This window comes from Haliotis asinina, chromosome 9 (genome assembly GCF_037392515.1).
Source record: "Haliotis asinina isolate JCU_RB_2024 chromosome 9, JCU_Hal_asi_v2, whole genome shotgun sequence".
Classification (NCBI taxonomy): Eukaryota; Metazoa; Mollusca; class Gastropoda; order Lepetellida; family Haliotidae; genus Haliotis; species Haliotis asinina.
The window spans coordinates 16914281-17058459 of record NC_090288.1 but is presented as its reverse complement, the minus strand read 5'-3'; the positions used below and the strand labels follow the sequence as shown (position 1 = coordinate 17058459).

General features: G+C 39.8%; 4 protein-coding genes across 8 annotated transcripts; 3 read left to right on the top strand and 1 right to left on the bottom strand.

The window, feature by feature from the left end:
• Window positions 1-22076: 22076 nt before the first annotated feature.
• Window positions 22077-22457, bottom strand: LOC137297150 (uncharacterized). Its single transcript, XM_067829167.1, has one exon. It carries the CDS (start codon window positions 22455-22457, stop codon window positions 22077-22079), a length of 381 nt encoding a protein of 126 aa, XP_067685268.1.
• Window positions 22458-32440: 9983 nt separating this feature from the next.
• Window positions 32441-69214, top strand: LOC137296762 (gelsolin-like protein 2). 2 transcript variants are annotated; one of them, XM_067828606.1, is made up of 14 exons: window positions 32441-32686; window positions 48079-48103; window positions 54420-54500; window positions 57837-57910; window positions 58101-58175; window positions 59288-59359; window positions 60293-60420; window positions 61996-62104; window positions 62542-62652; window positions 63761-63841; window positions 64654-64742; window positions 65503-65584; window positions 66592-66687; window positions 67051-69214. In XM_067828606.1, exons 2-14 carry the CDS (start codon window positions 48097-48099, stop codon window positions 67153-67155), a joined length of 1110 nt encoding a protein of 369 aa, XP_067684707.1. In that variant the 5' UTR covers window positions 32441-32686; window positions 48079-48096; the 3' UTR covers window positions 67156-69214. The 2 variants fall into 2 exon arrangements, with proteins under 2 accessions (XP_067684707.1, XP_067684708.1); XM_067828607.1 differs by lacking the exon at window positions 32441-32686 and adding an exon at window positions 46544-46856.
• A 6123-nt stretch (window positions 69215-75337) lies between these two features.
• LOC137296763 (gelsolin-like protein 2) lies at window positions 75338-100698 on the top strand. Its single transcript, XM_067828609.1, has 14 exons — window positions 75338-75448; window positions 86662-86683; window positions 87079-87159; window positions 88293-88366; window positions 89042-89116; window positions 90930-91001; window positions 91173-91300; window positions 91705-91813; window positions 92279-92389; window positions 93577-93663; window positions 94559-94641; window positions 95816-95894; window positions 96879-96974; window positions 97484-100698. Exons 2-14 carry the CDS (start codon window positions 86677-86679, stop codon window positions 97577-97579), a joined length of 1098 nt encoding a protein of 365 aa, XP_067684710.1. The 5' UTR covers window positions 75338-75448; window positions 86662-86676; the 3' UTR covers window positions 97580-100698.
• Window positions 100699-107098: 6400 nt separating this feature from the next.
• On the top strand, window positions 107099-139697 carry LOC137295568 (gelsolin-like protein 2). 4 transcript variants are annotated; one of them, XM_067826974.1, is made up of 14 exons: window positions 107099-107622; window positions 125174-125228; window positions 127838-127918; window positions 128895-128968; window positions 129379-129453; window positions 129895-129966; window positions 130356-130483; window positions 130600-130708; window positions 131170-131280; window positions 133379-133468; window positions 135853-135941; window positions 136188-136266; window positions 136937-137032; window positions 137346-139697. In XM_067826974.1, exons 2-14 carry the CDS (start codon window positions 125222-125224, stop codon window positions 137439-137441), a joined length of 1107 nt encoding a protein of 368 aa, XP_067683075.1. In that variant the 5' UTR covers window positions 107099-107622; window positions 125174-125221; the 3' UTR covers window positions 137442-139697. The 4 variants fall into 4 exon arrangements, with proteins under 4 accessions (XP_067683075.1, XP_067683074.1, XP_067683076.1 ...); XM_067826973.1 differs by lacking the exon at window positions 107099-107622 and adding an exon at window positions 107732-107943; XM_067826975.1 differs by lacking the exon at window positions 107099-107622 and adding an exon at window positions 109479-109510.
• The last annotated feature ends 4482 nt before the right edge of the window (window positions 139698-144179 follow it).

The window sequence follows — 144179 nt, the reverse complement described above, 5'->3', positions numbered from 1 at the left end:
GATGCTGTTTATACATTTATGGGTTTTTTTAACTAGAAACGCTTAAAATTAAATGATTGAAGTGAGTGACGTAAACACCAGAGTTAAAACAATCTGTAAAATATTATACCAACCAATTTCCACCAATCTAAAACATATATGTTCTATAAATTGTCTAAACCTTACATAAACCCCGAGGAACAGTGTTTTAATTATGGTCAGATATGTAAGCTTGTGCGAGTAAGCTAGCTAGGACCCTGTGATCATCAAATCGGTTCGAATCCCAGATCTTGGTCCGTATTCTCTCCGTACGTCTTCCGCGAAAATTGGTTTTGCTGAACTTGTAAATATTTCATAACTCTTGTGTTTCCCAAATTCAAATCAGTTTCAAACTGACCAATCAGCGATGGGGAAAAATTGACGTGAACTTGTATCCGCGCAGTTTCATGAATTAGCGAAACGTATTGTAAGTTTTGTAGCGTTTTCATATTACAGGAAGTTACACCTTGATCAAACAAAACGTGCATATTTTGATTTTTAAAATCTTGAATATGAGGACAATACTGAAGAGTATCTGCAAGTATGATTAATGAAATTTTCATAAAACATTTCAGTAATAACTACATTTCTTTTTCCTGAAATGCCATTTTTTGCAGATAACGGACTTGACCTCCGATAGAATTTTTCTTAAACGGTCTTATCATACATTTAATAAAACCTTTATTGGTCATTACCAGATGTCCCAAACATGCACGTTCTTTATGGTAACAAATGCGTTTATTCTAATCAAGCCATCTTTTTAATGTGTCTGATAATTCATGTTATCGAAGGGTATTTATGAATTCAAAATTTAGATATTTGACATTTCCAGTCAGATCCTTATCCCCACACACCCGTTTGCTATCAACTGAGGTGCAAAAGAAATTATAACGAGATTATTATTACATTGTAATATTGAAAATTGAAAGGACTGTTGTTGCCTTTGATTTTGTCTATATAACATTCACTTATACAAGAGTTTGTAAATAGTTAGCTGAAGCTGGGATATTTTGTGTAAACTAAGACAAAATAGTTCGCTGAAAACTGGGGGAGCAATATAACCGAAAGCATATGACACATACCACGTCTGAAATGTACATTTGCGCTAAAAAAGCAAATGTATTGTTTTAATCATAGATAAGATATCTAAAATAACATTCAGAAGTTCTGTATTATGTCACTTTTTCTATTTTGAACATAATAATAATGGATTTATATAGCGCCCACAGTATCCATCAACATGTCTGACTGACGCATAAAAATGGTTAAATCAAATTTTGTTATACAAATTAAAGCTATTTAGAAGTATTTGGAGTATGCAAATTATATCTAGCTTCAGAGCAATGTCTAAACATAAGATGAAATATTTAAATCCCTAAATGTTGATAGGGAGATTTTTAAATTCTTAACTGAAATCGCGTGATGCTGTTAAGCTTTGGAGACGGTTTAAATCAATCATGCATCCATCACCTTTGATTGTTATCACCAAATACATTACACCAATGCAAATACATTTCACGGTCCACCGAAACGCCTATCATGATGTGCCATGACGGGCAGAGATGGGCGTGCCTCGTCATGGAAACATTTCGCTGAGCCGGGAAGACAGAAGTCAGTTTTTGGGTAGCGACAGGGCCCCAGATTAGGGGATTGGGGATAATCAGTTAGCCCCGGGCTCCACTCGTACGGTTCCACTTAATAACGCCGGGCTACGTTAATCGGGCCAATTTAGATATGGCAGGGATAACTTGTTCCGTGTAATCTAGTGACGGTTTCAGTTTATTTCTAGTCCTATAGAAAGAAAGGTCTCTTGTGAGCATTGTGTGAGACTTCGGGTACGGCCTTAGGCAGAAGGAAAAATTAAGGCTTTGCAATTCGTCTAACATTGGCTGTAAGAAACGGGGCTCTCAAATTAAAGACCAACCCTTCACTTATGAAAACGTTAAAGGCGAAAATTTCTAAAGTGTTGAGAATAGGAAACATCTCCACCGAAAAGGCTTAGAAATGTATTGAAAATATGAATAAGAATTTATTGCTCAAATTGGAGGCACGAGACCCCTGCCGTCTACCATTATTGACGGACCGTTCACCTAAACACCATCGCGCTCCCAGCACTACTTCCTGCGAATGTTCTTTTCCGGCTATTTCTTGAGCATCGCTGTTGGTAACGTAATTACCGATTTTTAAGACACCCACTGCCCGGGGGTGGGGCTGAGGGACGGAGGGGGGTGGGGTACCTGAATCACGCACCTGTTTTGGCACCGAGATGGCAACTGAATGTAGCCGACAGTTAATGATCAAGAATATAATGGCGTCTAAAGTAGCTTGCGTATGGGCATGGTTAGACATTGTTGATGACGTCATCAATCTAGGTCATGCAGACTAATTTGGATAGAACACCAATCCTGTTCTGACCCTTGACCACTTAATCGATTTTCAAACTTTTTTCCTTGCCATGATATCGTAGCAATCATGCTTATCACAGCTCTTATTTAATAAACTATTGGCGGACGTGTTGCGCAGAGCATGGGGAGTAGCCTATCTAGCGGTTTAAGCGTTCGCTGGTCACTCTAAACAACCGGGTTCAATTTTGCTTGTCGTAAAAGGCAACTAAGGTAGTCAGGCTCGCTGACGCATGTCATCGTATCCCAATTGCGTAGATCGATGCCCATGTTGTTGATCACTGGATTCTCTGGCCCAGACTCCATTATTTACAGACCAAATTCATATAGCTGGAATATAGCTGGGTGCATCGTAAAACTGAAGTACACACTCACTAAGAAAGTCGTGAATGTATGCATATCACCCATGGTAAAGGGCAGAACTTTGTCGATTTTATTCTAACGGGGGACAAATGGTACTAGAACGCATATTTTCGTGTTTTCATTCACAAAGGGATTGACAATATATGCCAGAATCTATCCAGAATAGGTTGGAGTATAACAGTCGGATCGATGTTTCCACGATAGCTGAATGAAGTCATGAAGTGCTGGCCTCGACCTTTAGTAAATGCAGCGTGTCGGTAACGACAGACAATATTTCTGAAAGAGGTGCATGTAGTCAGTCCTTCAAGGCCGGCACCTTCGCACCCAAGCATATCGAGACTAGTGCGCAAGGTCTCGTCGTGACGCGATAAATCTAAAAGTGCTGTCAATTTTAATCCTCTTTCTGACCATCTCGTCAAATTTAGCATCAGCAAATTGTTGTTTTTGATCTCCGGAGTAATTTGAAATCGACACTACTTTCACCCGATCCCTTCGGACCGGAGAACGCCTATCAGATGTGCGCGCATCCGAGCCAAGAAATCGCACATCCGGAACAAATTTACTGCAATAGGAATCAAGCATTTGCCCCACTGAGTTTTCGGATCAGTTTTCAGTTTGCCCTTGTTTTATAAAATATTGGAATACTTCTCTGGAGCTATTAAAGGCAGTTTGGTAGAATCTTTTAGCTTCCCACAGAGTCGTGGTTCTGCTTAAAGTACTGACCGAAACGCTTAAAAAATGTCGGCAACACGAACTTGTTGGCTCAAGTGTTTCGCGTCGTTAAGTCGACTCCGACGAAATGTAGTTGTGAGACTTGTGCAAGAGGATCATCAAGTATCATTCTGCATTGTCGCTGCATTTCCATGCTTCACTGCACTGCAAGAGACAGGCTTCTTCTTACTGAATGGCAATATATACATGCATTGGAGGTCATGACATTTTTTCGAGAGTGAATGGATGGGTGAATAAGTGAGTTAGTGAGTGGGTGCGTGTGGATGAGTGAGTGAGGTATGACGTGTCTTTTTGTAGTAACACGGTGTGTCACCGCAAAATGCCACCCGCGGGAGATACAACAAAATGAGATCACTGTACTCTGTAAGTTGGGCAACGGCCTGTACAGCGGTGTTACCAATGGTCATACCCAGTAGTAGTAGTAGTAGTAGTAGTAGTAGTAGTAGTAGTAGTAGTAGTAGTAGTGGTAGTAGTAGTAGTAATAGTAGTAGTAGTCTGGCATCAGAACTCACCGTACCTTACATGGAAACAGTGGCAGGGATGTGACTGGGAGAGAGTTCTGTTTTCAGAAGTGAGTCGATTCAGCATGTTCCGAAATGGTAGGTGAGTTCGTGTTTACAGACATGTGGGTGAGCGACCGTCAGCAAGCTGTGTCCAAGTGGTGCACCCTTTTGGTAGAGGCGTGAAACATCAAGGTATTGCCCTGGCCAGCACAACCTCCAGATATGAATCCGATAGAGCATCTCTGAAAACATCTTGATAGACAGTTGAGACAATGGTAACCTCCACAATCAAACTGACAGCAGCTCGAACAAGTTCTCTTGGATCTGTGACACAAAATTCCTGCTGACGTCATCCGGCGACTAGCGTCATCCACGAGGAGAGGTACTTTGGCATGTATCGTTTCAAGGGGTCGTCACACACGCCACTGAAAGGCTTGGACAATTCTATATTGTGACTTGAAACACATCTCGTGAGTGTTCTGTGATTGGGTAACATTTCACTTTGGCCCCGTGTCTCTTGTGCTTGGTTCCATGACCAGATTACTATCGACTGGACATTGGTGATTCTGTGTCACGCTAGGTAAATGGTTAAATTTTGTATGATAAACAATATTTCTATCATATATGTGTCATATATGGAGTCTTCTTTATGAGCCACAACATCACAGTAACACAAGGAACGCGTTGGTTTACACCGCTTTGATCAGTAGTAGTTTGTCTCGGTCGTAATGGTAGTAATCCCAAATATGACATATGTTACATTGGACCACTTTCTAAATGGCACTTTCGGCCGCGGGAGCCATGCCAAATTACACTTATCAGAGGGGTAACAGTAGGAACGTAGTAGGAATATTAGTGGCAACAGCAAGAACATTAGTAGGAACATTAGTGGCAGCAAGAACGTTGGTAGCAGTTTCAGGAGGCAGGGTAAGGACATTAGAAGCGGCAGTAGTAGTACCAATTGTAATACTAGCACACGTAAACAAACGCAACTATCACATAGCATTTCTCCCCCATTTTAAATGAAATATTTGCACAAATGTAAGTATCCTAAACGTTTTATTTGCGTAACTGGGATATGTTTAAATGAATAATTGAACATCTGAAATACGATACCTGACCGCTTCAACAGCAAAACCCGAAACATCTGATTCTACATGAGCGAAGATATGAAAATACCATTCTTTCTTGGGTAGGGCAAATGAACAATAGACTCGCAGCGCCCCCTCGCGGCAACTAATCCAGGTTGCAATAATGGACATTTGATTTGAGCTGATTAGGAAACGAAAAGATAGAGAGTCAAGCCTAATGCTCACACGAATCTGTTTGTTAGTTTACGTGATTTGTGTAGCGCCAGTCCAATTGGCGGGAAAACGTCCGTTACGGCGATTGTTTTCTCAACCCGTCGTCAGCTTCGCATGTGACCTTTGCAAGTCGCGCCACACAATGCAGTAACCATTTAAGTAATTAGCATGTGAACACGTGTCCCCAGCCATAAGGAGCGAGCCAGTAGACCTCACGCTTTAAGGGCCATTATCTTATTAGAAAAGCCATTTTACGCTAAGTTGCTTCACTCGGGATACTAAACGCCGAGATAAAGTATTTCAATCCGAGTACTTTGCAACTCCGTCTTTGAACTGAATCTATTAGTATCCATATCCGGGGCACATCGCCAGATAAATCTCTTTGTCTCAAATCAGTGCTCAGATATAACGATCGTTCACTGCCTACAGGCTGATTAATTTTTTCGATATTTATTTGGGTGACAATTTTCTCCGGTTTTAATTTGTTGCTATAAGACAGAGTTACTTGTTCGTTGTGCGCAGATTTCCGGTGGAACAGTGTTCGCGCATGCTTACTTCATATCTGGGAATTGTGTCACGTGACTCGCACGAGCCAAAAACTCGGGTATTTTCCCTATAAATCAAACGCGCTCGTATTGATAATAACGGTTATTTGGTTGGTGGCGCGTCTGGACCTTGCGAATGAATATTGTACTCCCTCCTTTTCACAAACGCTACATCCTCCAGGTAGAATAACAACCCCCTCCCCCCTCCCATCGATAATTTGCTCTCAAAATTTGAGTCTGGTGTACTATGGCTCTAAACCCCGTTTTTAAACCAAGGGAGCATCGGTGTATAATTTAGTCTTGCATTTTGCTGCCGCCCTGGGCATGTACTGCTTTGTTCCTCACCGAGTTGTTCCCAATGTGCTATGGACGTCGTCTAAATTGTCATCATGTGATCGAGATGCATTATGGGGCTTAGATGACGTTGCCGGAAACTATTTGTGGTTTGACAGAGATAAAGCTGAGACAAAAGCAATGGGGAAAAATGTACATTTCCATTTGGCGTCATAGTAAAGGTAGAAGATAAGTCTGAGAGTCAGTGATTATGCGTTGCGTACTTTTGTGGGTTCGAATCCTAGTTCGAATCCTAGATTCTCTCTGACTGTTTTACAAGTTAGTCAGCAGCATGAATTTCACCGAAACCACATGCCGCGGATACGCTGTGACATTTGCGTTAAAGTCCCTGTGCTACTGGTAGTGTTCATGTACTCTTGGTATTGTCAACGTGACAACGTGGAAGCACGGTATTGTCGTTGTAGAAACACATTTCGATATGACAATGTGGCTGTATGGAGCAGTCGTTGTAGAAACACATTTCGATATGACACGGTAGCAGCATGTTACTGGCGTTATAAAAAGAGATTTAGACATGACAAGGTGGTAGTTTTGGATTGTCGTTGTAGAAACAGATTTCTACATGAAACGGTGGCAGCATGATTTTGTCATTGTAGAAACAGATGTTGACACGATACGGATGCGGTGTGGTATTGTCGTTGTAGAACAGATTGCCATATGACATGGTGGCATTATTGTACTGTCGTTTTAGAAAGAGATTTCTACCTGAAACGGTGGCACACGGTAGTGTCATTATAGAACGTTAACATTTCGACATGACACTGTGACAGTATAGTATTGTTGTACAAACAGATTTCGACATGACACAAAGTGGCCTCGAGTGGTATAAGGCTCTATAAGATGTATACAACATGCCATAGGCTCTAGGTGTATAGAGTATCAACTTTTGTAACCTCAGATGTTATAAAAAATTCTCCGCTGCGATCTCTTCAAAGAGTTGGTGCCTGTATCTGAAGCTGCAATAAAACTGAAACAAGCTATGACCACTTCACTTCGAAAACCAACGTGGGAACTATATGGTCGAACGCATGCAGCAATCACGCTGGAAAACATAAATAAGAGGCAAGATTAACCTAAAATGGACAAACCGTGAAGCTACAATTTTTAACCAGAGGTCAAGGTCAAGGTCAAGCTGGGCCTCCGGAAACACCTTGAGCAGGTGCTCCCCTAACGAAGTCTGTAATAGCTGGGTTATACGTACATATGATTGCTGGCTGCCTGAACAACCTTGATCTATTGCTGACCACAATACAACCTCAGTACACACGTACAAATTATTGCAGAGCCTGTGGTCAATTCGTCCCGAGGTTATATACAACCCGTATGCTTAATAAGGTGTAAGGATATAGGTCTGGATATTGTTTGGCAGGTCACGGTTTGGGGGAGCTGCGGCTAGGGTGTCACTGAGACTGCGCCTTTTCATAAATGGTGGTACGCTGTGTTTTACGACGTGTTGTAAGTATGGGATCAGTAACGGCGCCTTGTTGTGGGTGGGAGGTGATCGTTAACCTCAGGCTAGGTCAAGGGCTAGTAATTTGGGGTAGATATTGTTGGTCTAATTGAACGGTTTTCTGCCAAAATAAATGTCACAATTAATTTGGAAACTGCACTAATTTTAAATATTATTTTTACGCTGACGATGATCGTAAAATGTGGTTCACATATCATAACATGGTATTATGATTATAAACTATGATTCACAAATTATAAAATTAAATATGTTTATAACATAGACTTTTACAAGCTCTAGGAGAAAGGGAAAATCGTTGTGAAATTTGGAAACAAACCCGATGTAATTACCATTTGTATAATTATGGTCCCAAAACAGCTAGCTCCCTCGTATAGACAGAATTAATGTGGTATCGTGTTCACCCCTTTCTACTCAGCATTTGAGTACAGAGATCTCCAAGATATTTTTCTGAAGACATAACCCTAGCAGAACTAAACATAATATTTCTTTTGTTGATATATATCCTTGGTACAACCTACCGACATACATCTCTGCAGTCAGCTGTACAGTTCTGACTATGTGACGAGTATGAGTTTGCTTGGCACCACATTAAGCAATGTTACAGCTATTTGGCACTGAACATAAACAATCGAGTCTGAACTAGACTGATAACATGGAATACGACCACCTAGCGTGTGTTTATTAATCATGGTCAGATAGTGATGGTACCAGGTATTCGCCAATAAGGTCACACGTCACAAACATACGTGAAGACAAGTCAGTTGTTCACCCAAAGAGAGCAAAGATTGGGGAACGTATGGTAAAACCAAAATAGGCATAGCATTGGGCATCTTTTTTGTCACTGACGTATCAAAATTTGAAATGCCATCCATATGTCTACCCTAAAACGCTGTGCAAGCTTTACTGACGCCTTGACTCTAACAACGTTGGAGCAAGACTGTTGACGCTCTTTAAACTGTTGGTAAACCAGCACGCTCGGCTGTACATGAGAAGTTCTCAAATGTAAATACCAGAAACTGAGGCTGTTGGAATATTTCTCGACATAATATTAATAGTTGACTCTTTGTCAATCACCCCTTTCTCATGTAACCATATTGGGAGTTCACTTTGACACTCTGAATCATTTTGCATTGATGTAATTGTGAAGCTGTTGATGCAGCCTCAGTTGTCTCCCTTGCTTCAGGTGGGTAAATCAGCGGTAGGTCATTGTTTGTAGGTTATTGAACGATATTAAATCATCGGCTCTCCTGTAGTTAAACTTCCTGGCCAAATTACCTTGTTCAGATTTTGTCAATAATGATGCTTATTGCATTATTTTGTCAATAATGATGCTTATATATATATATATATATATGTGTGTGTGTGTGTGTGTGTGTGTGTGTGTGTGTGTGTGTGTAATCATCATCATCAATAATGAATATATATGTATTGGTAACCATGGGGTTGCCTGCTTCTGGTCTATATGTCTTACACCCCATTTTGTCCAAAGAAGTCATAAAGTGTAATATAATATTTCACAGACCGCTTCCTCCGTAAACTTCAAATAACATTCGTTTTCATTTTTACAAAGACATGATACTGAAGATTTTTTGCCGTTCGCCACGCTTATGTATATTTTCACAGAAGACCAGTGGATCGTGGACTGAAGTTACATGGAACACTGGTGTACAGCAATGAAAAATCGAAAGTTTTGATACAACTGAACTCGGTCTGTTTTTGAGATGGTAAAAATTCAAGCACCTCTTTTGAGGTTCAGAGAATCCACACGTTTGCTTGTTTAAATACTCTCTGTGAATACAGAGAAAGGCCTCCCTTGAATACTTTTGTAAAGGATTATGGTTAATCTTTGATGGATGGATTTGCTGGTATTTTTGCTAGACTCGGTTACATATCTCTCTTTGTACGGACTTTTATGAAGCTCTCGATCCAGTGAAAAAGAGCAATGGGCATGTTTTCGAGTTTTAGAGTCAAATTGATAGCACCGATATGAATAGTGTGGAGAGATTTTTCTTCAGTTAACATCCTGGCCTGATAAATGACATTATTTGCTATGTCTGTTCTCTTATCAAACAATTAATGATGTTTACATATATTGATCATGTTAGACCTCGTCATTGGAAATAATTGCCAACCTTTCATGAAGGACAGCCGGTTAATGTGTATATGTACATCCTACCAATGACAACATCACAAACTGACTTTACCCACTCTGACCGTTCCACTTTATTGTCAGTTCAAGAATTTTACAAGAAGTTGATCGTAGGAAAAAAATCACTCTATTGTTTTTGTTGTATTGGAATACGATAATCTGAAAGGCGACATTGTTGTATTTTACTTGAATAATCTTGAAAATTGCACGTAACCACTCGCAACAATATTTTAACAAGACCGAATTAAAGACCGAATTGACTTGACACTATTGAAGTCAAGTGTTATGTAACAGGTGGATTTCCCATGAACCAACCTACTACAACAGACACATAAAATATTTATAATTTATAAGTGTGACTTATTATAAGCTATCAGTTAATCAGTTACAATTACTAAACAACTGTGAACAAAAAATCAAATAAACCCCAAAGGCAGACCATTTGATGTCCTGGAGATTGTTCTAGGATTGCATCGAAAAGCAATGAAAGATTTTCTTTAAAAAATAGTATGCTTCAGACGCTTGAAAACAGAAATTACCGGCCACAAATATACATTGCTGCCAGAAGTTTTTGGTAGTGGTGTTGTTTTTGGTAAAAAGAGATACAACAAGGAATGGTATCTGGCTTTGGAGGCGCAATGACGTTTATATTCTCTTTCAAACGACATCCTTCCACATGTCATACAAAACTTCAGTTTACCATTGTTTTGACACACTCACTGACTCTTCTGTACGTCGCTCCGAAGGGCCCGGTCTGCAATCTGATATTAGATAAAGCAAAAGAATAAGATTTTGATAATCAATCTTCTGTCCCAATACATTTCTCAAATTTCAGAGTATCCAGAAAAATAAGCGTATGCCCAGTTTATGGTGCAAAACAATCTGCCTCATCATGGAAACAAAACATGAAAAATATTTTTTGTTCACCGCTATTGCAGTTTTATTGTCGATATTTTGTTTTCTGATTTCGATACGTTTCTGTATTTCCCGTTAGGGATGAGTTAAGGCTACTCTTGTTACCCCTTTCAGAGTAGTAACGTCATAATCTGGAGTGCGGTCAGTATCACGCGAACAGACACCGTCACACATCACTGCTTAGACATCAATCGTTCTCTTGATCATAACATTCAATAAAAACTATAATGTTTCACCAACAAGCGATGCGAACGAGGCATTTGGACAGCAGGTTGTCCATAACAAAAATTAATGAAAATGAAAATATATTTAACGAATTCTCCTGATAGGAAGCGATACTGAATTAATGACTGGAGTACGGGTTCGAGATTATCTGACGCATAATATGAAGAAACACGCCACCTAACGACGGAGTCAGAATAGGAAGTGAGTACTAGTCCCCCATCGTCTTTGTCTAGCTATTCCCGCTGTGACAAGTAACCCCCTTGTGACAAGATAACAGCTGATTGGGGGGGTCTCATCATATTTCACAAGCTTACATCTAACCGCACGATCTTCTAAGGGTGTTTAATTGTCGTAAAACATGGGCTCATAAAATTCAGAGCGAGGCCATGCGAAGAGAAGCGCCCCCTAGGTGATGTCGAGGGGAGATAAATCATATAGCTTGAACAAGTGTTGACACAATGTGGTTATAGAGTTGATAATTGCTGACTCTATCGTGATCATTTAACACCGACTTATTACCTCCCTGTCTAAGGCTCGTTCCACCGGAACTCTTCGGTGCCAGGGATAAAAGTCCTGCAAGATAATTCCGTCACGTGACATGAATCATGGGACGATTAATTCAATATCTGCAAGTATCCGGTCTGCTTTACTTTAATAAAGCATGGTGTACAAAGCATAAATATGGATATATTAAGAAACAAAACGTGCACTGTGATGGATATCTGGTTTAAATCCTTTAGCTAGCCGTTATGGCTGCGACTTGTTTGTCAGAGGTATTCTAGAATTACTACCACGATGCAGTTGTTGACGAATCAGACATTTGTTGCATTTTGGATGTGTTAATTACATCGTATTTTTTTAGTTATTAAATAAAAATCTATCGAAATTTAAAAATGATCTGAATGAGAAATGTTTTCACGGAGAGAAACATTATCCCGAACGATTCAACTTATCATAACGCATGCACATATTCGACGACAAACTGAAGGAAGGCAGTATCATGGTGACACCAGAAATGGGCTTCACACACTGTAGCCATGTGAGGAATCAAACCCATGCCTTCGGTGTGACGAACAAATGCTTTAACCAGTAGGCTACCCCACCCCCGGAAGTTTTGGAACGTCGGCAGTTGTAAAACAGTTTATTCTAAGAGTGTTCTCATTTCTTGTTGATGTCATTTACAAGATTCTCAATCGTCAGCACTTTCTTTTCGCAGTCTTGACGAAGGCATTCGGTTTGTTTCAAAATGGTACGTGCTGGTAACAAATGTCATGCATCTTTGTCTTTACAAGCGATATTCCTGACCGCATTAATTTCATATTTGAAACGGACCTTTAATGCCAGTATAAAGGACATTTGATGATAGAGGAGTAGTGTGTTATCATCGTGTCGTCGGGGGTTGGTCAGGAGAGGTACTGTTCATATCCAGGTATGGACGTTTAATGCCTACCTGTCAAGCATCATCAAAGCCCGATGTCAAATGATTGAGTTAGTGACAGTACAGGACTAAGAAGAAGACGATAAATCAAACTGACCGGAAAATAAATGATTTAACAAACAAATAAAGGGATTTTACCATGCAGTTGACCTGTTACATTGACGGTGGAATTAAAGCGTCTTCATGATGACAGAGAATCTCCACACCCCCAAGGGAAATGCGATACACGGGTATGGAGAGACACTGGGGCAGTTTACATGGGTGATTTAGCTCACGAGCGCGTCCCCCCAACCTAAGTCATAATTAGATGTCCAGATATGGCGCGTGCCAAGTCTTCACGCTTGTGCGAGCACGTGGCAGTCAGATAACATCTTTCACTAGCGGTGGTTACCGGCTCTGATACCTGTAATTATCTCCCTTTGCAAGCATCACCGTCCATTAGTGTCTCGGGATCTAATGAGGGGGGACTGTTAGTGAGCAGGAGGGTGGGGAAAGGTCTGACAGATGAGCACAGGGGGACAAAAGGTGGGGGAGGGAGGCAGGGGTGGCATGACATCGATGGACGCTCCCTATCATATCATACCCCGGGTCAGTTTCACTGGCAGCATTGGTGGCGTATGTGGGTGGCGATGACGAGTAATATCATCCCAAACTCCTGCTGGGATGCATATTTCTATTTGCCAATTTGCCCCCACTACTCGGGGGTATACGCCATATCTATTCCATGTCTTCTTGTGCAGAGTCCAATTTGCCCCCACTACTCGGGGGTATACGCCATATCTATTCCATGTCTTCTTGTGCAGAGTCCAATTTGGACATGGATTCCATATGGACACAGGCCTTTGGTTTTGGTTTGATCCTGAAGAAATATGAGATGATTTGCGGGTGTCGTATTTCTCTCAAATGACCAATTCAAACCAATACTGCACCGAATCATGTTCATAAACAATATCACCTTAATCTCCGGAAGTCCTTCCTGCAATCGACCTTGGCCAAGGTCAAGGTAGCAAGTCATGACGTTATGACGTCATGAATTTCAACATCCGTTGTTGACCAATGCGCGGTTTGTCGAAACATATCGGAAACTAAGTTTCGGAAGTTGTGTGTTCAAGCACACAATTGTAAACCTAAAGAAATACAGTTATAAACCTAAAGAAATAATACAAAACACAATTTAAAAATTGCCTTTTTGTGGTTTTAAAGAAAGTATTAATCTGCATGTATGAAACGAAAGACTGAATTTACAATTTTTGTCAATTCATAAGCACACCGCAGGAAGTGCAATTGCATGAAAAACAGCATGCCTGATTCAGTGGTTGGAAGAGGATCGGAATACACAAACCTGTACATCTTGTGTGTTTGTAAACAATACATTGAGTAAACAAGGGCAATAGGGACCCTGGATGATTTTACACGGAGACTAGGTATTAATGTTGTTGGCACTAAACCAGATTTGTTTTTCGCATAAAACCACGCCGACAAACCCCCTTGATACAGATGTTTATTCAGTAGCAGCGTATGCACGGTATATCTGCGTACACATACAATAATAAATAAATTAATAAATGAATGTTAATGAATGTTAAGTTAATCAAACCGAAGATCTGTTCGGAAATTACTGTTTGAACGGTTCAGATAAGCCACGTTTGACTTGATTCACGATAGCTGAAAGCACGGGATACACATAGCGCTGTCACAGCAACTTCCGTTTCTAAACACTCACCTTCATCTGAATTCAATAAAATGCATAAAATCAATTATAACGGCGAGTTGGGTTTTACCCCGCTTTTAGCAATATCCTAGCAACACGGCATCGAACACCAGAAAAGAGCTTCACACATTGTACCCATGTGGAGAATCGAACCCGGGTCTTCTTTTGTATATAGTCCCCGTCGCGATCATGCTACACGCCATCAACCAATACAATGAGTCTAACCACCCAGCAAACTCCAGGGATCGCTTCTTCATCTCTAATATATCAACACAATTATCAAACTAATTAACGTGAATGAAGTGACAATACAAGCATAGTATGAGGTCATCAGTCTTCAGCTTTGCGTATCTACGGTTTGAGTGAGTATTGTTTACGTCACTTCCGGTCTTAGTACAGCCATATGGAAAATATCGAGGCAAACCAGTGGTTGATAGCTTGGGCAATCATCCACACCGTGTGATGATACACAGTCAGCCGTGTACATACTGTAACTATCTGGCCAGCTTTGTCGACTCACACGGGGGTTCATGAATGGAGGTCGCATGGTACTTATTCATAAAATTCACCATTCACCATGGTTACCATGTGACCTTTGACTAGCTATGTATAGGCCGATGTGTCTGGCTCCAACACCCGACTGTGTTCACAGATATGACTGGGGTAGATTTGGACAAACTGTAAGTTGGAAACATAGCCTTGACTGCTGTTAGTTTGTGTGAAGGAGGTACGCGCTCTTTGGTGCTGATTGGTCTGACAGATCATCCAAAACGGATTATATCAAGCGATCTTCAGTTCTCAAATCTGTTGATAATCATAAAGAACTTATCATTTATATATTGGGTCAAGCATCAGTGCCCTGTCTGATACTGACTGATCTGGCAATATCGACATATTATATCAACTTGTTCCTTGTGGTGATGTTCAACCCGCCTTGTACTGATTCCTTTTCCAGATCTCAAACCGGGCGATGACCGTAACTTTCATAGCTGCTCAAAAACCAGCAATGGTATGAACTGATAGAATGACGACTCGACACTGACCACATCTCGACTACAGTACAGGCAGTTGAGTTTATTTGAAAGTTGTCTTCTTGAATGCTCTAACGTAAAGCCAGCGATCATGATTTAACTAACATCTGTCATGATTGAAAGTTAACATAAAGTATTCAACAAATGTGTAATTGCTTTCATTAACCTATGATGCAGTGGGGTAGTGGTTACAGCTTGTCCAGCTAAAAGTCTGAGTTCATTTCACCACATGGGAAACAATATAGAAACCTATTTCTGATGTCCCCTGATGTTGCTATTTACAATATGAAACCACACCCACCCACTCTCGTTACTTGTTGTTGTGGGGTGTTCTGTATGAATTAAACACTGATCACGCGAAAATTTAACAGAAACATTTCTTCTCTCGACACAATAGGTCCGGTAAAAGATAACACAATACAAAACATCAGATAATAAACAGTGTCTATGTACCGTAGACAATTCATACAATCTTCTTGACCGAAAATCGAGAAATCAACAATGATGGTATCTGATGTTATTTTAGAAAATAGGTATGGTGAATGTAATCTATTCGATGTATCGCTACACAGACAAGTCCTTATTGTGTACATTCTGTCAAGATTAGCAGAGTCAGTGTGGTATAGACAGGCCTCATACAGTGGTAATATGTCCTGAGTGGTCGTATGCTGACCCGGACTGATAAACACGCAATAAGGTGTTTAGTACATCACCGGGAATAGCTACGGGTAAATGTCTATAGTGCTGTACTTCAGCTATAAATTGTTTGTACGGTATACATTTATTTGATATACCTAGCTAATTCGTATATTCTGTTTTCGTGTTTCCTACGTATGGTGTTTATTGAGATTACTTCACGTCAGTTGTAGGTGGATGAGTTTGTTTAGAGAATGTGGAATTGTGGTAGCTGTGGAAAAGAACAAAATCGCAATTTTATATGGTCACCATAAATAATATGTGTGCATTGTAGCATTGAGCGTCTATGCATGGGATGCTTGGACAACAATCTCTCGTGAAGAGGCGAAATGACAAGAAGGTAGAGGCGAGACCTAGCAAGTCTGAAAGGAGAAAATTAAGCATAGATGAAAAAGAGAAGGTAGAGCAGGGCTGAACAGAAAGAAACACATGGGTGAAAAGGGGAAGAAGGTAAAAAAAGAAAAGGTAGAGCCCGGATGAAGAAAGAGACGGAAAAAGAAAACATAGAACAGGGATGAAATAAGGTAATAGGATAAGTTAACAGAGCAAGGATGAAAAAATGAACATAGAGCAGGGATGAAAAAGATTAACATACAACAGGGATGAAAACAAGAGAATATAGAGCAGGGATAAACAAAAGAGAATACAGAACAGGGATAAAAATGAGAATGTAGAGCACCGATGAAGAAGAGGAGGTGGAGCGTGGATGAAAAAAGAGAATATAGAGCAGGCATGGAAAAAGAGAATATAGAGCATGGATGAAAATGAGAAGGTGGAGCATGGATGGAAAAAAAGAGAACATAGAGCAGGCATGGAAAAAGAGAATATACAGAATGGGTGAAAAAAGATAGTATTGAGCAAGGATGAAAAAAACTGAATATAGAGCAGGGATGAAAAGAGAGACTATAATATGTGAACGGAAAGTGCGGTACAATTTGATCATGAAACGTGAAATTCAAAATGGTTGGAAACAAGCACCTGCCTTATCGTATCTGTTACCCAGTGAGCAGATACATCCCTTGTGCTGATCTTTTTTAACAAAAATAAAAAATAAAATAAATGAAAATAATTTCAATGTTGCAGAAAAAATATAACAAAAAGCTATGAATGTGTAGTTTATTTCATTGCTATAACGGTGTGTAGGTTGCTATGACTGCTCTAAGAAAAGAAAATACAAATCCAAACAAATATATATTTAAATATTTCATTCTGCATATATTACACTAAAAGTGCTTTATGGTTCAACTTCTTTATTCTACAAGGTCACAACGTTTCGAGACAGATTCTAGTCTCTTCTTCACCTGAAAGCCATCATGTACACCTGAAGAAGAGACTAGAATCTGTCTCGAAACGTTGTGACCTTGTAGAATAAAGACGTTGAACCATAAATCACTTTTAGTTTGATTCCTCCAACTTCTAAATGCCTTTGAAACAACATGCATATATTACAGTTAAAATTTTAAAGTGACAGAACTGGATATGTTTAGTGTGAAATATGCGTTCTCAAATCAAGACAACTATGAGATTTAGTTCATTAGATTTGATTAAATATACGTCATTGTTCGTCTTACGCATGCTTACATCATGCAAAAACACGTTAAGCTTGGCACACTCACACAAAGCGATCTTAGCGATAGGGCTGCTGTAAGTATTGGATTAAGGGACGTACAATAAACCAGTGAAAGCTCTAAATATGCACTGGTTGTTTTAATGCTTTCTGAAACGATGAATTGTTCACCACCAATCACCACTTAAACCACCAACCTTGATTTATGTTAACTCACCGAGAGCCAAATTGCATTTCACTCACCCCCTCAAGATAAACTGCTTGTCTTCTCTTACCTGTACTCAGCAACACAATTACACCTGGGGTTTGAGAGGGTGGAGGGATGGATGTTTTAAGAAACAACAAATACATACTGGTTAACAATGAATGGTCGTACACGTGGGGGAATCAACACAAAACGACAAAAAATCATTTGGAGACACTTTTCAAAATAAATGCGGTACTTCTTTTGCTTCGAGCTAATTGAATCGAGGAAGTGTTGGTTTAATAAGACCTGTCGTAAGAAATGTGTCAATGTTATATAAATGTGAAGTGCTATATTCCATCAGCTAGTCGTGTTGTTCTAATGGGACTTGAGAGGGTTTTGTTCAACAACAGAAGAAAGGAATGCTTGTTTTTCCGGCAGTTTAGTAAATGTGTATTTTTTGTCTCATTCTAAAAGTTCCTGAAAGAAATGGACTTCGAGTACTCTAGACAAGCACGTGGTGCATTTGCAAGTACGAAAAGGTCTTTCTCCATTAAACGCAGTAACACAAAATATTTAAGGAATGAATATGGAGATATATTCTTGGGAGATCGATATAACCCCGAGAATTGAGATATTTGATTTATGGTTTATTTTGTACAGATTATTTTAAATTAGTAATGGTATTGTTTAAGATTAGTCTCTAAGCATTGTGAACGGCTAAACAGTCAAGAGTTTTGTTTTCTTCAGGGATAATACAAATTCAGGTGTTTAGAGAAAAGGTCTTCTGAGGACGACGAATACTTTTCTCCTTCTTGATAATGGGGTTTTGGTTTGTGCGAATCAGGGCTAATGTTATTGAAATACAATCAGCAAATGTGTTGCTGTTTAGGCACACGAACGGAAAATGTTTACAGCAGGTTTCATAATGTTTTTTCTCGTTTATACATATTTCAATAGCCACGTAAATATTCCCTGTTAAGAGGATATGATATCGAAGCTTGACAAAATCCGGATGAAATGAACATGCTTTACATAAAAAAGTTCACAGTAAAAAAATAATACAAAATATGAAGGGGCCCTGAGACTTCCTACCTTGTCAGAAACTTTTGGCAATCTAGACTTGGCACATTTTATAGACTTCCATGTACTTTCTTGGATATTTTTGCTTCAGACTACATTTTCTAGACTTGCGTAGAGTTTCTTGGATATGTCTGCCTCAGATTACTTTCTTGGTTATCATAAAGAAGTTAACTTTCATAAATCCTGGTCTTCTAACTGGCCTTCAAAGATTCACAGAGAATGTGCCGTTTCTCTCTGTCTCTCTCTCTCTCATTTTCTCTCTCTCTTTCTCTCTCTCTTTCTCTCTCTCTCTCTCTCTTTATCGCTCGCGCGCGCCCTGACAAACCTTCTGGATGCAGATGTTTAGTCAGTAGAAGCTTACACACTGTATATCTGCGTACACATACAGTCCGTTTTAATACAAAAAATATGTGCATGTTAATCATACCGGTATACCAGTATATCGCCTTTCAAATAATATCTATTACAATGTTTTTCTCAGAACGGATATTTTGGGTAATGAAATATTTATGAAGGTTTGTGAATGCCTCTATAGTTTAATATATTAAAATCTCCACAGACTTTCATTCACACTGAAGTTTCCCATTGTAATTAATTGACTAAACAGTATACTATACATACAATACATTTATAAAAATAGATCGAAGATCAAAGTTTCATCTAAATTCGAAATTTCTGTCATCATAGCCACTATATAGATTTTTATGGCGACAAAATAGGCTCTGCGTGCCTGTACAATCGTTGTCATTCACAGTCAAACACTCAGGCTTCCAGAATGCTGCAGTACTTTTCGGAATATGGGCACCAGAATGACGAAAAGTTGCAGTGCAGTTTATTTGCTAGTACACAAACCTACAACTTTTTTGATTCCATTTCAATTCTCAGATACATTACACATGGCAAGACAATATATATCACATCTTTGATGTACATAGATATATATTTACGTGTATATAGATACATAGACTATCGCGACAGTTTCTGTAGAGGATATGTGTGATCAAAGAAATAGGGTTACTTAAAGCGAATACATTATAAAGAGAATCGAATTATCTACAACCCTACAGCTTGTTCAGTATGACCTCAGCTACTCTACATATGCATGGCCCTGGATGTCAAATGGCACCAACGGCCGGTCGAGTTAACTACATTAAATAGGGGTGTAGAAAAATTTACTATATTGTTACCTTCGTGCAAAGCATGCGTACATCGGAAACATCAAATCATCTGTAGCTATTTTTGAAAGAATGTTAAGAAATTGTTGACAATTTCTCGACACTGAGGTGTCAAACGGTAGGATTATCTCGGCTGTTCGGACTTGTTAACAATGCACTGATAAAGGTGTACCCCATCACAATGATAGACCCAACCACTTGTGACAAGGTCATGCATTAGTATTCACTTGATCAAGCGGAACATGCTGTAGTGATGTTATTTCCCGCTTTCCGATTGGTATGGTGTATTCGGTGACACAGTGCATTCGGTTTTAATTCACTGACTAACCTATCAAGTCGATTTACATAAGTTTTATTACTGGAAAATAAGGGAACAAAACAGACTAAACCAAGGAACCAAAATAAACCAAGGTGACACTGTGACGCCATGAGACGTCTCTGTATTCATTCAACATCACACTGACTTGCACCTTTCCAACTCAGGCGAGACTATCCATGGACCGCCGATACTTCAGTACTTCCAAACGATACATCAAATCAGCCACGATTCGTCGATATTTAACTTTAAATATTGCCAAATGACTGTATCTGTCAAGAAAAAAAACTTACTTTTGTTTAAAGATCAAAATACATGCTCAATGATATATATTTTCCGGTTTATCCCTGATCAGTAAAGGTTGTCTCGTTTCCCAGTGTACATTGATCAACGCTAGCGGAATTTGACGAACTACCATTAGATCGGTTTTGTTATGATCTTAAGGTGTTTTATAGTTGGTGTTAGCATTAAAGATTTCAGTATCGTGACACTTATCGCTTCCTTTACATATCGGGATTGTTATCGTATTGCAGCTTACGTGTACAATATTTTGGCAATATATCGTCGTGAATAAAATTTTGTTTTATCGCGATTCATGTTTTCGCAGGTTGTATGGAAATACCAGCGCGGTAAATCATGAGAGATATGGGTGGTGGTAGGTGTAGGGTAATGGTTGCAGTTATTTAGCCCAGGTTCGATTCCCCACATGGGTACAATGTGTGAAACCAATTTCTGGTGTCCCTCGCCATGATATTGCTGAAATATTGCTAAAAACGGGATTAAACCCAACTCACTCACTACTAGAGACAAACGTACAACGACCGGAAACCACAGCATGCACCTGGCCACACAACCATCAGTTTGTAGGATCTTTCAACGTGCATGGCGCGGTCTCCCTGTTGCGTTGACAGTGTAAGGGAGACAACTCCCAGTCTTACGGCATAACTTAAGAATCGTTCCCTTCATTGACAGCTTGCAAATGTTGACAAACTCAAGGCTTCTACAATGTAACATGACACACGTATTTAGGTTATTACAGTTCTGTTGATAGGTGGATGATTAGTCAGTCGAAAATTGTTGAAGTATGACAAATATGTCTTTCTTCGGTATTGTGAGCGCCTATTTTACACACGTTTCTAGATTTCATTTTATTATACGTTTCCTGTCTACACTATGATAAAACTCAATTTTATGTGTTTCAAATTCTTATTGCATCATTTCCGGTCTCGATCTATCTAGCAAACGGGTTATTAAACGATTTGTGATATTTCTTAAACAAATTGATAATGAAAAACAATGCCCGTTATAATGTTGTCAAATGCCACCATATCCCACCCAAATGTGTAGATCGGCTCCCATGATGTTGATCACTTGATTGTCTTGATTTTTACAGACCACCGAAAAAGAGCTGAAATGTTGCCGAGTATCGTGTTCAGAAGGGAAATAAAATCATTTCCCGTTTCATTAGGAATAAGAGCAAAAGAGTTATGTCCCTTCTTCCGTAATCCCTTGCAGTAACAAGAAGTTTGTTAGTATGTGTGTGTGTGTGTGTGTGTGTGTGTGTGTGTGTGTGTGTGTGTGTGTGTGTGTTTTATGGCTTTCATTCACTAATTATTCAACTTTTAAATTTAAATATTGCACCAATTAAAGGATCCTGGAAGCAAATGGACACCAAGCACCTCTTACAGTTTCCCTCAAAAAGTAGGAATGTTATTATTTTCGTAAAATGGTCTTATTCTATTCATTTTCCCAGGGTTCAGGAATTAACATTCCGAAAACGTAGTGCATCTAAAGCTTTTCTCATGAAGAGAATTAACATTTCAAGTACGACAAACATCTTCGTTACAGCTATAGGCAAAACAAATTAACAATCATATTAAGTTATCACGAATTATCATATCCGCTCAGTCATTAATGTTTTTAACGGACTGCAGGTAGGGTGGACAGGGGGCTGCAGGGTGGACTGGGGGCTGCAGGGTGGACTGGGGGTAGTGGACTGGGGACTGGGGGTAGGCTGGACAGGGGGCTGCAGGGTGGACAGGGGGCTGCAGGGTGGACAGGGGGCTGCAATGTGGACAGGGAACTGCAGGGTGGACTGGGGGCTGCAGGGTGGACTGGAGGTAGAGTGGACTGGGGGCTGCAGGGTGGACTGAGGGTAGGGTGGACTGGGGGCTGCAGGGTGGACTCGGGGTACGGTGGACTGCGGGTAGGGTGGACTGGGGGCTGCGTGTGCATAAGCACGGGCGTCTCTATACTGTTCTACTAGCGTGTACATGTTTGTGTATTCCCCTTGTTTTTGGAGGGGCGGTGGGGTAGTCTACTGGTTACAGCGTTCACTCGTCACGCCGAAGGACCGGGTTCGGTTCCCCACATAGATACAGTGTGCGAACCTCATTTCTGGTATCCCCTTACAGTGATACCGTTGGAATAGTGCTAAGAGTCGCGTAAAGCCATACTCTTTCACTTGGATGTTATGAGTTAACGGTGATTTGAGTTCGTAACGAAGAAATTGAAACGCACGTAAAATATAACAATCGGCATGAACTTGTACAAGCACAGAATATGACACACAGAATGAGTTAGTGAGTTCATCAGTCATGTCATAACTAGCTCCACTTTTACTTTTATAATAATTGAAAGTAAATAAAAGTAAAAAATATCTGTCAATGAAGGACAGTAAAACTACTGAACTATGGCAAATATAGATTTAAGACTATTAATGAAATCTGAAACAGTTTAACTGTATAAGACGATACAAGATAAAAACAGTCTGTTGATCGCCAAGAACTGAAGGTAATTCACGATACTAGGGTCCATGGGGACTTATACTACTTTTGATACCTGCATGGACCCTAGCTGGATTTACACAATCCCTACGCCGCCGGCGATTGTAGGCCAATTTATAATTAACCTTAAATTAAAATGGCAACAACACTACTATTAAAAGTGTAGTAGATTAAAATTTAATCCAAATGTTTTTGAACGTACGTGATACGCGGAGTATCATACCAGTATCATCCATTTATGGAAAGGAAAATACATTTATATGTTAAGGCTTGCCAGTGTTTCTATTGACATAAAATCCAGTCTGTGTTTTGAAAACATAAAAAAATATACCAGCATACGACTGGTCTTGTTTACCTTCAGTCTGTTCGACTACTTATTTTGTCGACCCAAGCGAGGGCCGAGTAACCATAGTTCCCCGAGTTCATGCTCATGATATCGTCCACTGGCTTCTTGTCAAAACCCAGCCCATAGCATGTCTGTGCTGTTGTTGACAGCAGCGTCATATAACATTCACTCATCACGCATTCACATCCATTAATTCAGTGAAATGTACCAGTAGCATTCAGTCAAAGGGGCAGATAAAGCTGAAATTCAAATTATCCTGACTTGAATATTATTGATTTTATCATAATAAAAGAACCCGTGAAGGTCCCGGGGTAGAATGGCCTTCAGCAACCCATACTTGCCATAAAAGGCGACTATGCTTGTCGTAAGAGGCGACTAACGGGATCGGGTGGTCAGACTAGCTGACTTGGTTGACACATGTCATCGGTTCCCATTTGCGCAGATCGATGCTCATGTTGTTGATCACTGGATTGTCTGGTCCAGACTCGATTATTTACAGACCGTCGCCATATATCTGGAATATTGCTAAGTGCGATGTAAAACTAAACTCACTCACTCACTCACTCATAATAAAAGTCTGTATTAGAAATTGATCTGCCGGCTTCAGAAACATTATGATTGCAAGGTTTTCAAAGAGTAAATGTCCTCGTGACGCTACAAGTGAAATGTGTGTCTCTCATGTTTCAATTATCAGTGAAAATATCCGTTGTATTCGAACGAAATCCATTTTTCGCAACTTTCAATATTTTGTCTGCCTGGTGAACTTGACCAGTAAAAGTGCAATACTAGTATGAGTTAATCTGGGCCTTGTATCTAACAATCAGAGATTTCTAAATGTATAACTGTAAGCGTGTTGTGTTTTGATGCAGTTCTGCACCCTTAGTGCCTCCAGGTTTTGCATTACAGCCATAATACACAGAATCCTAGTTCCATGCCTGTAGGAGAATCGTATCTTACCCTAACTTGATTGATATCGTCAATTTTACCGATCACTCATGTAGCGATATAGTTGGGAAGGGAGGTAGCTCCTGTTGCATAAACCCAAAGCCGCAGCCAGCTTAACGGAAAACATCCATTCTTACGCTTGACGTCATTATTTCGCAAACCAGCAAAAGTTTAAATGTTAAATTTCCTGCGGATTTTATTGTAACCAGCGTGGCCATTGGGTTTGAATCTCACACTGTTTGGTCAGAAGGGGCTGGGTTGCGAAATCACTCAAATTAGTCCATGAAAATCAAGGACGGGTAACTTGTGGAAGCGTGAGCTAGCCATGTTATGGATCCTGATGTCAGCGCAAGGTTATTGATAAGCCAGCTATGACGATGATGTCAATGATATTCCTTCTGAATCAACATGTGCTTGTCGATGCTGTATTCGCTGACTGTTGTCAGATATGCTGCGTATTTGTTGAGTTATATCTGTTTATGGTAAGAAATATAGTAAGGAATGGTCATATGCAATGGTGTACTATGCAATGCGGCACACACACACACACACACACACACACACACACACAGAGAGAGAGAGAGAGACCTACACACGAAGCATTAATTACCTCTCCCATAAACGCCGACATAGACTAATACTGAAATAGAAAAAGACGAACGCACACACCATTAACGCTCCTATAGAAACACACACACAACCACTGACTCACACACATGCGTACAGACAGACCATTGCTCCTTACATAAACAGACAAACGCGGACATTTAAACACAGACACATGCACACTGACACACGCCCGTGTCGTCTCCTCTCATTCTGTCATTCTCTTCTCGCAAAAGTTACTCCTGTCATATCTTCCTGCGTGTAGGAAGTAACCTGAGGAGTAACCTCAGTGGGAAAAGAATGTCCAAACGTGAGCCTGCTTTAGCTTTAAAACATATGCATCCTCAGTTAATCTTCCTCTTGCGATCCAGGATCTCCAGGCAAACACGGAACTCACACTGAACTGCTTGAACTACTCCGTTTATGGTTACAATCGTGCTACAATCCCTCACTGATGTCGGTATTGGGGTATCCTGTCCTGTAACGTATACATCCTGGATTTACCTGTAATGATTCTCACGCCACCTGTCACGTGACTTCTGAAAACAGCGTCACAAACAGCCGACTTAGCGGAAGAGGAACAACATTAATATAACACGTTCCATGCCCTGAACATATTCTCTAAATCACCCCTGCTTCATTAAGTAAGGTAAATCAGCCCTGCTTCATGAGGGAAAGTCAAACATACATCGTATGATGTCGGTAACAGTAATCGGGTTAATATTTATGACGTGTATCGAAATGGAAGGATTTGCTCTTTGTTGTCAAGTGAGGATGTTCATAGCCCTGTAGAGAAGCATAGGTTTGCTGGCTACTCGTGACGTCTGAAGTTTACAAATTAGGTGCAACACATGAATATTGTTTAAAGTCGATAGCGGTGTTGAACCCGTCCAACTGCTACAGTGCCTGGTCAACTGCCAACCGCTAACTGCCTGGCAATCATCTCAAAGAGCGGCCAATCGCCACAAAACCTTGGCAGTCATCATAGAGAGTGGCCATCCGATACAGAGTTTGGCCAATCGTGATAGGGTACTGACCATCATAGAGCTTGGCAACCTGTAAAGAGATTACCTAACCATCAAGAAAGCCACTCCAGCCGCAGTAAAACCTGGTCAGCTTCAAAGATACTGACCTGAAGCCATAGAATTTGGACAACCGTCACAATGCCCAGCTACCTTCCCCAACCGTCATTAGAGTCTGACTAACCATCAATGTGCCTGGTCAACTGTCAAATTGTCATCCCAAACTCCAGTATGGTCAACCGCCATAGCCTGCCCAACTGTCAAATAACCTGACCATACGTCATGGATCCCGACCTTAAACCATAGAATTTGGACAATCGTCATAAAGCTTTGCTAGTTTGCCCAACCATCATTAGAGCCTGACTAACCGTCAGTGAGCCTAGCCAACCGTCAAAGTGTCAGGCCAAACTCCAGAAAGCTTGGTCAACCGCCATTGCGCCTGGCCAACCGCCAGAACCTGACAACCTGTACAAAGACTGGTTAATGGTACAAAATAGAATCTGGCTAACTGCCACAGAGCCTCAGAACCTTTAAAGAGGCTGGCTAACCGTCCTAGAATCTGGCTAACCGCCACAGAGCCTCAGAACCTTTAAAGAGGCTGGCTAACCGTCCTAGAATCTGGCTAACCGCCACAGAGCCTCAGAACCTTTAAAGAGGCTGGCTAACCGTCCTAGAATCTGGCTAACCGCCACAGAGCCTCAGAACCTTTAAAGAGGCTGGCTAACCGTCCTAGAATCTGGCTAACCGCCACAGAGCCTCAGAACCTTTAAAGAGGCTGGCTAACCGTCCTAGAATCTGACTAACCGCCACAGAGCCTCACGGCCTCAAAAGAAACACGATAACCATCATGGAGCAGGACCGACCGACACGGGCCATGTGATGTGCTGTAAAAAGATGTTTAGTCAAGGGAATGTCAGAAACACTTACCATTTATCACTGGAACCTTCTGTTGATCTCATCCAAAATTCTCAAGAAACAACGCTTTCATAAATATCCCTTTGCGATACAGTAATGCATTTTTTCAAAGTACATACAGTATGTGGGATATAAAAGTATTTTGGAAATCAACATACCATCAGATCAAATGAGAGTGTTAAAGCAAGCTTCAAAGCAACAGTATAGACCTTACGACTTATAATCACGTAACGGTCACAACAACGGCCGCAGAAATGAATAGACCACATCCTGTATTGTATGTAATAGGTGAATTAGGAAGGAATGTTTTGGGTGTAATTGTCTTTGGAATTCCATAACCTATGTTTACACCCCGGGCGAATCCACACAATAATTTGCACTGCACATCATTTGCCTGAGGCCTTCAAGTGGAAGTTGAAACTTCAGCAGTTATAGTAGAAGAAGCAGCAACTGTAGCAATTGTAGATCAGTTGTAAAAGGAACAGAAGTAAATGTAACAGGTGTAGAAGGAGAGGAAGTAAGCGCAACATTGTAAAAGGAACAGAAGTAAATGTAACAGGTGTAGAAGGAGAGGAAGTAAGCGCAACATTGTAAAAGGAACAGAAGTAAATGTAACAGGTGTAGAAGGAGAGGAAGTAAGCGCAACATTGTAAAAGGAACAGAAGTAAATGTAACAGGTGTAGAAGGAGAGGAAGTAAGCGCAACATTGTAAAAGGAACAGAAGTAAATGTAACAGGTGTAGAAGGAGAGGAAGTAAGCGCAACATTGTAAAAGGAACAGAAGTAAATGTAACAGGTGTAGAAGGAGAGGAAGTAAGCGCAACATTGTAAAAGGAACAGAAGTAAATGTAACAGGTGTAGAAGGGGAGGAAGTAAGCGCAACATTGTAAAAGGAACAGAAGTAAATGTAACAGGTGTAGAAGGAGAGGAAGTAAGCGCAACATTGTAAAAGGAACAGAAGTAAATGTAACAGGTGTAGAAGGGGAGGAAGTAAGCGCAACATTGTAAAAGGAACAGAAGTAAATGTAACAGGTGTAGAAGGAGAGGAAGTAAGCGCAACATTGTAAAAGGAACAGAAGTAAATGTAACAGGTGTAGAAGGAGAGGAACTAAGCGCAACATTGTAAAAGGAACAGAAGTAAATGTAACAGGTGTAGAAGGGGAGGAAGTAAGCGCAACATTGTAAAAGGAACAGAAGTAAATGTAACAGGTGTAGAAGGAGAGGAAGTAAGCGCAACATTGTAAAAGGAACAGAAGTAAATGTAACAGGTGTAGAAGGAGAGGAAGTAAGCGCAACATTGTAAAAGGAACAGAAGTAAATGTAACAGGTGTAGAAGGAGAGGGAGTAAGCGCAACATTGTAAAAGGAACAGAAGTAAATGTAACAACTGTAGATGGAGAAGACGTAAATGCAACACACATTGAACGAAAAGAATCAGCCTGATATATGAACTCATTCATTGAGAAGCAGAAATCGCTTGTCAAGACGATTTATGTTCTCGAGCTTCCATCAGAGTCACCTGTCGTCCAAGCTATCACTGTGTCGATAACATTGGAGGGCGATTCCCCATATGGGTAAAATGTGTGAACCCCATTTGTCCCCGGACACGATACTGCTAAAAGCCTCGTTCAACCATACTCACTTTCTGGTAAGCATTGACACTGACGTGTCATTAGTACACAACTCACCCCTGTACTGGGCCCTGTCATCTAGCACATCCTTTATTAAAAGTGGGTATAATCCTACGTCACGCTATAGAGAACTTATGTAATTATGTTCTTTACTTTTTTCCAAGTCAACTTTACACGTGTTTGTTATACAAAATGAATAAAAAAGTACAGTTAGTCATGTTGCTGCTGGAAACACAGGGTTTATTGTATGGATCACACTGACGCAGACTATAACAAACCACGGCCTTGACAGGGAGACATATGACTGAACACACTAGCAATGTTGAACAAGGTAGATGTGGCCTCACTGCTGGTTTGAAGTGCATCGCCAGTCAGAGGGTGTTTTGTGGCAAGGTTGTTTACGTTAAACAGAAACATGTTCCTGTTTGTTGTCGTTTCATGTCGTCCAAACACCCGGTATCTGTGTTACTGTAAACCTATGTTTAGTCTCTGAATATATGTAGCTTTGATTGTAACAAATAAACCCATTTAGATTTACAAGGGCTCCATGCAGGGAGACCAGACATTCCCTGGGAAATCTAGACTTGCTTCATTTAGGGCTGTAGCATTGCATCGACGGCAAGGCTGCAGGGCAAATAATGTGGTTCAGGGACTGTGAGACAGACTCGAATTATTGGAGCGACCAGTCTCGAATGGTCTCGATTGGGTTTTGTGGAAAATTATATTTCACTCCAAAGTATAGGCGAACGTGCTCCTCATGATTTAATGTTACATACAGTTGTCTACTTATATGTTCTACATGAAAATTTGTAATGCCACAACGTTGTTGTCACATCCGTTCAACTTGATAAACAGTTTCAACTAACCTTCGTAGTACTTTTCATTGTGAAAAAATATTCTCAATTCAATATGTATATAGAGCAAACGTTGTCTTCGACAATAGTTTTGGTGACTGATATTTTCAACACAAAGAAAACACTTACCACGCTTAATGTTTTTCATTCTGTATATATTTCTCATATCTTATTTCAGCAGACCCAACGTATTCATTCTCTTGCTGGCAAACAAGGTTAAGTTGGGCAAGCGCAGAAAACGCGAGAAGTAGGCTGTGCCCGGCAATGAACAAACCCATTTGGTTTGTGAAAGGTAAATGGAGTAAATGTTGACTAGTCCATGTGCATTGCGTGACGATGAAATTGATTCCGCACGTAAGAGACTGGCCACGCGCTTCACCTGACGCACTACACTTGATCGCAGATAACCAGGGGTCCCTTCGCTCACAATGGCAAGCGCCAGTAGGCAGCACTCATAGATGCTAATACGGGCCACCTGTCAGGTCGGTGCTCAACTTATCCTTGTTTGCCATGTATAATACATGTATACTAACTCAATGTTTGTTGGCTTGAAGTTGTTCAATGTCAGACACTTTACACAAAACACACACACACACACTCACACACACACACATAAATAAATAAATAAATAAATAAATAAATAAATAGAAAGTGATTAAGATATTGTTATGTACAGAGAGCGTAAATGCTTCTCATCCAAGTCATCCATATGTTGTTATCGTTTCTTACACACGGAACGGTGGGACAGCTCGTCGCTTCGAAGTCCCAAGTTCCCCACATGGGTACAATGTGGGAAGTTCATTTCTAGTGTCCTCCGGTGTGATGTTGCTAGAAAATTGCTAAAAGCGGGGTAAAACTATACTCGCTCAGTCATTTAGACAACGTATAGTGGTAGCTGTCCAACATCATTCTTAAAGGAAGGAGGGAGGAGTGAATGAACTCCGTGGGATTACAGTGTAGACTTGGCCGTTAGCGATTCCCCACTTCTCACTACAACCGACTAATGTGGATCGGGTGTTAGACGTCGTGTCATAGGTCGTGACGTACGTGCATATGAGTTGGATTACTTGGATCACTTCTTAAGTTAACAGAATATACATATACAATACAATAAAGCACAAATGCACGTGATAATAATCATGATTCTATATCGTCACTGGTATTGTTACTAAGGGCTGTGTAGAACTGAGCTCCGTTTTACAAAACGATCTTAGCGTTAAGACACTCATAACTTCCAAGGTCTAACAAAGACTTAAGACGGATTATTTCTTGTATGCTAAGTCCCGTTCAACTTACTCTAAGTATATGTACTCAGTACGAACTGGAGGCAAGCAGGGCTCATACCGCGGGATAATCGATAGCCCTTTATCGATTTAAATCATTCATGTCCGTTTAAAAGCTAGTCAGAGACTCTTTAGGGATCGAAAGACAGGATTATCCACGATTTAAGCCTTATCGTGCAGACTTAGCGGGGTTATTCCACAGGTTCAACAACTCTCATATGTTTAGACGCTAGTATGATGAAGAGGGGCACTTTTCACAGATCGACAAGTTATTTTTGTTGCAACAGATGCAGCGTTCCAGTACAGAAACGAAGCAATTAACCTAGCAAAGCACTTGTTTGGTGACGGCAAAACTCTGAAAATCAATACTCTAAATGACAAAGTTATAATGCACAGTATAACCTCATTATTCCGGACACCCCTTCTAAAGACACCTACTGTTGTGTTATACATGTATGCATTTAGAGTCAAGGGGGCGTTTGGTGTAGCCTGGTGGTTCAAGCGTTTGCTCACCACGTCGAAGACCAGGATCGATTCCCCATATTGATTTAATGTGTGAAACTTCACTCACTTGTTACAGTCAGGACGACAAGACAACATCTACACAAGGTGATTCAGTGACTTTTTATGTCAACCTCTCATGAGTTGAAAACGGCGCCCCTTTCAATAAGTATTGCTAAAAGCGGCGTAAAACTAAACTCACACATCTAATAGAAATAGATGTTGTCACTGAATCGCATACACGTACTAGGCTATATTGAAATTTGGACGATTACAAGAGATAATAATAATATGGACACTTAAATACATCCAAACAAATATGTTTCCTTTACGCATTCCGCTACTTGGGAATTAATTCAACCATACGTTAACATGAAAAACAATGACAGTGAGACAGGAATGATTCAACATTTAATTAAGAGGAGTGAGGAGTTAGATGATAATCCCATAAGGCTGAAAGGCTGTTAGTGTAACCGTACTGAGTGAGTTTACTTTTATGTTTCACTCAGCAAATATAGTAGTTCAGAACTGGTTTACGTGACATATCGAATCCCAAAGGATTTGAAAATGTGTACTTCAGGTTGCATGTTGCGGTATTTCAATAATATGACGGCGGTCTGTATATAATCGAGAGTGAACACTTACCTATGAGAGTTCGATGACATGCACAACAAAGACAGAGAGCGAGACAACCCGACCTCACTGGTGGCATTACGACAATGTTTTATATGTCCCCCAGAATCGATCTCTGATCTGAATGACATGGCGGACGTGTTGATGTTATAAACACCCACTGGCACACTCGCATGTCTAACCAAAGTCTACGTCCTGCTTAACGGTGACTATACATTCAACAAATACGAATGATGTACTCGATGTTGATGTATTGAATACAGGCGTAACAGTTGTGTATTGACTTATTCAGCCTAATAACGTTAACGTGTTGATAATGTTTGTTATTTCTTGGCCAAATGTCACTTTTGTATATATTATTTCTTTTACGCAACAGTTTATATTTCGTTTTCCTAGTTCAAGTTTAAGAATAATGAGAATTTAAGAATTTTAATAAGAATATACGAATATTAACCAGAACAAAAGAATAGAAATGATACTTTATGAGTAATAACAACTGAAGAATAATGATTCAAAGAAGTTAAGATTCAAAACGACAGTTTGATGGTAATAACACTAATTAAAAAATGATGGTACGAGTTCTGTTCGGCGTTCACGTGTATATCTAACTACATATCCATAAAAGATTGTAGGTATGCGTTCGGGTCAGTGTGATCATACATGCCTATTAAAGACGGAAGTACATCCCACCCTATCGCTATACACGAACATATAACATGCCACTTGTGACTTCCCTCGGGTAATAGGTTAGACCAACTGTGACCCACACCTGAACAGCTAGGCCGTTGTTGCCCTTGAATGGGGGAGTTATCGCAAACGTTAGCACGGCTGTTGAAATACTCAAGCTACCTCCCTCCCATAGCATACCACGTGGCCGTAGGTCGATCATCTGTGACGTCACGTGACCAGTTCTGAAATCTACATCTAACAGAAACGGGTACTCTGCACACGACTGCGTCACAGACCTGTCATTCACCCAAATAGGTAAGTGATCTTGTATCGGCTTCTGTTTGACGCTATCGTTTGTGCTTATCATCTAATGTTCGTGATGGTCCTTGCAGCTGCAGTTGTCTTAGGACCATACAGAAATATATTGATTGAGAGTTGCATTCTTTCCGTCCACCGACTACTGAGAGATTGCAGCGGTCATAACATCTCGTCTCCATAGTATCTATGCGTTTGACCGCCGATCTTTTCACCGAGACAGTAAACCGGTTTTGTCAATTATTCATACCAACTACAGTCATGCATGTAGCGCTGTCTATGTCATCGCCATAACCAGACAGGGCTATAGGTTATGTATTACACGTTATATCGAGGAACATTGGTAGAGAAATAGAGGAGGGGTGCATATATATTTCCTTGGATGTTTGGGATTAGTTGTCCTCAAACTGAGGTAGGTGTATGTTACGGGTGATGTGGATAAAATTTTGTCGATTATATGACTTCTACGTTTTGCGCATGACCATATCCTACGCGGATCTAGAATCACACGAGCACGCCCCATCGGTAGGTGTGGGTGCGACTTGTTTGAAGAGGTCTCACGAAGCCAGGAAAGCAGGTTCTGTAGTATGCCCAAATGAGAAGTGTTGTTGCTCACTCATGCTTGAAGCTTAGCCAGCAAGTTGCTTTCAACATATCGACCGCTACAATAGACTGAACCGAGTTTGAGGAGTAATAGCCGCGGGGCTGGCTGTACAAGATGATTGTGTTGAGAATGCACAGACCATTAAATACTGAACATTAAGCAATGTTACCGCGCTCCTTGTTATGTCACAGTCTAAGTCAAAAGACATCGGACCATGGAAGTAAAACGCTTAGGGTGGGATTAAAGTAAGAAAGGAAAAGAAGTATGCGTGGGTATGTGATTTGAATTTTTGGAGGGGCATGGTAACCTTCAAGCACTTAAAACAGTTCGACCCGTCTATTTCGACAATAGTGCATATAACTGTCGTCCCAAGTAGCGCACTCTAGGGGTTCGGGGACTGTATTTGTAAATGATGTCGTGCATGTAGTAGATGTTGTCCTCAAGGATGTGGAGACAGCTGTTTGTTTCTTTGACGCAGAGGCGAATAATGACCAACGTTGAGTCAACAGATGTAGCGAATCAAATTTTACTGTTATTCCGTTTCTATGAAGTCACGTGATAATTCCTTTGAAATAGTGTTTCGTCTTAAATGTAAACTTTACGAATCGAAGGGGAATTTAGCATTGATCCACCGTGGCACGTTGACACGCTAATCTTCCAGGGCAGGATGTAGCATCGGTCGATGTTCAACAGCCATTGTGGACATCTGATACACAAGTAAAATAGAGTCTTCTCTTGTCGCTATACCGAGTGAGTATGCTTTTACGCCCTTTTGTGCAATATTCCGGCGGGGTACACCAGAAATGTGCTTGGCACATTGTAATCATCAAGGTAATCAAACACGGCGTTTGTCATGACGACCGAATGCTTTAACCACACGGTTGCATCACCGCCACCCACGTAAATGTAAGACTTCCACAAACGATTGAAATTTCAATGTTTTCACCACGGTTCACACACGGTCGGTTTAGAATTTGTTATCATCAGCCCATGCTTGTCGTAAACGGGATCGGGTGGGGGCGTGTATTAGGGTGGAGGGGAGAAGACACAAGCACACATGTGCTACACGTATCGAACACTATTTACAGACCGCTGCCATAATAGCCTGAGTAGTGCTGGGTGTGGAGTTTAATAACAGACAAACACGAATCACGTAGGACAGATTAGTTAATGATCTCTATGGAACATATTTAAGAAATACTCGTACCAAGTGGTAATATGTTTAGGATAATACTTTTCCTCCATGTTATATTACAGCGATGAGTCACATCCCGTCTTGTGTTCCTGTCAGTCTTAGTTTGTATCTCGTCTGTCAACCATGAAGCATGTGTCATTGTCAGGCTACACAGAGAGGCGCGTGATGGAGCTTGTCTAGAAGCAGGCTAGATTATGTCAAAGAGAGCCCACCTCTCTTATAAACCACAGGCGTTGTGTAACAGATTACAATACGATGTAAACTTTTTGTGTTACTAATATGGACAGGAAGGTCAAGGACATCTGTTCTTAAATCATGTTGGTCTTTTGTTGCCTATATTGTAGTTTGATAAGTCATTTTTTCTCAAGGCAGAAGTGTAACTTTACTCAACAGAGGTCGTCTTCTTCATCTATTGCTTATTACGTTGTAGACTGGCAAAGTTACGTCATTAGTTAGTTACGTCAATTGTAGTCGTAGCAACTGTCTATAGAGGTCTTAAGAAGTAGCTTTGAAACTAATTGTAAGCGTTCTCAGTAATAAATGGCCAATTTGGAACCATCTCAAGCATAGCGCATGGTTTTATTGCTACAAGAGGCTTAAAACGAAACTCACTCTCTCAGGCACTACATATTTTCATTTTCTTTGTCAGCAATATTCCAGTTATATGCTAGCCGTGTGTGAATAGTCGATTCTGGACCAGACAATCCAGTAATCAATATCATCAGTATAGATCTACGCATTTGGAATACAATGAAATGTGTCAACCAAGTCAGTGAGCACCCGATCTCGTTAGTCGCTTCTTACACCAGGAAGAAATAATGACCAGAATATTGAAAACATGACTCGTAAACATGGCATGAAGACATGCTTTAACCTTGAGAATATTACACTGAAGTGCAGAGTTTGAAATGGGAATAAGAAATTATGGTTATTGAAGACAGTATTTATGGTTGTAATCAATTCCAAGCGAACAATAGTTACATCTGTAATACCTATGTAATTATCATGTAATCAGATTACAAGTAATCCAGGTAAAGCTCAGGTTGAAGCCTCTCTTGATGTGTGTCTTGAAATTGCGGTTACAGGCAGAAAATGCGACACAATAGGGCATAAAATGTAATACATTCAAGCCATTATATGACATAAACATGTTTCTATTTATTTATTTATTTATTTATTTATTTATTTATTTATTTATTTATTTATTTATTTATTTATTTATTTATTTATTTATTTCATAACGTACATTTGATACACCTTTTCTGGCTGAGATACGATTCTGACGTCATGGAGTGTGGAGTGACTGATTGACGTGTTTGGTCATTACTTTTTCCTCTGGAAAACATTGCCCAGAACAGGGAAGTAGTGTTATAGAACTAGTGTTATAGAACGCTCTGTCGCAAAGCGTAAATGTTTCTTCACGCCCAAATACGGCAGGTGTCAAATCAAAAACGATGTCAGTATACAGGTGGAAAACTACGACCAGGAAGATATGTGCTCGTGTAGCTGCACCTTTTGAAATATGATAATGTTTGCTCAAGATGTTTACTTTTTATGTTTCTTCTAAATGTAGCACAAACTATGGAATCCTAGAAGGGACATAAACCACTGTCGCGTTGTCACTCCTTTTGTAGAATAAGGATCATTATTTACAGTCTAAGTGAACTCAGTACTTTTCGTTACACTCCACTGCCGAGTCTAACAAAACCTAGTAGGAGGTCGCGTCAGGTTACCTTTGAGCGACCTAACGTGAGAAAGCCGAACGGGTTTAACCAATCAGACAACGACTGCTGTTTAGGGTTTGGTGGTACCTAATAGAATCGTTAGTCACTGACACTGATCCACAAAAAAAAAAACCCGAAAATCCGCAGTTGGTGATCCACAAACACAGGAATCTGACCTGCAGTATGTATGCTTATAGCGTTTTTAGATGACATGGTTACCATTAGCTAACATTTCCATAAGCTGACATTCTTGAATATTGACAAAACCATTATTTTCAGCGACTGTTTATACTCACTGGTGACAGTATTGTAGAGTGTTCCATGTGCATTACCCGGTACCGATGGTATGGAAAATAGCATTCGGTATCGTTCGGGTACAAACCTTTCCGATGTAAAAGTTCAAATGCTATGTAGGAATGTCCACTTTCGCGATTTGGTAAGCTGAGTTCTGATTGGTCAATCTCAAAGGTTACATGACCTCCCCTCTAGGTTTTGTTACACTCGGTAGTGGAGTATAACGAAAAATACTGAGACTAAGCTTACTTAGACTGCAATATTTAAATCGTGACAATGAAGTATCTGGCTAAAATGTTGTGCTGTCGCATTATCCTGCTTGTTTTTGTTGGCCGTAACACAACAATGTTCCTTCTGGGATTCCATAACATCTAGGCGTACGCGACCACCGTCCTCGCTATGTTGACGTAATCTCTTTCACAACAGACACGTGTATATTTGCATTTATTATAGTGACAATATGTAGATATTTGTAACAGGGTTAACAAGTATGCAATTCTTATTGAATAAGTAAGAACATTGCCAAAGCTGGCTCAAAAATGTCATGACGTCATAATGCCTCTTTTTGAACACTACATTATGACGTCATGAATAGTTCATAACGTAACAAACTTATGCTGTCCTTTTACCTTTTTTTAATAATAACATTGAGTCATATGTAGTTAGAATTATCTGGAGGTACTTCCCTATAATAGGCTAGCATAATGTATATTTTGCTCTTCCTAATGTTTGATACTGAATCATTCGAGAGTAAATATCTCTTTTTGATACCATGTGATTCTTAAAATAGTTGGTGTTTAGGAGGTAATAATAACTTTTAGTAACTGCACATGAATATCGTGCTTGAATGCACAGCGTCACCTACACATAAGAAAACCACATTTTGAATTACTGCTTGCATGAGTGAAACTTCCTCTATGGACACATATAGCTTTATGAGGTTTCCTTTCTAAACTTGTGTTTCTTTAGCTGGCCAGTATATATATGCTCATTCCTTTCTCTGTCTACATTGCGGAAAATTCCTTTGCTTTAGGATACGTAAACCCCATGGCTAGAGAATAATTTACGCGAATTATTGTTAATCACAACATGGAACTGTTTGTCCTTAAATAGGTACCAAATAGTTTATTTCGTACTAAGAACATGATGAATGAAACAGTTATTTTTTTCTAAGCAGTATTCACTTCGACTTAGAAGGGTGATGTTGAACCTGCATTTATCTTCTGGGAAAACAAATTCTATATGGAAAAATCAATTTTGATTCATCGTCAGAGGTTAGGAAATCATACGATTCGACACAGGTGCGACTTCGACATATCAGAGTTCGACACATTGGTGTTCAGCTGTATAGATAAGGAGAGTATCAAAGACCGAATCTCCATTCTCTAGTAAACACTGTAGATCCGCCTGTTAGAGACAAGGTGACTATACTCGCGCGGTTTTGATGCAGGGGACACAAACAGACGAAGCTTGTTACCAGCTGTATCCAGTACAGCGCCAATTCAAACAGGATTATTTATTGTCATATTGCTTTCGGGTATTCTATGTAGATATGTCATAAATGTTTCTAAGAGGCGTCTCCTTTACAAAAGTCTACGCACTCTCATATCGGCCTTGAAAAAGGAATTCACATTTTAGCGATGATAAGAGACCGAGATATGGTGACAGTCCCGGTTGATGGCGAGTGGATGGGTGTTAGAGGTTTGTACGTTACGGTACAATCATCATTGTGTTAAGCTTTGATAAGTCGAATCTATGGTTGTTTCGAATTAAAGTGTTGTTGCAGCGCATTTCTAGTATAACAAAACTTGTTCTGTTGTGACGAACCTTGGTTATCTCGAAGTATTTACGTAGGTCCCTTCGACAGAATGGTGTTTGATTGCATCTGTTGTCACCAACAAACTACTCCATGTTTTCTTAAGTAGAGGAGCAGTGGGATAGCCTAATGGTTAAATCGAGCGCTGGACTCAGAAAGCCCGGGTTTGAATGCCAACATGAAGTACAATGTGTGAAGCTCAGACAGTTGGTAATTTGCCAGTATGTTAACATCCAACAATGATCATTGTCTGTTTCTTGGGATTTATCTGGTTCCCATTCAGTCACTTAAGACCGCCGTGAGGGCAGCATCTGACACCCAAAACAATGAGTGAGTGAGTTCAGTTTTACGCCACATTCAGAAATATTCCAGCTATATGGCGGTGGTTTGTAAATAATCGAGTTTGGACCGGACAATCCAGTGATCAACAGCATGAGGATCGATCTGAGCAATTGGGAACCGATGAGGTGTTCTAAGTCAGCGAGCCTGACCACCCGATCCCGTTAGTCGTCTCTTACGACGGTCGTCTTTGAAGGAAAGCATATATGTAGCTGAAGGCTTCACGGTTCCCAAAAGACAGTATGCATCCATGTTTGAAGCTGGAAATGAAACAAACAAACAAACAAACAAAAAATGTACCTGTTGCATATAGACAGCTAATCATATATTAACCCAGGGATTCAAAACAAAACACCCGTTTATACATATAATTCGTTTAATCGTTGTACTTTCGAGCGGTAGACAGACATGTTGCTGGTGCACATTTTGCTCTGTAACCAAAAAGCGTGCGTACATCTTGTATGACGTTTGGTTAGAAAACTATTGCATGATACTACTGTTGTTGTACACGGCTCAGTGTTGTACTGTCATCGACCTTGTACAAATACGCATGGTTGTGTTGCATGTGTATTATGAAATGCTCCGATATGGTACTGAACTACGATACACTTGAACGGGGCCTACGGTGGGAGGTTAAGCAATTGACCTGGGGCTCCTTTCACAAAGCAACCTAAGTCAAAGGTAACCTTAGTCCAGTGTTAAGGCTGACCTTAGTAAAGGTTGCTTTGTGAAAGGAGGTCCAGGACGTCGAAATTAAGATCTTAGAGTTACGTCCATTAGGCTTATCTGGATACGTTTCTCGATTATCAGCATAATACACGGGAAAGTCTAAGACTTGCATCAGATCAGGCTGTCCTCCTACGTCTGTCAATCTTGCCGTGATATAGTTGGCAATACCTTCCATGGCTGTAAAACCAACTCACAAACAGCTTGTTTGTTTGATTGTTTTGTTTGTTGTTGACACATTCAACAATTTTGCAGTGATATGACGGCTCACCAGAAATCCAGTGATTGACATCGTGAGCTAACGGGATCTCATGGTCAGACGCACTGACTTGTTATAAAGATGTCATCGTATCCCAGTTTTGAAAAGTTTTGTTCATGATGTCTATCACTGGAATCTCTAAGGTTGAATTAATTCCAGGCTGCCGCTCGTAAATTGTTGACTGCAGTTTTAAACATTAAACTAAACAATAAACAAACTCCTTATATTTTTGTTATCCCAGGTCAGATCAGTTTTAGCATTGCCATAAATAAAATATCTAACTGATAAGAAAATCGGGAACAAAATCTCCTTAGCAGGTATGTCGATTTGTCCGAAGAACCTTAATTGATCGACAGTATGCCCTCAGGATGTCAGGCATCGCTAAACACGACAGACATGCTTTATATTGACTGGTACAGTTAAACCAGGTCATTCGGAGTGATGTGAACTTATGGAATGTCTGTGAATGCACTCTCACACTTACTGTCTGTGGTATGGTCTGTTTAAGTTAACGATATTGCGATTTACCTTACTTGTCCTTCATAGATTTAAACCGATGCAAACGATCACAAAACCTGCTTTCAAGCTACATATCTACCATGAGACCGTATCAGAGAATCTACAGACGTATTTCCTCGCCTGCAACAAAGTCTCGTTTCACGCATCGGTGACGACTAGCCGTGAAAAGACTCAACCTGATATATACCTGGTGATTTCAAGACGTCATCTCACTAACGTCGATAAATAGAGCACGACTGGCCTCAGACACACATCCTTGTCCAGGGCTGGTGTCGTATTGACCTGAGCCCTTCGGGCGTTCTCAGTGTGGATATGATTTATGAAGCTGAAGTGCAAAACTCTGTTAGCCAGTAACACTGATAACGTGTTTTTGACGTTATAGATAATGTTTGGGCGAGTTTGGTCGACAGGGAGACGGAGGATGTGGTTGACCACGTCGGGTTTGAACGTGCATGCGTATGTGCGTGTATGAGTTGGGGAGGAGTTCAGAAGGGCACTGTTTTGGGACTTGGTGTGGAGTGATCTTGACATGACCCAGGAATCGTCATATTGCATAAAAAAGTAAAAGTTGTGTTAGTGCATGTTAGAACAAACCTGTCGATGGGGGCTTGAGTTATACAGCATATTGTATCATCCAACGTCAGTGTGAGAGGATCGAGACGGAGCTATGTGTCAAGTATATCCAATTATAACTCACCAAATGTCAAGTCTGTATCCATCCCTGGTTAAATCATTAGACACGCCTTTTCCGATAACGTTTTACAAAGCTACATTCTACTTCTAAAAATAATTCCAAGTCGATACAAAACCAGCTGCTTCACAAAACTTTTTGTGCTAACATGAAGAAGAATGTTTAAAAAGTATAAGAATTTCACATTTTACTTCCCCATTTTCCACATCCATTTTGTACGTTGCGAGATCTAATTGACAGTCACGTCAGTGGGCAGTGAAGATAGTTTTCACCGTAGAGTTTACTGTCCGCACGTTCACATATCAGTGCTTGTGAATTGCCCTCGGAAAACATAACTTTCAGATCACAGGCTGAGATCTTTTTGCGTTCGGCTGTAAGAATAAATCAAATGAGTTTGATATTTTACCATGTTTTGACAGTCTATAGTAAATCACACCAAGCGCAGGTGTGTCAGGTGTGATGCAAGTGGTACACCCGATAATTGATAGGAGCATGTGGAATCGTAAAACATGGTATATAATTAACACTTTAATAAGGACGCATGGGTGATAACCGTGTTAATGTTGGACTCTCTAATGAGAACCTGTGTACAGCATACCCCGATGGACGAACTGATCAGGCAACAACAAGCGTCAATTTTTGTGGGATATGACTTCGATGTGTGCAAAGAGATCGATACTTGGCCATCTGGAGATCTGCTTCAGTCAGGGCAGACACTGATCTACATGTGTCTGGGCGGGAGGACCTAGGAGCAGGAGGGTGTGGATGCCATGGAGGAACGTATTCCATGGGGAAAATCGATTCCCATTATCGACCTTTTTGACTGGATTTATCTGTCAGCTTCTCAGCCAGTCTGCCTGAGACCGCCAGTGTCCGCTGTGGTCTGTTTACAGTCTGACCTTTTCTGTCTGTGGACTAATACCCAGCATTCTGTTACGCATTTATTAGGTCTTTGAATGTCATTTAGAAGTGAAAATACATAAGAATGAAGATTTTTATGGATATCAACTTCTTTATGAGAGAACACAACGTTTCGGAGTTAATGCTTACTCCTTCATCAGGTGATTTATTAGTCTGAATGTCTGATTGGCAGTGGGACTGACAAGACGAAAATCTATATTCTGCGTGAGTAGTTACTTTAGCTATGTCGGTCTTCACCATCAGATGTGGCCTATGTGTACGTCCGCCTCCATTACTGGATACCGGATTTACCCTGCTTGGCGTAGGAGCCGGGTGAAGGGAGTGGTAGATGCGAGTTTGGTTTCACTCACCGTATCCCCACGACGTGTATCTTTGATAACTAACAAAACCAATGGCTTACCTGGGCCTCCTTTCACAAAGCACTAAGGTGATCATAACGCACGAAAAAAACCTTAGTGCAATGTTAAAGAGTGGGAGTTAAGGTTTATTCCTAGCAAAGGTTGCTTTGTGAAAAGAGCCCCAAGCCCGTGTCAAGATCCCGGCAGTCATATGTCATTAGATTGTCCAGACGTCATCATTTACAGACCGACGCCACATCGCTGAAATATTGCTGTGTGCAGCATTAGATAATTAAGCAACCAGTATATATCCAAAGAAGGTTCACAGTTCCTAACGCGGTTTCAGTTTCACTCTCATGTACTTGTATAAATACAGTCGCCTTTATCGAATACATGTGACCATTCAATGATCATACAGATGGTTGCTGGATTGTCTCGATTATTTACAGACCGCCGCCATATCGCTGGAGCAATGCTGAGCGCGGCTTTAAACAACCAACCAACCAACTAGCCTGGTCACGCGATTCCGGTAGTTTCATTGCGGCCAACCACTGATTTACTTGCCAAGATTTCGATACTTACACACGGAGTGATGTGGCTGAAAGATTGCTGTCTGGGGTGTCAGATCTTTGCTTTTTGCTCACTTTCTATTTTGGTACAATGATGTATTGCCTTGACGACCACCAATGGCAATCACATGAAAATATTCGTGATTAATGTAAACATTGTCTACTGGCCACCTTTCCGAAATATCTCAGGACAGAGTACTCTTACGCGATAGAAGGTTTCGCACGACTTAATTCTAATGTGTACCATTGCGAAGTGAGTGAGCTTAATTCTACGCCGCTTTTAGCAATATTTTGGCTGAAACCAGAAATGGGCTTCACATATTGTACCCATGTGGAGAATCGAACAATGATGTTCGGATGACGAGCAAACGCTTTAACCACTAGGCTATCCCTACCATTTCGGATCCAAATGCATTTGGGGAGTTGAGGTTCTCGTCGTCACGCCAACATCCCAATTAAAGGTGGGATCGAAGCACTATCCTATGTGCATGTGTAGTGTCAATACTAATACGGGTCTGCATCATGAGACACTATTTAGGTTAAAAATAATTCTATAAAATAATAACAATATTCTCACAAATAACCGATAACCTGTAAATAAGGTTGTTATACCGGTGTTCGATTGCATCAAGCTAACAATTAAAGGTCCTGCCAGAACTGTAATGGAATCTTCAATGTTGGGACCCGTGAAGGTCCCAGGGTAGAATAGGCCTCCAGCAACCGATGCTTGCCATAAAAGGTGACTATGCTTGTCGTAAGAGGTGACTAACTGGATCGGGTGGTCAGACTCACTGACTTGGTTGACACATGTCATCGGTTCCCAGATCGCAGATCGATGCTCATGTTGTTGATCACTGGAATATCTGATCCAGACTCGATTACTTACAGACCGCCGCCATATGGCTGGAATATTGCTGAGTACTTCGTAAAACTAAACTAACTCACTCACTTCAATGTTGGACTTCTGAATTCTGAAACAAAATTGTAACGAATAGTCAGGCACAAACGTAACGGGATCGCACAGAAGTATTTCGTCTTCGAAATTAGCATTCGCATTCGGGATTGTTCCTTTAAACTGTGACACATGGCTTCTTATCGTATTTGTGTACGGTTACAGTGACCTAATTCCTAGTCAGTTTAAATTGGCAAGATTAGTCCAAACCTCAACCTAGATCCCAGAGCGCATGGCACATGTATTCCAAGTACGGCGTGCCCGAATGAACGCTTTGGGAATTAATACGAGTTCTTTGAGTGCTCATCAAATTCAATTCAAAAGAGCGCGTACTGATAAATTCAATATTTGTCCAATGTTGATTACTGCGAAAACGCTTCTGAAAGACATCCCCAAGACCTGCCAATTCTCCCAGACCCAGAAAGCATGTCTCATGCGAAATTCCTCTGTTCATCTGCAAGTGTGTTGACAATTCTAGAGCACGGTGCCATAGGGTCTGCTGGGTTAGCACTCATTGATCAGGGATGGTTCTGTTCAGTACAGTCCGACCACATTATGGCGTCTTGCGCTGTACGGAAGCGTCCCTCAGACTGATGTAGGTTCCTGTGCAAATAGTCGGGTCGAACTGTACATTCTGAGGATGATCGGTTATTGAAGAATAGGTGTTGCTGGGTCATGACATTACTATACATGTTACGGGAACGGTAAGCGTTTGAGTGAGTGAGTGAGTGAGTGAGAGAGTGAGTGTAGTGAGTGAGTGAGTGAGTGAGTGAGTGAGTGAGTGTAGTCTTACGACGCACTCACCAATATCTATATGACGGTGGTCTGTAAATAACTGAGCCTGGATCAGACAATTTAGTAATCGACAGGATGAGTATCGATAACATACGATAACATGGTCAGCCAAGTCAGCGAGTCTGACCACCCGATCCTTTTAGTCGTATCTTCCAACTAGGATGGGTTACTGAAGAGCAATTCTAACCCAGATTCTCACAGGTCGGTACAGGTTCGAAGCTATACATTGTGAGAAATACCAATTCACGCTTGTGTGAAACTGAAGGATTTATAAGTCTTGGGCCGTCAGAGACGGTTGGTTGTATCATACAGTTATTAATGTATTATTTAATATTGTCCTGTCTCGAAAAAGATCCGTCTTCGAGACTGTATATTGGTGCTGAGTGAATCGTAGTTTTTTGTTTCTGGTGTATATTCAATCCCGAATTCGGTTCCTTGAATTGTAACCGTCCGTTTAACCAAAATGACAGACGAAAAGTTTGTTTATAGTAACAGTGTTCTCAGTCTGAAGCTTTGACACTTTGATAAAAGGAACTTGATTTTAATTAGTTCCTTTTTCGTTCACCTCGTACGTTATGACTATCAGAATTCCCGGAACAAAATATGATGGCCAGAAAAAATGATTAGAATTTATTCTTCAGCAATCCATATTTGTAAGATTCGATTATCGGGCTCGCTGACGAGGTCATGTATTCCATCGTATCCCATATTCATTGATCCATGATATCAATCACTGGATTCTGTGACTTATAGATAACATGCTGCCACCATAAAAGCGAAATGCTGTTTAGCACGGCATTAAACAGCAAATCTGACAAAAAAATGATTTTGAAGGTTAGAGGCTCTTCTTCTGTGTGTTGATATCTTAAGTACACAAGCGTGACTTCCGTGGTTTAGTGAGGAATTTTACACTCATGATCCTCCTCGCGGGTTTCCTGCGCATATGTCACTTCTATGAGATGTATCAATGGCATGTCCACTTTGTCCCCTTTGTTTTTGCATCCAATCTCTGCAAATTTATCTCTGTGGTATTTAATCATAGAGATTGTTGACAAATGCTGATACGAGATTGAAGATTAGTATGTTTGGGGATTTTGTTTAACGCTGTTTTCAGCATTCACGACAGCAGAGTATGATGATATACAGTCACAAACAACGCAGGATGTAGCGATATATAGTCATAAGCAGGGATCTGGTATGGTGATATACAAGCATCAACGGCAACAGGGTGTTTTGATTTACAGTGATAACAGTGATAAACAGCAATAGGGTATGGTGATATATAGTCATAAACAGCAACAGGGCATGTTGATATACAGTCATGAACAATACAGGATATAGTCATAAACAGCAACCGGGTATGGTGATATACAAGTATAAACTGCAACAGGGCATGTTAATATACAGTCATAAACAACACAAGATAAAGTCATAAACAGCAACAGGATATGGTGATATGAAAGCATCAACAGCAACAGGGTATGGTGTTATACAGTCATAAACAACACGGGATGTAGCGATATATAGTCATAGACAGGAACAGGCCTAGGGTGTGGTGATATACAGTCATAAACAGCAACAGGGTAGGGTGATACGCAATCATTCAAAATAACAGGTGATGATGATACAGGCCACTCACACCAACACAAACTCATTTTTTCACACACTACACTAAATTATCTGTCTGTGGTTTATAGAATCTCTTACAATTACGTGCAAAAAATATTGCTCCACAAAAAAATGATACAATTTGGATTGAATGGATTTTACCATTGCTTATTTCGATGTAATCAACAATGATCTTTAATTTGTCAATTTTCATACTGGTGTATTAAAACTGAAAGCATTCGCTCAGGGAATTAAGAGAATGACGAATTTCTTCAAATATAGTCGTGACTAACTATTTTAGTTTAATATCCAGTGGTGTAGTGTTAATATATAAAAAAATATTATATGTTCAATTGATTATTGTAAAATGGGAATCGCACTGCCTAAGAAACGTACTTGTATACCAGACGCTAAGCTGGATATACAAACGCCCTCTATTGTCTAGACCAATCGATATATTGTACATATTTGTATCAATGGGAACTTCTATAGATTTTCTCTGCCAGCATAGATAGGACACTAGGCGTGGCATAATGAGTCAGTAACGTGTAGTGTAGGGTGGGTAGGGTTGTTTCGTTACACCTTGTCGCTCGTATGTCATCCACATCGCCTTTGATGATTCAAATGTTTATGGTTTGTGAATGATAAGTATCCCTGGTCCGGGTTGTACTTTACTATTTCACGGCATGAATATGTCATATGTCATCATGACATACTATTCAGCATTTGTCATAATCTAGAAGCTATGTAACCTACTTAACACTGCAGGTCTGACTTATCGTTCTGTTCCTGTGGAACATATTTGCCCATAAGCTGGTCGGTAAGTTGATCATTATGTTTTTCACTCGGTTTTCTACTCTGGCCATTTCTCTGGCCCTTAAAATCCCACCCATTCTCCGGTAACCAAACTTGTCTCCACGTTGTTTTAAAATACTTGTGTCGAACAGGAGCTTATCTCTGAGCACTTTTATGTGTTGATCTTTGAAAATAGCCATGTTTGACTTTCTTCACTGCTGCGTCAGTTTGTGGTGAAAGCTGTACTGTCATGTTTTATACTGACAAGTCAACAACTGCAGCTCCTGTTTGTAATGAATGCTATCATACCATGTTTTGTACATTGACTGTTATCTGCTGCAGCTCTGATCTGTAGTGGAGGCTGTCGTGTAACATGTTCTTAGTAGACTGTTATCCACTGCACGTTTGTTATGAGGTTTGTCATACCACGCTTTATAATTAAGCTGTTATCACCTTCAGCTCATATTTGTGGTGAAACTTGTCATACTTCGACTTATAATGAGACTAATATCAACTTCAGCTAATGTTTGTTCTGAGGCTTGTCATACATAGCCTTATAATGAGGCTGATATCAACATGTTTGTTCTTAGGTTTATCATACCATGTCTTATAAGTAAGTTGTTATCAACTTCAGCTCATGTTTGTTGTGTTATTAAAAGGTTGCTATCAACTTCAATTCAAGTTTTTGTGGGGCTTGTCATACCAAGTCTTGTAAAGTTCATCTGAGTTGGGCTTTACGTCACATCGACATTAATCCTGCCATATAGTGACGATGTCATATAACTTCGGCTCATGTATTTTGTGAGGCTTGTCATGTCAGCATTTATAAAGACACTGGTATCACCATCAGCTCATGTTTGTTTTGAGGCCCGTCATTCTATGACCAGTAGCAGGCCAGTTCCTTTCAGAAGTGCATGTTGTCACATTATGCCTGATTATGTTATTAGCCCTGCCCATACCAAATTACATTTTCATTTTGCTGTACAACAACCATTACCTAATATTGTGCCCTTAATTCTCACGTGTGTATATCTGAATCATCTGTTAGGAACACCTCACACAACACGCCACCCAATATTACACACACGCATGTCTAACTCACACCCACGTGTTTCATTCATGACACCACACCACACCACCCCGCCCTGTCAGCGGTATCCTAAACAGTCACGCCCACCCTTGCAATCTGTGGACTAGTATTACATCCACCCTTCCAGTGTTGCTGATCTATGTGTTTTGTGTTGCAGGTTTTCTGGGCTGTTATCATGTCAGGTGAGTACACACCTTGAACCTTGTACTGTATTATATTTACTTATTAGTGTTTTATAAGACACCACTTGAAATCTTGACATAATTTTGTGTATGCTCTGTAATTAGAAATTGATCATGCTTACGCCTTCAGTATCATAAAATCTTCACAATTGTTTCACCAGCATTCTTTGAGCTTATCAAAGAAATATTCACATTTGTGGATAGTTCTCTGCAATAACCAAGAAACTATCTATAAAGCTGTACCTCCCCGTTATCTGCTTAGTTATGCGTCTTCCTGAAGGTCCTGGTTCGAGTCCTCTCATGGGTAAAATGTATGAAGTTTGGTGCCGTGTATCGTGTATGATATTCCTGGAAAACAGCCTAAAGCCATACTCTTTACTTTGATATGTCCCATGGAGAATACTGTCTAGAGTTAATGGGGTGTAATGTACAGAGAAGATATTATATCTACTAGAGGGTGTTCGGGGTAACTATTTCAAAGTCTTAATCTATTACATCTTGCCGATATTATCTTCAGTTGTATATTGGCACCGTTTTTCTCCTGTCAATGGTACATACAGTGATTCCTTCAACCTTTTGTATTGCGAAATGCACTCCCAATCGTGGGTGTGTACAACATACTAAAGTCACTTGGAAACAGACCCGCTTGAAACATTTGTTTCTAAGTAAATCAGCAACGCAATGTGTTTGTCTTTCCTCCATTCAAAAGCCTGTATGTTGCATTTGTCGTGAACATAAATGACATAATTTACATAAATTACATGCCTAAAAAGCACACTAGTGCATTTTTAAAGGTCTGCGTGTCTACTACTACTACTACTACTACTACTACTGCTGCTGCTGCTGCTACTACTACTACTACTACCACCACCACCACTACTACTACTACTACTACTATGTTTGTTGGTTGCTCCAAATGTTGACCCGATTCAAATCAATTCGCCTGCATTCTCAATGCCTGTCATAAGACTGACAATTGTATGGCATGTTAAACTTCATTGACTCCATACCTTCGCACTCTACCACCGGCTTGTCTGTCAAGACTATTTAGCTTACCCCGGAGATAAATGTCACTTTCTGATTGACTGAGCGCTCTTCTATTATTTTCTGTACACCCCGCTTACAAACGATTAACATATTTATGTCCCCGCTGGGAATACCGAACTGTGGGAATCCATTTGATACTTTGTGTTAGTGATTCTTTATCCGGAGTAATTGAGTCTATGATTCAAGGAAATTAACGAATGATTGTGCGAATGCAAATCGATGGAAGGGAGATAACTCTAAGTTTGCTCTTTTTTTCGTTTGTTCGGTTGTTTGTCGTCTGCCAGATTCCTCGTTGTTTGAAAATGTAGTTCCTTATTATGATCCAATACCCGTGCTTCAATCAGTTCAAAATTAACATTTCGGTGTCCATAACACTCGTGCCTTTATCGGCCATATCTCAACGGTTTGACATTCACTGTGATTATACAAATGCGTTAAAAGATGACATAGGTCAACAGATTGAAAAGTAGACAATAGACAACAAAAAGTTATTATAATATATATCTTATCAGTAATATTGTGATTTTTCCTCATCATAATTAATCTCTCAAATTTTCCTTCATACTTTCTTTTTCTTTAGCCATTCATTCATTCCCTCGAACTTGGAATTGTCATCCATTCATTCACTCGACCTATCACGCATGCGCAGCCCAGCGTGATAACTCTTGCAAAACATACTGTTAGCCGATAGTATTGCATAAACTTCCATGATATAAATTCGTTTACAGACCCGTGAAGATCCGGGTTAGAATCGATCTTTAGCAACCGATGTTTACCTTACATAAGGAGCGACTAACGGGATCGAGTGGTCAGAATCGCTGACTTCGCTGACACATGTCATCGCACCCCAGTAGCATAGATCGACGCTCATGCTATTGATCTGTGGATTGTCTGGTCCAGACTTATTTATAAACCGCCGCGGTGTAACTGGAATATTGATGTGTGCAACAGTAATCAACAAACCAACCGATGTGTATCCAAAAGAAGTTACCGATCGCCTACCGCGGTTTAACTTTCACTGCCATGTACATTCTGTGTTTATCGAGTGCATTTGGCTATTCAGTGGCTATTTGGGTCACTGTAAGGCCAGAGAGAGTACGTCAGCTCTAGCCACCGACCGTGTTTGCCGATAAACAGCCGATATTTCAAAAGCAGTACTTATTTCAATAAGCTCACCTGGAGAGAGCTTGTACAATGATATGTCTGAACTGGCTGTTTGTACTGCTCACGACCTGTTGGTGGTCAGGGATTGTATTCATGGATATTTCAGCTCCTCGGTGTATGAATAACCTGATTCTATTTCCAACGGTCCTCTAATCTACATACTTTTCGTCAGAAGCAACTATCAGGATGGGATGTTTAGGCTCGCTTATCTAACTGACAAGTCGCAGTATCCAAATTTCTCAATTCGATGCTCTTGATGTTGATCACGAATTTGGTATATTTTTAACAAACCGCCGCTATGATCCGTAAGTGTATTACTGTTTAACAGCATATCCCTCATTTGTCAACCCCGTGATATCTATAAAAATCTTTTTACACTGAGGAAACAAATAAGATAACCTAAGTCTGAAGTACTTCCTCTGCTGTTCAGTTATCAATATCCGTGTGCAAGTATTCCAGTCAATACCTTTAATCATGAGCCGTGGTATTTATGCATATATCTTCACAGTGCCACGGCTATCGATACATTATCGCGTTGACAATTGTTTTCTTTATGTGTAGTCAGCACACAATTGATATTTCCATACGATATCGACTGCAGTTTCCTGTTCTGATTTGTACCATATGCTCTCGTTTTGTTTTTGAGGAGAAAAATTGATTGCGTTGGTATGTGTTAGTCGCTCTTGTCCCCGCTGTGACAGGATACAGTGACCATTCCGGGAGTTCCCGGGGCCGTCACCGTATGATTGATAGATCGATCCTTATGACGGATTGGAACTGTATAGTGGACTCTCTTTTCGGCTGCTATTCTTTTGATTATTGACATTGGTTTGTCCATTATATATAACCTTTTATGTTGATGACTTCGTTGTTATGTCGCCTATAGAAATCTAGTCTATTTTGAGTCAGGATGCATCAGCCAGGTCAGGGCGTCTGACCCACCCGATCCCATTAGTCGTCTCTGATGAGTAGTGCTGCAATGCCACACTTTCAGCCAAGTTGCTCTGCTTGACAAGCACATACAGTTTAATAAGTCGACTAAATGACAGATATTGAGAATTCTAGCGAATTGATTTGAACAGGGCTAACACTGGCAGCAACTGAAAACATGGTAAATTAGTAGTTGTAGTAGTAGTAGTAGTAGTAGTAGTAGTAGTAGTAGTAGTAGTAGCAGTAGCAGCAGGAGCAGTAGTAGTACATTAGGTGTAGTAGTAGTAGCAGCGGTGATGGTGGTGGATCGTCTTTCCAGCGGTAAACGTACAGATAGAAAGACAGTCTGCGGGACTCTATAGACATATGCTTCAATATTGTCCGCACAGTTATGTGAGGCATGGAGGTGGACTCGCGCCACTTTATCGCTGTTGACACGCTGTTCATAAATGCCAAGCATATATAATATGCGTACAACAGCCGGTACATCGATCTGTCAACATTAACGTTTGTTGGGTAGAGAGTCGATGACAGGTGAACGTCGATCTTGCTCTCTAGAGTTCTCAGTTTAGTTTTACGCCGCTGTTGTCATATTCCAGCAATATGACTGCTCGGGACACAAGAAATGAGCTTCACACATTGTACCCATGTAGGGAGTCGAACGCGGACCTATGTTGTGACGAGCGATCGCTATAACCACTGGGCTACCCCGCCGCCCCTGCTGTCTAGAGACACGAATAATAATCATGGATACTGATAATACTGGTACTCACAAATGACAGTATTGGTTTTGGGGATCTTTTGAAGATAAAATACAGAGTACATAAAATAGCATGCTTTTACGTCGCTTTTAGCATTATTCCAGAAGTATCACGGTAGGGGGAACAGTAAGTCATATATTATATCCCCATAAATCACATATTGTAGCCATGTAGGAACTGAACCCGGGTGTCGGGCGTGACGAGCGAAGGCCTTAACCTCTAGGCTAACCCGCCTCCCCAAAGATGTTAATGAGACGATAGCAGTTGAAAACATGGTGGTATTCTGGTAACCATGGTGATGACAGAAACCGTCCGTGTATGGCTGACTAAGTGCCAGTCCCAATTATTTAATTATTCCAAGCCATATGGAAGTAACACAGATTCCAGTATTAAAAAGACCGTTATAATGTAGACGTTCCTGTTATAATTATATAAAAAACAAGCCTTACCATTCGATATTCTAGTAGCTTCAAGAGAACAATTAGTTGAAATAATCTGCAACAGCTCGACTGTCTGTCGATATTCAAATATCAGCCACTAGCAATTCACTAACGGGAACAGTTGGTCAGACTCACTGTCTTCGTTTGTGCATGTCATAGTAACACAGCTACGTAGACTGACGCATGTGATGTCAAATATACGAACATCCAGTCCGTACTAGATTCCATATTACTGCAATACTGCAGAGTGCACTGACAGTGGATAGGATAGTTACAAGGATAGTACACAAGGAAGTTGTACAGATTGTGGATAGGAGAGTCGAGCAGACAGTAGATAGGGTGATTGTACAGACACTGGATGGAATAGGTGAACAGACAGTAGACAAGGTACTTGTGCAGACAGTGGATAGGAGAGTCGAACGGACAGTAGATAGTGTGATTGTACAGACACTGGATGGAATAGGTTGACAGACAGTAGACAAGGTACTTGTACAGACAGTGGATAGGAGAGTCGAACAGACAGTAGATAGCGTGACTGTACAGACAGTGGATGAGATAAGTGGACAGACAGTAGACAGTGAACTTTTACAGACAGAGGATAGGAGAGTCGAACAGACAGTAGATAGCGTGACTGTACAGAGAGTGGATGAGACAGGACAGACATTAGACAAAGCACTTGTGCAGACAGTGGATAGGAGAGTCGAACAGACAGTAAGGTAGTTGTACTGACAACTGGTAGGATAGAGAAGTAGACAGTGAAGAAATTACGTAAATGGATTATAGACAGGTAATTGTACACACAAATGGATAGGATAGCTAGACAGATAGTTGTCAGAGTAGTTCTACAGATAACTCATAGGATAGTTTGACGGACAGCAGACAGGGTAGCTGTACAGACAAATAATAATATTGTGTGCCAGACAGTGAATTGTTGTGGTAAACATACTCTCCTACTCTGGCGGTGCCTAAACAAGATGTCTTTTCCAAAATGGTGCCTACGGTATTCTGAAGAAACCGAAAATGGCAATACATTGACAGTGAATAAGCTCTGTTGGTCGAGAGTTAAAAGTACAATGCAATCTAAATGCGCATTTGTTAATAAACTATATGGTAGCTTCCCGGAGTGCTGGTTGTTAGTATTATTGAGAGAAATGCATCGTTTATGTTTAGATTAATGTGGCGTGATGTCGTGCCGTTAATATTATGGAACGTTGTGAGGAGTCTCCATCAACTCCTGACCGACTAGACTAACAACTAGTCTCTGAAATGAACATATTTTACTGAAAACGGTCCATACTTTAAAAAATATAATGATGAAATGGAGCCCGAGGCGTTCTTCATTTTCAGAAGCTAAGGAAATCTAGACTTGCCACATTTTCTAGACTTGCGTGGGCTTTCTTAGATATATGTGCCCCTATGTACGCCAGACTACTGACCTACAAACTACCACATAGGCTATGTTAAATTAAGGTTCCCAGCCTATTCAACCAACTTAGAGCCAGTTATTTGTGTTTGTGTTCATACCCAACAGCTGTTCACATCCATTTCACTAGTTGTAATGCAATACCATGTCATCAGCCAGTTGCTTGTGACTAAATGTCGAGAAAGCGGTGCGAGTGTATGCTGCACCAACCAGTGCACGGTATGTGATTATTGGCATTATAATTGATATAATTTCATTGATTTAATGTTACCACGATTATCATCAGAACAATTAATTTATATGTCCCCGACCGTGATCGCCTAAGCAGAACGTAGGAGTTATATCAACGCGTTGTTTATTATGTAGACTAGTTCAAATTGTTTCTGTATTGGTTTATGAAGGTTGTACAGTCAGTGGATAGTTGGGACCTGAGCCTTGCAAGGCATTTCCATAAAATACCCTCACTTTTAACCCCCAGAGTGACCATAACACTTTGATATTGTTGATACATAAACTGTGTATTCATGTGTACATGTTTTATTATGTTCCAGGTTTGAGAAAAGCTAAGAAGTATGATTGGAAGGATTCCAATTTGGCTATGTTTGGTTCTGATACGGAAAAACAGGTCAAGAGTACGTATTGAACCATTTTATTTATTTGGCTGTTGATTCTGTTCCTGTTTTTTGTTGTTGTTTTCTTGTGCTGAGAACAAAACCTATTTCCCTTCGCATTACTACCAACTTGATAACCGGTGAAGATCCGGGTCAGAACTGATCTTCGGTGTGACCCATGCCTGTTGTAAGAGGCGACTAACGGAATCGGGTGGTCAGGTTCGCTGACTTGGTGGACACATGGCATCCAGTTATGTCATATCCCAGTTGATGTTCATGCTCTTGATCACTGGATTTGGAATCCGGACTCGATCTTTTATAGACCGCCGTCATGTCGCAGGGTTATTGCTTAGTGCGGTGACAAACTAATCTCACTTACTCACTCACCAACTTTGTTGATAGACGCAGACACACACGTCCACAACGTTCGCGCACACAGAAGACTCCCCTAATGCCGACTTTTCATAAAAAGTTGAAGTATCCTCTCTATCAGCTTACTTTTTCCTAAAGTACTTGCTGTGTTGATTGTTCTACATCACCAGTTTATGCTAAAAGTCAGATGAAATAGGACGGATGGTGATGAATATCAGTTTTCACACCTCTAAACTGCTTGCTCCGTTTGATGTCCTGCGTCGGTAGGTGATGCTAAGATTAAGATGCAGTAGAAAGGATGGTGGTGAATGTCAATCTTTGAACTTTCTTAATTGCTCTGTTGAATGTCCTTCATGAACAGGTGATATTAAGATTCAAATGCAGTAGGGAGGATGGTGGTGAATGTCAATTTTTGAACTTTCTTAATTGCTCTATTGAATATCCTTCATGAACAGGTGATATTAAGATTCAAATGCAGTAGGGAGGATGGTGGTGAATGTCAATTTTTGAACTTTCTTAATTGCTCTATTGAATATCCTTCATGAACAGGTGATATTAAGATTCAAATGCAGTAGGAAGGATGGTGGTGAATGTCAATTTTTGAATTTTCTTAATTGCCCTATTGAATATCCCTCATGAACAGGTGATATTAAGATTCAAATGCAGTAGGGAGGATGGTGGTGAATGTCAATTTTTGAACTTTCTTAATTGCTCTATTGAATATCCTTCATGAACAGGTGATATTAAGATTCAAATGCAGTAGGGAGGATGGTGGTGAATGTCAATTTTTGAACTTTCTTAATTGCTCTATTGAATATCCTTCATGAACAGGTGATATTAAGATTCAAATGCAGTAGGGAGGATGGTGGTGAATGTCAATTTTTGAACTTTCTTAATTGCTCTATTGAATATCCTTCATGAACAGGTGATATTAAGATTCAAATGCAGTAGGGAGGATGGTGGTGAATGTCAATTTTTGAACTTTCTTAATTGCTCTATTGAATATCCTTCATGAACAGGTGATATTAAGATTCAAATGCAGTAGGGAGGATGGTGGTGAATGTCAATTTGTGCTCCTTTCTTGGTTGATTTCTCTGTTGAATGTCCTGCATGAACACGTAATGCTGAGATTCAGATGTGTTGTTGCGAGTGGTAGTTTAGTCAAGCGTGTATGTCAGGCTTCATTAATAGGGCAGTATGACAATTTCCTGGGTATATTCCAGATTGGCCATTATTGGTTCCAGACAAGGACAAAGTGACCTGCGCTGGCAGCAAATAGAATTTGTCCTATCATACTGGCTGACCTGGCCTGTGTATTTATTCGCTGTTTCGTCTCGCCGTTTGTCCATAGCCAATGGTTGTAGGTATTGATTAGGTTCGCTACCTACTGCATCAATTCCGGTAGCTGTTGTCAAATATTTGCCGATAACTTTCCCGATTGTTATATGTGCGCCTCGACAAACGTCATTGGTATCTAGGTGGTGTGAAAACATCATATTACATACATGTGACTAGGTAGATCTAGGTCGCCTTGTGGCTGCATCCCTGCACCACCGATGATGGGAATAAGACGACGTCAGGTCGGCTTGGAGTCTGTTTCATGGGTTTTAGTGAGGTTTCCATATTAAGAGGGTTCGGTGGCCCAAATGCTTAACCTTGTGCAACCCGAATTCTTTGTGTGCGGGTTCGAATACCGGTTCCTAGATACTTACGATACTTGTAGGTTTTATTTGTATCACATCAGGCTTTCGTTCCATATACAAAGTAACCGTCGTAATTTTCACGTAATACTGTTCAAAACGACGGTACACCTAACACATTCACTCATTGCATGCTAAACTGGGACATGGTTTTCAAGGGCACTAACACATTAAAAGTATAATATTTCTAAACCTTTGTAGTTAGACAAACATCCATGCACGCAACCAGGTGATTTAACCTTGTCGTTAAAAGCCATTTTACACGATTATACCCAGACCTGCATTCTGCTTTCACTGTCCATGAAACATATCGACAATTGTATCACAGGACAATAACAGGACAATTACGTCAGTTGTCATTGTCCTCAGTTTCCGCATATGTTTGTTTTCGCTGCTTTATACAGGTAGACAACACACGCCTACCTAGAACATCGATTTTCCTTACATTGCCACCAATGGTTAAGTGAAGCGTATATTATGCAACCAGAATTCTCGTTGTGGCTTTACGTAATTGCTTATTAGCTCATTGGTTGCCTAGCAGCCGTGGAAATTATCATCAATTAGTCACGTGGTTATGGCTGTAAGTAAACAGCGTGTCACGTGATCACACAGGTGTGGTTCCAGCGCCTGAATTACGTTTAAGTGAAAACTGTGGAGCTGTCTATTGAGCACCCGTCAGCGTTATTTTGTGATAATTATAACAATAGATGACGATGCAGATTTGTGTCAGTTTACATCCCAGTTAACAATTTCCCATTGTGACGAGGTTATTCCATGGACTCCCATTTACCTAGTGGCGTGACGTTGTGACGTTATTTTTACATCGCCGTAAGGTTAACGTTATTTCATGCTAACGCATTGTGCATTGTACTAACGTTCTACAAAATAATGATGTACACACTTAAACGCATTGGTTGCTGAGTAGAGAGGGTTGGCCTCGTAGGTGTTTAAGTAGGAACACATCCTCGCATCATATGCTACTTGTAAAGCCCGCTATTGGGGAAGCGGGCGGTCAGCTTCTATAGAGTTGGTTTTCATCAACCCATGGTCGTCGTAAGAGGCGACAAACCGGATCTGTTGATCGGTCTTGCTGATTTCATTGACGCATGTCATCGGTTCCCTCTTGCTAAGGTCGATGTTTAGTGTGTCAGTCACTGGATTGTGACTCGATTAGTTACAGAATACCGTCATTTAGCTCAAACACAGTGATGCCTAAAGCGTTAAACGACACCTTCTCTCACTTCCCATTCCGGTTCTTTTCTTATCGCATTGATAATACTTTCAGAGGAGTCAGCAGAATCCGAGCCGGCGTGGAAGGGGTCGGGCAAGGAGGTTGGCCTGCAAATATGGAGGATAGAGGTAAGAGACCCTCACTAGATATACCGCAATCTGTGCGTAATTAAATGATGACGATCAGATTAAGATCAGTCGAACAAGCAATGTAATTGTGACTTATTATTTCAAACTGTATTGTGTTATTTGCGTTTTCTTTGAATTAACCAATTAAGTCTGGACTTCTTTTTAAACGGATGTGACATTTTTTTCCCAGAAATTCAAAGTAGTCCATTTACCAAAGGAAGACTACGGAAATTTCTACAGCGGAGACTCGTACATTATTCTAAACGTGAGTATATAGGTGATATTTTATAATATTGCGTGTTAAGTAAATACTGTAACAGTAACTCGATATAAACATAGGAGTTACAGGAATATCTCATTGTTTTGTTCGTGCAACATTGTCAAGATATGTAAACGGTGGTGTATTTGAAAGTAAACTTAAGGCATAGGTTAACCCTGGTCCTTCCACCCTCCTTTCTTAAAACACATCTAACCGGAACTGACAGTCGCAAAAACCAGGTCAGACAGTGTTTGGCAGTATTGCTGAAAACCGAGATGGTCATCCTGGTCACCTCGCACGGACCCTACCAAAATCTACAAATGTATATCAGATTATTATAGCTATCATGTTGTGTATTTCCTGATCCTATGAGCGGTCAGATTAGCCAGACCATGGTTGTCGTAAGACTCGAATTTATGGGTCAGGGGCTCCTTTCACAAAGCAACCTTTCCTAAGGTTAACCTTAGTTTAAGGTAACCTTAGTGCAGTGTCACAGAATACCTTAAACAAAGGTAACCTTAGTGCAGTATCACAGAATGCCTTAAACTAAGGTAACCTTAGTGCAGTGTCACAGAATATCTTAAAGTACGGTAACCTTAGTGCAGTATCACAGAATACCTTAGACTAAGGTAACCCTAGTGCAGTATCACAGAATACCTTAAACTAAGGTAACCCTAGTGCAGTGTCACAGAATACCTCAAACTACGGTAACCTCAGTGCAGTGTCACAGAATACCTTAAATTAAGGTAACCCTAGTGCAGTGTCACAGAATACCTCAAACTACGGTAACCTCAGTGCAGTGTCACAGAATACCTTAAACTACGGTAACCTTAGTGCAGTATCACAGAATACCTTAAACTACGGTAACCTTAGTGCAGTATCACAGAATACCCTAAACTAAGGTAACCCTAGTGCAGTGTTAAAGAATGGGAGTTAAGGTTAACCTTTATAAAGATTTCTTTGTGAAAGGAGCCCCATAACTTTGATCATTGGCTTCATGTAGATGCCACATTTCGGAATATACCGAATACTTTCACATGACGTATGACATATAATCATTTTGCACAACAACATTGTTTTCTATCTTTATGAATAATACGATCGATGTTTTATCACAGACATACAAAGAGCCAGATTCTAAGGAGCTCAAATATGATGTACACTTCTGGATTGGAAAGGAAAGTACACAGGTAAGGGGCCGGATATATTTTGACCAGTAGTGTACATTTGGACACAGATCATCCGTATAATTTTGCGACACAAAAAGTGTTTTACTGTAACTCAGCTTGAGTTATAAGCTAGCCACCAACCTGTAGCATGTATCTCAGAGTCAGTCAAGCGCAATGGTTGATGTAATTTCATACTTACGGCAGAGGTAGCCGAGTGGATAAAGCCCTTGCTCTCGCCTTGTAGCACGTGTCCTATTCCCCATATGGACGCAGTATGTTCCGTTGTTGATATTCTCTTTCATGGTATTTCTTCCATTTGCCAAGGGCCGGCTGGGTAGATTAGAGATAAAAAAAATTCGCTCCTGTGGAAGGCCTTCGTTCGATTTTTTTGTGGTTTCATGGTTGCAAGAATATTGTCAAAAAAGGCACAAAATTCAACTCACTCACCCTTTTATATAAGGTAATACTAAAACATGTCTCACACATTCTTCAAGACGTGTATGGCGAAAACCCAACTCACTCACCCCCTGATATTATGAAATACCAAAACATGTCTCACACGTTCCTCAAGACGAGTTCGGCATAAAACTCACCCTCTGGTATTAGACAGTATTAAAATATGTCTCACATCCTGTCGAATTCAGGACGAGTACGGCACAAAACCAAAACTCACTCACCCACCTATGTTAGGCCATGCTGAAACATGTCTCATGCGTTCCTTCAGAACGACTACAGCACAAAATAGCACCCATCCAACCTGTTATGTTCGGTAATACTGAAACATATCTCACACCCTTTCAGAACGAGTACGGTACAAAACCCAACACAAACACCCTTTTATGGTAGGCAGTGCTGAAACATGTCTCACATCCTTCCAGAACGAGTATGGCACAAAACCCAACTCACCACCCTCTGATATTAGTGAATATTTAAATATGTCTCACATCCTGTCAGGATGAGTACGGCACAGCAGCCTATAAGACAGTGGAGTTGGATACCTATCTCAATGACGCACCCGTCCAACACCGAGAGGTTGAACGGCACGAATCCGCCATGTTCAAAAGTTACTTCGAGAGGATCACGTGAGTACTGAAAGTTGTCTATCTCCTTAGTACTTACTTTGTTGCCGATGTGTCGTCACAGTTTAGTTATTGACTGGGAATTGTGATTGCAAACTGTTTGTGCATATATTTCTCATTGAATCAATAATCTTATGAAAATATATGCTTTACTAAAATTACACTCCATCATGCCCGAATTTGATTGGTCAATCAATAAATTAGACGCTATCAATTGTGGATTGAAAATACGTCTGATTTCACAGTCGTTTAATGCACACGTAAACACCATTACTTCAGCTTGACCACCATCATGGCTAGAATCAGCACAACCGACGTGATGGAAATGCTGATAACATATTTATTAAAACTCGAAAAATACAATTATATGATTTTTCCTCCTTAATTATTGCCTTCTTTCATATCAAGATATTCAAACTCAATTACAATACACAGCCCCAAACACACGCAAAAATATATTTGTCATTGTTTATCGATGTGTCTTTCTGGGAATTCTGACTTTTTAGCCTTTTTTATATCCATTTTGTTAACTTAAATATTTTTCGTCAAAATATATGCATCAAGGTTTTGGTGACGGTAATCGAAAAACAATTTGGATTTGTCATTGCTTTGATCGTTTTGCTCTAAATGTATGCTTTAAAAATATATTAGTTGAATATGTGTCATGCGTTAGATCATCAGTGGGAATTCCGACCGCAAAGGGTTTTTTGAATACTTATGTCACTGTTCGATCGTTTTCTCCGAAACATATGCTGTGCTAAACTAGCAATAGCTCTCGTCGTATGTGACCTCCTCCGTGGTATAGAGGTTAGAGCGCACGCAGAGAGCGGACACTCGCTGGTTCGATTCCCGGCCTCGTCACACCAAAAGGTGTTAAAATATGGTTTCTGTTGGTCCCTGTATGGCGGTCGGCATTAATGTGTATATCAAGGGCTGGTTCTGTCTGATAATGTCAGTATAATGTATCTGAGTGGGGTATTCATGCTTCACTGTGACATGGTATCTCTGTGAGCTGGCACACAAGAACCAGCTTAAATCTCGGCTAGTACTAGCAATCACACATACACAGGTGTGTGCGTCATCTTTGAGCGAAATATTCTTCAGTATGACGTCATGGTTTAGGACTTCAAGGAGAGTTCTGACTGAAAAATATTTTTTAGCCTCTGCAATCTGTCCGGGGCAGAACTTAAAAACCGTTCAATGTTTCTTCACCATAACATTGCCTCATAGCCTTTTGGTAGTGTTAGATTTCTCAATGATATATTTTGTTGCGTTTCCATAGCAAACTGTCTGATCTTGACTGAAATTGTTGGTAGTGCTCCTTTCCAGAGCAAAACAACACTTGTATACCCTCCTTAAACTTTGTGAGCATTCAACAGCCTATTTACATGAATCACCAGTATCAATAGGGGCAAACCGAAGACGCACTGAGGCAGTTGGTTCTTGATATAGGCATGCTAGTATATATATGTTTCGTTATCACGTTTGACATAGTCATAACTAGATGACGTATTCACGGAGAATATGTTACTATTGGTGGCGATATCGATCACTTTGTATTCTTGTTAAAATTTGCAGCTACTTGAAAGGTGGAATTGCTTCTGGCTTCCGTCACGTTAAACCAGAGGAGTACAAGACGCGACTCTTGCAGTTCAAGGGCAACAAGAAGAAGGTTGAAGTTACAGAGGTGGGCGTGATTTCTTAATGGCAACCATGGGAACTGAGTATTATTAAACTTAATACAAAACATAACATCGTATCAGTTATATCAACAGCATCGTTTACAGATAAACTAATCGTAGACATTTGTCAACATTAACATATAGCCAACATTCACAGTCTGCACCTTCTCTGACTCAATCATGATGCAGCATGATTTACATTTGTTGTATTTTTTGCTCATTTTATGTGATGTAAAGCTGATTCAGCAAAGGAACATGTTAAACTTCCGTAGCAAATGATGTTTTCTTGAGATATCAAAGGACGTGTTTTATATATATAAGTAGAGTTGACATCATGAGATGACACTGGAAATCAAATTACGTTTTCTCTCGCGTAAAGCTGTAAGGATGCTGTGCAAAGAAATCAGTATTTCATAAAACACTGGTCATTTTTCACTTTTAGATGTCTGCGGTAGCGTCCAAATTAAACCCGAAAGATGTTTTCATACTCGACACGGGCAAGATGGTCTTCCAGTGGAACGGTAAAGAGTGCAACAAAGACGAGAAATTAAAGGTTAGATTCTTTTTTTGTGAGAGAGCAAGTGTGTTTAGTTTTGAGACGCCTTCAGCCATAATGAAGCAATATGAAAGGCCAGAAATGTGCTTCACCCATGTGGGGAAACGAACCTGGGTCTTCGGTGTGGCGAGCGCACGCTTTAACCATTACCCTACCCTACCGTCCAGCTTCATGTCGGCGAGTGTTCGACCAACAATAGAATTGTTATTATTAGTTTCCGGTTTTTTGGAATTATTCTTTACAAATACAAGTGCTTGACACGTAATTTCCTTGGACAGTTTCCATAATATGTTTTATATTGTCAATGCATATAGAATATGCAGTTTAGAAACCTGCGATCTAGGCAGAACATCTGTTCGACCCTATAAGACCAAGAGACCTGTGACATACTTAGCATCGTGCGACCTCATGACCATTTTGACGAGTACAACAATCAGTCTTGGATTGCAAGGTTCCAACCAGTTATGAAAATATTGTGTCTTGATGCATTCGTCAGACTTATAATGATGTACTGTGTGAAGACAGCTGTCTATTTTCTCGAAAGGGAAGGGAGATAACTAGTCTTTCGATACCGTCATCTTCAGACACAAAAAATATTGACTGTCAGAATCAGGTGCAAGCCATTTCGTCATTCACACAAACGATACAATCATTTGCCACTTTAAAAAGCAAATGATGCCTTGTAATCGCCCTTTCCCTGTATCCCACTTGTATATCCACCGTTTCACTGTATCCCACTTGTATATGCGACTTTTCGCTGTATTCCCTTCCGTGGTCGACATTTGACAGCACCCCACTTTTATGGCTGATGTTTGACTGTATCACACTTGTATGGGCTGTACCATACTTGTGTAAGCGACTTTTGGCTTTATCCCACTTATGTGGGACCTTTGGTTGTATCACACTTGTATGACGACTTTTGACTGTATCACTTATATATCCGACTTTTCACTGTATCCCACTTGTGTAACCGACGTTTCACTGTATCCCCTTCTTTTGGCTGTACCCCATTTGTATAACCGACCTTTCGCTGTATCCTGCTTCTGCAACCAACCTTTCGCTATATCCCACTTGTATGACGACTTTTATCCTTTATTTTTTCCAGGCGGTGCAGTACATTCAGTACCTGAAGTCTGAGAGGCATGGCAAGGCGACGAGTGAGTCTGTGGAGCAGGGAGATGAGGATGTAAGTAAAGTGTGAGGGTTGAGCACGGCTTGTACAAACTATGTTAGAGGGTTATTATTTCTTCTGTACATTCAGTGACTGAGTCCTTATATCAATGAAAACAAATGTGTTGATGGAGGAATACATTTTCCCTATTTTTTCAGCACTAAGGATTAATTATATAAAAAGGCACTGTTTGTAATTGATTGAATTCACCAGGTCAATACGATATCATTTGTCAAGTTTGTAATTTTCTGGATAAGATTTTGCTTCATGTAAAGAGGGAAGTCTAGAACATATATGTCATAGTGAGGCTTCAAAAGTCGCTGTCACAGTGTTTGCCCGTTTCTTGTGTTTGTGATTGCAATTTAATGCGTCAATTGACATTATGTTACATCAAGCCTGCTGACAGCGCCAATGCGATAGCATGTTTTTGTGTGGTGATTTGAGATTTGTTCTGCGTTGTGGTCTCATCGATCAGGGAGCCTTTTAAATGTCAACAGCATTATTGTGTTTTTAAAACATGTGATTAATGGCATACAACTAGGATACCACTCGGTGTGTTAACGAACATAAAAGTGGCTGTACCCTAACGGGACGGTGAAAGAATATGGTGTTTTGAATGTTGAAAAGAATATTCCTTTTCAAACCTTTTTCTTAGGCATATATTTTGGATTTTTTGTACCAACCCATCTTAGTGTACATGAGTACATATACCATTTGTAATCTTAGTTTATGATTATCCTTGATGTGAGTGCGTTTAATTTTACGCCGCACTCGGCATAATTCAGCAGTTACCTTACTTGACACCTTACTTGATGTTATTGTTGTAGGAGGACTTCTGGAAACACTTCACCGACGACGATGATGACGACGCGGATGATGATGATGTGGCAGAGGACGGTGTCAAAAAGCTTTACCGGTGAGAATAGAAATAATTAGGAGCATCATGTAAGGGCTAGATCTGGACAGAGTAAATGACCATATCGGCGTGAATAGGAAACGGCCAGTTCCTGTTACTTTCAATATTTACAAGCAAACACTGCCTCTCGGAGATGAGTTTCACAATGTGTCAGTTTTATCAAAGTATTAGACACTAAGTCAAGATACAGAAATCTGAGTGTAAAATGCGTTTCCGTAATATCTATGCTACTCCCGACACGTTAATAACCACCCAATTCTTTGATGGCATGGCATGCTAACTATGAAAATGTAATAATATATTATAAGATGTGAAAAAATGAGTTGTTCTTACTATTGCGCAGTAATATTTATAGTTTGCTGACACTGTTGACCTTTCAGTAACAAACACTCACATGTAGGTAGTTCTTTACGACCTACACAATATTTGTTCAAAATAGAGAATTTCTTTCATCCCAAATCGTAAAAGCTTGATAAACAATATTTACCGTCTATCAGTGAAATGCTCAGTCTTGATTCTGATCACGACCGCTTAAATTTGCAAGTATATATATATTGTGGTTTTTGTCTCCATTAACTGTCAATCACAAACTGTGTTTGTAGTTTACCGATGCGCACGTGGTATCTTGTCTGTGGGAAGATGCACTTCTGCCTATTTGTGGCGCGAAAGGGACGTATCTGTATGCATACAATAATTAACGTAAAACTGAAGTTATCTCCCCATACCAACCTTGATGGCAGTTTTGCCCTTTTCGTTCTAGAGTCACGGATGAGGGAGGCTCCATGAAAACGATTCTCGAGAAGGAAGGTCAGATCTTCAACAAAGGCATGTTGGATGTAAAGGTAATTTCACAACAGATTCTTTACACACAGTACTTCTCAAAATGTAATGCATCCTCTAAGACACGTACGTATAACGGTCAAATTCACAATTTCTCATCCATTGTACACTGTTTATATAAAAGTGTACCAGCAGCACTTTCCTGATGGAGACAAGCCTCATCTGAATTTTTCAGTACTGCAACTGTTGGAGGTTGATCTTCTGTAAACAATTTAGTACAGGGACACCACTATCTGATTAATTAGTCAAAGAAGGTGCGGGCCAAAAAAATCCAATCTGTGATGGTCCAGGGTAGAATAGGCCTTCAGCAACCCATGCTTGCCACAAAAGGCAAGTCTGCTTGTCGTAAAAAAGGCAACTAACGGGATCGGGTGGTCAGACTCGCTGACTTGGTTGACACATGTCATCAGTTCCTAATTGCGCAGGTCGATGCTCATGCTGTCGATCACTGGATTGCCTGGTCCAGACTCAGTTATTTACAGACCTCTGCCATACAGCTGGAATATTGCCGAGTGCAATATTCACCTACTCAAAAAAAATCCGTGATTAACCTAACTTGATGTAATTGGCACAGAAATCCAAGTGCCTTGGTGTGGTTGCAATGTAGTGGAGACACCATTAAACTAAACTGACATACAATGTCGAGAACTTTTGTTCTCATATCATCACATCATCATATGGTTGTCTTGATGTAAAAGCGTGATCCATTCGTATTCACTTACCAGTGTCCGGTTGTCTCGAAGCTCGGATAACTCGAAGTATTATCGTGGGCCCCTTTAACTCCGCCACAACGTTCTTTTTATATATACCATTCCAATAAAGTAAGGGATATTGGATTTACGAGGCTGATAAAATGCCAATAATGAAGCCATGGAGGAAACGGATGAAATTAAAGGAAAATGTGATATTTTATTCCATTCCTTTGGAAACTACCCCTACTTTGTTAACGGTGAAAACGTTCGTGGATACAAGAAAGCAAGCTGAACAGAATGCGTGCTTTTGCTTTCAGGATGTGTTTATCCTGGACACTGTAAAGGAAGTGTTCCTGTGGGTAGGAAGGAGGGCGTCTAATAACGAGAAGAAGAACGGCTTGGGATATGCTCATGTAAGTAGCTAGACAGTGGCTTCGGTTGTTAGTAATCCTAGCCTTCACCCACCTCCCTCTAGTCCGCCTTTAACCTCATGCAGTGAATATAGTGTGTTCTTCTACATTCCATGTTTTAATAAGCAACTGCATCAGTGACCGTTGGGTGAGGAGGTGGGGGGGGGGGGGGGGTGTCATTCATAATGTAGGTGCCTCTCTAAACACTACCAAACTCACACACGCAAAAACACACACACACACACACACACTCTCTCTCTCTCTCTCTCTCTCTCTCTCTCAAACACACACACACACACACACACACACACACACACATTTGATCTGCTGCAGCAATAAACCAAGGACCTTGCCTGTATGTTTCAGAAATACCTGCAAACAACGAGTCACCCCCTCGTCCCTATCACAGTTATCAAAGAAGGACAAGCATCACAGGGATCATTCAACAGCCACTTTTCAGCCGCAGCATAAAAAAGTAATAACAACCACAATCGCCATCAAGGTTAGAACCTGATGTGTTAGATACTTCAGATGAACGTAGCACTGTGGTATTTACTTAAAGGATTTCCATAATTGTAAAATGACCTTGACCTATATTTGTTTATGACCTTAATGTGATGAACATGCAGGTCAAGGTCATTGATGGAATCCGGTTCCATCACTTGGTTTTCGATTTTGTTTCATATCCTGAAACATTTTCAAACCCTTGTTATGGAAGTTAGTGGCCCGTTTCATAAGGAGTCAAGCTTTTAGTGACATAGAGACGTAGAACTTGTTTAGTGCAATACTTCTTTTTTAATTTTGCTGTGTACACTTGTAATGGTATTCACTGTTATCTCAGTTCACACAGAATATAAGGAGGTATATTTCACAAGTGGAATAATATCTACAGGAACTTGTTGAAACAAAGCCACACCCAATGACATATACCACTTTTTATCTTTCCAGTTTCATAGTGACAGTTTATTCGCTTTTCGTTTGTATGGATATGGAATTTGCTGAGTCATTGAAATAGTTTCACATCACAATATATGTTATTCAACAAATTATAACACAAGGGATTTTAAACTGTTGTAAACAAATAAAATTTCGTGTTTCGAAAGCTTAAAACACGAATCTAATAACATGACATACTTCTATTTTCATAAAAAATTCCATGAAAGCCAAAAGTAAATTCATTGGGCCATTTGAAAATGATCTAGAGTGGTTGGGGAGGTGGGGTAGCATAGCTGATAAAGTGGTCCCTCGTCACGCCAAACACTTGGGATTAGATTTGCGAAGCTGTCTTAGCACGTAAATTAATGTTAATATATGTCACTTACGACGATCTTAGTGCTATGAAAGCTTCGAAAATCTAGGCCTTAGGCCATGCCTACAACGTGTGAAGTCCATTTCTGGTGTTCCCCGCCGTGGTACTAGTATTTGCAGGAGTATTGCTAAAGACGACGTACAACCACACTCATTACTAACATTATTGTCTTCGTTTGTTTCGATTTCATTTGTGTCTTGTCTTTAAAACAGTTAGGATGAAGCAGTATTGAGGTGACTCCTTTCATCTTGCAACAATATAACGTTGTGTTGTACCTAGTTAGATTCACCGACCGCCAATGACGAGGACGTTACTATGGATACCTATAGCACGTTATACGTGCGGCAGTAATATAATCGTGTGTATAAATCTTTATGATAATATATGCATTTACATGCGAGCCATTTAATTGTATTAGCAACAGAAAAAAAATCGCACTCACATATATACATTACAATGGTGCATGCGCTTACAAAATGATATTTTTTTCTAATGTTTACTAAAATGTGAGCATATTTTGGGTCAGTAGGGATTGTGTCAAAGGTTACTATGGATAAGGGACTTCATATGAACATTCCTACACCAACTCTCCATGTCCTTTATACATGTCCATACTTTTGATACGACCCTTAACAAGTCTTTGTTATTGTGTTATATACATCCTTGTTCACCTTGTTTGATAATTAACTGCCTTAAGATTATAGAGCTGTGATATGATATGGGTCTCAATATAATTATGTAGCTAATTACTCTTATCTATGGATGTTATATTTCTTTGCGGTGTGCTGAATTTCATATCAGCAAGTACAACTTTTTTCGGGATCAGTAAAGAAGATAAGGCTGCTATGGACTTCTAAGAATTTACTCTTACTCGTCCGTGATATTCTTATTAATGCTGTTACAAATCATTTCATGACAATATATCTTGCTTGTTTCACACAATATTTTTATTCAAGTTTGTTAGAAATGTAATCGTTTTATTTTGGGCTCTGTCGGTGACTTCATGGTACACTTAGTGTCCCTAAAATACTTTACCTGTTTTGATGAATGTGCGTTTTGATAGGAATGCCAAGACGAGTAAAATGAGTTTATTCTGTGGAGATTTATGTGATGTTTATATAGTTTATCTGTTTATTGTAATTAACACGAAATAAGTAATCTAATCAGCATATTTTCATATATCTACTCAATGATTTCTCATCAATAAAAACATTAAACAGTTACATTTGTTTATATTCTGTTGTTGGAACACATAAAGCGATGTTGTTTTGAAATGCTAAAATGTGGAGTTTTTTTCGGGGGACAACAGTCGGTGTTGAAATACTGACCTGTGGGTCTGGGGGTAGTTGCTCATGCAATCAATTCAGAACTAAATCCGGGCTGTAGAGTTCTGTCTCATAGCATACCAGTTATGGCCGGTGCATCTTACTTCCATAGCCGTGTCACTCACTCACTCACTCTTTGTTTTGCTCAATGGGCTGTTGGTCTATGACCGCGTGATTTTATCCAACACAGTCCAAAACTACGTTTATCCCAACTAAATGGCATCATTTCCAGCAACTGTTTTGGAGATATGATATTCATTGATGATTAATTACATGTATGTTCATTTTATAACACGAGAATTGAAAGCTGACATATTTTGTTCATAATTAATACCTTGTTTACTGACTCAAGAAACCTTTCCATAACTCCGTTTGAAAACGATGAACTGCAAAATATCTACAAACTTGGGGATCGTCTTGTAAATATCAGTCCGGTCGGTACTTGGAATCAAATACCCTTTATCAACATTATCTGCTGTTTGTTATTTTCATACACAATACTGGAAAAATCTGTCGTGTTGTTTTGTATCCTTGAGATCTTTAACGGAGGGAGGCACAACAGTAGGTGGATCCACGTCGGCGCGATAAGTTAAAAAGTCGTTCATGTCACAGCCCACGTCGTTGTGATTGATTGTGTCACTACTGATGGTCACAGGTATACGTGGGACTGTCACTGACCTAAGTCCATCATCTGACCAGTGTCTTGACTTACTTGTGATGACTTTTGGAGACAAAGCTCTATTCAGTGGGTACCCGTCTTTCCATATGTGTTCCCAAGGATCGATACATCGTGACGTTAACGTTTCACTTCAGTGTGGCAGGAAATTTCAAAGTGGTGCAGGTCTCACACGTTTTCCACTTTTGTGAAGGCAGACAGCACGAGTGTGGTGATGACAAAAATTATAAAAAAAATTTGGTGGAACTGGGATTCGAATCCCAAATCAAAGGTTTCCGGCATGTCACAACAAATATCGACTCCTCAGACATGGGGCCACCTGCGATAGGTTGACGAATCGTTGACTATTTAGGGACATAAACTCTGAGTTCGGGCCTCTTTTGCGGCATATGTTTTGATAAATTTTGATTCATTCATTTGAGCGTCATGATGAAAATTGGATCCATCTTTTCCAGTAATAACATTACTGAAACATTGATGCAGGTGAATAAATGCTTGGCAACCAACTGTCCATTCTCGAAACTAACTGAGTTTAGATTTAGGTCGCTTTTAGCAATATTCCAGCAATATCACAGCGGGAGACAGCAGTGGGCTTCACACATTGTCCGCGTGTGGGATATGGAACCCGTGTCTTGGCGTGACGAGTGGGCGTTTTAACCACTGGGTCACCCTACCGCCCTGAAGCTTAACAAGAGAATGGCTACATGTTTTAACCGGAAAAATCTCATCTCCAGCATAATCAAATAATCGCGATGACATGGCCTTTTGTTCATGTTTTCGTCCCCTGTTTGTCTGGTCAGGATTCGATTACTTAGCGGCACATTTGATATGACTGGACAGGCCATATAGTAACACACAAAGCTATCACTGCTGGTTAAAGGGACGTTCACACGTTATGACGTTCGTGAAAGTGGGACGCTGTTACATTGTACAATGATATAGTAAAGATTCCCATTTGACTAAATCTTCTCACTTTTAGTTTAATTTGGAACATTTTCTATCCTTTTAGTTCCTTTCTTTTTTTTGAATCTGTTGTTTGATATGATGTAATATTGTCATGAGAGATATAAATTTATTTTGAATTGAAAATAACCCCCACACCACCACATACATCAAAAACAAATAAGAAAAAAAATAACACTACCAAAACAAAAACAAATTAAAGCAACACAACAAAGCAAACAAACACATAAATACGTTATGAAGCATTTCGTCGCAATATAGTCTTCAGGGCACGATGTTCCATCAAACTGGATATCTATCTGCTGCCATGCCGAAATTTTATGAACGGTTCCTTTAATTTAAGACAAGAAATTTCAACATTCTGTGCGTATTGAAAATATATAATCGAGTATAGTATTTTATCTGAATCATCATTGTTTATACATATTACACATCAATCATCAATCAACCACAATCATTATTACATTCCCTGTGTCGATAGGCATCTCTTCAAAGATATTTACGTTATTCGGACAAAATCACGATGCACCTTTACAAGCGGACATAAAATGTACTCTATAACAAGCAGCCATGTTCTTAGTACAGTTCGTGAGTGAGTGAGTTTAGTTTTACGCCGCTTTCAGCTATTTTCCAGCAACGCCACGACGGGGGACACCGGAAATGGACTTCACATATTGTACCCATGTGGAGAACTGAACCCATGTGCTGAATTGAGCCCGGCTCGTCGGCATGGCGAACTGACACTTAACCACTAGACTGCTCCACCGCCCCAGAGTAGAGTACGTGCTCCAGCTGACGAAACAGTCACAAACTCACAAAGCATCATGTCTTTATCTTGTAAATAGTGCTGGTCGATGCATTTCTGTGGCAATATAACTGACTTTCACCAAAACCTGAGCCAAGATCAGCTCAGAGTGAGTGAGTTGGGGTGGTCTAGATATTTCGGTTCTCTCCCAGTTTGTTTGAGGAGTGGGTGAGTGAGTTGGGTTTTACGCCGGTTTTATCAATATTCCAGTAATAACTCCGCGAGGACAGCAGAAATGGGCTTCACACATTTTACTCATGTGGGGCATCGAAGCCTTCGGCGTGACGAGCAAACACTTTAACCACAAGCCTACCACACCGCCCCCACTTGGTTCAGAAGCTGGAATAGGTTGGTATAGGCAGCCTGTATCGTTACATAAATTAACGCTTAACCTCTGAAAAAATATGAAGTTTTAACAGAACGCACATTTAATTCCATTTATTTGAAAAGGAGTCCACTGAGATTGGAGGTTCGGAACCTGACGGAAATATATTTATTTTGGGATTTTTATATTCAAAGCAGAAATGTGTTGACGGTGTTAAGAGGAACAATACTAGCGCCCTCCAGAGAACAACATAACGACCGGTCGTTGTAGACTTGGATACGGATGATCAGAGGTGGCGGAGTAGCCTAGTGGTTAGAGCGTTCGCTCGGCACTCCGAAGACCCGGTTTTGATTCTCCACACTGACACAATGTGTGCAGCCCATTTCTGGTGACCCACACTGCGATATTGCTGGGATAGTGCTAAAAGCGGCGTAAAAACATACTCACTCGAATGATGACGATGCTGACTTACGAATCTCTGGTGACAGAGCATGCACATAAATGAACAAGGCAAATGTGAGTTGTATGCATTAGCGCCTTTGTTGTCGGTAACTGGTTCATGAACCACCAATTTGAACATAACATCAAAACAATGACACATCTATTTCTTACTCGACAGCAGGTCAGATGGTTTGTAGGGCACGTAGGTAGCATGTCTAACACATACATGTCTAACACTTGACAGACATTCAAAACTCTGCTATCTCCCTGTATGACGGGGACGCGGTACTTGTCATGAAATGACAGCAATGAAGGAAAAAAAACTTTACTGCAGGATGACAGACTGTAAAACTATTTTTTTTCTCATTAGATCAAAGGATACAAATAGCATATATCTGACTGTCATCTTATACAAATGTACTCAGGCAATTCAAATCGTAAAAAGTGTGTACCATGGATGACGGACAACAAAAAATACTGTTGTCCTGTCCGGTGGCAGCTGTGGAAACACATTCGATGCCTCTCACCTTAACTATAAAAGATGTGTCAAGGAACTGGCCACATTCAGATTGCCATTTTCACCACCTCACAAACGATTCCCCCGCTTTATGGTATCATATTTCTTACACGTTTTTTAATCTACGAATGTGTGACATCAATAATTCGTTTTATATCATATAGACAACTATTACGGTGCATATATTTCTTCATGTAGTTTAATATTTTTCACAAGTTATTCTTAATAAAGGAAATCCACATGCTTACAAGTAGCTGTCCGTAGTGTATCTTGTTTTCATTGGCACAACCTAACAAGCACAGTGACAGTCAATTAGTAAACGCGTCCGCTCAAACGTATACTAATTAGTCAAAGATGAAGTTAATGAGCTGTGTTGGTACCGGCCTTTCATCTCGGGTACTTCCCTCGGCCAAGTGCAGATAAGCAGTCCCATCGCAGCAGGAGCATGTTCACCAAAAATAGGTCGTAATCGAAAGTGAACTTTTGTTGAACATGATCGAGATTACCATGGCACCATCCTCTTTGTCCTGTCATAGATGCAATTATCAAGCTCTAACACAATTACATATGAACGTCTTTAGAACTTTACTGAGTGAACTACCCTCAATTCAAATCTATTTAAACACATTTAAGGTGAATCATCATCATTATAATCACAGATATAGGTTTATACATTCTTTCAGCAGATACATATTGTTATCTAAAATCCAGTGGACGTTTATAAAACATGTGCATCTAATAATATTCATATAAAATCGAATTATGAAATTAACATGTTATTTATTGACATCACACTCAACTGACCAATGCAAAGCAAAATGGCGCCTCAAATCCGGCACGGGTTCTGTGGATTCATGTGGAGAATCGAGACAGACTTTACTAGTTACCGGTTACACCGCTGCCAAGCTAGTGTTAGTATTCCTAGGACAGAATGACAGATTGACGACTTCTAAGATTGCGAAGTAATCTCGTAGAAAGTGATTGTAAGGAGTAAAGTCTTGGCATGTGTGACGTTACTATGGCGACGAAAGACGTCCATCGTTGCCATGAAATGGATACGGCAGAAATGCTTTGCTGACTCTGCGGCTTTCGAAATATCGCGTCCTAGTTACAGAGCTGCACAGAACACGCTGCTTCATATTTGGCAGCGCTTTCTTTGCTAAAGATGCTTCTGTTCTGTCCCATGCAGTGTTTATGCGTGTTTTAGATATTAAGGATCAAGAAACGTCACACCATTCTGATATATGCTGTTAGGCGCTGACATCTCCCTTCACGCTTTTTGAGGCATGGAGTCTCCCTCTGGTTACAGCGTTAGCTCATCGTGATATTGCTGGAATATTGCCAAAATGAACGTAAACTCACACTCACTCACTCACTCACTGTCACGCTGTGCATTGAAGAAGCCCGTCAGTAAGACCATTTGATCGATCTGTTTGTTGTTTTACGCCACACTATCAATATTCCAGCTATATCGATGACTGTGGTCTGGAAATTATAACGTTTTATTAATTATAATTGTTCTAACAATCCGGTGACGGACACCACGAGGATCGTTCTACGCAATCTATACATTCATGTTGGCCTTCATCAGTCGTGTGCATATAATCCCAACCTCATTCTAAAGAGTTCCCTCCCTTAGACATACCCGAATCCGCTGCTCATGATTTAAAATGCCAGATTCTTGACCGGATTTTGATCGTCTTTTAGAAAGCTTCATATCTTATGGTAGTTGTGTGTGTCATTTGGATAATATACATCTTCACGTAGTCTGTCTGACATTCAGTAGAGAATACAATTTTGGAAAATAGTTCGGCTTAATTCCATAAGGGATGTCAAGATTGTCTTAGCACCTATCCCGAAACCAAAAGTATAAAAATGTGAGTCTAATCTTCACATCTGTTGGCTACATAGACTCGCAGTTTCCTAGAGGTAAAGCGTTGGCTCGTCACGCTCTATCCGGAGACCCGGGTTCGATTCCCCCATGGGTACAATGTGTGAAGCCCATTTCTGAAAACGGCGCAAAACCATACTCATTGATTCACCCACTCACTCCATTTCATTGCTCACCATCAACATTCCTACTTAACAGCTGCAAAGGAATCTGTATCGTGTAAGTTGCTATACATTACGTTTGTTCACTATTGAAGAAAGAGCAACATAATGTTTAAGCAAACGGTTGAATTACTTGTGATATCATAAAACCAATCGTTATAAATATATTCAAACTTCGCGCCACATGTCAATTTCGCCACATTTACATACCACGTGATCCACAAAAGCAGGAAGTATTTCGACATCGGCGCAAGCGTCCCGAGAAGATCGTGAAACAGTACAGCGTTCACTTGGGTGGTTATACTTCCTTGTTACGTCGACACCTACAGGCGCGCTACAACCTTCTGTTCTGTAAGTAGCAGTGCAAACTGTAATTGACACGTTTACTCTGTAGTTGTAAAATGGAGGCTTATGTTTACATAATATGTTATTTTTGACAATCCGGCTTCTGAAGCTCTCGACATTATAATTATAAAGCCACGCTCGGCCCATTTGTGTGTGACTGTGGGACTGTGTCAGGCTCTGGTAATAATTGACAATTAAGTTCACTCTCCGTGAAGTGCCTGCCGAGTTAAAATGTCAAGAACTTAAGCTGTTATTCTCTACGCTACATTACTAAATTATTACATTTATTTTTAAACATACTGATTTTCACGATTATTGCTTTTTATTCATTGTAATCTTTGTCCTACGGGTATGTATGCGTTCCATAGTATTTTCACTGTCCTCTGAAAATTTAATGAGCTTTCTTGAAGCTCAATTTTTGTTTAATTCTGTATGTTTTTTTTTATAATCAGTATTCATAAGAAAATGTCAGCTTATGGGTTAGTGGTGGATTATGTAAGTTTGCTGATCACTTTTCAGCATTGTTTAGGCTATGTAACTCATAAAAGATCTGCAACACATATCATCCTCACCTCTTAATGCTAACCCTGTAAGTCAATCCAGGAAATGTGTTCTGCCGTCTCGTCCACAGTACATGTCAGATGAAGTCTAGTACTATATTTACTCAGGATTTATGCGTTTGATGTGTCAAAAGCTTGTTGAAGGCCGTTCCACAAAACCTGTTCTACTTCATGTTGATTATGACTAACAGGAAGAACAATGTCAATTAAGCTTAATTTTTTGTACTGTTTCCTGTTTTGGGGACAGTTTTTCAGCAGGTAGACTCGTAGTTAAAGTGGTTGTTCATGCTGAGACCTGGTTCAATTCCCTCTTGGATTTAATGTGTGAGGCCCATTTCTGCTTTGATGTTGTTGGAATATTGGTAAAAGCAGGATTATACATGTACTTATATTGCGAATTGGTTTATACACTAGTCTGTATTGTCCTGAAGGAAGGGACATAATCCTTTAGAATTCACAGATTCAGAGGCATTTACCTAGAAAAAAATTATTAGTTGAAAATCGATTATCATTGTAACTTGTTTGACCCCAAAATTTGATTTTGACTCCCCAAATAACTTTGGAGAGTCGTCCTGACCCTCAAATATTAATGTCTAGGCGGAACACTGCTTATTCTCACATTAATTGAATATGTAGCTAAAACCAGCGTAAAACTAAGCTCACTCACTTGTAGCCCTCTCCTAAGATATCATTCTTCCTTCCAGGACCCCTTCCTAACCCCCTCCTGACCCCCTATCCTTATACCCTCCTCCCCTTCTCAATCCTCCATCCCTGCCATATCCTGTTGACAGTCTTTGTCTGAAGACTGGGTCATGGAGACCCAGTACAGCAGCTACATTGTATCAGTGAGACATCCATACATAATTGCCATTGTTCAATTAATGCTGCACAAGCAAGTACAGCCCTATACATTATCATGCACATAGCTTTGTTACGACTACGCTGATCTCGAGCACCGCTGCTAATAACAATATAAGTCAGTACATCATATTACAGCTTGGGTTGTGACCAAGTTAGCAAATGCTTTTTCTTTCTTATTGCCAAGGGGCATTGTTTAAACGTGAAAGCTATATTGTTAGAATTGGTTTCTCTTTGCATTTTAAGGATAATTTCAGCAACATTGTTTTTTTATCAGCACATTGCACAACAATGATTAAAGAGCAACATTTTACTTCCTGAGGATAGATTGTATATATAGCTGTTGACTAATGCTGACTGCTCATGAACTGTGAGTGGTATGAGTATCAGGAAGCTGCTAGTAACAGACAAGGCAGACACAGTGACACAAAGTATGACTAAATGCTTGATCAGTATCATGATTGTATACCTTGAAAAGGAAGTGTTTTGAAAATTGAAAAGGTAAGCTGCTTTGCAAGTGTATAATGGTGTAAATTTGTGTAAACCATGAAAAATGATCCAAAAGCTATGTTAGTGTCCAGTTGAACAATACAGATTTATCTCTACAGCCAACATTGTTTGGGGGCAGCTAATTATTTATGTCACTTTTTTATGCTTTGGGGGAAAAGCTTTGTTTTTCACTGGAATGATTGTGAAAGTAATATTCACAGTTGATTGGTAATGTTGAACCTGAACTAACTCTGAAATTCCAGACCAGGTATCACTGAACAAAATAAATATGTGACTTCTATAGAAGAAATGTCATCTTGACCAAATAAATGGAAATGTATAGTACAGAAAATATATAATGACTGTGTCAGATACAATAACTTGTTGCAGTGAATATCATTCTCTGTCCTGGAACATAACACATTTTATTTTATATTTGTGATAACTGAATGCAAATTTCTGCATTATATTTAAACCTTATGTATTATGAGTACACTGTTGATTGGTATACTTATATATCGAGTACTGTATAGATTGGTATACTTATATATCGAGTACTGTATAGATTGGTATACTTATATATCGAGTACTGTATAGATTGGTATACTTATATATCGAGTACTGTATAGATTGGTATACTTATATATCGAGTACTGTATAGATTGGTATACTTATATATCGAGTACTGTATAGATTGGTATACTTATATATCGAGTACTGTATAGATTGGTATACTTATATATCGAGTACTGTATAGATTGGTATACTTATATATCGAGTACTGTATAGATTGCTTTACTTGAATACAAGAATGCCTGGTTCATTAGATGAATACTCTATAGACTGATACACATATATGGTAAGCACACTATTGACGTTGCATATGTAAGGTAAGGACTCAATGTATTGGTACACATGGTTAACGAATACACAATAGATTGGTACACATAGATGATGAGTACACAATAGATTGGTACACATAGATGATTAGTACACAATAGATTGGTACACATAGATGATTAGTACACAATAGATTGGTACACATAGATGATGAGTACACAAAAGATTAGTATGGATAGATGATGAGTATGAATTAGATTGGTACACATAGATGATGATAGATGATGAGTACACACTAGATGAAACCAAAGAATGTTCAAGGTTAAGATGAACAAGTGGCATGGCTTGTAATCTAGAATGGCAGGCCAGTGTTATCTGAAGCTGGCAGACTTGGATTACAGAGTTGCCAGTGTTTATAGAACATGATAAACATGTTAGAGGATGGAAGCTACCACTATGGTTTCCTGAAGAAACTCTTCATAACAGGAAAGAGAACGCAGTTCAATCAGGGCGTTCAGTGTGAACAAGATAGTCCTCATTTAACAAAGAAATGTAAACTAAGTCCCATCTGGTGTCTGAAATGGGTTAGCATAGGTGCAGGAGACATTTGTATGTTGCAAGAATGCGTCTTTGGGAGAAGTGAATGGATTAATGCTTTTTGGCAGTGTTTAATGTGTGTGAATGATGTTTCCTTCAGTGGTAGTGTCTGGAAGAGGCGGATTGGTTTTATGTCAACCACACATAAAAGTTGAGGATGGACCCTAATATTTTTCACTGAAAGCCCCATGGGATTAGGAAAAGTATGTCTGTTTTAACCAACCAACAGCGTGCCTATCACATCATACAGAAATATTACCCTCATGGAAAATTGTCTTCATTCAGTTTTGTTTTAACACACAAAATCCCATTCAGCTAATATGGCTGGGATGTTATCAGTAGTTTGTCTGGCTTTGTATGTGTTATGAGTGGTTTTTCAGTGTGACCTTCATCTTATCTGGAAGCCATGTTATCAGTCACACTAGTCACTTTCAGAGGCAATGATGAATCAGTGCTTTAGCTGATATCCGGTAGTTGGCCATAAGTGAGTCATCATTAGTGAAATTCCCATAGTAAGTCGAAGGTTAACCTTCATTTTAACTAAGAATAATTTTCTTAAGACTCTGGTTCGAATCCACTTCTGGTGTCTTCTGCCATGATATTGCTGGAATATTGCTAAAAATGACATAAAACTCACTCACACAACAACTGAAGGGTAGATGTCAGTATTACAGAACTGCCCAATCAATACCCCATTACGAAATGTTTTTAACCTGATTTATTATCAGTAGGTTAATTTGCGCCTTATCTAGGTAAAGAAATAGTTTGGGCTGGAAACTGTTTTGATTGATGATGTGATTAAGCAGTGCACATGGAACATTGCTGGTTGAGGGCAATCTGACCTGTACTACAAAGTGTTTATTGTGCTTTCAGGAGGAATATTCTCAGTTGCTAAACAGACTGTTGTAATTCACTGCATCTGCGTATCTATGAACGAGTAAAAAAGACTATTTTGACACCAGTGTTATATCGACTGAAAGCATTAACAGATGTTTTAGTGCAGATATTGATGCACATTGTACTAGCTGACATTTCACTGTGCAGCGCCTGACGTTTCTGATAATGTTGCTCAACAGTAGACACGATTGCAACACTTTAAAGTTTTACTGACCATAAATTTTTGTATTTTGAGCTGATTTTGCACAATAATTACACAAGATAATGACATTTATTCTGATATGTTAGTGGGAATTCATTTTTATAAAATCAGAAAATTATTGAAGTTGTAATTTAAACTGTGAAACCAGGAGGAACATGTATGTATAGTTTATCATTTTCATGTTTTAGAAACATCCTGGCTTTAATGGTTTGATATGGTTTCCCCCTGCTGTTGAAATGTATACCGGAGAGTGATAAAAAGAAAATGCTGTAACCCTTACACACCCCAGGCCAGCTTGATATTTATTACAAAAATGTTTCCTCACATGGGTACAATGTGTGAAGCCCATTTCTAGTGTCCCTCTGCTGTGACATTGCTGGAATATTGCTAAAAGCGATGTAAAACTACTCACTATGTATGACAGTATGAGATTAGATATAAAGGACTGTGGATGGCTTAATATGAAGTTTGGTTGTTTTGTCTTTAGAATTAAAAACTTTTGTTTCTCGTCTAAATATTGGAGTATGCATTAAACACCTATACTACTATGGTCACGTCTTTCTTTACTGCTGCTTGCACAACAAAGGGTAACAGCACTTGTCGAAGTAATTTTAAATCAGTACCTCTTTTGTAGTACTAAATATTGAAAAACAATATTTATCTGCTCTTGAGACCAGATTTCTCTTATCACTTACACATTGTGCCTGTATACCTACAGAGAGCACCTGTTTGGATATCCCTGGTTTTGTAACAAATCACTTGTGATATCTCTCAGAACAGTAGAACCAGCCTGAGAGTACAATAGCCAATGGTAGTCCAGGAGACAGAGTGCCAGGAATTCCTTGTCCTAATTGTGTTTGACCAGGCAGTAAATGGTAATTACTCTCAACTGAAAACACTGAGTCTGTCTGTGGCAGGCTAGAGGATTGGCGCTATATTGGCAGGTCAGAATCTAGACTAATACTTAGTCTCTGAATATATATAATTTTGGTTGCAACAAATGATCCCATTTAAACTGAAAAGGAGCCCCAATGAGTTTGGAGATAGAGACTTGCTTCATTTAGGGTTTTAGTATTGCAGGGAGGGCAAGGCAGTTGGGAAAATATTTTAGTGTGGTTCAGGCACTCAAAGTGAGACAAACTAGTGAAGATTGTGCCATGTTTGAGATGTCAGAGCAGTCCTGCTTTATGTATTTGTTGCTGACATTTTCATCTAGAAATTGGTGTCTTAAAATGTAAACTGCAGTCTGAATGTGTGCAGCATGAACAAGAGGTGCCAGGAAGTACGTTTATTTATTGATAGGATTGATATTTCTGGTTCCTTTATTGTTTTCAGTGGCTTGAAACTCAACATACCAGTTTTCTAATTCAGATCAATGTGTCATTGTGGTGCTGTTCAAAGTGTTACCAAGTCATTATATTATAAATTGTGAGTTTTTGAAAAGAATTCTACAGTGTAAAGTTGCTTTTAGTTACGGTTTAGCTTACAGGTTTTTAAAAAATATGTACAGTTTAATCATGTTAATATTTTATTCCAGTTTTGTTGTTGAAATATGATGTCATTCATGCTGACATCCATTGTTATACACATCTGTATTTTGCCTCACAGTCCCAGAAACAAATCATTCATTTCCTTGCAGCCTTTACTGGAATGGAAAACCCGAAAGTGTAGATTTTCCAAAAGTTGAGGTTCTGGATCTCTGTCACTGAACTCCTTCAGTTTAAATGGCGTTTTTTTTGTGTCTATCAAAACAGTATTTTCAGATTCAGTCTTAGTCCAACACTTAAACAAGAAGTAATAATGATGTAACAGGTTCCACATTACAATGCCATAAGGTATTTTAGCTAAAATCAAGATGGTCGTGTCACAGTAGTTAATCAGACCCATATTGCTCCACCTGCATGGCTGATGTGGATTTAATATCAATGTAGTTAATGTGTTATCTCCCTTAGAGCTCATCTGGATTTCCTGTGATATTCTCTTCCAGATAAGGTAAAAATATTTCAAGTTCATGTGCAAATATTATAGCCACTTCTTACTAGTGTTGGGAATTGGATGATATCTCACAAGTGATGACTGCTTCTTTGCAGACAAACAGTCATAAAAAAAATTGGATAGCGTCAGTTTTCAGATTTTTCTATCCAGGTTGTAATTGCAGATATGTATATCATGATGCATCTTGCTACTTTAAAGTAATGAGTAATATGTCATAAACATGAACTTCCTGGTGTCCCTACAACATTCTGTGTATAAAATACTCAGTACATGTATAGCCAATAGAATTAAAAAAACTTTGAATACACTAATTCATGAAACTCAGACAGGGATTATCCCTGGAAGATGTATTAGTTAGAACATTAGACTGTTATATGATATTATGTTTTAAGCAAAATTACAGGGTAAAAAGGGACTGTTGTTACTTATTGACTTTGAAAAAGCCTTTGACACTGTCTCTAAAGAATTTATAATTCTAACAATAGGAAAGTTTGGCTTTGGACCCAATATGGAAAAATGGATCAAAATATTAATCAATAATCCTACATCTTGTGTTATACAAAATGGTCATTTATCTCAGTTTTTTCACAATGAAAGGGGCTGTAGACAAGGCGACCCAGTCTCTCCCTACATATTCCTTTTAGTGGCAGAAATTTTAGGAATAATGATCTGTAACAACAGCGCAATAAACGGAATGACGTTGAATAATACTGAACATAAAATTGGACAATATGCAGATGATACTGAATTATTTCTTGATGGATGTGAAGAAAGCTTAAGCATAGCAATTGACACCCTAAGTAATTTCTACAAAATGTCTGGTTCAAGAATAAATGTAGAGAAGACTAAAGCAATATGGATAGGTTCAATGGCAGGTAGTAACATGATGTTATGTCAGGATCTTAAGCTTGATTGGCACAGTGGGGATTTTGATGTACTAGGAATAAAGCTTAATCCTAACTTGAATAACCTTTGGGTAATTATTACAAGAAAAAGAATAGAAATTATTTATAGAACTCTAAGGAATTGGAGGAAAAGAAATTTGACATTAATAGGGCAAATAACGGTTGTTAAAACTTCAGCACTCTCATCATTGGTGCATATGTTCACTTCACTCCCAAATCCTCCAAAGGAATTCATTGATAAATTAGATGATATATTTTATAAATTCATCTGGAAAGATAAGCAAACAACACTTATTAGAAAATATGAAGAAGGGGGACTCTGAATGGTTAATGTAGAGGTATTCACAAACTCATTAAAACTGTCAGTTTTGAATAAATATCTCCAAAATAAAAACACTAGCCCTAGTACCATTCCATTCAAGGATGTATTTCTGCTTGGAGGCAACATTAAAAATTATGTGAAAATAATTAATCCCTATTGGAAAGGTGTGTTGGCAGCATGGGGAATACTTTATAGAACACATAAAACTGATTTTACAGATATTAATCAAATCTTATCTGAACCCCTTTGGTTCAACCATCAATTCCAAAATTGTAATTTTATTTTAAGACATTGGTATTTTAAGGGTATTCACTCTATAAGAGACTTGTGTAATGATCAACGTATTTTGTCATTTAATGAACTTAATAAAACTTACAAAATCAAAGGCACAGTTCTTGATTACTACCAAGTTCTTTCAAATATGCCAAGAAAATGGAAAGATACTATTAGAAATAATCTATTGATTGTTCATAATCACTATCTCAGAACGTCACTGATATGTTTACTTTCAGCACTGAAGAGGTCAAGATATTTCTATGATAAGCTTATAAGTACTGAAAATTTCCCTTCTACATGTGAAAAATGGCAACAACTCTTTGACACTGTAATCCCATGGGAACACATTTTTAAAGATTATAGGAGATGCACAAAAGATACTAAATTGATTGACTTTCAATTTAAATTTATTCATAATATTATATACACAAAAAAGAATTAGTTGATGACCTTTGCTCTTTTTGTAACTTAGTGTCTGAAAATTTGATACATATTTATTGGGAATGTGAATGTGTGAAAACATTCTGGTTGAAACTGAAAGAATATATTGACAATAAAACAACAGAAAAATTTACCCTGACAAAATGGTGTCTTAATTGGTGGAAATAATACTGACTTAATGAACCATATACTTCTTGCTGGTAAAAAATACATTCATGTATCAAGTATTAAGAACACCAAGTTATCACTGGATGCATTTCTAAAAATACTGGGTGATATTTTCAAAACTGAAAAGTTTATTGCTATTAAGAATAATAAAATGTTACAATTTGACAGAAAATGGTCACCACTGCTGCCATATATCCAGTATGTATAATTTCTATCCATATGAACGTTTGTCTTATTGTGTACTTGTGCTGTTGCATCATGTATTTGTGTAACTGTCTACTGAGTTGAATGAATAAAAATAATAAAAAAAACAAAACAAACTTCCTGGTGTCTTCAAGAAACATTCAGTCATGACTTCTCAGTTAATGAAGTGAAGTTTCTAAGAAATAAACAGATTTGCAGGTCCTGACAACTTTGAAGATTTGTTCCTTCGTCAAGTGTTTGAAACACTTAAACAGTAGGTCCAAAATCGTTTGTATTCAATTATGAGAAAATCAGATCGATTGCTTGGTTGTTTGGTCATTGTGACCAATCTTTGATTATTTCAATCAGTTGGAATGGCATTACTTGTTACAATCTGTTATAGATTTGGGCAAGGTTTGCTGATATGAGTCACTGAATGTTGAGATGAGTGTCTAGGGCTGATGTTCAGGTCTTGAACTGATATGGGAATCTCTTGCTGATGTTCTGGTCTTGAACTGATGAATGTCTTGGGCTGATGTTTTTGTCTTAAACTGATGTGGGGGTTTCTCGCTGATGGTTTGGTCTTAAACTGATGTTGGGGTCTTGAACTGATGTTCAGGTTTTGGACTGATGTAGGGGTCTCTTGTTGATGTTCTGGTGTTGTTTGACTGATGTGGGGGTCACATGCTTTTATATGAGTCACATGATGTTAAGTTTCTTTTAAGGGGTCTTGGGATGATGTCATCTCAGGGTGACATGGGCTCTTGTGGTTTGTATATGATAAGTGCCATATTATAGCCTCACAACATTAAACATGGTTAGCATGTTGACTGTAGATAGCCGCAAACATAAAAGAAATGACTTAGCATTACACTTGACACCACAATGATAGATGACCTCGATGTTTCATGCACTTAGTGGATATGTCTAAGTGATGATTTCCTTTTTCATTCAGCATGCCTTCACTTCATTCTGCTCTTAGGATGTTGACGGGTTCCAAATGTGTCAAGATGATTAGGTTTTTTTTAATGTGATTAGTTTATTTTGTATGATAATCAGGAAAGATTTAAAAAATTCTGATTACCTTCTTTCTCCAACTGGCATCACTTATAGGTGTTGGACGTGGTTGTTTAACTTACGTTTAAGGCAACATTTGCTTGTCATACAGTGTGACACTGTGGATCAGTTTGAGATGCTCGGTGATTTGTCATAGTGCCCAATTGTTCACATGACTAGTCACTGGTTCATCTGGTTCAGACTCTGTTCCTGCGTTCAGGAGGTGGGGTAGCCAGGTGGTAAATGTGTTAAATTTAAATGTTAAATTCCATACATGATTACGTGGCCATTTCTGGTGTCCCCATCATGATGTTTCTGGAATGCTGTGAAAAACAGCATAAAACCAAACCCACTCTGTTCTTTATTGCTGGCATCATATACGCCTTGCTTTTTCCAGCATTAGCAACAAACAACATTATAAGGAGCATTCTGTCAAAGAATACTCATCATATAAACCAGATTCTTGCTCTTTACACTTTGAAATGGCTCACATGTCTGTCTTGGGCACAGTCATAGAACTTACTTGAACAAGATGAAATTCTTTAGGTTCACTTTTTCTGTCAGTTATGATAAAAATATGTAACAGAATTGAAGCATATATTAACTGATTGAGAAGTAATGCTACAAGTCAATTAGGATTACCATCCTTGGATTTTTTACTTGTCCTCAATAGATTTTAGTTGTCTCTGGCCATGAAACTAGCATGGTTTACAAATGGTCTTGATAGACCATGGTAGCCCACAGCAGACCTACCTACCTGGTATATTTTGGCGTATTTTGTACGATTTTTTTATCATTAAATACAACTATACGCCCACATATCAGATTGTACATCAATTGAGTCACAATTCATCTAAAATTAGTTTCATTCTACACTGTTGTTCAACCTCTGTGTATTAAGCATCAATGAGAACGTCATTGTCTGTTCTTCCAATATTGTTTATCAATGCCATCAACATACATAACCGAGTCCTACCAATATATTCTGACTTCTTATAAATGCCAACAGCATGTCTGACCAAACCATTAACAACCACCTTCGATCAGAAGTTTATAGAGAAATACACTTCCATCCTCAGAATAAGTAGTCAACTAAAGGAGCCAAGTATGTGTATTGTACATATTGCCTTACAGACAATATTCGGGAGACATGCTGGGAAGAGCCAGATCATATTCCTAATAGATTTTACACTTTTACACATCAAAATACACTTTTAAGCCACTGTGAATACACTTTGATGGCAAGTGGGGTAGGCAGGTTTGCCACAGTGTTTTCTGAACATGTTCTGGAATGTCACTTCCATCATCAGCGTGGGTCAGTGGTTTCAGACATTGTATTGTATTCATCTCTGAATTAGTGTGAATCTGAATCTGTGTGTTCAGTCTTTTGATGGATTCTGTTCTCAAAATCATTAATTTTTCCATTGCAGACATAAAGAATCACAATGTCAGGTAAGTCATGTAACAAACTGTCATATTTGCAGTTTTAAAATCGCTAAAATATAAACACATTACAGTCAAATTGTAAGCAAAATACTGTTTCATTAATACATTTATCAGTTTAGGTTGAGGAAAAACATTGATTGATTCAATCTTTTTGAAATCAACTTTTACACCTCACCTCACCTCACCTCACCTCACCTCACCTCACCTCACCTCACCTCACTCACTCACTCATGTTTGAGGTCTGTACCTATACCTTCAGACATTAAGAGAGATTAAGAAAATGCAGATTCGTTTGCTCTCAAAAAGAGCGTAAAACCATACTACATACTACCAACTACTCCCTCTCTCACTCATTCACTCACTCACTCACTCACTCACTCACTCACACTTGTTATGTTCAGGTTTGATCAAGGCAAAGAAGTATGACTGGAAGGACACCAACTTGGCTCTGTTTGGATCTGACCTGGAGAAGAATGTCAAGAGTAAGTAATCCTGCGGGGAAACAAAGTGCTCATAGGCAGAGTACAGAAGTTACATGGGTTCAATTATTATTTTAAGTTTCCAGGGTTCAAAACTTAAATGTCTTGCTTGGGGATATGTAGAAGACTGAAGACCTGTTTTGAATTATTTCTGGACTGACAGAAGGATAATATTGAAGATTATTATTATTTGTAATATTTTACATACAGGTAAAACATTTGATGAATTTATTGAAGGTTGTATTGTGATAAGATAAACAGGTTATTTCATGCAATTGTTCGTTCATTTCTTTGAGTTTTTTTTAGTTTTGCTCCTAATAATGTAAACAATTTTTAAGTATTTGTTTGTCATGTTGAACTCCTGGGTTCTAGGGATGAAGATTTTATGGATATCAGCTTCTTTATTATGAGAACACAACATTCCGGAGTTAATGCTTACGCCTTCATCAGGTGAATGAGAATGGGGTACAGAGCTATATTTATATGTACAGGTAAAACAATAACAAAGTAACAAGTGGAATGAATTAACAAAAGCTGGAAGCCAGTATAAACAAGCACTGATAGGAAGCCGACAGTTATGATAACAATGATGGAAGCCAATGGTATGTTTACATAACACAGATAGGGGATAAGGACCACGTACATGATTGGGGATAAGGATGGAAGCCAATGGTGATACATTACATATGACTGAATGATGTTTACAAAACACATGATTGGGGATTAAGGATGATGTACATGATTTACATGAGGGTTGATGAACATGATTACATGAGGGTTGATGATGTACAAACACAAGTAGATAGGGATGTACATGGGTAGATTTGCTAATGAATTACATAGATAGAATGTACACAGATAAGATTAATTTATCAATAAGTCCCAGGCACTTTGTAGGTACACTCCTTGGTCACGGTTTATTGTGTTGTGTTCTCATAATAAAGAACTTGATATCCATAAAATCTTCATCCCTATGTATTTCACTTCTAAATGCCCTTCAAAGACCCTGGGTTCTATTTCCCACGTGGGTACACTGTTTTAAGTCCATTTCCAGTGTCCCCTGCTGTGATACTGCAGGAGTATTGCATCAAGTGGAGTAGACACCAACTCAGTGGCATGGTTTATCTGTGTTCCAGAGGAATCTGCAGAGGCAGAGGCAGCATGGCAAGGGTGTGGCAAGTCTGTAGGCTTGAAGATATGGAGGATTGTGGTAAGCAGTCATAACACAATGAAGCTGGTCACACTTGTATGCAGAACATGACATGGTTTCCTTGCTTTTTATATGTAGGAAATATGTATCAGGGATTGAAATTTGTGTAACTCATAAAAATGTTTATGTCCTGCGGAATTTAGCCATAGATGAAGGCGGTGAAATGCAATTATATATTTTAAAGTCCCAAAAGTCATATTCACCTATTTGAATATGATGATATTAAAGTAGCCTCAACGTTTCATGAAAAACATAAAGTGTTGGGTAGAAGTCAGTCATGTCTGATGTCTGTATGATAAAGATACTGTATGGACACCTACAGCACCATTTGATGATGAGAGGAATGGCCAGAGCGTGATTCATCCTTTGAAACTGGACACTCTGGTATCTGGCTGATTCATGAATTGAGCGCTGGCTGACCAGAGCTATGTGACCTTGTGTATCTGGTCAGCCAAGGCATGAACATTTGGCCAAGCTATCAGACATGTCCCAGATAGCTGTTATTGATCATGGTCATCTTACCATGAATGATATGTGATGGAATCTCTTCATGAATATTCTTTACCCAGATAACAATTTGCAGGTATGAATTACCTGTTTTAGTATTTTTCACATGTCAATTTGTCGTTCAATCAGCAAAAGTAATGATTTTTATATCTTTTGTATTCTTTGTAGAAGTTTGAAGTGAAGAGCTGGCCTGAGGCTGACTATGGCAAGTTTTACGATGGAGATTCATACATTATCTTGAATGTAAGTTCTACAGTTTGTTCAGATTACAGTAAGGGCAGTGGGGTAGCCCAGTGGTTATAGCATCTGCTTATCAAACCGAAGACCCAGGTTTAAGTCCTCACATGGGCACAATTTGTGAAGCCCATTTCTTGTGTCTCCTGCTATGATATGGCTGGAATATTGCTAGAAGCAGCATAATGTCATATTCACTCACCCACTCGCTCTCTCAGCTTCATTACTTTGGATGTCTCTGTTAGTGCTCAGCATAGATTTTATTGCTTGTAAACATCCAAGAAATTAATCCAGATTGTTGATTTCTTGCAGCTGTAAAGATCAATTAGGCATTGTCATATTTCATGGTAGAAAGTCAGTCAAATGTAGATTTATTTCAAATCAAGACTATATAGAATACATCTTCAAATAATGTTTACTCTGTCATGATTGTTACCTTATTGTCTTTTTATATGATAAAATTCTGTATACCATATGCAACAGCAGCAAATTTTGCATTACGATTAGCTAATAAGACACATTGAATTCTTCCGCCTCAATTATGCTTACATAATTAAGTTCAGCACAGAAGTCCAAAGGTACAACACGGGGGCTTTGATGGCAACACAATATCACACAAGCTTTACAAAATGTATTGGTTCGAAAATGTTTGTCTAGTACCTGTCAGTCCTAATAATGGCCAGTGCTGTACTACAATGGTTGAAAATTATGTGGAGTACTCCTTGGAAATACCATTTTCATAATTTGTTTCAGTTTTAAAGTTATTTCAAAAGCAGTTGCATTTAAATTCTGTTTTTGTTCAAATAGTGATAATCAATTATTTTTATCCCCCAGGCACGTCCGTCCCCCGTCCATCCGTCCGTAATCATTTTGTTTCCGAAGCATACCTCAGAAACCGTTCAATATTTTTAGACCAAACTTGATCGATATAGTAATCTCAGCCTATAGTTATGCCTTTTGCTATTTACAGATTTTTGGCATGTATATTTTTTTTGTTTTTCCATGGAACATTTTGGTGTTAGTCTTAATTTGAGGTGGGCTTCGTTTCCGGAGCAGAACTCAAAAACCATTCAATATTTTTCTGCAAAACTTGGTAGATATATCAATCTGAACCTATAGTGGTGCCTTTTGGTAAATACAGGTTTTTGTGATTTATTATTTTCTTGGTTTCCATGGAAATGTTTCAGACATAGTCTGAAAAGTGAGAGGTGTGTTTCGTTTCCAGAGCAGAACTCCAAACCGTTCAATATTTTTCTGCAAAACTTGGAAGATATATCAGTCAAAACCTGAAGTGGTGCCTGTTGCTATGTTATTTATGAAACTGATTACATTCTATGAACTGATGGAATTGTTCATTAATCATATCTCATGCTCTCAACATCTGGATTATCTGACCCTGACCTTGAATCCCGATGGGTTTCCACAAGATTCCTGGAATGTTTGTACTTGACAAAACTTGGCTAACCCATTCAACTACCTTGATTTCCACATGGGAGTTTTGGTATCTGACTCTGATGGTGTGGATTCAAACCCTGCATGGAACTCAACCCAACGAAAGTACTAAAATCTGTAATTGGAAAGAAAGTGTAATCCAAAGAATGAGATATGTTACATTTAACCATTTTCTAAATGTCATTGTGTAATCAAAATATAACTCTCACGAAAAGGAGATTTGAATGTTTTTGATGTTGGTAAGAATATTTGTTCACAATAAGACATGCACAGGGACTGTATCTAAAGGATAGGAATGACTTCAGTCTAGGGAAAGTTTCAAATTAGACTATAACAGTTTTATTAAAGGGAGATAACTCTTTCCACACAGACGTACAAGGAGGCTGACTCCGAGGAGCTGCTGTATGATGTCCACTTTTGGATCGGCCAACACAGCACTCAGGTATAGATATCTTCTGTCAGGCCTGCTGTCAGTGTGACATCCTGTGGTAATTCATTACATGCAAGTATGTTTTGTAACATTTATTTGGTACTGTGAATTACGTCTCTGACCTGCACATGCTTATATAAATGCCTTTAAACATTGAAAATAAGAATAGTATATGGTAAACAGGATGAGTATGGTACCGCTGCCTACAAGACTGTGGAGTTGGACACGTTTCTGAACGATGCCCCAATCCAGCACAGGGAAGTACAGGGTCATGAGTCAAGTCTCTTCAAGAGCTACTTCAAGACCATCACGTGAGTCACACAGTTCTCTAGGAATCCATGGCTGTTTATGAAATGTAGTAATTGTATTTATTATATGGTGTTGCAACAGTTTCTTATTATGTCTACTAAAGATTAGACTTTACTTCCAAATGTTTTGCTCCTGTACTTGCCTGGGCAGCTGAGAGGATACTGAGTGATGACATCTATGTAAAGATGTCATGCACCAAGAGATGTTATTCACTGAGTAGTCTCATGCCCAGATATATGTCATGCACCAAGTGATGTCATGCTCAGTAGATGTGATTCACTGAGTGATGTCATGGATTAATAATGTCATGTTTCAATACCACACTGGATAAGAGAACACAACAGAACACAACAGAAGCAGGTTTACATGTGCTATCTGTCTAATGATGTTTCTCAATTATGCTCAGTGTGATGCGAGGTGGTGCCGAGACAGGATTCCGGCATGTGAAGCCAGAGGAATACACACCGCGTCTCCTCCATTTCTCAGGCACCAGACGCAATGTGGAGGTCAGGGAGGTAAGTCTGGCAGTATTTACGAAACAGTGATGTGACCAAGCAAATGTGATGGGGAGATAACTGTGTGATTACTTGTAGGCAAATATGAGGGAGATAACTCTGTTTACATTTCAGGGAGGTCAAATTCTGGATAAAATGTGTTTATTATGTGACAGTTTCCTCATCTCTGGTGTGGGTGGTGGTGGGGTAGGCTATAGGTTTATGTATTTGTTGTTACAATGTGTGTACATTGGTTTTCTTGTGCTGTGATATTACTGTAATACTGATAACAGCAGCGTAAAACCAAACTCACTCGCTTGCTCATGTCTCATGATGATGAAACAATGTGTAATGTAGGCATGTTTACAATGTTTTGGGCAATTATTTTTTAGAAAATATCTTTTTCACTAAGTAACTGATTCATTCTTCTGTGTGTTGGTACACAATTTAAGTATTTTACCAGTATTATTGTCTCATCTTGTGCAGGTTCCCTTGTGCAAGTCAAGGGTGAATTCAGATGACGTGTTCATCCTTGATCTTGGAACTAAGATTTTCCAATTCAATGGCAGTAAGAGCAGCAAGGATGAAAGATTCAAGGTAACAGTGTGGGGCATCTCTGTATTAACACCTCTCTTACTTACAATTATATCGTCAGTGTTGATTAATCATGGACACATCATTACAAGTGTGCCATATTTTTACAGTGCATTCATGCAGTTCCATGTTTGCTGAAGATAAAAAATAACAAAATTTTATGTAGTGAACTTGATTAGAATTGGCCACCCATGCTGGACAAGTATTACTTTGTCTCTGTATGTCACATTGTATGACAGGTGATGTCGTCAGTGCTGTGATTAATATCTTCCTACTGCCATTCAGTGTTAATTAAATGTCATCACCGTATGTACACTGTGAGACCCATGTTGACCAAAAACCTCTCCATATGGGGAAACCCCCACTTAAAGGAAACCCACCCACATTTGAGACACATCAGTACATGAGGCTCACCAATACCGTACACACTGTATATGAGACCCACCCACACCTTCAGTGCATGAGAACCCCTCACACCCAAGACTCGCCAGTATATGAGATCCACCCACACCTGAGATTATCCAGTACATGAGACTCACCCTCATTTGAGACTCTACAGTGCATGACACTCGCCCACACCCAAGACTCTCCAGTGCATGAGACTCCTGCACACTCGAGACTCACCAGTATGTGAGACTCACCAGTTCTGTACACCCAGTACATGAGACTCCTCCACACTTGAGACTCACCAGTTCTGTACACACAGTACATGAGACTCCTGCACACTCGAGACTCGCCAGTGTATGAGACTCACCAGTTCTGTACACACAGTACATGAGACCCACCCACACCCGAGACCCACAGTACATGAGAACTCCACACACCCTAGACTCAGCAGTACCATACACCCAGTACATATGACTTATCCACACCTTACATTCACCTGTACATGAGACCCACCCACACCCGAGACCCACAGTACATGAGAACTCCACACACCCTAGACCCAGCAGTACCATACACCCAGTACATATGACTTACCCACACCTTAGATTCACCTGTACATGAGACCCACCCACACCCGAGACCCACAGTACATGAGAACTCCACACACCCTAGACTCAGCAGTACCATACACCCAGTACATATGACTTACCACACCTTACATTCACCTGTACATGAGACCCTGTTTCTTAGTCTCACCACTTTATAAGACCCCAGCTTCATAAGATCCATGTTTCCTTGTTTAGGCAATGCAGTTCTGTCAGGAGCTGGAATCAGAGAGGAATGGTCGTGCTAAGGCTGAAGTCATCGAGGATGAGTCCACAGACCAGTCGGTGAGTCTTTAGGTTAATAAGACTCCATATTTTTAGCACAGCTTCTATACAGTCAGAGTGTACATAAAGTCACTTTCGCTTTTTAAATTTTCCAACTGATTATACTTGGCAACACAAATGATGCAGAGGCACCCTGAAAGAGGTAGAAGGAGTTCTTGCATATTTTGTAAAAGTTTCAGACCTGTCAATTTGTCACTATGATTTCCCACTGTACAAACCTTTGCAGCTGTGACCGCTATCTTTGTTGACACTGGGAAGCTCGGTAGTAACGGCAGCTTAGCTGATTGAGCCAGACGAGGGAGGTAATAAAATTAAGAGCAGTAGATGCATCCAGGGTATCTAGGAACATATACCCTGGAAGTGTTGAGAATGATCTCACTGGAGCTTCTTTTCAGTCTCACATTTTATGTATTCTGATACTGAACATTAGTCTAGATGGTACTCAGAGATATGGAGTGACATTTATGCCACAATCATAATATTTTAGATGTGTAATTTTTCATGACATATCATCTGACGTGTGGAGTCCAGGTAAGATGTGGGCGGTGGAATAGCTTAAAACATTTGCTTGACATGCAGAATAACCAAGTTTGATTTCCCACATGGTAACAATATGTGCAGCCCATTGCTGGTGTCTCCTGAGATATTGTCAGACTATTGCTGAAAGCGGCGTAAAACCGAACTCACTCACTCTAGGTAAGATGTGTGATAAGCATCATGTTTGAAGCACAATAGTGGAAATGAGATGGTTTGACCGTGACTTTTCATGGGTTTGTCTGACCAAGAGCCAAATATTCAGCCATGTCATGCTTGAAAATTGTTGACTGTTGTTGTTCATTCACTCACTGTTTTATGCTCATCCTCAGTATATATGTTGTTGTATGTTCCGATGCAGCATGAGTTCTACAAGGCTCTGACTGGTGAGGATGATACTGATGGACCATACACTGCAGCAGATCCTTCCAAGGAACTTTATAGGTTCGTAGTAGACTGCTTGTTCTTCTAAGATGCATGGACCTGTGAAAGTACACCTAGAATTGATCTTCAGTAACCCATGTTTGTCACAAGAGGCAACTAACAGGTTTGGGATATGGTGTTCAGGTTCGCTGACTGGTTTGACAGTTGCCAGTTGTGCAGATTGATGCTCACTCTGTTGAACACTGGATTGTGTGGCCCAGACTCGATTATCTGCAAATCTATAGCTGAAATATTGCGGAGTGTGATGTGAAACTAAACTAACTCACTCACTCACTCACTCACTCACTCACTCACTCAAAGATTCAAAGTCTTATGCGGGTTTGTAATAGACATTCACTGATTTATAGACAATTACTGAATCCTAGTAGACTCCACAGGTTCCACACAGTAATATTTACAGCTTCGTAGTATTGTCTTAGTACAACTCTCAGTTGTGTCCCTTTCCAGGACAGAGTGTTTAACTAGATAGAGAAATCTGACAACAGTTTGAACTTTTCAATGACATCTTGTCAGCAGAGATGGGGTCCAAGTAATCCTATCATGAATCAACGTAGGTATTGTATTTGGTCATGATAGATGTCCCAAACTGGCAGTACTGACATTCCTCTCCCTTGGGATCTGCTTAGTAGTTGGTCATTCACTACCAGTTACCTCATTCATAGGGCAGTTACTGTGTACCATTTATTGTGTACCTTGGTAGGATACTACTGGAATAATGATAAAAGTGGCATAAAACTAAAGTCACTCACTCACTATTGTGTGTGGTCCTAATTTCACTATTTACACATTTTTGATACATCTGTAAACAGACTTTATGAAATTCCCCACACATGCTCAATATCAGGGGCCCATTGTTGGTGAAAATTGCTAAGATATTGATGAACGAATTCTAAAACTTCACTCTCTATCTTCATCACAAAATTCCTCAATGGCAACTTTATAGTCAAAGTCCATGCTTTATTGAAAAAGCAAAGATCTTTTGATTAAATGACTGCTACCATTGCTGTAGAGATGTAGACAATGACATACGTTGGTTTTTAAGATGGGCATTCTATGATGACGAGAAGTAATTGCAATGAGCTGTGCTAGTGTCATTTGATTTAAGCCCTGTATTTTAGAGGGTACACCACACCCCTAGCTGCAAGATCATGCTACATTCATTACTGTTTTGCAGATTGTCTGATGCTAGTGGCACCATCCAGTTCAAGCTGGAGAAGAAAGGAGACATCAGTAAGTCTGATCTGGACAGCAAGGTAAGCAGACAAGGTTTGATTTCGAAAGACATCTCTACACCTGCTATCAGGTCCCATCCATTCTCTATTTTATGTGTTCCAAACTTTCATTTTCTTAAAAATCTGCTTGAGACAATGATACCATTTAGAGAAGTGTCTAACATATACTGACCAGCAAAAAAAATGGAATTTCGAAAAAAATGAACTGTCATAAGAAGTAATGTATTCATGTTTATGTCCCCTATACAAAAACGTGACAAAAGGACAGAGTTGCATCTGTTTTGCTGGTCAGTATTCCACTCAGTTGGGTAGCTTACAGGTGAAAGTGTTTGTCAAAGTCATACCAAAGACTCAGGTTTGATTCCCACAATGGGTCCAATGTGACTCGCTCACCCAATACACATTTGACACGTGTATATAGTGAAAACTTGTTGCAATTTATTTTAGCTGGAATGTCCATTTAAATGTTGCAAATAGGATGAAAACAACTTATGGTTTTTAGAATTGCAGCATATCTGAATTTTCCAAGAGAGTATGGTATATACTAAATAGTGTACCAAATCATGGTATACCAGCATACCTGTAGTATACTATAACACCTCTGATACATATGTTTATAATGCTTTACTTTTTTTTCAATCTTAACATGTGTGTTTTGGGCACAAGCTCAGTTTAGATTTTGAATTGATATATCTATTCATACTGCCCTGTGAACATCTTAGCGGTGGTGATGTAGCCTTGTGGTTTAGTCGTTCACTCGGCGTACTGAGGACCGAGGTTCGATTCCCTATTTGGGTAGGATGTGTCAAGAGAATTTCTGTTGTCCCCCACCATGATATTGCTGGAATATTGCTAAAAGTGACGTAACACCAAACTTGCTCACTGCCTCATTTACATGTAGCAAATTTGAATTACATATTCCAACACAGATGGGCCAAAGAGAATTCATTTTATGTAATTTTGTTTGTAACTTAAGAAAAAGCTACTGTTTTCTTTTATCATTAGGATGTTTTTATTCTGGACACAAAAGTGGACCTGTTTGTGTGGATTGGTCAGGACACGTCACAAAATGAGAAGAAGAGGGCTGTGGAGTTTGCTCATGTGAGTCTGTTGTTTGGAGTTTCTTATACTGCACAGCATGAAACAGTTCAAAATATCTTGTATTACATTGTTCTGACTACGTTTTACATTGGGTACACAATAGTCCTGTTACAACTGAATTGTGTATATTTGGTGAATCAAATGGAATTCACTACGCTTCCATGGTGTAGTGGTTAAGGTGTCTGTCTGGAGAGCGGAAAGGCATGAGTTCAACCAGTGGCAGTGTTGGACCAAAAGAAGTCCAAATATGGTACTTCTTGGTCCCTGCCTGGTGCTCGTCATTATTGACTACATCAGCGTGGACTGATCAGCTTGGTGTCAGTGTATTTCATGCTTAACTGTGGCATGGTATCTCTGTAAGCTTACCCATACAGGTCCGGGGTAGAATAGGGCTTCAGCAAACTGTGCTTTCCGTAAAAGGTGACCATGTTTGTCTGAAGATTTGACTAACGGGACATAGCTTACTCCTTCATGTTCTATTTGAGGACGGCTAAGACTCTCTTTTTCAGAACTATCTCAAGTCCACTGACCATCCTTTCATCTCTGTGACTGCCATTCGTGAAAGTCAGACATCGGCTAGTTTCAACACCGCAATTGCTGCCTGAGCGACATGTGGTAGACTCCCCGTCACCTGACCTGAGGCTTGACATCAGTCACGTGACCATAGACGATCTTCCACAAGCACTGTTTGTTTTGATATACATGTCTAGACAGTGTTTCTTTCTAAAAGGAAAATATACTTAAGAAATACTGTGCAGTTGTGCCGGAAAATGAGAGGTTATTGAAATATGATGAACAGATTGCCAGCAGAACAAATTCAATGTAATTAAATCCTTTGCACTGAATGGTGTATGCCATGGGTGGTATATTCTCTTATATCAAGGAGAGATCAGGATTTCAATTTTCACACAGACTTATTTGTATTAATAATATTTCGGTTATATTTAGTTTGTTTGTCTGTTAGTCTTGACTCGGAAGATTTATTATTTTATGTTCTGTGAAATATTATTTCTTGAAAGAAATTAAAGATTTACTGTGTTTACACCTACAGATAAGGTTAGTAACATGACCAAGAGTTATGCCCCTTGGCTTCCAGATTGTCTGCTTGTTCAGGTTACACAACACCAAGTGTTTTCCCATACACCTCTATAGTAACCTTATGTTTTTTAAAACATATCCCAGGCTTTCAACAGCCATTCCATGTACAGATGGTTAAAGTCAGTCCTTTAAACTACAATGAAACACAACTTCTGGCCAATTCATCTGGCCCATTTTCCAAGCACAGGAAGCAGAACACATCAACACCAGTTTCGCACCAAGCGTTAGCTGCTTAAAAATATCCTTACACTTATAAGCCTAAGTAATTGTGATACTTACAATTTTAATCAGTTTTAATAACTGGATGCAAGTGCTTTTCGAAAACATAAACATCTAGATACTATTTCATCCAATCACAGATGTCACAAGTCAGTCTCTTCACATATGATGCCTGCTCAGGGAGTATGTGATTCTAATGTAGTGTAGTGGAACCTTAATCAAGTTTGCTGTGGTCATCAGCCCTGGTTTAATATACCTCTGCCACAGATGGTGGGACTGAAATTGTGCTGATTCGTTTGACTTGCACTAATATATCACACCTTGAAATATTTTAAGTCAGTTAAACAGTATTTTATTCACTCATATGGTCAAATGTCTGCACTTGTGTTCCTTAAGTATATTCAAATGGATTTTTTAATTGTTTTTCTTTTCTCACAATCTAGGACTTCAGCTATGTTGATATATTTAACTTTTTTAAATGTATAAATATAGAATCTACAGGTATTTCTGTCCATCTTTGTCTGCCATTATCTTGCTTTAGAGTTAGTAGAATTATCATGTGATGCAATTTGTTTATTGTGTTCCATAAGTAAACAAGATGAACAATCAATTTGTAATTACAGCAAAGATCTAAAAGAGTAAGAAATGTCACATATATGTGGAAATCAAATGTAATTCTATTCTATATCAGATCTTTGTGAATAAAAAAAGAATCTTCAGATTGTTGGGATGAATAATGGTAAAGTCGTTCACTTAACTTTCAGGGCACAACAGTTTTTTTTCTTTGGTTATTGAGCAGAAAGGCAATTTAAGCAGACCTAGTTTCATATTTATTCAAACCACGATAGCTGTCTTATTCAACAGGATCATCTTGATGTGCAAAGAGCTAAAATTAGAACTAGATTTTTTACCAGTCACAACCATAACATTTTGATTCCTTTTAAAGAGAAATCCTGTCCTTAATTGTTTTTAAATGAACCACATGCTGATGGGAAACATAATCAAATTATTGTGGTCATCGTGACGGTAATATATTTGTCAATAGTTTTGGCTTGGTTATTTGAAATAAATGGACAAGATATGATACTGTACATGTCTTGCTACTGTATCAACACAAGTTGCACCCATCATGATATTTCCACACAACTGATGATATCTTGAAGTCACACTAGCCACTGTTGATTGTCTCCCAGTCTTCCTCCAGCACAGGGTACTGTTTATAAGATAAGCATTAAAACCATTCCCTTCATTTGGCCTAAACTGGCCAACATTACGTATGCCATGACAGTATTTTATGTAAAATTAAAAATTATAATAAAAATTTCCAACCTCTCTACCATTTTAGGGATAAAATTGAAAGAATATTGTAGAAATATTAATTTTTGAATCTATTTGTTTAAATAATAACATTCAGTTGTTCGCATATTTAATTAACTGCTGATGAATGCATATTGTTGAACATTTATTTGACATTTATTCAGGTAAGCCATTTTGTGCCTTTTCCAAATTGCACTTTTTGCAAAATGATTATTCAAGTTGCCTGTTATTGGTTTATTGTTATGTTAAATTTGATTTGTTTGATGTATATTCTAAATAAAACATTACTCTAGTCCAACCAAGTAAGCTCAAAGTTTGTACCATTCCATGCTTTGGTAAACACCAGTAAAAGAGTGATATTTTTAACATCTTTACCAAAATATTAGGATGCTGCCTGTCTCCAAATCTGAATTACTGATTGTGTTTTTGAATGTGAATTCTTTAATTCTTACCTAATTGCGCAAACGTTTATGTCACAATACATCATTCCATAAATCGCAACAATTTTGTCAATCAAAATGGAGACATTGTCAATGTTTATTAAATTGGATATTTCTGCCTGTTGCAGCTGATACACATCTCAGGTGTTAAACGAAACCAAATATGGTAGTATTGGAAATTAAACCCCAAACAAACTGATTTTTTACTATTTTTTTCTCAATTTTAATGAACATTTACTCAGAAGATTGTAGATGTGTGCTGTTTTAGACATTTTGTCTGTACATCATTTCACCTTCATTCATTTTGTCTCAGATTTTACAGATTTGATTTATGTATTGACATGTACGCTTGATAGAATAAATACAAAGATGCATTGCTCATTTGTTACTTGGAAATACATTAATGAAATTTAACTGAATTAAATTCTTAGTTTGAAATTGAACTGTGTGTTTAATAGGCGTTTGTGCGGGAGATTGTCTTCCTTGAGACATGGAATGAAGCCTCGATTTGTTGAACAAAAACACATGTACAGCTCATGACTGAAATACTAAAGGTATTTATGGTGAAATGCATTTGTGTACGAAAGCAAACCCAGACATAGGCTACACTGTATTTCTTACAAATAAAACTACTTGTCAATTATCAACAATGATTTGTTTTGTTCTTTCTTGTTATGTTCAGTCACCAACAGAATGAATGAGTCTGTCTGACAGTGGTCAGAAGTGTTCATCAGTTTTGGGCAGTCTGTCAAAACAACATGGGCACCATCTGCTTGGTGACCAGGAGCAATTTGAACAAACTCACTTGGCTAAGGTTTGACCACATGATATGACTCGGGAGTCTCACAGCCAATACAATATGAGCGTCTTTCACCAGACCATTGGATGCCCAGGACGTGTGGTCTGGTACTAAATAAAGATTTGAATGTCCAGACAATTCTTGACCGATGTTTTACCAGATCATGATCCCTGGCCCAGCACATCATGCCACGGTCATTTCATCTTAGCCATAAAAATCAAGAAAATTCAAGACGTTTTCTTGTCAGTGATACTTTCATAGCAGTGCTAAGTATTAACTAGCGATGTCAATGTGAGTGATTTTATTGAGAACAGCAATTAGTTTCAGATTACTGTGTAGTGAAAGACCAACGTAATGCAGACCTTTACGACAGGTTTCCTACACAAGCTGACACTGACCAATCAGAGACGATCTGGGTTAGAATGTTGGTCTTCAGGAACCTTTCATGATGCGTGCCGTATGAGATGACTACAATGGGATCGGGTGATCAGGTTCTCAAACGTGCTTGATATGTCATCGTATGTGTGTGGCGTAGATCAATCGTCATGTTGTACGTCACTGTATTGGCTGGTCTAGACTCAGTTATTTAGAGAGTGTTGCCATACATCTGGAATTTTGTCTTTGAATGTCATTTAGAAGTGAAAATACATAAGAATGAAGATTTTTATGGATATCAACTTCTTTATGAGAGAACACAACGTTTCGGAGTTAATGCTTACTCCTTCATCAGGTGATTGAGAAAGGGATACAGAGGTGTATTTATATGTACAGGTAAAACAATAACAAAGTAACAAGTGGAATGAGTTAACGAAAGCTAGTATAAACAAGCACTGATGGGAAGCCGATAGTTAAGATAACAATGATGGAAGCCAATGGTAATGCATTACAGTTGATTGGATATGTTTACATAACATGATTGGGGATAAGGATGGAAGCCAATGGTGATACATTACGCATGATAGGATGATGTACATAACACACGATAGGGGGTGAGCATGTTTACATGAGGGTTGGTGATGTACAAACACAAGTATGTACTCGGGTAGATAGGCTATACATGAATTACATAGATAGAATGTACACAGGTAGATGAGATTAATTTATCAATAAGTCCCAGGCACTTGGTAGGTACACTCCTTGGTCGCGGTTGATGGCTGGTTTCTGTCTCCGGATCTCGATGGCCTCTTGCAGTTTCCTTTGGCACCAGTTGTTGTTGGTAGATAGTATCCTAGTGTCCTCCCATCGAATTGAGTGTTCAGGGTTCTTGAGAATGTGTTCAGAGATGGCCGATTTCTGGTCGAGTTTCCTGACTGAGGTCTGATGTTCCTTCATTCTGGTGTTGATTGGTCTCAGCGTTTCTCCAATGTATAGGTCGCCACAGTTGCAAGGGATCTGGTAGATGCATCCTCTCGGGTTAGGGTGTTCACAGCTGGGTCCTTTACCGTTGGCTTTTAGGTAGGTCTTGATGGTCTTGCCACTGGAGAAGGTGACATCGATGCTGGCTTTGGTCTTGATGAGGCGTGATATTTGATGACTGATGGGGCCAAGGTAGGGTATGGTTACTCTGATGGGTGATGGAGAAGGTTTGGGGCGGGGTTCTCGGTCCTTAAGGGTCTTGTTGATGGTGGCTGTGACGAGCTGGGGAGGGTAACCGTTGAGTGTGGTGAATGTCTTTCTGAGGTGGTCCAGTTCATTGTTTAGGGCATCGGGGTGGCAGAGGGCTTTGGCACGTCTGGTAAGGGTGGCGATGATAGCTTGCTTGATCTGAGGGTGGTGGCAGGAGTTGTAGTGGATGTACTGGTCGGTGTGCGTCGGCTTGCGGTAAACTGAGGTTCTAAGTCCATCGTCTGTGGTGTGGAGGGATACATCAAGGAAGGGCAGGTGTTGGTTGGTCTCAGTCTCCATAGTGAACTTGATTCTTGGATGTTGGTCGTTGAGGTGGTTGAGGAGCTCATTGGGGTCGTTGTCATACGTCTGGTAAGGGTGGCCAGCATCGATGTCACCTTCTCCAGTGGCAAGACCATCAAGACCTACCTAAAAGCCAACGGTAAAGGACCCAGCTGTGAACACCCTAACCCGAGAGGATGCATCTACCAGATCCCTTGCAACTGTGGCGACCTATACATTGGAGAAACGCTGAGACCAATCAACACCAGAATGGTACCGTAAAGTCGACGACACCTTCACCACCATCGCCTATGACAACGACCCCAATCCCCTAACCCGAGAGGATGCATCTACCAGATCCCTTGCAACTGTGGCGACCTATACATTGGAGAAACGCTGAGACCAATCAACACCAGAATGAAGGAACATCAGACCTCAGTCAGGAAACTCGACCAGAAATCGGCCATCTCTGAACACATTCTCAAGAACCCTGAACACTCAATTCGATGGGAGGACACTAGGATACTATCTACCAACAACAACAACTGGCGCCAAAGGAAACTGCAAGAGGCCATCGAGATCCGGAGACAGAAACCAGCCATCAACCGCGACCAAGGAGTGTACCTACCAAGTGCCTGGGACTTATTGATAAATTAATCTCATCTACCTGTGTACATTCTATCTATGTAATTCATGTATAGCCTATCTACCCGAGTACATACTTGTGTTTGTACATCACCAACCCTCATGTAAACATGCTCACCCCCTATCGTGTGTTATGTACATCATCCTATCATGCGTAATGTATCACCATTGGCTTCCATCCTTATCCCCAATCATGTTATGTAAACATATCCAATCAACTGTAATGCATTACCATTGGCTTCCATCATTGTTATCTTAACTATCGGCTTCCCATCAGTGCTTGTTTATACTAGCTTTCGTTAACTCATTCCACTTGTTACCTTGTTATTGTTTTACCTGTACATATAAATACACCTCTGTATCCCTTTCTCAATCACCTGATGAAGGAGTAAGCATTAACTCCGAAACGTTGTGTTCTCTCATAAAGAAGTTGATATCCATAAAAATCTTCATTCTTATCTGGAATTTTGCTGAGTGCAACGTTTAGCAACAAACCAACCAACCTACAGAAAACCTGAAACAGAAACTGACTTGGGGTCCAACGTCGCAGACTAGTCTCGATCTCGCTGAGCTGCACAGAGGATTCTGACCTTGGCTATATATCACCACTTTACATGCATGATTAAACGATGTAACGTTTCGATCCGTCCCCTGTATGGAGAACAGATGTTGCAGAGGCCTAAGGGTTTGGTTGGCGTTAACACGACATTACACCTGTTGACAAAACATGCGTAATAACCCATTGCATAATGGCTCAAGGCGTTCGATCTTTCAGCAGCTGATAAAATGCGATGTCAGCGGAATTTGTAGTCTCACCCCAACTCAACTCGGTATATACTGCTCACACATTGCTAAGGCATGTGACAAAAAGGGAAGTTTCAAAAGGGAAGTGACATGTTTGGCACTTGTTTAAATAAAAAGGACGATAATAGGTGAAGATGTTTTCAATAAAGAAAAAAATATGTTGCCAATAATAACATGTAATCAGCAATAAGTTAGATAAATGAGCTGATCTGACGAAAACAGAGACTGTAAAGAAATCCCGCAAATCATGTCCACAAATACAAGTATGCAGAATGAAATGATATTTGATCCATGTGGTACGACCACCTTATGGTGATCCTTGGGGTTCGATCTACCACAGCGTAGCACCGTCGTCTCGGGTTCCCAGCATGTATCTGTAGGGTTGCTATGGGAAGATTGTTCCACTCTTTAGTAAAACATCCTAGTCCCTCTAGAGTTTCCTGAAGGACAGAACGTGAGATAGGGAACTTAAGGCCATTCTTCATATGTTCGAGGTTCGCGGTCACGTGAAAGGGCAGAACATACGGATAACGGTGTGCTCTGTGTTGACATAAGTGTTCGTGGGAAGATCGAATCTTGATGTCTTTGAGACGAAGGAGTCCGATCCGACAGAACCAGCTAACGCTCTTGGCTTCCCATCAAGAATGCCACCCATGTATAGTGCACGCCTGTGTCCATGCCCCGCTACTATATATGCAGACCAGTTTCTGCAACTCCAAAAATCCAACATACCCATGAATATATGTGTAAGAATTGGTTTTCAGTAACCCATGGTTGTCGTAAGAAGCGACTAACAGGATCGGGTGGTCAGGATAGCTGACATGGTTGACACACATTATCGTATCCCATTTGCTGGGGGCGTGGTTGGCGAGTTGTCAATGGCGCCAGGCTAGTAATCCAGACTTTGGAGGTGCCGATATCGAGCCCACCAATAACCTTTCAGCGTTGTCACAACACCTAGTGTATAGTACAACCGTCACTTAAAAGAACCCACGAATCAGGTGGAATCCGTGCAAATCCCTAGTTGCGGGTACAGCAATGTGCAGTAAACTTGGACAAAACACTGTGACTGTGTGCCAGTCCACCCCACTCTGAATGGGTCCTTTGTAAGGATGGGAAAGCCGCAGTAATTCGGTGCGCATAGTGGCCGCAAGAGCGGTATAATCCCCAGGGAGTTGAGATGGACAATATGATGTTGCCGTTGAGATTGACATCAGCGCCTTGAGATGAGTATTCACTGTCGAGTGTAATGACTGTCACGAAGTACACTCAATTATTGTGTGTCGGGATTTGTTGTGTGTTATTTGTGTTATAATCAAACATTTAGCAATACGTAAAGATCTACAGACGTACTATTTCCTTGATTATAAATGTTAATTCCAATTTTGAAACTGGGTAGTTACTCAAAATTCGGTACGTATTTTGATAAAAAAACAGGTTTAGGTTTAGATTATATAAAGTACAATTGGGCTATACTTGCAATAAAGTAGAGAACAAATACACAAGTTGGTGCACTGGTCAACGTGCAGTAAATGTAGGTCTAATATTGTGAATCGGGCGCATGCTCTGTTGTTTAGATCCTGCAGACGTACACAGGACCACACCGGTCCCTAGTGTAACTAATATTGTTTGATCCCATTGATCTTGTCTGACGGAAATGGACACTGAAAGGAATGATAAAGTTTCATTTGAGCCAGTTATTATGATATCGCGCTTCTGGTCATCCTCAATAATCTTCCGGGTATGCGTCCCTTTAAATCCACATGAGATCTATACCACTTTTCTGTATTCCTCATTATACCCCCTGACGAAAATCTACTGTCTCCTGGTATCCGTTTAGGGGAAACATATCCCCAGTCCCCATTTTTTACCAATTAAAAGCATACGTTTATTTTTTTCAGCAAACCTATAACACAATTTGAGAAAAAACGACTACGGTCATGTTGCTAGGGAACAATGACATATGGTGTTGACGCTCACGTTGTCAGGGAAACAACGAAAACAAAGGAACAACTGGAAAGAACAGGTCAGTCCGAACGCAGACTAAATAACTAATGGTTAGTAACAGTTACTGACATACGTTTATCTGTTCTCGTGCCCCTATTGACCCTTGGGTCAAGATTATCAATACCATTACTTCTAGCTGATCTAACAGGGCATTGCAATGTCTGGGGACATATCTTAATCAGCCTTGTAGCTGGTAGGTTTGTCCTAACTTTAAAACGGGACGGTTAGATAGTCAAGTGGATAAAGCGCTCGCCCGTCATGCCGAAGACCCGGCTAACTAGAGCAAAATAGGTGAAGCCCATTTCTGGTATTTGACGACGGAGTAACAAAGTGGTTAAAACTTTCGTTCGTCACGCCAGGGAGCCTATCTAGAGTTGTAGAGTATCCCTGGTCACGCTGAACGTCCGGGTTCGATTCCCCTCACGGGTACAGTGTTTGCAGCCCATTTCTAGGATCCACCGTGATGCTGTTAGAATATTGCTGAATATGACGTAAAACCATACTCATGTCTGGTATATCACGGCGTGATATTGCGGGAATATCGCTAAACGCGGCGGAAAACTCAACTAACGGTTACAACTCAACTCACGGGGGTTGTGTGTGCGTGTGCGTGCGTGCGTGCATGCGTGTGTGTGTGTGTGTATGTGTGCACTATTGAGGAAAAGGGGTACACACTTCATTTCACCCGAGTTTCAGTGGTCATTTGGTCATATAACGAAATGTCAGGATTAAACGAGGGATGCGCACCCCTAGCTTTACCCTCTCTCCGCCTATGGATACTATGATCCACTGGAGCACGAGTGATGTTGAGACCCAGTTGTCCACAAGTTCCCTGTTTCAAACAAACATGTGATCACAAACAATATAAATGTTTGCACCTGTTAACTCTCACCTGTCGCTAACATCTTGTCTATCGACGTGAAATACTATAGGCCTACAACAGACAAATCAGGTCAGTTCATTGTTTTGGCAAATCCGATACCAACGAAGGCCGTACCTGTAATTGTACGACAGGCCAATCTGAGAGTTTGACCTGGTAAATTAATCGCCCACACATAGATAATCACTGAGGGTGAAAACCATGAAACACAGTTTCTTAATATATTGGTGTTTCAATCATAACAACAGTCTCGCTATCAAAGATCCCCAGCTATGTTCTAAGAATGTTTCTGGTTGGTTGACTCTAAAAGCTCGAACGCTGTCCACGGATTGCTAATAGAGAAATATCGACCTGGGAGTGTATTTCACAATATCGGTCTCATGACCCTTGATCACCAACTGTGACGTCTTCTCAACCAGACGTCATTTTGGCGAGGGACAGGAGTGGAAAAGTGGGCTATTTCAACAGTTTTCATTTGGATTTCTCGGCTATTTCGACACCACCTCGATACAACAGCTCCTGACCCATACTGACGTATCACCACAGCGTAAGGTGAGTGTTTGTACACCTCGAAATAACGCGCCATGCATCCAGGTGTCGCTGCAAGATGTTTCCAGATGTGAAATACTCCCGAACCAAATCATAGGCAATAAATATCGTAATACACTAACTCCGCAATAAATAAATGGTTATTCACGCTGTTAGACGCGAGGAAAAGTACGTGACACAACTCCGCGTGAATCGCGAGTAGCGCATGTTAGGAAATAGTGACAGGGGATTTTAACCGGATAAGCTGTGTCCACACTCAAGCATCTATAGCAGACGACACACTCACGCGACAGCTCAGTTCAGAGGCAGCCTCGCAGACGACAGGTAGGTTTGTTTTTACAAGCTTTCGAACACCTGAAAGTGTGGTCGTTTTATCACCCACTCTACATCATTCCATCCTTGTACCCATTTAATCTGTATTTGGCTGTAAGCTTAGAAATCCCACTGTCAAAGTCATGTACCTGAAATGTGAGCGAACTTGTCAGGAGTGAATACTAGCAATATATTGTGCCCTAGTTTTACATTTTCAATGGCATGTTGTCTAGGTTTGTGTATTTGAACAAATACATAGACCGTTTAATGTATTAATCAGGGATAAATATACAAGGTAATGTTTTGACTGGTTTGTGGAATTGATGGATTCTGAGTTACTTCGACTAAATATCATTTGTCATTTCCGTGCTAATTTCATGACAGGCGTGTGTCGCACACACAAACTGACACGAAACCAGACAAACTCACCCATAACACACACACACATACACACACATACACACACACACGCACGCACACGCACACGCACGCACACGCACACGCACACGCACACGCACACACACATATATATCGGCGATGTTGCTCTTCGGGTCATGACTAGTTGAAGTAGTGTCAGTTTCATCTCTGTGTGTTTCATATATCTAAATATATTCAAATACCGTAAAGGAGAAGCATGTGTTGGTGGTTTGTGCGAAGGGTAGGACTGTTAAAGCTTTCCGAGACTGAATGTAGCCTAGAAAACTAGTTGTTCACCCGTCCATATTCAAGCAGCATGGCGTATGCGTGCTTTGCATACAACGGTCTATCGATTCAAATCACGCCAGTGTCACACAATAAATGTTATGGTATAACACAGGCTTGAGCTCTGAACAAATGAAACAGTAACTTGTACAACATTCTATTGATTGACACAAAAGCGTTCGAAATCGGCGATATTGTCAATAACATGTCATCGTTTAACGACAAGCACAACTCCGGGACTCATTGGACCGAATCGAGAATCATAGGCCCCATGTCTCTGTGACTAACCGGTCCGTTTTATGGCTAAATAGATTATTTTAAGAGGTAGCAGTACTGTATATGCGTGAAAATCCCCGACCCCCCAATCTCTCTCTCTCTCTATCTATCTCTCTGTCTCAAACACACACACACACACACACACACACACACACACACAAACAAACACACAGAGACATAAGTTATGAACGATCCTGCAAATGCAAATGTGACAATCCAATATAAATGTCGCGAGATATCGATATATCTTGATTTGAAATAACATCACGCTCTGATTCGGGATCAAGCAAACGAATACCTGTTTTCAGGTCGTTATTTTCAATATTCAGACACAAGGAAGTAATCGATGGATGAACCTTTAGTTTAAAGTCATTCGTTAGGTATGGTTTTCACATGTCGTGTTACAACTGTCCAGCAGAATCTGACCGCTGACTGAGACAGCATGACCTTCACAGTGGCGCCCTATCGTTCATAACTGATGCATATCATGGTTTTCTTTTGTATAAAATCTACATCCTCTGTGCGACGTCGATAGCGTCAGTCTCAAGTACTTCCCTAGGGCACAACGATATGCCCTGACGTGTCTATTGCATCACGAATCGTGAGTTCTCACTATTTGGTTGGCTAGGATCATATATCTTGGTTTGTCCGCTAGGTCCCCAGGCTCCTAAAGTGTCACAAGAGACGATGTTGGTGTATGGGTTCTGGTTTCGCCTAGTAGTAACCGTGCAGTACCTGCATCACTTGGTGTGTCCTCCTCAATGGAGCTGATTCCAGTGATCAGGGCCCCTATTCTCGAAAGGATCCTAGCGCTAGTATATCTTAGGGTCTAGGATTGGTGTCCTACCTTATTCTCAAAAAGTATCCTAGCGCTAGGATATCCTAACTATGGAGAAATACTAGGATAGGTTCTGGCCTGTCCTAAGTCCATCTCAGTGGAAATCAACATGGTGTGGTACTTGTTTGTTCACCAATTTTGACGTTGTGAAAACTTGATTACAGCTGAATTTTCAACAGCACGCAGTTTTTATGAGTTAAGAAGCTTTTCTGAGTTTATGTCATCAATTTGTCTGTTTTGAATAAGACTTACTTGTTCCAATACACATATTCTTTAGATCTTCAAACGATATGTATTTTTATTCTTACCTATTGTCACATTCTTTTGGAATGTAAATGTCAAGACCAACTCGATAAGGGAAGTAACTTCTGTTTATTTCCTAAGTGAATTTTCACTTTGTGAGATGACGCATGATGAAAGTTCAAGTCATGGTGATCATTAAGAAAATGAAGTGAAAGTGAAAATATTTCTTACACGTCTTAATACTCTTTTTGGCAGACTTTCAAAATCTGACGACAAATGTTATATCCTAGTTTAATAAATGAATTTGATTTGATGAAAATATCGAATATGTTAACATGTAACAATACTTAGATCTGATAAAGTAGTTTAGATCTATTCGAGGAAGACTTCACGCTTTTTGTCTGGATACAATGTATGCATTTTGATTATGAAATAATATAGTTAATTACAATTTCTTCTAGATCAAGTACGTCCACCCAAAACTGAATTTTACCACTTTCAAACCTTTTACTTCGATTTCTAGTCTCACCATTTCTCTTGTAACCAAGATGGTAGCTGTCCTTACATATGTGTTTTTCATGCAATGGATTATAGATAATATTTAGGTGAACTTAATGAAGGTTTTTTTCGATCTCATCTACTGAAGAGCTCGCTATCCTAGCCAGGATCTGTTACCCAACTTAGGACAAGGATAAGATCGTTTCGAGAATGGATCTTATCTTAACAGTAGGATGTCATAACTCCTGTCCTAACTAGTGGATCTTATCTTAACAGTAGGATGTCATAACTCCTGTCCTAACTAGTTAGGATCTGTCTTAGCTGGGACACTTTCGAGAATAGGCACCCTGGTTTAAGTGGTGTTAAAACCCACCCGCTCTCTCACAACCTTTGTCACAGGGTAGATATCTGTTATCTGCTATCATTAATGTAACACAACAGGGGTTATATCGCGATATGACTGCGGTATTGCCGATGCGATGTAATATTGTAACTCACTGTAGGGCTCAGACCGACCGGTTTAATAGCTGGAACTCGACCGACTTGTCATCATGCACGACAGCGAACGAATGAGTTAAGTTTTACGCCACCTTTCGTAATATTCCCGCAATTTCACGTCGGGGGACACCAAAGTTGGGCTTAACACATTGAATCCAGGGAGGATAGAACCTAGTCTTCGGCTTGACGAGCTAACGCTTTAACCACTAGGCTACCTTTCCGAATGCATATTTTCTTACAATAAAATTGTTAAAGAACTTAGAAGTAGAAGACCAACTCGCCGATTGCTCACCAGCACTCACCCAGGCAGGGACTTACACTACTCACACATGCAGCATGATATGCCCCTCACATGTTAACATGCTAGCGCATTAGGCTATCAAGTGAACGTCGTATAAAAGCCCAGGTCTTTAATATCCTTAATCTTTTTTGTCAACCTGCCAAACATTTCCTGGGGAATACGTTTATTACTCTTTGTTAGGATTGTAAACCAAGTGTACGGCGACATCGGGTGCACTCTGACGTACATTGTAGCCGACTTGCTTTGCAAGTAAATTTATCACTAGCAAACGCTGCGTTACTGATTATAATCGAATCAGTTGTTTGGATAGACTTGGACGAGCCTTTAAGGTAATATTTAATAGTGTATCTGATAATTTCTGTACAAATATATATAAGACACTGGGATCCTTAGAGTACTGTCGCCTACTCTAGACTGCCTCTTTAATGGATAGAATGGGCTTACCACTCGGTACAGCATTGGAGCAAGGCTATTATTTGGACTGCACATGTTCTTCTCTACACCTTCACGCCTTCTGACTTCCTAGGTGGATTGAAAGGGAGGCTTGAGCTCGAGGCAGTTACACTCTACGACTTCTCTGCATACTGACTTGTTAAATCGTTAAATTTATATTTGAATCCTGAGGTCATGTGTGATATTGAAATTCACTTCCGTGATATTTATTCTACAGTTGATTTTATATGTGACCGCTTCTACGGCTCACACATCACAGGATTACAGAATATATATTCTCCCTTCCTACACATCCTCCCCCTCCTCTCTCTCTCTCTCTCTCTCTCTCTCTCTCTCTCTCTCTCTCTCTCTCTCAGACTTTCAAGCGTGTAGTAACCTGACACTTATCCTCAAAGCGTGGTGCAAGATATATTGCGTAATAGCTCTGCTGTACATCAGTGCAGCAATGATAGTTAAAAACTTGATATGATATGTGTATGACACATGATACACAATAATTTAGAGACCCAATTTTATCAGGTCATTTTTTAAGAAATAAATATGTATGAAGAGTATTGTTTTACGGTATTTCTGTAGATGAAGTGGGTCATCCCTCACTGTCACTCCACCTAGAGTCGCAAACCCCAGTCAGTCGAGCCTGTCACAACCAAGATTATTACTTAATAGCTGTAATTTGTTAACATCTGTAAACCCATATCTCAGAATTCAAAATACTCCCGGGGAAAACGCCATTTGCGGATCGAGGCTACAAAGCGATGCACAACGTAATCCCAGAACAAGAAAACCGTCTATTTCGAAATCCGAAACAACTGTTCAAGTATGTCAGCCTATGAAAAAGTCTGATAACTACGACCTTCAGTTGCACAAGCATAGACTATATAGGGCAGTTCATGTGTCATGGTCTGGTCATACCTAGTCGTGGTCCAACTGTCTCAGTTTCGTCAGTTCCCTATGCTGTATCGCATCTGGGACCTGGAGTTTGAAAACAAATAATCAATACTGTCAATTTCACCGGTCGTATTTTCATACACACTTAACTATGAAATGTGGTACCGTATTGGTAGCATCAGTAAAGGTGAATCTTGAAGTCAAAGTCACAGGTAGTTGAGCGAAACCGTTAATTGTTCGAAACAAGCGGTGTGTCGACATTTGACTTGCGTTCGGCTTATGTGTACAGTATTTCAGTTATACGTTGCCTGTACGAGTACGCTGATTGTAGCCCAAGGTTACATGATCCCGGCATACCCAAGGGACACACTCTGTTTAGTTAATTTTGCCTACCGACATGATTTACCTAACCGGGCGCCATTTACATTAAAATGCAGGTGTAACACAGCTAACCCACACCAGGAAATAATATCAGAGTATGAAGGAAGGAAAACTACCTTCTGTGCGTCCGCCTCACCTGTGATGACACTGGTATCCCCTCGAATATATATGATTTAAATGATATTTTATTTCCATTAATGTTTACATTTTTCATGTTCCGTGACAATAAGGAAATGGGATTCTACGTACATAGTAGTGTACATTATATCTTGACGTAGTCAATTCTGTAGAGCAGACATTAAGACATTTAATGATTCAATCAAAGTCAAAAGAAACTAAGAGCAAGGTACCAAATGCAGTTTGTATTAGTAGATATATGGTTCATACCATACGAGAAATAGTTTGCACAATACGAGAACCAATTCATACTATACCAACTCAAGGATATTTACGATAAATAAAATAATAATGATAATATTCCCATGGTGTTAGAGCAAAGGAACTTTCAACTGGAAAGAAGTCTGTTTGTTGTAGAAAAAGAACAAATGATGGTACGCAAGTAGACCTTCAGCACAAATTTAATAACATAGTAATATGCACAATAAAGAATTACTGAAGATAAGGTATGTTGATGATGATCAATGCTCTTTTTGTAAAAAGACTCTGAAAATATTTTACATGTCTTCTACGAATGCCAGATTGTTTTAAGCTTCTGACAGGAAGTAGAGAATTTCAATAATAACTATTTCCAAAGTAATCCGAAAATAACAAAGTACTGTGTAATGTTTAGGCTCAAACACACACACATAGCTAATCATATCGTACTCATAGCCAAACGATGTTTCTACATTTCAAGTCTTAAACAACTCACCCTATCATTTGACTGATTCATCTCAACAATTAAGGATACTTGAAAAATTGAACAATTCATTGCAAGATTAAGTGTAGAAAAGGTATGAACAGACTTCTCAACATGGCGTAGTCTAGGGTTGAAGGCTACAACTATGGGCATCAACAGACTTACTTGTGGTGCATTTGCTTTACATGTGAACGTGAAAAACATGAGTTTGTTTGGTGTAGATGTGTTCAGTAGTTCGTCTTTACGATACAGGCTATACATTAGATATGTGTACACTTGGGTTGTCCACCCTCTTCATTAATTGTTTAGACGTGCAAAGACAAACTCCACTGTTTCAACCATTGTTGTTGTTGACAGACATCAACCGGTGTTGTTGACAGACACACCTCAAACCGGTGTTGTTGTTGACAGGCCTCAACCGGTGGTGTTGTTGACAGACCTCCGATATCTGTACGCATCTATTTTCCGATAATAGGCATTTTGAATTGTGCAGGTACCTTACACTTTGTACTTGTGTTTTTAACTGTATCGTATTAAAATAACTGGACTGGTAATCACTCTAATTACACAAAATCACTGGCCCACAACTCCCCCCACCCCCCGCACACACACAGACACAGACACACAGACACACACACAGACACACACACACACAGACACACGCACACAGACACACACAGACACACACAGACACAGCATGACGAACATACAGTGTCCAGAGCTGTCGACCAATGGCGATCCGTGTTACAACTGGTCTTTAACAATACATGATTATCGTAAGAAACGCATTTTTTGGATCGGGTGGTCCGGTTCGGTGACTTGGTTGATGCATGTCATCGTATCCCTGTTGCCCAGATCGATGCTCATGATGTCGATCACTGGTGTGTCACGACCTGTGTGGTGTTAAACCATAGACAAACAACCAGAACTGGACAGGTGAGCGTGTTGTCATGGGTCAGCCATTTTAACATTATCCCGAGGAAGTATTCCATGTCGAAGACTATACAATTATATGCCTTCTTTGTATTTGTTTATTGAATACCTTTGTAATCCAAAGTACCCATATACTGCAATGGTCCCAGCCTCGGAATTCGATAATGTAATCCTAATGTAATGTGTATCAGGAATACCCAACAATAATTAATCCTACGCTTAGATGGTTTCATGATGATAATAGTATTATATTTGCCCTTATTCCCATTTTCTCTCTATCGGGAAATATAATGCAATATCACGACTCGATGATTAATCATGGCACTGTTTGTTCTGCTGCCGGTGAGCATTTGCCATGACGGTCGAATACAGGACACACATGACATTCATAGTATTAGAGATGAGTAGCGTGCCATACAGACAGCTCGGATGATAGGGCCAGTTAATGAACAGTTGGACGTAATACAGATGCGCAGATATCTCCAGAATATGGTTATTAACCTTTTCGCTGTTTATGACGTAAACGTTATGAGTCACTGATCGCAACTACGTTGTGTAGGTTACGTACGTACGTTACAAGTTTGTCAATATCGGCACGTGTGTTTTAGTCATGTGTGTCCTGATGACCCCATGTCAAGGTAGGGAATTAGCTTCTTTCATTTCAATTTATGTAGGACACCGACAACAAACAAAACTCTGGAGGAAGCTGTATCACTGTTTTGTAAACTAGAAAATTTTTTGCTCTACCGTCCAGAAGATATGTATAGTATAACTGGAAGCAGTCTTAATCCCAGGCATAAGACAAGTCTCCCCAATCCCTACCCCTACATACGCACGCACTCAAACACGCATACACATGCACTCACTCACGCACGCACACACACTGAGGAGGACATTACCTTGGACAATAAGGTCTTAAATTCTTGATTGAAGCTGTCCAAGATTTATCTTCTGTTGCTGAAAGTTGGTTACGTGGAAGAATGGGTTATCATTTGTTGTGGATTATATAAAACTCAATAAAGAAGATGAATAATTGTTTGGGGTAGCAACTGTCCGGTGACAATTGTCTGGTGGCAATTGTCCTTGGACCCACACATTGTGTTTGCTATCTGTATATGTATTTGCCTGTTGTCACGGAGGGTGTTCAATAGCTAAGTTCTTCGAACAGCCTGGATCTCTTCCTTATTTTAGACAGCGATCGATGTAAACGTGACTGGCAATTAAGTGAACGGAAGATGATCCATCGATTGGTGGATCTACTTGTATTCTACACGCAGGTGTGATCAAAGTGTCGCCAAGTAGTCGCATATTTCCCCACGCGCTCTATGAACACAGGGCATATTGACTATATTTTGTAATTGAGTTTCATAGAACCAGTTATACTGACATTGTTTTAGAGAATATTTGATGTTGAACACGAACGAGCTTTCCGTCTTGTTATTTGTTCCACAGAGCACATACGAAACTCCAGCAATTGTCTAAAGATCAAGACTATATAATATATGGAACCGTAGTGGACGTGAAAGCAATCCCTGTAGTAACCCCATTTACGCTGGGGCGTGCGTGTTGTGTCAGCGGCCTTGAGAGGATCACATTATGGTCTATTTCACCGCACCAACACGCCAACTGATGATTATCGACCAAACATTCATGGGTAATTACATTCTTCCGTCGAACAAGTATATACTTATGAGGCAGTTTGTGTGCCATTGTCATGTCATCCATTTGTCTGAGGCGGAATTGCGCTAGGGTTGTATGTTTTGGCGTTCGAATCCAAAAGTGTTTCTTTATCTAGATGTGACACCATACCCGTGTTTATAAGTGTTGCTAAAGCAGTAAAAACCCAAGACCTATGTACACCATACGACGATGCATATGTGATCTAACCTTAGGCAGTGAGTTGGTGTAATGCTCAAGTCATAAGTCGCTGTTATGTCTGTGACTCATATCAGGCGGACGTAGCTGTCATATCTGCGGTTGCCGTATACGACTTCGTTCACGTATTTACTCATTCGTGCAACCAGTGATGATTTCAGTCAGTGCATTCAGGAGTGGAATATTGGGGGGTGGTGGGGGGTGGTGGGGGGGTGGTGGGGTAGCTTAGTGGTTAAAGCGTTCGCTAGTCACGCTGAAGGCCCGGATTCTATTCCCCACGTGGATGCAATGTGTGAAGCCCATTTCTAGTGTTCCCTACCGTGATATTGCTGGAATATTGCAACAGGCGAAATAAAAACTTATTCAACGGATCAGTATTTAGCTGACACGCTTCTGCAAACGGCCGTGGTTTTGCAGTGATGTTTAGATACCGCTGTAGTCATGAGCCATGTTGTACAACAAACTATATATAACATGTCCAGTGCAGAAGCGCATATTTCAGTGATTTCACGTTACTGAGACAGAGTTTGTATGAAAGCCATATTTTATCTCATACATTCAGCCTGGGCCTTTAGTGTGCCCACAACTAAGTACATGTGATACATGTGGTCCCATCTTAGGCAAGCGAGTTTGTTCAAATTTGTCACTGTTCACTTAGCAGAAAATGGGTACTCGGTGGGATACGTCATGTGACTATTAACCGCTTCACAGGCAGATTGGGTTATCCGGGGTAATAATATTGTGATTGTTAATATTTTAATCATTCACCCTGTGCATTATAAATACACCCATTATTATTATCATTATTATTATCACGTGAACACTAGACCTTCCATGTCTCTGTCTCAGTCTCAAAATATCACTACATCACTATCACTAAATCCTCAGTTTTTCACCGCTATGTCTAAAGGAGTGTCAGCACCATACCCGCGTTGGTGAGTCCAAGGCCTACCGACATAACTACCGATATACTACTCATAGCAACTTAACAGTGAGCTTCACTAGGACACTTATAGCTTATGCTTATATCTCTATTTATGCCTCACAAAAGAGTGCGTCCTCTATCTTGCTCCACATCACTGAAAGGTCGAGATATTTTGCACAAGTTAATGCCAGTGTTAACTTGATTATAACTGACCCATCTGACAAGAATTTACTTGTGTACATAACATCGTGCTCTAAATGTCACTGGTATCACATGTGTGTAGCGACATGAAAATTTAAATTCCTCAAAGCCCATCGACTGCGTGATTGACTGCCCTGTGCCCGTTGTTTGTTCTATTCTTTTTTAAATAGTTGTGACTATGACCAGTCAGTCCATGTGGCGTAGCCTGGCCATTAAGACCTTCGCTTGTCGTTCCGAGTTCAATTCGAAATGGTAACGGTTAAATACAACCCAGTTATCTCAACGCGAGAGACGTAAACTTTTACCAGTCTATTTTTAATACTGGCTTACTTTATACTTAGACAGTTAACTGAAATATATTAGTCTCTCCTACATGGACAAAAAAAATCAAAGAAACACCAACAAAGTTACGCCAATAACGCCATCAATGCATTTAACTGTAACCCGACATATCTGATCGGCATTCATGCCCCTGATCGCTGGTTTGAGTACGTCATTTGCTGCAGACATGTGTAATACACCGTTCTACCGAACCTAGATGCATCGAACCAATAGATGTCTCGTTGTAGAACCATGGTTCCTGCGTATTTCTCATTTCGGTATCCTTATCTGGCAAACTTTGAAACATAATCATTATGCAACATTGCGATTACGTGCTCATCCCTGGAGTGCTCACTTTGACAGCATAAAATATGACCTTTTTGTGACACAGCGGAGATAGTGTTTTTTTCATGTTACGATAGAAGGACACTCATATAACCATTTCCTTGGTCTATACGTATTGGGGTACAACGAAACGATGCGGTTGGGAGTGTTTCCTAGTGAGGCGGACCGCGTCACTCCCATTGCGAGCATTCACCATTTCCCCATGCAGAAAGAGGTCAAATATAAAAAAGTGTTAAATAAAATACTACAGATGAATGTGTGATCTAATATTTCCAATCGTAGTGGACGAAAAAGCGATCTCTGTAGTAATCCTGTTTACGTTCATGCCGTGCGTGTCCTGTCAGTGGCATAGAAGGATCAAACTGTAGTCCATTTCCCTGAACCAAATACACTGACTGATCAATATCGATCTAACTGGTAATTACAGCCTTCAATAGAATACGTTTTTCTGTGAAAAGCAATGTATCAGTCATTGTTAAGCCATACGTTATGGTGACCTTGTCATCCCAGTCTCCTCAATTCCTCATGAGGTCAGATCCCTATGCTGGCAAACTGGTGGTCTGGTTTTCTGCGTGTACCTTTTTGTACACGAATATAGGAATAATTGGTTTCCTGTACTTTACTAACACAAAGAATTGTAGTGAGTGCACGTGAGTATGGTTTTACGTCGCTTTTAGCAATATTCCAGCAATATCACGGCGGGGGACACTAGACATGAAAGACTTCACACATTGTACCCATGTGGGGAATCGAACCCCGGCTCTCCGGCGTGACTAGCGAACGCTTTAACCCCTAGGCTGTGTCCTGAGAAATTGTAATCACAAATATAACATATGCCATGTTGTTCCTCTTTCTGAAAGGCAGTGTGTGTTAATAGCTTCGACCACAGAAGCCGTACTAACTGCACTCAATCTAGTCAACCATTTCTCATAGATGTCCAAATACGTGCATGTTCTGATCCCAGTAAGAGAAGATGAAGAAAAATCTTTCTAAGTTCGTGGATATTTTTAATAAATAAGCAAAGACAAATATTGATGAATGGGTGGGTGGGGGGTTGGTTGGTGACTTAATGGATGGATGGAGAGATGGATGGGTACGTGCCTAGATGAATGATGACCGATATGTTGTATCTTGCAGCCACTGCACCACAAAGAATGTGTGGTAACAGTAGCTTCTACGTGAGGACATCGGTGGGAAGATTCAAAATTCATTCACGTTTGTTTGTATGTTGCGAGGTAACACTATTTCACCCATATCATGGGTGCAGAGAGAGTACATATTTTAGTCTATATTTTAGACTAAAATAAACCAATAATATGCTCTTTAGAATAGGGGACAAGGACGACATGTTTGAGGCATTTTCTGAGCAATCTAAACATATATCCATGTTATGCAGACAAGTTATATATTATCCTGTTTCTTAACAAACAGCCATGTCTCTGAAAAGGAACGCTATAACATACTATCTTATCGTGACACTACTGTGTCTTTCCTGTCATAACAGGATCCCACATGATGTCACTAAAACAAATGTCCTACGATTACTTTCTTCCTGGTTGTTGATTATTTATCGCCGTACTCTTTCTGAACAGCTACTTGAGCGTTATTAGTGTTAGGAAGAAGGAAAAGCTTTCACTCGTTGTGACGAGGACCCGTGTGGGGCCTCTCGAATACGTAAAATCCGTTTCACCTATTCTTAACCTTTTTCGGCTTTATATATTCTCCATTTTATACTAGCTATATTCCTGTAATATCACAGTGTGGGACACCAAATATGGGCTCTACTCATTGTACCCCAAGTAGGAATCGAACTACAGTCTTCGACGCGACGGGCTGGAACTGTAAACACTAGGCTTCCCCGCCTCAAGTGACTTATGCTCATGGATATATCTTTATTACAAATGAATGCGACGTCATGGAGCTATGCTGCCGTGATCACCGATGAACCCACATTTTGATAGAATATGTTATCATCATTTATCATCGTCAGCTTGTTATTTACCTGTCATATAACGCTCTGACAATAGTTATAATCGTTATAATTCAACACAGACTGCAACTAACTGTTCAGAAACGGTCTGGTTTGGGAGGAAAATGCAATATGGTTCCTTAGAGATTATGACCAAACAACACTACCGGGTACCCATTTTCTGTTTGGTGTACAGGGGCAATTTTGAACAAATTGAACTCACTTGCCTAAGGTGTGACCATATGTATCACACCTGCTTCGTTGTGAGCAGGACTGAAGGCCATGGCTGGATATTTGAGGTAAAATAGCATCTTTAAACATCCTGTGGACTTGATGTAATGTGAAATCACAGAAGCATGATTACTCTTGACAGTAAAGGTATCTGAACATCACTGCCATACCATGGTCCTCTGATTAATATTAACAGAAACGTACCAACGTAATGTTGGTCAAGCATGTGAGTGAGTATACTGTTACGCCGCTTTTAGGAATGTTCCTGCAATATCACATAGTACCCATGTGGGGAATCGAACCCCGGTCTTTAGCATAGCGAGCGAACGCTTTAACCAGTAGGCTACCCCAAACACCAGATATTGGTAGAGGCCCGAATGCACTGATTGAAATCATCACTGGTTGCACGAGTCAAGTAAGTGCAAGGGGTTTCATCCGGCAGCCACAGCCATAACAGCGACTGATGACTGAACATAAAAACACAACATTACAGCACGTGAAGGAAATGGCGATTATCGTTCGAAACAGTAACTATCCAAACCCGCATTTGTGGTTTACCCTTCCCAGCTCAGACTATGCAGTAGTTCATCCCTTCAGATGATGCGGTCCCTGTGAGACATATCTTCAAACGATCAATGCAGTAAGTCATAATTGCTACCCAATAAAAAAAACTCACGTTACATGGATCAGTTTCCGTGCTGACTCACAGGAATTGAAAGCGAAATTCAATCACAACAGCAGATATGTGGCATAGATAGCGAACACTTTACTGTTAAATTGATATTGTCACAACATCGCATCTGTTAAACATATTGATGGTTTCATCTTTACTATTATGTCGTATCGTTGAACAATTTCTAAATACCCACCTCCAGTCTAATGTCTCTTTAATTCGCTATCATGTTTGGAATATATCCAAACAATAAAATACTAAATCTTTTTATGCTTCTAACCAAAAGCTTCATTGATGTCTCAAATATTAAACAACATGCGCCCTCTTTTGAGAGATTTTTTAGACTCCTAAAAGACACGTGTACAACCGAAAGAGTTTATAGTCTGGTTCAGACTAGACTATTTTCAGGCTGCAGCCATATAGCCTGAATTTGCTATAAGTAGAAGCTCCTTTACTTAAATAAATAAGGGCGTACCGTCTATTGCCGGAACAATTCTGTAATTAGATTTAGACTATATACGGATAGGTATATAATAACGCAACGTGTGTGTATGTTACATATGTACACGCAATATGATGTTAGATTTTAAAGGTCAGTCAGCCTTAAAACAATGTGTGACACACGCCAACTGTCGCCCAGAAGTGTCTCTAGTTACATGACTGTGTCTCTATACCTTAAAACATGTGTTTGCTGTGTGCGGATGTGAATGACAGTCTCATGTTGCCTACAATACATTAGTATTCCCTGGCCAGACAGTTCATTAAATATTCATGGCTGCGTGCATTAGTGTTTGTGTCATGTATTGTTACGAAACATTCTCGCTGCATGAAATATCAATTATAGACGAGTAATACTTTAATATGTGGTGGTCTGTGGTCCTGTGCACATAGCTCAGGCAACATTCAGGTGAAGCTTAGCAACGTTGCGTGTGGAGATTCTTTGGGTGGATGGTACATGTGATCTACCTTAAGCAAGTGAGTTGTTCAAAACTGACCGTGTTCACTCATCTGAATATGGGTACCCCTGTGGGATAAGTCACGTGACTTTAACCCTACAACGCCTGTCAAGCAGCTTGGTTTATCCGGGGTAATTATGAACTCATAAACTCTGCCTTTACTTTGTATGCGCATGCTCTTGGTGTATTGTAATTTAACGCTGTAGAAGTATACATTCATGTCATGTTCATAATATACTATCCCAGGAAAGAAACGCATAGGAAACGTGCATTTTTACAAGTCTGTTAATTACCTGTTGTGTCATACAGTCTCCAAAATATGTAACAAAGATGTTGATAACATGATTTACACAACTGCACGAGTAAAAATAGATTGTACCCGAAAATGTTGATTTTGATGTGATTTCTCACAAGGATTAGAAAGGCGTCACCACAACGCAGCACCTTCCAGTTGAAATTGAGCAGTAAAGAGCATTCACTCTCTGGCAATAAAAAGCCAGATTACCTTCAGAACTTGGCATTCGCTTTGAAGGAATTTCAAGGTCAAATCACTACGTCACGTTCTGAACCTGCGACACAGAACATCACCATTGAAAGAATGCATGCTTGAGATTACCTATATTCTGTTGCCAGGCGCCTGGATGTTAGTATGAGCAAGAAATCATGGCTTGCAGCTCGTTGCAACCAAACAGGTATAACAAATGGCCGTCCCTGTCCAGGCAGTCCTAGAGTTACCACTGCAGTCCAAGATCGGTAACTCTGGGTGTTACAGTTTCGTGATTGTACTGCCACGGGTGACAGCACACAAGCCAGGGTGCCTGGACTTCCGGTCAAACTGTGCGAGACAGGTTGAAACAGATTGGTCTGAGAGCCAGGAAACTCGACGTCGGGATCGTGCTACGTCGTCACCACCGTGTTCAGCCTCTCCGTTATCTAGAAGTATCCACTTGGTTGCATAGACATTACGTTCGTCTAAACTGGAGTAAACTTTTATCCACTAAAGTCTATTTGTGGACGAGGTATACGTTATGTTTGAAAATACATTTTCGGAACAGATATGTGGTCTATGAGGTTTTTGTTTTTGATTGTATAGATTTTTGGTATGTAATCTATAACTGACAAATGGAAGAAAAATAGAATGCCCACACGTAACGACAGAATTAGTAATATGTTAGTCACTCCGGAAAACTCGTCTTCCTCGACGGTTGGTACAAGTCATGATTAAAGCGATTGCTTTCATCTATGCGAGCGTTTAAATACCAATTCCCAGCTTAAGCTACTTTGGGGTTAAATGGTTCGCGTTCATGACATCTTTTTCTACCGGGTACCCACACGCTGCAGGATGAAATGAAGCAATCGATGTTTTATCGGAAATACAATGGTGTTTTTCGATCGTGGTTATGAAATGTGACTGTGTAAGCCGTGGAATGATAGTTACGATGAATCACGGTCACGACAATTCATGTTTTTGATGAATAAATTAAGTGAGTAGAAAACCCAAATCTTGAGCATTGTGAAACACCTTTGGATCTGGACACATTTGTGCACAAAGCGAACTGAATCACCGTCTCATTGCCTCAGAACGTTGAATAAGCCACCTCCACCTCTCCACCCCACGACAGTGATCACCATCACACTCACGCACGTACGCACGCTCGCACATACACACAGCTTACATCATATGGAGTACACAGATGATGTTATCATAAAATGATAAACTTCGTAACCTGAGTTTAATATTGGTCTCGATTTATGACGACGCGCTTCAATGTGTTTTCGATTGTTAATACACAGGTAATAAATAAATTCTTAGAACTTGCTTTGATGTAAAATCACTCGGAAATGTACTCAGTTTCGCGACAGCGTCTTTCATTTCAACACATGGCGCAGTCAATATGTGCGGAATTGATCTGCGCATTGACAAGATCTGAACAATTTGCTACAGTGTTAGGAAGCATCTGCGTGTCAACAGCCATCGCGAATCCCCTCGTTGTAACGGCACTGTTATGTCACATGATACCGTTACAGAGGCTATAAGTTTAATCAGATACACTTCTGTGTAAAGTGGATTTATAAACGATGATATATACGAACAATATGTGATATACATATTTTTTATCATTTCATTATTTAACAGTAATTCACATTTCGGGTAAGAGATATTGATAAACCAAGTAGGATAGGTAGGAATGGTAAAATAAGCATATTTTACCTGTCAGGAGATTCAGTACTACGGGTATATCGAATAGATGAACTGACGGATATTACGAACTGTTATTCCGACAACTTGCTCAGTATTATTTAGTCAAATGCTTATAACGAAGTACTGTTATAAAGAACTAGAGTGGTCAGTTTGAGTTCTTTCTAACCCTACTTTACTTATACATAAAGAGACACGATTCAAGCGGAAGTCACGATTTCCTCCACGTACAGCCACCCCATGGCGGCTGTTTCTCCAATTTTTAATAAGGTTTCATGAACTGTTTCCGCGTAAACATAGAATAGTGGAGAAATAAATCTTGTTTACACGGCATATTTGTACAGGATGTGATGGCAAACAATGGGAGTGATTTTTGAACAATACAGAGACACGTGACCCTAAAATTCTTAATGTAAATTTCATTGGTTGAAACAGAACTTTCTCGGCAACATGTCATTTGAACTGCATATTCGACTGACTGCACCGCATGCGCTAATAGGTTGAAGAAATAAGCTTCTCAGCAAATAATATCTGACAATAGCTTGCAGGGTACCAAGAAATAGCAATGATAATTGTTGTAGGTCACGTCACAGATCGCGTGACAAGGACGTTGTTTCCTTCTTGTCCACTTCTGTCGTGTCATAGCAAGACATGTAATCAGCTTTTCCTTTTCCAGATTCCAAGTATCTCAACAAAAAACACAGAGAAAGAACAAAGCGCAAGCATGACGGGTACGTAGCATACCAAATAATTTCTTCTATTTGATTGAGCCGTGTAGCATATTTACAATCATTTAGCCTAATCGAATTCATCGGACACGGATAGTATAAATCTGTTATCATACACCTATAAATGGGTAGTTACTCATGAGATCGATCATCGGTTTGTTTTACCAGACTCGAGTATTTAACTGTCGCCGCTACCTAATTTTGCAAACCAAACTTCCAGCAGGAAATTTCAGTTACTCGATTCTGACTGATAAATGACAAGAAAAACCTCCAGCTTTGTCATTGTCGGTCGTCGTGTTTAAATAGTGTTATGTACACATATCAACTACAACATGCTGACATATGGCCAGGACACTAGTACTTCACCGTTGTGATGTGATTAAATTACTGTTTTCTTGTGTTTTGTCAAATATGGCTTTTGTTTGACGTCGTGTTATAAGGAATATAAAACATCGAGTCTGGACCATCGAAACCAGTGAGTGATACCATGAGCGATTATAACCTTTCGCATATGGTAACAAGAAGTCGGGGTCCGACCATTCCATGTATATTGTATATTGAACGGAGAGGTTCAAATTTTATTACCATTTTTCACTTGCCACAGTAACTTCAAGGAAGTAACTTGTCCTGACTAATTTTCCTCTAGCCCTGATTGTATGACATAAAGTTTGATGTTAATGTTTATTGGACTATTTACCGAAGAGTGACAAATTTCAAAGAACGCTCTAAATTATTATTATTGAGAAATATAGTAGCTACATTACAAGCAGATATGAAATGAAATCCAAGTTTATTTGCAGTTTGAAACTATAAGTGGAAATAATTTAGTAGTTTACGGACAAGTAAGATACCATTATTTGTTTCCCCGAAATGAAAACTGACTTGTCACGGGCGTAATGCGGCATACATTGTTTTCTGGAGAAATATTCTAACCTGGAGTAACATTGACTTACTGTAGCTCGCTCGTCATGCGAGAGGCCCGGTGTTCAGTTTCCCAGCATGAATTCAGTATGCAACAACCTCCCCGGTCTCTATCAGTGATAAGCGGATACAGTCTTGTTTGTTGTTTACGCCGCGCTCAGCAATATTACAACTATATATGGTGGCGGCCTAATAACAATCGAGTCTGGATCAAACAATGATCCACAGAGTCAGCATCGGTCGACGTAATTGGGATACGGCATGTGTCAACCGATTTTGATAATTTGTGATTTATTCGAAAGGGAATTTATCTGGCTTTATTTCAGTAAGAATTGCGGCTGTGTATTTCAAACTTTCCCATCCAGAATTCTCACATAATCGAGAGTGGGGTGTTTGACAACTTTGTGCGCGTTACATCCCTTTCCTTCTTTATATGTATATGGCTATCAGTGTAGACTTGTTGGACCCAAGATGTTTTTCAGTAATACATGCCCCTGTGAGGTGTAGTTTATGCAGTTAGGGCTCTGGGTGATAGCCCAGTGGTTAACGTGTTCGCTAGTCACGGCTTAGACCCGGGTTCGATTCCCCACATGAGTTCTATATGTGAAGCCCATTTCTAGGGACCGCCACGGTGATATTGCTAACATGAATTCGGTTTCAAAAGAAATGTGCAAATCAGCATTCTCGCCTGGATTCAGTAACCTCACCCAAAATTCATGCAAATGATACTCTCCACTGAGGTAAGGCTTGTTGTGTAGGACTTGGTCAGCATAAGGTTACATGGACATCACATGTGTGCTATATGAATATTGTATGTGACTTATCTTGACGTACTATCATGACGGTCATTCATCTTGAGTAACGGTCTTCGGGAGACAAGGAGATAGGGATTGTTTATGGGGAGGCACTATATGTTAACACATGGATGAAAGAGGTTTAATTCTGTAATATAAACTGAAACATGATTATTAGTGAGTGAGCAAGTCTACTGATATACCGCATTCAGCAATATTAAAGCTATATCGTGGTGGTTTGTAAATAATCGAGCCTGAACCAGACAATCAAGTGACCAACATCATGAGTATCGATCGCCGCAATTCAAGCATGGGTTTCTGGAAATCCCGCATCTTCACGGGTCATAAATGATTAAAAACCTATTCTAAATAAAGCACACTTGTATCTTGAGGTATTTTCACTTGGCATTTCCTCTAGGGAACACTTCTTGTTGCTACAATCATTAGGTGAATAACTTCCTTATTACCCACCGAGAAACTGAATGAACAGGGTTCAGAGTCAAAGGAAATATTTTTATCGAACGTTTTGTTTTCCCAGGCTCCATTTCACAGTTGCAGTTGAACTGTTTAGTTCTTAAGCCTTGCATATATCGATCGCTTGAGTTATTTATGCATATAACATGGGTTGACATGTCGAGTCCAGTTTGTGTTTCAGAGTTGCGTCCCATTGTTGTGACAATCATATGATCGTGAGCTCACATTCCACATTATCCCTTATTGGATCCTGCTTTGTTAGGTTAAACTCACGATCAAGGATTAAGTAAAGGCTGCATGTCGGAGACCTGCAATAACTCGGCATTTACTGTCTCGTCAAGGTGAAATGTTGTGCTATTCTATTAAATATTGATAAATAAATCAAACCTGTCTCCTTCACTCCTGTCTGGTCGGTTGTTGCAGGATTGATCAAACAGAAACAGTACGACTGGAAGGATTCCAATCTTGCCCTGTTCGGCTCTGATCTGGAACGCCAAGTCAAAAGTAAGTCAAATACTTAAGAATCAGACACACTAAATCCCCCCATCCTCCTCCCTTCCTGATATGTACCCCTTCCCTTCTATGTACCTACTTATTGTCCCTTTGTGAGGAGATGTAATTGCGTTAGTGTTTGATGGTTGTCACATATCAAAAGTCCCATCAAAGCTATTTGTTCTTATTTCACCGTAATTCTAACCCCCAGTAGATCCACACTGTCTTGGCTCCAAGATTTCGACATCTTGTATATCACGTAGCATGTGATAACATATTACTCTCAGGTTGAGTACACAATAAAATAATAAATTTCATTGCACAGAAAATAGCAATGCTATAAATACATTCGTTGTGATGTCGACACCTTAAAAAAGAACTTAAGAACATGTCGATTTTCTGGACGTTTCAAGTTGTCAGTCAATTGATTTTCTGGAAAACCACGTGGATTTATGAGAGTCTGTGGGTTTTTCTAAAAACTACCCCCAAAACAAACAAGAAAAAGCCCCCACACTTATCTGTTCTCCAAACGCTGGAAAAAATACGTACTGGTTATTGGAAAAAAATATGCTACGGATGAATATATTATTATTTGGCATAGACAATACTTGTTTATTGTGAAGAGATTACATAAATATGATCTGTTTCCAAACCATAAATCCAGCTTCTCATACTATTATATTACTTGATTTCATGTCATCAGTCAGTGTTAGGAGTATAGTATGATAATATTGTGACTGCGAGACTGTAAAAGTGCTTAAATGTTGAAACAGTATATTTGTCTCGAACAGCAAATCACGAACTAAGTCATTATCCAGATACATGCCATACCTTTGGATTATGTCTTTGTGGGAGAATTATGAGCTCCCTCATGATAATGACAGTTTGATACAACACAATGAAAACAATTCAGTAGTCACCTGTGTACAGTTCACTACTTGCAAATTATTCGTTTATTAACTGGCTTAATATTATTTTGTCTCTGTAGAGGAGTCCGCCCAAGGCGAGAAAGCGTGGGCAAAGGCGGGGCAGAAAGTTGGCGTCCAGATTTGGAGAATTGTGGTAGGTCACAAAAACATAAAACCAACCCTTATTACTTGTGTAAAGTACGACTTTAAAATATACATGACATGTATACCACTCTCATTCAAATGTGACATGTTTACAACCAATGTTGCAATGGGCCGAAGGCCTTGTTTGACTTAGATTAACTTTTTACTCACAACTGCATAGCCTGCAGACGCAAAGAAGTAAGTAAGTATGGTATTACGCTTCTTCTAGCCATACTCCAGCAGTGTCACTACAGGAGACACCAGAAATGCGCTTCACACATTGTACCCATGTGGGGAATCGAACCTGGTGTAACCATGAGGGCACCTCGCCGCCCCACTCATACAAAGGAACAAGAACGGATGTATTTTAGTTCATTTGTGATTGTCGTAAAATGAATTATGATTTCATATATTTTTCAGAAATTCCAAGTCACAGACTGGCCTAAAGAAGATTATGGCAAATTTTACAACGGCGATTCTTATATTGTCCTAAACGTATGATTTACAATCCTTTGTGTCTCCTCAGTTTAGCCTTCATGAAGGTTGTTAACATTTCATTATGACACATAAGCGTGTGCAGTACTGCCGTAAGCGTTCTACTTGTTCACTTAGCGGCACTAAAATTAGATTGAGTTCGTTGTTGAAATTGAATTGAAACGACGGAGTATTATTAAAGGGAGGCGATTTGCGGTAAAATCCTTCTGTCAACTTCCATAGAAGTATGCTGCGTATTTGTCAAATGTGTCTCCTTTCTGTTCATTGCAAAACACGAGAATGCGCTATAAGTTAAATATCATATAATGGATTAATTTTCTTGCAGTAATCACAAACGAATGATTCGAGGTTTTTCAATAATTTTTGCCAGTAATTTAACAACAATTTGCAGAATTCATTTTCATGTCGGAACTGGATAAAGCCTAAGTTTCCATTTTTCAGACCTACACAGAAGACGGGTCAGATCAGCTTCTCTTTGACGTCCACTTCTGGATCGGAAAGTACAGCACGCAGGTAAATCGCCTCACGGCCTTTACCTACTATATATTTATTGGGCACATACTGACTACTGATGCCTGGGTTGTTTGGTCCACTCTCGATTTCTTACAAACCACCACCATATAGATGGAATAGTGCTTTGTTAAACTACAAACGAACCAGTCAACATACTAACTGCATGCATAAATATATAGCCATGAAGATCCAGCTTAGAGCTGGTCTTCAGCAACCCTTGCTTGTCTTTAAAGGCGATTAACGAGATCGGGGCAGGCTACGTTGATACTTTTCAACTTCACCTTCAAGCTTGCTGGATCGCTAGCCTGGCGCCTTAGACAGCTGGCACCCGCGCACCCCGTGTAGACATGCTATTGCAGTTGTCATTTATGTTTGTTGCACTATTTTAGGACGAGTACGGTACTGCCGCCTACAAGACAGTGGAGCTGGACACGTTCCTTGACGATGTTCCCGTTCAGCACAGAGAGGTCCAGGGTCATGAGTCGGCGTTGTTCAAAAGCTATTTCAAGGCCATCACGTAAGTCTGTCCATTTGTCCTACTGTAAGATTGAACTCGCTTAAGCGAATCATTGTCAACCTATGATGGTTTTGATGAAACAAACAGACGTCAGTGACAAAATGACTTGTTTTTAGAATCCTGGAAGGAGGTGCTGATAGCGGCTTTAGAACCGTCAAACCTGAAGAATACAAACCAAGACTCTTCCATTTCCATGGAGACAAGGCGCACATGGAGGTTAAGCAGGTAGGTCCTTTCCAGGGACGAGATGTCTTCATTGATACAAAGTAAACTGCAACGTCTGCATCAAAAGTCCTTCCAGCTAAGTTCCGTTCATAATTTATGGCTAAGTGGGTTGATGATGATTTTATGCAGACGTGTACCATGTAGCTGACTACCCATCCCCACTAACACAAACACAGACACACACACACACACCACTAAAATTATAATCGGTCCCTTACTTTCATCTTCTTGTTTTGTTATTTACACCGCACTCAGTAATATTTCAGCTATATGGAGGCGGTCTGTAAATAATCGAATCTTACTGCAGCGATCAACGAAATTGGGATACTATTACATGTACTTCATGTGTCAAGTAAGTCAGCGATTGACCACCCGATCCCGTTAGTCTCGGGACAATTGTTGATAATTTCACATGACTTAGAGCTATGGACAATGGCTAATAGGTCTCTGATGACCTGCAGATTCCGCGGTGCAGAAGTCGGCTGGACTCTAATGACGTTTATATACTGGACCTTGGACTGACTATCTACCAGTGGAATGGCAATGGGGCCAACGTCAACGAGAAGACAAAGGTATTTCCATGCAGGATGTTGCAAACTATCTTGTCTGACCAAACGCACGAAACTGTTCGTAGAATATATTAAATGTTTGTCAGGCCAATAATATATTTAATAATATATAGAGGATATTATATGAGTGCCCATGTCATACTATGTTTACTACACGAGTGCTTAAATGTTATAAGGTAGGATAACTGTATATGGATGACAACTTCTTTAATACTGGAACACGACGTTTCGATACAGGTTCTTGTATCGTTTTCAAAGTGTAAATGATACAGGGAGAGAACAGGCGATATATATACATAAACTAATTAACAAGTGATGATAAAGACAAAGGCTTAACAATGGATAAAAGGATAACATGGAAGCCAGTAGTGCACAGAGCCTAGTATGAATACAATGTGATGATAACTAAGTAAGCCAGTGAGGTACACAGAGTGGGTTGTTTGTACAGTAGGCTAGAGTGGTTTGATGAGCTTATCGTAAGCTGTGGGGATGGGGTAACCTTGGTCTCTGTTAATCAGGGGTCGGTATCTTTTGATGTTGATTGCTTCAGTTATTTTCCTTTTGGTAAAGTCTGATTGGTTCTTTGAGAGGACGGTGTAGTCAGTCCAGTTGATTTGGTGATCGGGATGGGCCGCTATGTGATCTGACACTGCTGATTTCTGGTCCGATTTGATGGTAGATTTCTGATGTTCCTTGATTCTGGTGTCGACAGGCCTGGATGTTTCTCCTATGTATGAGTGCCCACAATTGCAGTCAATTTTGTAGATTACATCCTTGGGGTTGGGTTTTATGGCTTGCGGGTGTTTTCTTCCACTGGCATGTAGGAGAGTGTTGATGGTGACAGAGGTGGTGAAGGTGGTGTCTATTCCTGCTTGTTGCTTAAGAAGCCTGCTGATCTGGTGGGAGGGCTTGCCGATGTATGGGATGGAAATCTTTATTAGAGCCGATTCAGATCGAGAGGGTTTGGTAGCAGGTGGCGATAAAGTTGCTGCAATTGTCCTGTTCACTAGCTGCGGTGGGTAATTATTAAGGTTGACAAAAACATTTCTCAGGTGGTTGATCTCCTCATGCAGTTTTATAGAACATACGTTCTTAGCTCTTCTTGTAAGTGTGAAGATAATACCTGACTTCACTCGTGGAGGGTGGTTGGACTGATAGTGGACATACTGGTTGGTGTGGGTTGGTTTCCGGTATACTGTTGTCTGAAGCTGGTTGGAATGGTTGCGGGATACAAGGATGTCTAGGAATGGGATCTGGTTGTTGGTTTCTGCCTCCATGGTGAATTTGACTCTGGGATGTTGCTTGTTGAGGTGGTTAAGCCGCTCTAGGGGGTCGTTGTCAGGTTTCAGGACGACAAAAGTGTCATCCACCTTCCGATACCAGCACATAGGTTGGAAAGGTGATGTGAGGAGGGCTTTCTCTTCAAGGTCTGACATGTATATCTCCGTAAGGATAGGTGGCAGTGGGGAACCCATGGACAGTCCATGTATCTGTTCATATATATCGTCTCCCCATGTGAAGTATGTTGAGTTGATGCAGGTTGATACGAGATCATGATAGTGTCTGTTGAGAGGCTTGTGTCAAGTGGCTGTTCAAGTTGGCATGTAGGGCCGTTCTCGTAGGGCTGTAAGGGCTTCTTCACGTGGAACGTTGGTTTAATGTTGGTATTTCTAGAGCGAAAGCGAGGGATATACCAGTCCTACATAGTCTGTTATGGACACGAACATACTATTCTGTGTATTACCGACGTCGTTAAATTGGGGAAAATAAACCCAAATCTACGTTAAAACATGGGCTAGCTACCCGCCGTCGCTGCATGTAGAACCCAACGTCGCAGAAGAACCGTGACGTCATGGCATCGTTCATGACGTCACGTTACCATTGCAAAGTGATATTTTGCCCTGGGATATCTTACGAAAAATATGAACCTCGATAATGTTCGTTCTCGTAGGTAATAAATTACCCTATTTATATGATTTATATAATCTAAGTAAGTTGCTTTTAATGATTTGGTGTTGGAGAAGACAGCGGATTTCTTCTGCGCTGAGGGACTGAAAGAAGAGATTTTTGAGCAGGCTGTACTTTGTTGTCTTCGTTGTAGGCGATGCAGTATGTACAGACTTTAGCCCAGGAGAGAACGGGGAAGGCCATCAACAAGGAGGTGCTGGATGAACACAGTATGGACCAGACGGTAAGCGTCAGTAGTTTAAGTGGGTCCTATCTGAATTACAATCGTATCGTCAGCACAGTTCCTAAGGTGGAGATTGCAAATAATTAGAAACAAAAATGAAAACAATAAAGGCCGACGCTGAGTAACTTATAAGGAGAGAGAGAGAGAGTGAGAGAGAGAGAGATTTGGTCGTAGGTAACGGATTCTTTACGGTTCCTTTTGTTTCAAAGCGTTGTTATTTGAGTTATTGAACATTTTAAAATCCAGTAACTATTTTAATAATATTTGACCCTCTTCACAGCCATGGAAAATAAGGGTAAGTGTTGGTCAAGGCTGCGGAACTGAAGACGGTTGTACACCTATCGTGCTTTTGTTTGTTTTGAGCTAGCTGTTATTTTATTTGTATTTTTGATTTAGTGGGTGTTTTCAGCTCATCTGGCCAGTTCTATCATGCTTCCGTAGTTACAGCTTAGCTTTTAGCTGTATTTGTCTATCCAAATAAGGAAATTGAATTTGATATTTCGACAATACTGGGGCATTTACTGACGTATTTCTGCCATGGGCACTACCCCATCCTCAACACAATCATAATGTGGCCTCTATGGAAGCATGATGTGGAGATTTATATGTACATTTATGCTTGTTTTAATAATGATAGTAGTAACATAATAATTGGAAGTAATTGCTTATTTAGTAATTGCCTAGTTTAGATTATTTTTTTAGAACGTGATACACGTCAATCATTGCCATCATGCGAAACCCACCATTTGCAGTAACACGATAGGATTTCACAAGTGATTTTCATTAATCTTCATTTAATTATGGCCAGATGAGTTGCATTTAATTTTCATTATATCATTTCCGCTTCCTCGTGGGAAAGAATAATGTATGATTTTATCCTATTTCTATAAACTGTCTATTTCTATTGTCTATTTATCCTATTTCTATAAACCCATATCTGCAATGGAGATAACTAGCAAAGACAAATGTATAAATATACGATATCTGAGTGTTTGTATGCCTCAAACAATTTTTATTCTGTTTAAATTAATTCGGTCTCATGAAGCTACACTGGCTACATAGTAGCGCTGTGCTGTTGTCGTTACGTACGTGGGCTCCACGACGTGTTTACCATCAGAACAATGCTTGCTCATGGTTTTACTGAGTTTGGATACATTTTGTTCCTCCATCATCAGTGAACACACTATGCGATTTAGTAGTAGTGATGTGTGTAGATCTTCCTTGAACCAGTGAAATGGAGCTTGTGAGCAGCTTATGGACATCAAGTGAGCTCAACATTGTGCGAACCTTCGACAGCTGTTTTATGAGACTCCAGGACCATGACACTGGGGATACGTTATCAAATTAATTTCTTGCTTGTTGTTTGACGCCACACTCAGTAATGTTCAGCATGCATAATAGTGCACCATAATCGAGTCTGGATCAAGCAATCTAGCGACTGACATTACGAGCATGGAACTATGCAACTGGGATATGGTGACTCGCGTCAACTAAGTCAGCGAACCTGACCACATGATCTCGTTAATCGTTTCATACATGGGTAGCTGAAGACTAGATCTAGCCCGGACCTTCATGGATCCGTTATCAAATGAGTGAGTGAGTTAATATTTTGCGCCACATCGGCAATATTGCAGCCATATCGTGACGAGAACAATCTAGTTTATGTAAAAAAAACTGTCTTTATCAAATGAGGTGCTGTTTGTCCGATGAAAGTAGATTGCTTATTTGTCTAAGCTCCCTGTAACATTTCATTTTCCATCGATATTCAGTTATTATGATGGAGGAACCCTCTATCTACAGACCCATGGGGTATTGGCAATGAAGCTGGCTGTAAATGCCGATTTACGCACGTAACGGTTCGTCAGGGGAGGACACAAATCTGACACCACGAGAGATGAATTGGTCATGCTTAGACATTATCTGAAGCGTACCATAAAATAACAGAGCAACCTTCCACTGTGTAATACAGTTCCGCTCTCAAGTCGCCCCCGGACCAACATAAAATCTGTTCACACAGGCTGTCACATATGCCGATGCCATGTGCTTTCACCCACAACTCACTCACGTCATGCGAGTCATGAGAACCGCAGCTGAAAACGGATGGTTGTTTGTGACATTTTCCTATCAGCTTGAGCGCCTGTTTACACAATTAATATAAAAATTATGCAACGTCTTCCTCTTCACTGATAATAAAACTCTACAATAACCACAGTAGAGTTTACGATTCCGAGTGTGTCATGCACGGGCATGTGTTTTAGGAATCACTTTCCAATTGTGAGTTTACGCATGGTTCAGTAATAGTGATCGATCTGCACCACCGGTGCAATACATGCAAAACCAAGTCAACTGAAATTTTTATGCTTACACTGTCACTGTTTTTGCAGCACGAGTTTTATGGTCTTCTGAATGAAGATGATGAAGAAGACACAGACTCACAGTACGAGGCCGGGGACTCCACCACCGAGCTGTACAGGTCTGTATCTCACACAATCGTGTATATAGGTCTATGACCTTTCATACAACAAACATAGTTGTTTCATGTATGCCCACTACGTGAAGCCATTTACGACTGCATCAGCCTTGAAAACGCCATATACACATTCTTGTAGTCAAATTTGTATGTATTGGTTTCTAATGTGAACCCAGCGTCTATATCCAACCACCATAAAGACATTGAACGATGACTATTAATTATTTACTATTTGAATGTCACCTGTAGGTTGTCCGACGCCTCTGGCTCAATGTCCTTCACCAAGGAAAAATCTGGAAAGGTTTCACAATGCGACTTTGACAGCAATGTAAGTTCTTCAGAATTGGGTAGGATTTGTTAAAAAGGAAAACGGAATCAGTAATGCAATGACTGCGCACGGCAGAAGAGAAAATAATTGAAACAGGAGTAACATCCCGTGGGCTATTACCATGATTAAAAATAAGGTTTTAATACCGGTTTTGCTGAAATGTGACATGTGTTGTGCTATAGTAACGTTCTTGTTGTTGTTGATCTCCGCACTCAGCAATATTCAAGCTGTATGGCCACGGCCTGTAAATAATACAATCTGGACCAGACAATGCAGTGAACAACATTTAAGAGCATAGATCTAAGCTATTATTGGTATACGATAACATGAGTTAACCAGTGAGCCTGACCACCCGATCGGAGTACATTAGTGGCCTCTTACAACAAGCATGAAGGCCAATTCTAACCCGGATCTTCACGGAGACTAGAGAGATATACCATGTCACTGGATATTGATGCTATACCGCGAGCCGACAAGTCCATATTTAATACCCTTTCATTTCTTCATGCTGAGCACCAGACACGGTATCAAGAAGAACCATTAGTTAATGTATTTTGGTACGACGCGACCATGTCATAAAACCACGGAACGTCCCCTCTCCGAGAGAAGCTGTTTTGAGACAGAGGTTTTAAGTGTAATATCATTTCATTGTCATTTCATCACCTTTCAGGATGTGTTTATTCTGGACACGAAGGCAGAACTGTTTGTGTGGATAGGAAGAAAGACTACTGCAGCAGAGAAGAAGAACGCCATGACGTATGCTCACGTAAGTTTACAGTAAAGCATTACCATCCTTTTAGTTCACAACATCGTGTATGGTATTGTACATACACACCTACACAGACACAGACACAGACACAGACACATTGAGCACTTTTGCCTGTCAATATTCACATTTCAAAATTACGGCGAATAAACCAGTAACGAATGATATCCCTTGACAAGCTCTACTTTGCATTCGAATGCAAAGGTAAGTATGTACGATGTTGTGTCTAGAGTGATTCGTGGCAAGGGAGCTTTATATGACCAGTTAAATCATCCTTTCAAACTTCTCAATTATAATCACTGTCATCTTCCAGACGTACCTGATGCGAAGCGACCACCCCCTGATCCCAGTCAGCTGTTTTCAGGAAGACAAACCAACCAAAGACTTCAGATCGGCCATTGCAGCATAAGCCAGAGAATCTTTACGTCTTACTTCAATGGTTTATTTCTTCTCGTCAATCGAACAGTGATATATAAACCATTTCACCTATGAACACACAATGTCATTTATATAGTGGTCATATGTAACACATGTTATATTTATCATTCCACTTTCTCAGCAATACATATTCTAATATTTTGTAGGGTTGAGTCCCATCCTGACACACCCTCAGAGTCAAACACCTAATCGCCAGCTCACAAAGTCAACCGTCTAAGCCACTCAGCCACTAGGGCTTCCCAGATATAACAAGTGTTACATGTCATCTATGTTCATCAATAGCGTAGCAAACAGCATGTCTGTGTAATAGACAATATCAAACCACAAGAAAATCAAACTGTCATTATTCATCCTAAGTTCTGCGCAGATTGAACAGTGAAAGTGTACAGCTAATATATTGTGCGCACACAGTGTTAATTTCATGTATGCACCTTGCGCCAGCTATTGCAATTGTTTGCTGCTTTTCTTCTGTAATAGCGGATGAGACTACAAGTTTATTATTTTTGTGTACCTCCTAAAATTCACATATGCTTCCCCTCGCTCGTGCTTTCCTCCGTACATTGCATGCACGCATGCATAAGTTCACTTGGGATTCAACTTCCTGTAAAATGATGGACTAGAGTAAAATGATACGCAGAGTGTTGTTTCGGTTCATATTACATATTACATATATTACATATTACATGGACCTCTAATGTTCGTCGCTGTTAAGTTTTAAACCTTTCGTAGTTTAATAGATGATTTTAGTGCTCATATTCCATTTCGTCATACATGCATACAACATCAACATTTTATCATTTTCTAGAGGGTGTCTAAAGATGTTAAAACTGTTAGTGATTAATACTAAATGTCTTGCAGAAATAGTTTTCAGTGCGATTTGTTATGGCAGATATCATAGCCGACTGCCTTTGAAACGCGTACACGACAATTCTCAGTCGTATTCATACCGAATTGATTTATATAAAGTTAATATGGTATACCATCAAATCATGTGATAAGCAACAGTAAGAGTTATTGACAGGTATGTTTCCGAAGGTGTCAAACGATGTACACATGTACACTATAAAACATTGCGAGTATAACCGTGATTACTTTGTGGATACTGTCTCCGATAAGATTTTATTAACGGTTTTACTAAACATTTATTTCAAGTAACATATCTCATAGTTTAGTCACATAATATCAGAGATACATACAGAATATACTGAATAATAATAGATTAAATATTTAACATGGATGTAACTTCCAATGGTACCCGTCGTTACAATGTAACTTCGAGCACCAGACGCAGCACATCACAGATTCATTGCAACTACCGTCTTCCCTTTACAAGTAATCTGGATTGAAAACTCTGCAGAACACTGGGTCTATTTTCAATATTTGATTGTACATATATCCGTCTTGGCCAATTACAAAAGGTGAAATTACATGTTTTCCATTTATATATATCTTGTGTTCTAGATTCATCCGTTCTGGAGCTTATTAATTTATTTATATTATTTAGTTATTCAAACATATGTGGCCTACTATGTGATACATTGTCAATGGTTGAAACAATGTGATCGTAAGCTGCTAAAACGGAAATGTTATTTTGAAAACCGGGCTTATTTTATTTTTTGACAAATAATGGTCGTGTTTCCAAATACTGATATATGATATTGATTTGTCACGATATATTTTATGTTTTAACTTCTCCATTTAGAAGACGCAATATGTATATCAGAATATTTACGTATAACGCCACTGGTTTTACTAGAGAGATAAGTCACAATCATGACGGCTTTATGTCCATCCAAAACAGATAAAGCATATCTCTGTACTTTCAGACAACATGTGACGTGATGTTTTCTTGTTTCCAAGCTGATTACACAGAATTCTATTAAAGAGCGTTTGCCATTTCATTCGTTATAAGACGCGCATACCACGATTCTGTTCAGAAGTATCCCTTCAGGAGACATTTTAAATTTAATCCAAGGATGTAAAAAGTTCCATATTTTACTTGGCTCCTTAGCATATTTGTCACCGGTTGATGTGTTTTCTTTATGTCCACCATCCAAACTGCAAGTCTCAACAGACAAAATACCTTGTCGATTGATTAATACTCCTAAGTATTTAGTTCACATGTTGTATACATGTGTGTGTGTTTTATTCAGGTCAGTTATCTCAAAGATGTGTATGCAAACAATAACCTTTGACCAGAATTCGGAAAATAAAAAGTGGAAGTCAACTGTGTCTTTTTGTGTGTTTTGGGGATAAATATTCTAGCAATATCACAAGAAATGTGCTTCACGCATTGTACCCATGTGAGGAATCGAACCCATGAAGGGTCTTATATAATATTATATAAATATATATCATGTTTTGGTTCGGTGGGTGTGACAGCAGGGTTCTGAATGATTGTCACTTTGATCAGAATACAGATTGTCCAGTTGCTCTAAACCTTACTTAGGCTTTTAAAACTGAACAAAATTTGTAGTGTCGTGATTGTTTTGGTATGCCAGTGTAGGTCGATCGTGCTCCATTGCACAGAATTTTGACACTAGTTGTGTCATTTGTGAGGTCACCGCCATAGTGTTACCTGGGTAATAAACATGACTGAAACTGAATGCCACCATGTATTGTGTGTAGTGTTATGAGATTATATGTTTATTACCCAGTTAATATTACAGACGGAGAAAAAAGAATTTCGGTTTCGTTTTACTGGGAATATGTTTCATGACGTTCTATGACCGTCAACTCTAAATTCCAACTGATAAAACTGTTGTTACAGAAGAAATGGGTTACGAAAGTAGCCCCCATTAGTCAACGAGTACTTGCGCAAGTTCTTGCATTGTCTGAGGATGATGTATCTTCCCAGCTTTACTGAAGAACATCGTGAGAAGCTAATACGAATGCGGGAATTGGCAGCACCTCGGACACGTCCATGTTACACGGACATTAAACAGCTCCTGTAATGCCGTGAGCAACTTGGTCCAGCCATTCACCACGCCTGGGTCGTGGTCCAATAACTAGGAATATACTAGCTACTGAATACACTACTAAGATGATACTGTTATACTTTTTTATGAAGCCAGTCCTTGAGTGAGGAGAATTATCTCCCTCGGAGTAGACATTGCATAACCGCCACAGAGAACAATCATGTAGCCACTTTTAAGCTATTTAAGAATGTCCAACCAACTTATATCTCAATAATCAACAATCTAAACAGAACCAATTGTCAGACTCATATTGCAGTTCAGTCGGCATGGATTCTGGTGCATCCTCTCCACACAGGGGTCAAATGCTGAATAGATCCAATATGGAATTTAGTGATTTAGGCGTACTTCGGGCCTTAGCCATCACTTTCTGAATCGGTGTCGGAGTCTGATTCAGTTGCCAGTCCTACTGCGATCACGACTCTGCCATCTGATGTTTTGATTCCATAGGATGTATCTGTGACAATGTTATTCACTACTGCTCTCTGGCAATAGTCTGTATTGTATGGGTTCACTCTCACTGCATCTCCTTTCTCAGGTGAGGTAATGTGTGTGCTGTTTTGTCGTACTTAGCTTGCTTTCTTTTCCTGGTTTGTAGTATTTTTAACCACTTTCTCACTTTTTACAGGTTTGGCTGAGGGCAGCGTAGTCTTCCTTCTGCTACCCAATTTCGCCAATCAAGCAAACCAAGATAAGGATCTTTATTGGCTTCGTCAACCTTCTATTTCTCCGTCAACATTTTCATTGTCTTGACTGCATATTCGTCCTTCCCGTTTCATTGTGGGGATTTTGGCGATGATGTCACATGATGGAAAAAGTACTGCTGAGTAAAGGTTTCAAAAGCATTAGAACTGAATGGCCATTGTCTGTGATCATAACATCTGGAATACCATGTCTGTCACAGAATGCTTTGTTTTCCCATGACTTCCCAAGACTTGTTATCGTAGACGACCAAAATAACCAAAAAGCAGTCAAATGTAAGGAAATTGAAGTAATCTTGAGTTGACCCCGGAAGACTCTTTCTCGTCACAGGCCATCCATTTTGGATCAGATCTAGCAATCTCTTCATTCCATGATCAGCACGCGTGGCACCTTGAAGTGTCCCAGAGGACTTGACTGAGATTGAAAATGGTTTCAGTTTCTATGTCAGTGAGTGATCTGATAAGGAACAAGGCTCACACCATCGTCTGTGAGAGTATGCTGGACTGAAGGTGTCTGCTACATACAACTCCAAACCCTTCCGGTAAGTTACCGTGACATCAAATATCTGCAGTTTCATCATCATCCCTTGGAGGCGTTTCGGTGCACTGTGTAGGCTCTTGCTCATTATGACGATAGCAGGCAGCTCCGTTTCTGCCTGAGCACAGTTTTTATCTGATGAGGTCAGTTATCGAGATGCATACGCAAATGGCTGACCTTCCTGAAGTAGGCATACACCGAGACTATTCTGTGAAGTATCACACTGTAAACACGTTGCAGCCTCGTTGTCGCAGTACTTGAGCACTGGAAGCTCTGGAAGAGCTTGTTTCTTGTTTACGTGAATTTGTTCATACCATTTGAGTTCTGATTCATCTAGAGCTAGAGATCTCATTGGCGCTTTAAGTTCACAGATATTGGAGGCAAACTTTAGTACAAAGTTCATCATTCCAAGAATACATGGTACTCCTTGTTTGTATGACGGGCACTGGCATTTTTAGTGCCGTCCTCTTTGGATGGATCAATCTTCAGACTGTTCTTTGTTAAGACATGCTCCAGATATGGAATTTCAGGTAACTTCAACTTGACCTTGGATTTGTTCAGTTTGATTGGCTTCTCTCGACATTTGTTAAAGACAACTGTCAATTATCTATCATGGTCTTATTCAGCCTTCTCATCAGAGTGTCCGATACCAAAGACATCATCATGTATTGCTTTCACTCCATCTAGGTCCTGCAAAGCTTCATCCATCCTTCCCTAACATTCTGGTCCAGGTGTTATTGTGTAGGATATCTGCAACTATATCTGTCCCAGGGTGTCTCGAAGGTTGTCAGAAGACAGCTTTCCTTGGTCAGTGACACATGCCAAAATCCGTTTTTTGCATCAGCCAAAGTGATGAAACGAGCACTAGATAGTTCCGACAGAATGGCATTAATAGTATGTATTTGATAATGACCTTTTTTGAAAGCTTTGATACACTCCTGATATGCGCACAAAAAGCAGCAGGTACCAAACTAGGGGCACCAAGAACAATGAGTAGTCTGCCGACCATCTACTTGAGATGCAAGTAAGACATTTCAAAGGTGAGGTCTGCGTATTTGGCTTGATTATTCATTGATATACATAAATTCATTGGCTTTATCAAAGAGGACAGGATCAGATGTGTTGGCGGAAATTGTTCTAAGGCTCTATATGGGCCTATTCCACGTCTTGGACATGGTTAGGGTCGTAATATGGATGGACCTCGTAGTCAAAGTCACGCACATGATGGAGACGGTAGCAGAATGCCAGGCATGCCATACGCATCGTTTAAGACACACTGTTTGCGCCGAAAAAGGGTATCCACTGATACGACGTTGAACAGTCTTTGTGAATTCATTACACGGTCAACATTTCATGTCTTTTGTCTTCTTGGTTTTCTGTTAATTATTTTATATACAATTTTCCATTTCATATACGGGTAACATAAGGGAATTTCCTGTGTACTCAACCAGATGGTTTGTTGTTTTAACCTGTCTGTGATGTCAGACAAACTGGAGGATACCGTTTATCCAGGACAACTCGCGTTGCTGATGTCTGAGTCAGGTCACTTGAAATTTGATCGTTTTATTGTTTGCGTGTTAATATGTCAGCTGCCCTTGACTGATGTGTTTCCCGCTTCCTGACCTTACCATTCACTTTTGACACCAAGACTATGTTCAAATAGCCTGCCATTGCCATCTGTACGGAACACAAAGGAACTAAAAGTAATCACCCCTCACAATTATTTCCGGTAAAGTGTGTATCAAGCGTCTAGGTGTGGTGCCTCATTCAACTGAAGAAAAATAGCTATTTTGCCATTACTGTCCCCAATTTTCCAAACAAAACACACTAAAGTAATGCCAAACGTATTAAACAAATCTGAGATATATCAATTAGGTTGAGTTGTTGTTTCGTTTTCGTTTTGTTTATGGGAGGGGGGAGTGAAGCTGTTTTTGGCCTGGGTGAGACACTCGACAGGTTCAAATTCTCAAACTGAGCACTCAGTTTGAAATTTGACTAAAACGTTAAGTTGTTATCGAGATAAAAGTCTAAAAATGTCAATATCTCACATGTCATTGCCAGTTTTCCTTGTCTGAATCTAGCCAACAAAACGTTTGACTCCTATACTTAACTGTGCATATTGGCAAGAAGGGGAGCACAGCCATGTACCATTCTTTCCAACAACTCAGATCCACACGTTACCTCATTTTCCATGCAATGTTTAAGAGTATTTCTCTTTCAATAATCATATTTTAACAACATTTGAATAATACACTTATGCAATAATTAAGCGCCACCCTATTTTGAAAATGAAATGTGATGCTACACAAAAGTTAGGATGTAGCCATCAATTTAATCAACATATAGTTAAAGAAATTTTATCCGTTGACAGTTTTACAAATACATAACCTTTTCAATTCTTGAAAGAATGTTTTGATGAAATTGTGATGGGACTGAATTTTTACCCAAAGTAAGTATTCTACTTCTGCTGAAACTACACAATTTAATTAAGTTCT

What these genes read in the sequence shown, in the direction of transcription:
- LOC137297150 (XM_067829167.1), bottom strand. Translation starts at nt 22,457, where the DNA reads ATGTACACGCTAGTAGAACAGTATAGAGACGCCCGTGCTTATGCACAC.
- LOC137296762 (XM_067828606.1), top strand. An exon ending in TACGGAAAAACAGGTCAAGA is followed by an intron (nt 54,501 to 57,836) that starts GTACGTATTGAA and finishes TAATACTTTCAG; the next exon opens with AGGAGTCAGCAGAATCCGAG. An exon ending in TGGAGCAGGGAGATGAGGAT is followed by an intron (nt 63,842 to 64,653) that starts GTAAGTAAAGTG and finishes TTATTGTTGTAG; the next exon opens with GAGGACTTCTGGAAACACTT.
- LOC137296763 (XM_067828609.1), top strand. An exon ending in ATTCATACATTATCTTGAAT is followed by an intron (nt 89,117 to 90,929) that starts GTAAGTTCTACA and finishes CTTTCCACACAG; the next exon opens with ACGTACAAGGAGGCTGACTC. An exon ending in AGTCTGATCTGGACAGCAAG is followed by an intron (nt 95,895 to 96,878) that starts GTAAGCAGACAA and finishes TTTTATCATTAG; the next exon opens with GATGTTTTTATTCTGGACAC.
- LOC137295568 (XM_067826972.1), top strand. Translation starts at nt 122,290, where the DNA reads ATGGTACATGTGATCTACCTTAAGCAA. An exon ending in TCCAGATTTGGAGAATTGTG is followed by an intron (nt 128,969 to 129,378) that starts GTAGGTCACAAA and finishes TATATTTTTCAG; the next exon opens with AAATTCCAAGTCACAGACTG. An exon ending in AACACAGTATGGACCAGACG is followed by an intron (nt 133,469 to 135,852) that starts GTAAGCGTCAGT and finishes CTGTTTTTGCAG; the next exon opens with CACGAGTTTTATGGTCTTCT.